Genomic DNA, 126,690 nt, shown 5'->3' on the forward strand with positions numbered 1-126,690 from the left:
TCCATTACACGCGGCTAGTTAGATGACAGCGGTTAATCTGATGGTTTGCTGATTTCTTTAACACAACTCGATGTGTTTACGTAATTTGAGAATGTAGATAACAGTATACGCTTGTGGTAATCGCCATGAATATTGTTTGGTTTAACAGATTAGGTGCACAAGATAATGAAGTGAAAATAATGTGCTATTTTGAATCTTAAACACCACCTAGTACTATAATAGTATACCTAGACACAAAGTCGTATCTAATAAATCACGGAAGTCTAAATAGTAATTAATCATGATTAGTTGGAAATAAATAACCGCATATATCTCTATTGTTTGCTTTCACATAATTGAAAGCTTGATAAACATGTCGGCTATTTTTTCTTTCATTAGTAGGCTATGTAAAAACAAAATAACGTCTGGTGTAGGTTTCTTCATTGAATATAGGTAAGAATTTTATGTACTTGTGTTGTTCAAAAGATGATTATATAACAACATTTTATAAGCCTATTTTTCTTACAAAAAAGTGTCATTTCAATAAATTTTAAGAAAAATTCCAAGTAATATTCATTACAATTTGGAAAATTAAGAATTACAATGTAAGTAATAGATGACGAACACCAATACTTACTAAAAAAATTGACAAAAAATCCTTAACGGCAATGACTTCGCACAGTCGTATCCCTGCAATATCTGCAAAAATAAAAGTATAATTAAAGACTTATTCAAACTATTTTTTGCTATTCTAAAATCATGACTTTGTTCTTGTGGTCATTTGAGTATCGTCCGTAGTTCCGTTATTAGAAAAGTGCAAGTCATGTTCACAATTTTAATGTTACCCTTCATTCATTAGATAAAAAATGTGTAAGTACATAGGTACTTTAATTTAAATACGTACGGACTAACTTGTATGAAATAAATATTTATAGTTTTATACCGCAGCTAAAGTTATTCTATCAAATTATATTTCTAACACGACATTCCATGTAAGAAAAAATACATACCAGTAACCAGACACACCTTTTTAATTTACAGATACTAAATAGTTCCTTCTTGTGTTCGTTAGGTATACGGAAATCGTATTGTGCAAACGCATAACAATAAGAACATTCTAGAACTATAGAACATTTAACATGCACCTAAGAGAATATCTGCGCAGAGGTGTCAAGCTGAACGTGAGGAGTGCATGAATATTCATAGATCATGCTTTTCAATTGTATGTTGGTGGCATATGCGCAATAGACAAGATGTGGGGTGCCACACCATATTAATTACAGATGCAATAAACGTAATAGATATTTGTTTATTAATGAGCGCATTATGGAATTTTACTCCTGGGACCTGTTTAAACTGTGTATCTATATATATTACACATGTACCTACGTGAGATATGGAAAAATCCAAAGAGTCAATTTATGTGAGCAATTGATAGACGCAATGTCATATTAATTTGGACTGCTGTATTGATTCGCATTTTCAAACTATGTTGCGGCATAAACAGACATCTTGACTGAATAAACATGTTTTGCAGAATTAAATGACTAAAATTGACGTACCTAAACATTAAAAGAAAATATATACTTAGTCTATTTTCGCTCTCTTTTTTTTGAACAATGGCTATTGAAGCTAAACTTCAAAAAACAGAGATTTAACTTTAAAGACGGTTTAATAATTTTGAGATTAATTGTTATTGGTTAGTGAATGCATAATACATAGGTACTTATATAAAACGAAAATGTTTTGCATCAATATTATTTTTGATTGCCAAAATTGGTTATTTTATTTTCGGAAAGCAATTGAAATTTAAAATTTTAATAATTAAATGACTATTTATTAGTACTTACATCATAAAATTAGTAATTTTATAAATAATTGTGCGTGTCGTTGTATAAAATATAATACATAATCAGATATAGTATCATAATATGTATGATTACTGTGTAAGGGATGAGCCGAATCAAGATCTAACACTTCCTATGTAAATTGAACGATTTATTTCATTTATTTATGTTTAAAATATGTTTGAGTATATTTATGACTTTTTTTTGGTTTAAGATACCTACGCAATAATAAAAAAAATCGCAGAAATTCTTGAATATAAAACAAAAATTGTCACTGCATGATAATAGATATCTAATTTTCTGTTCCTGCGCAATTTTAGCATCCATTGTGTACTATCAAAATTACATGTACAGTCTCATGACCTAAATTTTTACGGCAAGTATGAAGAATGATAAAATTTTATAATAGATAAATAAAAAATAATTTTAGTTCCTTGAATTAGGAATGAATATCGAGGTATGTACGTAAAGTATTTCTTACGAATTTTTTTGAGGTAATGTCTGAAGAAATTAGGATGAAATACGAGCTTTAATTGCGAATACATTAATTGGTTTAAAGTATTCATTTCAAATTAACAAGTTGTTCTATCATATTTTGTATTACCATTTATTCACACGTGGTATAAATTATTTCTTATTTGTCGCGGATCCTCGGAACAAAAACATTGTACGCATTTATTGTTTAAAGGTTAAATTTAAAAAGCAAATAATCTGGTCTGACTGCAAGTATTTTTCAATTCAATATTTGCAAGACAGCGTTTTAAAATAAATGTGACATCAAAACGTGATTAGAACATTTTTAACGTTATGTGCGTCTCGATATTTACCTAGCACACTTTTAGCTACGTGATCTTATATGAAACTATGTATAATTATAACGATAATTTCAAAGGATTCTTAATTAAAATATGACTATTAGTAATGACTTATTAGTATAATTATCGGTTGTTATTCGCAGATACTTATCACGTTTGATGTCTAATGGTCTAATCTAATTACAACAATATGATAGACTATCGTAATAATAATGGGTTTTCATCATTATAATCGAATTTAATATAATATTTACCTATTTCACTTTTTATAGCGGTAGTTTATTTTTATCAAAAAATTTTTCATGTGTAGGTAATCTTGACGAAAAATCCTAATTTGAAAATATCAATTTCGTATTTGAAAAAATGAACTCCTCTATTATATATATTTAATATTTAGCATCAATCAAAAACAAGTAAGCCGCCAGTGGTTAGTGAATATCAAGTACCTAGGTATAATGTACAATAGATAATACATACTACATCGGTGCCAAATCCTTGAAATCGCGAAATGTCAAAAACGATATGACCATGACCATGAAATTTAAAATGAGGATGTTTCAGGATGCGATATTTCGTCCGATTTGGATCGATCGATCCTTCGATAGAGCTTGTGGCTATATTGCCATAATGTGCTTTACTAATAGTAATTAATTATAACTGCAGCCTCTTTTATTGATAGTTATGCCCATATACGTTAACGTTTGTTTACCATGCAACGGAATATGTATCAAAATTTGGTAGATAGGAAATGTACACAAAAATTTTCACTCACAACTTATGTCTGCCATCGTCTATGGGCGACACTGTTAAAAGCTAATTATTAAGCTTTTAGAATTGGGCATTGCGTCAGTTCATTTGATTCCCAGTAATATCATATAAAATGCATGTTTGCATAATAGTGGATGACGTTCTAGACCTAAGACATAGGTACACGTATAGTATAAACAATAAAGTTAATGATATGAGAGTTGGGACCGGCGTCAAATGATCACAATACGAATAAGTTTATAGTACATATATGGTAGATAAACAAGAACCAGTTTGCAATTTGCATACACCTCTTTAATGCATTTTTAATGAACTCGCAGTGGTGTTGCTTCAAAAAATTATTTTTCGATAAAAATTTAATAAAACAGTTTTTTTGGAATGAATTTTATTAATAAACATTTCCTTTTCTAGGTAACTCGTATTAATGGTGAAAGAAAATCAGATATAATACGCATGGTAGAGATTGCTCTCCTGGATTACGGCCGCCTTTTATGCAAAATTTAATTAATTTGCAAAGGTTTACTTACTTATAATTTTTTGCACTTAATCATTCCTTATAAATAAATAAATATAGGTCCCTACGAATACTAATAAATCTTAAAAGTATTGTTTGCGACTGCGACTTGTGGAATGCATGGTAGAGTAGGTATATGAATACATTATTGAAATCTATGATACTCTTGAACAAATAGTCATATACATATACATATTATAAAAAAAATATGTAGGAATTAAAAGGTATTACTAGAAATTTTAAATATTTAAAAAATGCAATATTATATTTGTAAAAAAAAGTAACAATAACTTAATTAATATTTTGTTATGCATTTAAGAAGTTATGGATTGGCCATTCAGCTAATCTAAATTGAAATCTAGGTCTATAGGCAATAACTGTAAAGGATGAAGCATGTAGGTCACATTCAGCAACGGTTTCTGGCGCCAGACTTATTAACAGGTTAACGATAAAACATATCGTGTGATGCAGTTGACAAGATGTGCATCAGGAATTCGATGAAGGTGAAATTGTAAAAAATTTGACATGATTTGGGTTGTAGAGAAGAATGTACTTATTAAATACCATCTGCTTGTTCCTCTCCAATCTGGCTCACCCGGATATAGAAACAAAATTTTTAAATAATATAAAACGTCGCATAGGTATGTCACCCAGGAATAATTTGGTTTTCTTTTAGTGCATAAAGATCAGTAGTTTCGGAGCCTTTTCAAAAAAGCAAAAAAATATTATTCTCCTTAATATGATATTGGTTTCGATATCTTAATATAGCCCATATTGTTCGGTTGTTCCCCGTTGCAATATTATTTTTTAGATTTTCAGTGGCATGTACTATATGCAAAAAAATAATAATTCGTTTTATTATATAATACCTATTCAACGTATTAATTTTGCTTTTGACGTAGGTACCTGTTTATATACCTGTTACTGACTTAATTATAAAGAATTTCATCATGACCTTGTGCTCATCCGTTGTCAAAATTTTTAAAGAGCGTTTTTCGGCTTGGGTATTTTTAATTTCGTAACTATTAAATAATTATTTCAACATACAACCTTAAACTCTATCGTATCATGATTCATGAATTCACTATAATATATCTGTTTGTTACATTGGTTTATCAAAAGGACTTATATCGTGCATTATTTTGTCGAAGTATTCAGACACGTTTCGCCACACCCGGCCAGGCCTCCGATGGCGACCAATCACAGCGCTCGGCGGTAACTGTAATCTTAACTTTCAATGCATCGGTGATCGGACTATAAGTAGTCAGCCTTGAATAGAAGTAATTATTGCGTCAGCCGATGTCTAAAGAACGTTAGGCATAAATCATAATTATGATATCATATTTGTGCAAATATCGTGCGACATATTATACCTACCTGAAACTTACTCATTCAAAATATCATTTTGTATGTACTAAATTTGGTACATAAAGTAGATAAGAACTCATCGTCATACATAACTAAGTACTTAGATAAGTTTATTGCAAGATAAACGAGAGCTGTGTTTTAAATGGCTTTTGTTTTTAAAAATTGTATTATGATATTAAAAATATTATATGTAGATACCTATTAACCTATACCATCATCATAGGAAGGCGTAAAACGTGCCAAAATAGTCTCGCACAAGGACAACGTCTGTATCACGTTATCAATAAATAATTTCAGTAATATTTCCCAGTTTTCGATTTTAAATTAAAATAATAGAGATTTAAATAAACAAAGGAAGGTAATTTGGATAGCCACCAATACATACATAAAACGAACGCAGAAAAATAAATTTTAACCTTCACAAATTGCACGACAAAAAGAGGCTTCCGTATTTAGATTTTGATAAATAAAATCGATATTTTTTTCTGTTCACTATTTTTAGCTTTGCATACCTAATGTCAGAAGTTATTACTAAGTTATTAGTTTTTAAGTTCATCATCTAGAATCTTTATTTATTTAATAGCTGTATCAAAACACAAAAATGGTAATTAACTTAAGTAATTAACCGCTGCAGTTGCATCGGACGCCATTTTTAATGGCAATATTTATTATAATTCTTGCATGTAATTATTTTTTTAACTTTCAAGTTTATTTTCCATAATACCTAGTCTTTAATAATATATATACAGTTAATTTAATTTAACTTTTTACTCACAAAAATATTTATTGCGCCTAACCCACAAGTGAAAATTAATTTGGGAAATTTTATAAAAAGAGACTGTGTGAGTTGTGACTCAACGATTAATATTTTGAGAAGTGTCATCATATCGATGTGTAGGTATGCTTAGTAAAATGTTATATCTATATACCTGAAGGAAATGGAATCGCTGAAATATATAGGCATAATGTGAATGTATGCTTAAATGAAACGTACCTTACATGTCTGCGGTAACGAACTCATAAACAATTTATAGTTAACTTGCAAGTTCCCTATTTGTGAGAGATAAATATAAACTTCAATAGGAATGGGATATGCGCAATTATTTCAGTTTGTTTATCCCGGAACTAGGTAGGTACCTATTAAGAACATTCTCGAAGAAGCTTATTTTTTCCGCAAGAGGTAACCTAAAACGAAATTGAAGTTATTTTCATGATTATTGTGTTATTTAGTGTGGAATTAATCAAATACACACAAATATTTATTAACGAAAATTAAAACGTACTAATTATTGAACGTATACAAAGCAATTCTTGGCATAAAATGGATTGCTGAAATTAATGTGTGAGGCCAAAGGTTTTAGGGCCAACGGCACAGCATCGATACATATTTAATATTGTACATACATGGTTACAAATACCTTAATCACATATAAAATAACTCTTCTACCAACCTAGTGTCTTATTTTTTTTTACTGATGATTTGGACACTAAATTTGCGAGCTGGAGTAATTTTCCACTCGGCGAATGCATTATAAGTGGATGTTTATGAAACGGAACACCAAGTGCATTGTAATATCCACATTCTGCATTCGCGAATCAGCTATATGGAGTAGCCGAGAAGATTCGATAGTTTGATCATGACGTTTAAAAGGAAATGCATGTAATAAGTTATCACTAAGTGAATAAGAGTCTGAAATATGACTGCAACTGATATGTTATTGTCTTGATAAGCATTATAACTAGGACAGGTATTAGTGTACTAAGCAGTAAAATTGTTTATTTGTCAAGGATGTTTGCATTTGCATTGTTTAATAAATATGCCTATCTTAATCTACATTATAATTGATACCTATGTATCTTTACATAATTACAGAATGCAAAATTTACCACGCATAAACAAGCGCTAAAACGGAAATGTTTTTGCTCCTTAAAGTTTAATGAATATCTTTGCCTCGAATTCTTCATTTTATTACAACCAGTCAGTTCTAGATACACACGCTGTATCTGCTTAAATCTTAACAGAATGAGCCACCATAATAAATTACTTACAGTAGCTCTGAAAGGGCTTAACAATGCTTTGTTGTACCTATTTAACATTGTTAGTAAAACACTGATAGACACAATAAATAATTAATGTCATAGAAATATAATTAATGATGTATCATTTTATAAGGGACTAGGACAAACGTGTCATTACTATGTAGGTAAATCAAAAGTAAGCTTTGAAATATTGAATTTTTCTAAGCTCGCTAAATTGTAGAGAAGAATGATATGTCGAAATGAACATCGCATTAGAAATGGTTTATTTTGTGGTTTATTTGTTTGTCTTAGTCGTAAAGTAAATCTTTTTAAAAGGTACCTGTGTGCTTGAAGTAACAAAATATTATGTCCGGAACACATTTTATAATTGCCACCGTTTTGTAATTACACTAACTCCGAATTAAGATTTAACCATTGAATGATAGCCACTTCAATCAATTAGGTATAATACCGGTTCAAAAAAAAAAAATTATAATAAATAAAAATCAATAATAATATGTAAGTATTTAATAAGACGCAATTACTTTATGAATAATCGAATTAACAATTCTGATAGTGTAGATGAATCTATTTAGAAGACATCTAGAATTCCTTTGGGTAAAATACATAGATGCATAGTGTATTGGGATTCCGCTAAGATAATTGTGGCAATATAATGTGAATTACAAATAAGATATATCTTTGATACATAGAGTGTACCTATATTGCAACTGCGCATTTAATCATAGTACATATTTATATAATCATTTAAACAATCAATATTTAATCCTAGTAATATTTATTACCTTGTGGTTGTCGTATTTAATAACATTCTTGGCGTTTATTTTGTGTAAATCATACTGATGGAGTTTTTAATTAATTGTTATTATTTATACATACCTTCTGCTTTGAATTGACTGAAACTACCTGCATATAAATTTTTCATTTTTATCTCAAATATCGATTAAAATTGCTTGGAGTACCTACCTGTATCTGTAATTATTAAAACAGCACAACAATGTGCAAGACTTTTCAGTAAACAGTAAAATGCCGAGTAGGTACAAGGATCAGATCAACATATTTTAGAACTTATGAAAAGGGGACAAGATTTTTAGGATTTTTTCTTAATTATATGTTACCTACATAGACCAATAAAAAAATTATTGGTCTATGAAATGATATTTATTACTTACTAGCTTTCCGCCCACGGCTTCGCCCGCGTTTTCAAAGAAAAACCCGTTCCCGTAGGATTTCCGGGATAAAACCTATCCTATGTCCTTTCTCGGGTATCAAAATATCTCTATACCAAATTTCATGCAAATTGGTTCAGTAGTTAAGGCGTGATTGAGTAACAGACAGACAGACAGAGTTACTTTCGCATTTATAATATTAGTATGGATTAGGTAGATAGGCATAACAAATGACGAAGTAAGTCAACGATTTTCATCAATTTTTTCATAACTTTTAAATTGATGTATGTGAAATATAATGAAGTCTTTATCATAGAAAATGGCAATCTTTTACACAAAGAATTATTTCTGTAATTGCTCCAAATAATTCAAATAGTTTGCGTTAAATTATATCTAACTAATTTCACCTTTTACACATACTAAAGCCACATTTCCTTACATTAGCAAGTAAAATATCAGTTGACGTACACTTTCGTAATCTTTGACGTTGAATTGTTGTTTCAATTGGGTTAACAAAACATTTCTTCTCATTTGCATAATGTATTAGAGAAAATTTAAATTTTTATCGACATTCTTTGGTTATCCAACTTTATAGTTCTGATCTAAAAATAGCATCAGCGAGGGATAGGGAGAATGCATGAAAGGAGGTGTGACGAGGTTGTTGACATTGGCTTATGGCTGTTGTGAAAGTTAAACTTTACTTGATAATATAAAGTCACTGCATAGAGATTCGAATAGCAGCTGTTGAATATACATAACGCACCCGAACTATAGGACCGTGTAGAGTGTAAGTGTAACCCTAACTCTAACATGCCAGTTGGCAAGTATTGCAACGGTTACATCAGAATTTCATGTCTCTAGGCGTGAAAGACAATGACCTGTAACTGTGCTATTATTTATAGACTGAATACTACATATTGTAATAGCTTTAAGAATTAAGAAACGTTAGTACCTATTAACATTATTAACAGTACATACCTAATAAGTACTTCATTTGTTTTGCATGGTTTGCATTTGATAAGTTGATAAGTTAAAAACTTGAGCAGAATATGCTCAGTTTTCCTTACCTACAGTAGTCTACAGCAGGTATTGAAAATTAATACTTGTATTTAAATTGGTGTGCCTAATTTCAATTTGTTGCTATGTTATTTATTATATTGGCTCGATTTTGTTTTGTTTCATTAGTCTATTTTCCGACTCTGACGCGTTTGTACTGTGGCAGTCGTTGATTGGTGGACTACACCAAGCCTCCACACGTCATACGATATATCACGTAGATACCTACAATAACTCGTGACTGCAGTCATACTATTTGTTTCATAATTAGTCCGTCATAATGATATTTCAAATTCTTATCTTGTATCGTACTACAAGTGATTATGAGTCATTTAATGAGCCACACCCAAATTTTTCAAAACGAGAAAAATAAATTGCATCATAAAAATTATAATGGCTTCATGATATCAACGACTGAATATGGTGGTTATTTCGCAATGGAAAATGATTTTAATTAAAGATACACGTGAAATTAATTTGCTGTGGACGAGAGTTTCAGTTGGCATAAACACGTGATCTCTATTCGGCCTTCAGAGTTATCGAAAGGCATGAAGAAGGAAGGAAGGCATGTGTGGGTGTGTCGATTCAACCACAAGCTACACAAATACGTCACGTTGAACATCATTTTTAACCGCAACTGTTATTCCATAGGGCTTATTAGAACTTACAGAAAAATGTTTTCCTTGTGGAGCTTTGTTAATATTTTGATTTATAGAGATATAGAGATGCTTATTATTCGTACAGTTTAACTGTAGTAATAAGTTTTAAGGAAAATAAATGATATTATTTATAAGTGTATTAAGAGTGTACACCTTTTCTTCTCTAAAGTTATAGGTAGATATAATATCAATTGTTTTTTGATAATGTTGTACACATTTATATGGCTCTATCGATGCAACGTTAAGCAAATTAAGCATGTACAAAGTGTTTTAAGCTAGAGTTTAGAAAGTAAGTCCAAACATAGAAAACAGAAATACTTAAAGTAAAAAAAAATGGAATGTCTATCTGTCGCCTGGTTTCTTACATAAGAACTAAACGTTAGCAGTCATTTTACATAATAAACATATTTTATGATATATTCCAGCAGAGAACAACTATAAAATTAATTTGAATAAAGTTAGAATATCATTACTAAAGTTATTTTACGAAACATGTTCCAGACAAAAATGCCACAATCATTTAAGGTGATGAATTAATTTTTCTAACATTTACGGCCCTTTTTAAACCTTCGTAATTTTTATATTATTAAAGTTGTCGTGATGAAAATTCTTGACAAGAAAGTTCAATAGTAACACAATACGTCTACCGTTTTAGAAACATGATTCCATGATATTTTCTCGATAGAAAAAAAATACAAAGTTCTCATTGTTATTTTTTTTTAATCTCTGGCATCTTCAAAATAACAAACGTAAAGTTACGACTTTTTGGATATTAACTATAAAATATACAACCTATACGTCTACCGTGTTAGAATTTTGAAATATGCGATGGTTTTGAAATAAACAAGAAATACTTAAAATTAGCGCGCGACCAGCCAATATAGCGAGAGCCGCCCTGTACCTTCCTACCCCGATCGCTGCACGAGTCATTCCCGCTACGGCCGTCACACGGGGAACTTGTGTCGCTTGCGCAATCGTAAAAAAGGGTGACAACACGATAAGACAAAATGAGACAAATGGGGACAATAAAGAAAATAAGAAGAAGAAACATAAAGGTTGGAGGAAAAAGAATGCTTACAATTGGAACAAATTAATGAAGTAAGTTGGTTTTATTTTAAATTTGATGATAATTGTATTATAGACAATGTTTGATATGTACCCCTGTTTTAAGTACATAACGAATGTGTAAGATTTTTTCATTTATAGCATAAATAATCTTTTCAGAAATCCGGAATCCAGAAGGAAAATAAACCCACTGATTGTTCACAATGTGAACCCACTCATTCGTAAGTACCTTTATTCAGTCAAAAATGTATGTTATCAACGCTCTACCGCATGATTCCATTCCGCATGGTTTTATCGCATGATTCCATTTTTAGCAAAAAGCAACAAAGTGCAAAGAAATAAAAAATCATGGTGAACTTAGTGGAAGTATGGTGGACATAATATGGAACAGGAGCTCATTGGAGTAGTATTATATTTAAAAAAAATACGAAAAAATTTCAAGAATTACATTTCTTAGTAGGTGGTAGATAAGTATGTTGTATAAAGAATTTGATGTTGATATTTATTTCATTTATACTTACTACACCTGTGCGGGAAATTGCTTAGTACTAAAACCGGTTTATATTCATATTTACATAGTAATGTGAGTTTTCATTTCGAAAAATTTTGTGTAAGTATATTAAATTGAGTTCCTGGGTGATCTGGAAACACAATTGGGCCCGGAGGATGGCGCTGCAGTCACTCCTCCTAATCACATGAACCGATTTGGTTGAATATTTGTGTGCACATTTCATTGTTGTGGGATGATTGGTTGATTCGTTTTCACATTAGCTAATATTATGTATTTTTGTTGTTAGAAAGTAAACTTAATTTAATGTTTATATGTAATACATTATTATTGGTATAAATAAGCCAGTGTTCGTCTCACATTGCTGTACCTGCCTACCTATCCTACCAGGGCCTAACTTTGTTCTGGCTATTTTATTTTGATTATTTGTAATGAATAATTACAATTGAGATGCAAAAAATAAATACATGCGTCAATATATTTTGTGTTTTTTTTTAAACAATTTTTTTATTTAAAAAAATATCATTCCGACCGCGGCTTTGCCCGCGTGGAATTAGGTTATATCGTGAATCCTGTTTTTTCCCACAGAAGTGTTCAGTTCGGATAAAAAGTATCCTATGTGTAAATCCAGGCAATTAGCTATATTTTATCAAAATTGGTAATGTAGTCTTGACATGATTAAGTAACAACTAACAAAAAAATATACAAATTAACATCCAAAGTTTCGCATCAGTTTTACTGTATTAGCGATATCTTCCACTCTTGACTTTGACTGAGAAGAATTAGGGTTTATAACTTCTTTCAGAAATAGTACCTTTCATTTCTGGGCATGATGTAATATCTACGTCAGCATCAAATTCTATCTAAATCAATTCAGTAGTCCGCGTAATTAGGTACCTACCATTTCATTTTTTCAGAGTAACAATATTTTTTGTTATTTTAAAGATTATTTATAACCTGTATTATTTTGTAATAAAGTAAACATTACGAAATAATAATAATTAATAATTATTAATAATGTCTAAGTAGTTGTTAAAAAGAAGATAATTTTGTGTTTATAAGCAAGAAAATAAAACCAATAAATCAACAATTAAATATATGTATAACAATATTATAATTGTATGACGACTCCATACATGTTTGTCCCGAGTCGGCCAGCGGCAGCGCGGCGAGTATGCAAGAATGACTTCGCGCACACCCGCGTTCGCGATAGCGAGCTATTAGACTCCGCCCGCCAAGCAGTGGATTTTTTTTGTGTATCGTCTATAAGTCTTATTAGGTACTTATATCAGGTCGGTTTTGGTTATTCGGGTTCTAATTAGCAATCCTATTTATTATACTCGTTATTTATCATAATGACCTTAAGATTTTTTTTTATAATCGGAGCTTAAAATATTTAAAAAGAATTGACGATTTGATTTCATAAGGAAATATCAAAACCTTATAAAATATTGCTAAGTCGTTCGAGTCGTTTGTGTGACGCGGCTCACGCGCGCCAATAATTGTGGGGGTCAATTGGACGAAAAGTTCACAAAAAAATGTAATTGACACTAATAAAGAATTATTATTGTTGGACTTCAACCGATCTGCGTCAACTGTTCTGTTGACGTCATTGATTCACCAATTATTTATTGATGCAGCAGAACCGACCAAGGCCAGACATTCCATCTGGACACACACCAGTTCTAATAAATGCCTATTCGACCAACCGATTGACCCTGAAAGGAAACCTAGAGTATAGATTTCCTTAGACTTTGCGTCATACCCACTTCTAAGAGTCAAGTAAAAATTAATTATGAATACTGCCGCATTGTGCTTCCTATAACCTTCTCTTTGTTAACCATTTAAAATGAGCAGATACCAGATATTTTATAAATACGTCACACGATAAAAGAGCAAACGTTTGCATATTAAGTTATTGCATACCTAAAAACTTATTGGTTCTTGAAAGAAACAACCATAAGTAACTTATCCGATAGCTTATCCGATATTTATGGCCTAAGTTTACGGCGTAGGAGTTGTTGTATTAATTAATTTATATAAGTAATTGATCAACGAGAAAAAAATGAAAAAAGCTGATAAATTAATTTTTTTCTTTGAAGATATATAATTTGTGTACGTGATAAAATTTATAGGCACAAAAAAAGCGCATTCGCTTTGTGTTGAATTGTTTGTTATAATAATATGACCTCCAGGTTAAACACATGAATATCTCTAACCCATACAGCAGCAGTTAGAAGGCGTGTTCGTGTACGTGCACAAAACTGGTTGTAATCATGGAGACTACTACAGGGACATATTTGCGTATGTATGCGTTACAAGAATGCGATTCGTTTGAAAAGGCGCCAGTAGACACGTATGCCAGTCACCTGACCGTCTCGACAGAGCCTGCAAAGCGAAATGCTCTTTCTTGCACGTATAGAGCAATCCAATATGCACTGTAAATCGTACTAACTGAAGCAAAATCGATACGATTGACATTATAATGTTCATAATAAACAGAGTCTCTTGGCCCGGAATGACGATTTTCCAGTTAAGATTTGTGTCTGTATCAAAAATAGTCTTATAGACTAGAGTAGATAATTTTTGAAACAAAAAAAAATCGCAGTCGGATGAAACCCATTAGATAAGGAGGGGAATATGATAAAAATGTAAGGAAAAATAAATTACGGTCAATCCGAGTTTGGGAAGCGGGAGGGGGGAGCTTTTAAGAGAAAAAAATGGTTTCTCTCGATTTCCGACAAAACTACAAGTCCTATAGAAAAAAGTTCAATGGCAAAGTTGTAGGTAATTAAAAGTTCTACAACTTTTGTATTCACAATTTTTTCACATAACCTCAAAATTTAGGTGAAAAATTCATAAAACCAAGTTTTTGGTCTTTTATTTCTATCTACTTCAAAATTTATTTTTTTTCAACGAAATTTGGTGGAAACTTACTTTATTATGTCCCAAATACACTGTAATTTATCTGATTGAAAATATTTATTTTTTCGCCTTATTTTGAATTAATACCAAAAAAACAACCTAATTTTCAATCGAAAAGTCACCCGTCAAAATATCAGCTTTTTTCAAAAACTTGGGGTGCCTTTTATTCATTGAAATCTCTACTTTCATATGGTGTAAAAAAAATAAACACCACCATAGTAAATGTTCTCAGGAAATGCATACAAACAGTCTGAAAATTAGCTTTTACTAAATCAGGCACACTTCTCGAACTACCTGAAATGTTTTTATCGACATCATTTTGCTTTTGAATATGCTGTAAAATATTAAACTTAGAACAGATAATTATTTTTCTTTTGAAATATTACCGAAAAGCCGATACAAGAGAAGATATAGAGTTCAAGAAGTGTGCCTGATTTAGTAAAAGCTCATTATCACACTGTTTGTATGCATTTCCTGGGAACATTTACTATAGTGGTGTTTATTTTTTTTAACACCATATGAAAGTAGAGATTTCAATGAATAAAAGGCACCCCAAGTTTTTGAAAAAAGCTGATATTTTGACGGGTGACTTTTCGATTGAAAATTAGGTTGTTTTTTTGGTATTAATTCAAAATAAGGCGAAAAAATAAATATTTTCAATCAAATAAATTACAGTGTATTTGGGACATAATAAAGTAAGTTTCCACCAAATTTCGTAGAAAAAAAATAAATTTTGAAGTAGATAGAAATAAAAGACCAAAAACTTGGTTTTTTGAATTTTTCACCTAAATTTTTAGGTTATGTGAAAAAATTGTGAACACAAAAGTTGTAGAACTTTTAATTACCTACAACTTTGCCATTGAACTTTTTTCTATAGGACTTGTAGTTTTGTCGGAAATCGAGAGAAACCATTTTTTTCTCTTAAAAGCTCCCCCCTCCCGCTGCCCGAACTCGGATTGTCCGTAATTTATTTTTCCTTACATTTTTATCATATTCCCCTCCTTTTCTAATGGGTTTCATCCGACTGCGATTTTTTTTATCTTTTCATTATTTTCAAAGGCTTCTACCCCAGTCTATTAGTAGGGTTTTCAACAATAAAGTATATGTATGTAGTTACTTATTTACCTAATATTTAAACTACTGCTCACCACATATTTGTATTCAAATAGCCTCATAAAAACATTTGAAGATTCCATATAAGGTCGAATGCAACATTTAATTTCCATTACTAATCGTGTAGTTATTTTTAGTAATGTAAATGAAACCGAATGTTTATTTTTACGATGTAGATAAAAAGAGTTGAATTCGGCCCCCGTTACCTTTTTACCAGTCGTTTGAATGTGTGAATTTTTGTTTAGCGATTAGTGTGGACTTAAGGCCATAATAGCAGTGTCCTCAATAACACAAATTAACTGACTGGTACATTATCTAATGAACTCTTAGAATGGAAACCTATGATGGAAACCTTCAGCTCTACAATTCTAACATAGATCTATTTTTCCTAAACACTTGTCATGATAAAAATAAAGAAAAAGCCGATGAAAAATAAAAAAGAAGCAACAAAAATGATAACTCTTTGACCCCGACGTGATTTGAACACGCAACCTTCTGATCTGGAGTCAGACGCGCTACCGTTGCGCCACGGAGTCGATGTTAATAGTGGTCGAATTTAACAAAATGTTGAAGAATTTTACCGTGAATGCAAATAACTTCAATTTATTACAGAATTCATTTCATCCGAACTTAAAATAATTAAAGAAATTACTATAATAATAAAAGATAATTAAAAAAACACGTCCTTGCAATGTCGAATGGAATATAAGAAGAAAGGGTAATGGGTACAACGCTATCTATGAGTCAATTGTTGATACTACGCTGTGTGTGGCGACTTTAGCGCCTAACTCTAGTTACACAAGCGTTCGCTAGATCAAGCTGAACTACATAGAGAATATTAAAATATAATTTATAATATTATTTAATTTGCTTACACTATATTCATTGAGATAAGAATTAACAATCTATGTATTGATAGTTCAGTAATAAAGTAAAAGGAGGTCTTTATTAATTTCTTCTACCCTTGATATTTAAAATAGATTTATAATTATTAAATTGTCTTAAATAATAACGAAATTTAAAAAATATGCATTCATAATATTGTTATAAAATGATACTAATAGATAAATTCGATTACTCAATCACCAGCCCCTGTGGCCTAATGGATAAGGCATCGGCCTCCTAAGCCGGGGATTGTGGGTTCGAGTCCCACCAGGGGTAATTGCTCTTCTTTTGAAATTTTTATTTATATTTTACAGGTCAAAAGGTATTGTAATAAAATTTTGTGCATGATACTTTGAAAAAAATGGCCAAAGGAAAAGGTTGTTAAATGAAACATAAATTATCGAAAAAATAATTTTATTACAAATAACACAATAATGAGATCAAGAGAGAAAGCCAGAAGACTTTCGAAATCGGCGCCGTACTGACCGGCGATGATCCCATGAGCGGCAGGCAGCGCAAACCAGAATGTTGTATATAGTAACCCACTTGATGCGGCAGTCGGCAATCGTTATCTGTAAGGAGAATAAATTAACGGTTCAGCACTTCATATAGTATTTATGTATGAAAGTATTCGACTGATTGTTTTAGCCTTTTATGGGTTAAATGTTCGTCAGTCATTTATTTATGATGATAGACAATTAGTACCGCTAATTGTTACAAAGGTTTCAATAGAACAAGTTAATTGAATAAGTTTATTATTATTGTGAAGTTTGGTTAAATTATGAATATTATATGATACAAAAGTCAAATTGATAATAATCTCAATATATGTAGTTTACAACGTTGCAATTAAATATGAAGAAAAAAAGGCACCGGTATAGGGATATTACCTGAGCAATTTCATGGAATAAAGTAATTCTAATTCACTCAAACATCTATCTATAACATTATTATGTTCACAAGTTGGAAATGAAAACAAGGAAAATGTCAAACACATTTTATCTTTTCTTTTTGATGATGTTATTGGGATTTGAGACATTTTTATTTTGACATACCTAATTATTATGAGTTCCAATACCCTAATAAAAATCTAAATAAATATATTCTAATACATAAAATCTTAATATATATAAATCTCGTGTCACAATGTTTGTCCTCAATGGACTCCTAAACCACATAAGCGATTATAATAAAATTCGCACACCATGTGCAGTTCGATCCAACTTGAGAGATAGGATAGTTTAAACATGTAGGTACCACGGGCGAAGCCGGGGCAGACCGCTAGTAGGTATATATTTTTTTATATCGGTTCATAGTTCCAAATTAGATAGTAGGTAGTTATCTACTGGCCCCTCGTCCCGATCCTGATATGATGATATGGGATTCAAAAAATTGTTCTGAAGACAAATGTACCTTTTTTGTTGCAGAATCATTGCATTCATTCAGTATAAGCACACAAAAATAGAAGTTTCTTGGCTTTAAATTCTAGTAAGCGCAATAAATACTCTGTAGTCAATTGAATATGTACAATAGGTATATTCTTACGGGCACACAAGTTCAAAGTTGTTTGCGCGGTAACAAGAAATCGGGCCGGAGTGCAAAAATTCGGCGAAGGGCAAGGCTTCGTCAAATTGAACGTGAACATTTCTCGTTCGTTTATCGAATGGCAGGAATGAGAGGACTCTGCCCCACGCCACATACACACCAAGATCCTGCCGTGGCCATCGTTGCGAAACTAAAACAAAACGATATTATCTTAGACTGTACCAAAAAAAAATTGTAGTGTCTGATCGCTTACTAAATGAACACGTATACCAAAATAGTAAGTTTACAATTTTTGTCTGTCTGTCTGTTTGTTCCGGCTAATTTCTGGAACGGCTGAACCTATAAGCTGACAAGACTTTCACTGAAACTTTTTATTCTGTTATTTCATAAGGATTAGAAACATTTGTATTAAAAGGAAAAACTCATTTACGCGGCTGAAACCGCGGGACGCAGCTAGTGTTACAAAGTTCTTTTGTAATCCACACTTTATTGCATTGCTTAGGTACCAAATACCTACATGCAGTATTGCACGCCTCATAAGCGAAGCGTTGAGGTGGGTACTACTGTCACTTCGCGCAAAACATCTGATTTTTCAAACTTAAAATGTCTTTATGTATCATACATTGCACTTGTAAGATAATACATACACACACATATTAAGAAAAAACACTATTTTTAACGTTCATGATATTTTTGATGTCATTTTTGTTATTTAAACTAGTTAAAAAACAGTTTAAAAAAGTTCTGTCTTGGACGTCCGTGTGTTTGTATGTGCGGATCCTTTTTCTTGTTAACACGATAGCGACCGAAATACTTTACTAATCGAGTCTTTTTTTTTCTCTTACGCTTGAGTATGCTCAGGAATAGAACCCTTTCATTTTTCAGGGTCTGATTCGATGTGGTTTAATTGTTATTAAATAAACAAAAATAATAATTAATAAATATTTATTAAAAAAAAATTATGAGGCGTGCACTTTTGGATTTTCCAAATTATTTAATATTTATTATCAATGCTAAAATGGCAAAGTTAAAGAAGTACATTTGGGAATAATTTACGATGATGTTGTTTTTTTGGGTCAAATCAACAAGGTCGGGATAGAGTATTAGTTTGATATTCTAATAAGTTTGATATTATTATACCGCCAATTAAAAGAAATTATCATAATTTACACAGAGGTAAATTGAGAAACACGGCATCATAAAACTTAAATTATGTTATGTTTTGAGCTAAGTTCTGCATTGGAATAGATTTACTACAAAATAACGTCATTACGCTGTGATATATTATAGTTGGCAAAGCGGTAGGTGTGACTAGAAATAGATATCAATGCCATTAACTTAGGTCAGGTCCATTCTACTACATATTAGATTTATAACACAATAATAATAGATTTATGGACAAATAGTTATATTATGCTATTAAATTATAAAATGCTATTAAAACTCACATTGTCATAATTATTTATTGGCCCTTATAAAAGTTATGAGTATAAAAAATAAATACGTTAATTTTCAGTTACTATTTTCGCAATATGCCAATTACGCAATGATTTCTTCTCAGAATAATAATAGATTTGATTCATTCTTGTTACAGAAAAATAACGACAAACTTTAATACATAATTATTATTGTGGAATTAATTGGCACAATATAGTCATAAAATAAACATACCTGTACATTAATAATAGGTTGTTGTCTCAAATAAAAAGGATGGATGCGATACGCCTGCTCTCTGCCAGGCAGCACGTAATCCTCATACGGCATTTGCACATAGTTCGTGCCATTGAACGAACATTGAGGACCCGATATACGCGATGGTATTATGTTTTTCACTAAATGCGTAGCCACTGAGGTGGTAACATCTGTTATTGATGGTGATGAAACCTTAAAGGAAGTTTATAATAAATTTTAAGTGTTCTAAATGTAAAAATTTAAAAAAAAATTCAAAAAATCTGTCATTATTTTGTCTACATTAACACGTGAAAAAATTGAACTTAAATAGTTATTCATCTACATAAAAACATGAATAACACTGCCAAAATTGCACATCTGTATTTAAACATTCCAAACACCGCCTCCACAAACAAGCACCAACCGTTAAAAATAGTTCCGAATAATCCATATATTCGTTGTTGATGTATTTGAAGTCTGACGTATCTTGCGCAGCGTAGGCGAAGTATACGTCAAAGAAACTCGTACGTAATGAATTCATGAGCATTCTGGATCTATTCAGTTCGTTCGAAGACAACCGATCTGTTGGACTGACTATCAGAACCACCGTACTCGGGCCCGCACTTCTCATGTATTCGATATCTTCGAGCGTCTCATTCCGTATGTGTTGTATTACAGCTGATAGAACATTCGGGAGGTTAAGACGATTGGGCCCTAAAATAAAAAGCTTGAGTAACTATTAATACAACCGCACCCATTTAATTTTGTGCAATTGCCATACATTCTTGGGTATAGCTGGATAATGTTGTGAATGCGCTGGTCAGGTTTTGACTTTTTGGTACGATCCATTCGCCCGTGTTTCCGTGTAGTAAAGCTATTGTACTCTTTTGCATATTGATTTCAAGCGCCCCACCAATCCACCTTTAACAAAATTTTATATTATTGTTATTTAGTTAGTGCTTCATGTAAATTTTAAGAATAAAGAGGCAATATAAAATGCCTTGCCAAATTGAAAAATATACATTTAAAAACTCACGACATAAATTGTTCTACTTGATATCCTTTCCACGAGCTGTCGGTAGCTATAATTAAGTCCATGGCGGGTATATTTTGACTGGAAGAACATTCTACGTGGTACTGCCGTAATAGCGATGCTGGAAAATTATATAGTTACATATATATTTAATATATGATATTAATATGATCGTTGGAAAAATAACATATTTTTTAATCGTATTAAAAACTAGAACGTCACTAACTCACTATGCATTTCATGAGACACCTAGTCTAAAAAAGGCGAAAATATTTTACTAGAACACAAAACCATACAAATCGTTGAAAAATATTAATATTGAATAGTCAGAATTAAACTCATACACATCAATAAAATTGTAACTAGGTATAATAACTTCGCTAATTCGATAATTATAGTAAAGAGTGCAAATTGAGCAAACAAATAATTAGATATTGTCAATACAATACTCTTGCGCCTCGTCGAACAATCTAGAATATCGATAAATTTATTATTTACATAGATATAATTCAAATCATTCCAGAAACGCCCTGCATAATCAGTCGTTATCATTATGCGGTCAATACAGTTTATTCATATATGTACTCACGAACATAATCCATGAACGCAGTGACTGCCGCGTCAGTGATTCTATTCATTTCATCGACCGGTATGTACACTGTGATTTGCCGTAACGACAGTATGTGTGCCAATCTAGAAGTTTCCTCAAACAATTGTTCTCTGTTCACTATATCTGAGAACAAGGCTTGTCTGTTACACGCTCGCACTTTGGGTTCAAACGATACGCCTTCATTGGAATAATACATCTCAATAATTTGCGATAATCGCAACGTTCTACGTTGTTCGATCCATGATGGTACGTAATTGGCCAAGATTAAACCTGAAATATAAGCAATATATTTTAAGTATACAATTTTATCGTCAGAATTATTGAAAAAAAGGTAACGATCGGATATTTCTTTTACAATAGGAAACACGAAGAATCTGTTCGTCTATAATAGCTTCTTTAAGCACAAAATGGCTCTTACGGTCTTACCATCAATTCCCGCCAAAATTTCGGCGTCCGTCATATGCCAATCAGTTGATGAAATATTTTGCGTAAACAGATAAAAATCTCGCGGTAAAAATGTATCATTCCATCTGTTATTTGAGCCAACTATCAAGCGTTGCGGTGCTGCACCTACTCTCGATCCTTGATTCAATGCTACTTCCGCTAAATCCCCTGAAATTAAAAGATATTATAATCGTTAAAGTAGTTTTCCCGAACATATTAGCTTCAAGGAAATATTAAATTTATATTATATGGATTGATGTTCATAATCTTTGTTCCTTTTCTTTCATAAAATATTTATAAGACAGTCAACCGCGGTTTCGCCCCCGTAATCGAAGGAAATTAACAGTTATACCGCCATCTATGAAAATTTTTAAAAATCACTAAAGATGAGACAAAACTCGATAATGAGGCAAGATTCGAATGGATTTCAACATTAGAAACCTACATTATTCCTTAGTGAAAAAGTTTTTTATTGCTCTCCTACCAACCCGGTCAAAACATTTTAATATTTAATGCTATACCTGCTAATGTCGCAGCCCATATATTGCTTATATCAGCAGCGGCATTACCACTTGGGTCCTTGATATCATTTAATCTTTCCAATTTTAAATCCCATTCTTTCAAAGCCATGTTAAGTAAAGTTGGTGGGATTTCTGCTTTGAATAAATTTGCTTGTAATATATCAGTTACTAATATTCTTTGAGCCTCTAATGACGACGCGATGGCTGCTATGAGTGTTCCAGGAGATATAGGACCCCATGATGATTGAATCACACCATCTTCAATGGGACATCTGCTATTGATCCTATGGACACACGATCGGTAGAATAAGTGGCATGTTATCTTAGAAATATTTTAGAAATAAGTCCTTAATAAAAACAAGACATCTAACGCCGAGTTTTTTTATTTAAAAAATATCTAAATAATAAGTACATAAGTATTAAAATTATCGCACCTTTTTTACTGTATTTTCGTAGTGTTTAAAGAGGGAAGTCGTAAAGGTTGCCATCCAAGCACAATTATAATTGTTACAATGAAACATACCTGCTATTTGACGAAACAATATTTTGTCTTTGCTGTATGGACAACGGGCACACTATATTTTCATCCCCCCTTTCCCAGGGTCGCACTGTAGAACTTATAATCTTGTGAAGTAAACATTTCTCTTCAGTAGAAAAGAATTCATCCGCATCAATCAGATCTTGGCTCGGTAAAAATATATCCATTAGCAATTTGTATTTGTGAAATTGAAAAGCTGAAGCTCTATATGGCAGGACGAACTCTGTTTCAACTACATTGGCGGCTTTTTCCACTCCATCAAGCCGCAAACTGAAATAAAAGTATATTGTATGTAAGTAGTCTATAAAATATAGAGTATAAAAAAAACTAATGGAATTTATTAGTTTATAAATCGAAAAGAAACGTTTAAAGTTAGGTAAAAGAAATTTTACAAACTATTTTAGGATATTTTTTGTCTATTTTCTGGATAGTATCGATTTACTCTATCCTTTTTAGACGGCGACTTCTTGAATTTAAATATATTTATTATTGGTAATAAAAACATATCATACCTTCGCAATAAAGCTGTACTAAACAACCGCAAATCTAGATTTGCTTTGAGTTCCAATCGCCTGACTAAAGATAGAAATACGTCTAGGCGCTTTGGTGCGCCCAAACTGGGTCCCCCATTTCGGTAACATTCCAGTAAATGTGTAGGAATACTAGGCAATAATTCTCCAAAAGCATCTGATTAAAACAAAACAATAATAAGCAAGAAACACAAACAATTTCAAAAAAAGTAAACAAAAAGATTTTTTTGTAAATTTAAAAAGTCCTTTCTCTGAAAAGTGTCTTAGGGCTTGTTAATATCATAATTTTTGTATTTTTTTCCATAAACGTATAATAGCAAGTAGTAAGAACCTATAATCATAACATGGAATCAAATAATCTGTGCATCCATGCAGAAACAACTTGCATGTTGCAAACATAAAATAACGACTCATTGTATTCTTGAAAACAAAACCCAATCGTGGGAAATTACATTTATAGTTAATAGTTATATAGATACCTAACTAGAAAAACATGATATGCAACATTCACATAGTTAGATAGATAGGTACCTATAAATATGTAGTTTAACGTATGAATTACAGTTCAGCACATAGTGGTAGTTCTATGTCAAGAACTAACGATCATGTTTTTAAATTTGAGTTTGATACTTTTAAATTTGAGTACTTTTTTTTTTTTTTTTTTCGTTATGGCAAGAAGATAACCATTTGCCAGTGTCAAGTTAAAGGTAGGGAAACCATACACGGGAAAATAGGGTAGGACGATAGCAAGATGATCAAAAGAGTTTAGGAAAAAAAAAAATTAATACATACTTACATTATGATAATACTTATTTACATAACTTAAATAGATTAAATGGAAATTAATTAACATTACAATTTGATATTATTGCTACATATAAAATTAGATATATTACTCAGATATTTTTTAGGGTACATAAATAGATAGGACATACGAGTAGGAAGAGGAACATTTGAGGATATTAAGGAATTATAAAAGGAAGAATGGTCGTATAGAGAGCAAGAGAAAAATATGTGGTCTATATTTCCCTCGCCCTCTCCACACTCACAAACTTCAGTATTTAACACACCAATTCTGGCTAAATGACTAGGTATACACATATGTCCAATTCTCATGCGACTTATTGAAGATATAACTAATTTATTGGCTTCAACACCAACAAACCAAGGCTTTATTGGTATTGTCGGTTGGATTCTATAATAATTCCTTCCCTTACATTGCCCAGTATCTGACCAAACCGTATTCCACGTTTCAAAGAGATATCGCTTCGGTAAGTTTAGCAGGTCATGAGAATAATTCATGTATGGAAACATATCTCCACACTGCCCCGCATCCTTGGCCAAGCTATCAGCCCTATCATTTCCTTGGATTCCACGATGGCTCGGGATCCAAGCAAAAGTTACCAGGTAACCCAGATTAATGCATTCATGTAACTTATTTTTGATTTGAAAAATAACAGGGTAAAATGGTTTATTGTAAAAAGAATATTTATCTAAGCATTGCAGAGAACTCATTGAATCAGAAAAAATGACAGATTTAGGTAGCTTCATTAATTTAATATATTCTAATGCTTTTAGGAGCCCAAAGCACTCTCCAGTAAAGACTGAAGACTCCGGCGGTAGCTTGATCTTTTGTGTAATCTTATATTGAACGTGAAATATACCAACTCCAACACAACTATCATTTGATGATTTAGATGCATCAGTGAAAATATGATGCCAATTACGCCACTCCCTATCGACATTAAACCTAAAGTTTGCATTTGAATCCGTATCATTCTTATTGATTCCAATATTGTATTTTATAATTGGTTTGATCAAAAGGCACTTAAAGTTAAATGCATACAGCGGTAAAACTGGCGACTGAAAAATACTTGTTGACATTGAAATGAATTTACGGTAACTTATAACTAAACAAGGTATTGACTTATTTTTCCAGAAAGAAGACGTACTTATCCGATCGTTTAACATTTTTAATTTGTCTATTAATGGATGGTTGGAGAATTGTACTATACGGAACAAAAACCTATCAGATAAATATTGCCTTCTGATTTTCAGTGGAGGATCTCCACATTCAACCTGAAGGGCATTAATAGGGCTCGATTTCATTGCACCTAATACGATTCGCAGAGCCTTAGCTTGGATTTGATCTAATTTTTTAAGTGCCGTTACGTTACCGCTTTCTAACAAGAACGTTCCGTAGTCCAGAATACTACGAATCAAAGCATTATACACCAATTTCATACAAAAAGGGTGGGCACCCCACCAAACTCCGGAAAGACACCTTAACAAGTTTAATATATTTTCACATTTTGAGCATATATACTCGACGTGATAAGTACCAGCCATTTTGCTATCTAATAACACGCCCAAAAATTTTGTATGATTTTGGAGTGGTATCCGTTTCCCATTAAAACTAATATAAACCCTAGGAACTATCCGCAATCTCGTAAAAACTACAGCGACACTTTTGTCTACAGAAACATCTAATCCATTATTATCTAGCCAAGACTTAAGCTCGACCAGACCTTTATTTAAAAAATTACAAGCTGAATCTAAACTAAAATCTATAGTGTATAATACAACATCATCAGCATACTGAAGAATGTTAATGCTATTATTAAATGAATCAGCTAAATCGTGCGTATAAATATTATATAATAGAGGGCTTAAGACCGACCCTTGAGGAAGACCCTTACTCGTGGTACGTTGAAAATGGACGGATTCATCAATATTTAAAACAATATATCTCTCCTCTAATAAAGAAATAATAAAATTAATTAAAACGTCTGGAATACCAAGTCTGATAAGTTTCTGTTGTAGGATGGTGATAACCACATTGTCATATGCTGAGCGAATATCAACAAACGCAGCAACAACATGTTGATTATCCGAAAAAGCAATATTGATATCTGAAGTAAGTATGGAGATGTTGTCAATGGCGCTTTTCGCCTTACGGAATCCGAATTGGCTATTCGATAAAAAATTGTTATGTTCCAAATACCACTCCAGTCGATTTTTTATTAAATGCTCTGAAATTTTGCAAAGGACAGACGATAAAGCCACTGGTCTATATGATGATGCCTCAATCGAAGATTTATTTGGTTTCAAAATAGGTATAATTTCTTGAGATTTCCACGACCGTGGAATTTTCCCAGAAATCATAATTAAATTTATGAGGTCCAGATAATATTTAAGACTAATTTCTGATAGGTGAGATAAAAAGGAATACGGGATCCCGTCCATACCCGGCGCGGAATCTTTAACACTTGAAAGAACTCCTTTGAGTTCCTCTAAAAGAAATGGAGATCCTATTACAGAGCTATAATTGTGGTCTGAAGGGGAGACAATAGGTAAGGGTTTTTCAATATACTCTGGGGCCGTAGATGGAGCTAGATTATCCATAAATTTATGAGCTAAATCCTTAGAAATTACAGATGTTTGTTCTCTGAAAGCAGATCGGAAACGTCTAATATTTTTCCACACTTCACTTGGACAAGTCTCGGGGGATAATGACGAACAAAAAGATTTCCAACCTTCTTGTTTTTTCTTCTTAAGAAGTGATCGAGTAAAGTTAATAGCTTCAGAGAGGTTATCAAAATTAATACCGGACATGTCATCTGCATAAATTCTTTCCATACGCTTCCTTTCTTTGACTGCATCACTACATTCATTATCCCACCACGGTGGGGAAGGAATTTTCAAACTTTTAGTAGATTTATGTCGGAAAGTTTCATCGGCAACTTCAATCAATATTTTAGCAAGATGTTCAGAGCACGTCTCTTCATTACCTGCATGACATTCAGGAAGATTTATAATACGTAAATCAACCTTTTCTCTAAACTTATCCCAATTGGCATTGTTCAATTGGTACCTCAACCTTGGCTTTCTTGTTGTGTTATTAGTATTTCCTATAGGAACTGACATTAATAGAGGGAAGTGATCACTGCCGAATGAAGATGCTAAAGGACGCCATGATATGGATGAAGCTAATCCTGGCGAGCAAAGAGAAAGATCTACCGCACTCAGATTTTCATTCATTCGCGTACGTCGTGTTGGTTCACCTGTGTTAAGTATACATAAATTATGCATGTCCATAATATCTAAAAGTTGCTCACCACTACTAGTAGTAATACCACTTCCCCAATATTGGTGTTGGGAATTAAAATCACCAAGCAGTAATAAAGGAGTAGAAATTGATGTTAATAGATTTTGTAAATAATTAAACGTTGATTCTGAATTATAAGATATATAAATTGAAATGATTGAAATATTTTTAAAACTAATGCCAACACTATTTACATATTTATTATTGTGCGCTGGTAATATTAGACGTTTAAATTATTGTAAAGACTTTTTGATGAGTATGGCAGCACCACCATACCCATCAATTCTGTCATCACGAATACAAACATAACCTGGAATTCTAAAATTGAGATTTGGTTTTAGCCAAGTCTCGTTAAGAGCGATTATAATAGGATCATGCTTATTTATAATATGAATTAAATCCGATTTCTTAGGAATTATGCTTCTGCAGTTCCACTGTATTATTTTGGAATCCATTATTATTACTTATGCTATCAATTAACTTATACAAAGTGGCAACGTTGGACGGTTTTAAAGTTTTATTTTTTAATAAAGTGTTTATTAAAGAAGTTATAATATCCATAATCTGAGATGTTTCGGTTTCATTATGGACCACTTGATATCCGCAGCCATTTTCAGGCGTAGGAATCTGAGCTTGTCTAATAATATCATTATGAGCAACTTTGTCATAACCCTTTATAGACTTAGGAGGCAATTTAGGTTTTAAATGAAAAGTTTTTTTGTATGAAGAATTTGTATTATTAACACTTATTCTGTTTGGGGTTGAATTAGAAGAGGGTGCCATCAATACCTCGCCATATGATTTTGTAATTTGTGGGTAAAATTTGCTTGCCTCACCATAAGAAATATTTTTTTGAGCCATACAATTTTGATATCTTTTTGCCGTTTATACTCAGGACAGATTTTGTTAGAAGCATAATGGAAACCAGAACATAATAAGCATGACGCACAATCTTCTTCTACCGTACAAGTGTCGCCTGTGTGGTCTTGACCACACTTGTAACACCTAGGTTTGGATCGGCATATATTTTTAGTGTGACCGTATCTACAACATTGATAACATTGGACAGTAGGGAAAATATATAAGTTTACTGGCAAAGAGTTATAACAAACATAGACACGCTCAGGGAGAACTTGTCCATCAAATGTTATAACGACTGATTGTGTAGGTTTCCAAGAAATAGTACCATTAACATTAACTTTATAATTTATCCTTCGGACCTTAATTATTTTACCACAACCTACTGGGGTGGACACATATTCTTTTACTTCCTCGGGGGACCACTCGGATGGAATGCCTTTAACAATACCAATTCTGGTAATATTGAATGATGGAATTTTTGCACTAAGATTAAAGCTACTCAAATTTTTATTTTTGATGAACTCATTAGCATCCTGTGCTGTTGTGAAAGCAACAATGCAACGGTTTCTGCCTATTTTTTTAATGCTACCAGACACAATGTTTTTTATGTTATTGTTCTTTAAAAACCTTCCAAAAGTAATGGGATGCAGAGTAGAGCCATCGCCGGGTGATGTTTCAGTTCTCTGTACATGAACAATATAAGGGAAGGAATCTGAAGGTACATATTCACACCGACTATCTTGTAAAGCAACAGAGTCATGTAATTTAGGATTATCATTAGATCTATTTAGCTTATCACCAACATCAATATTTTCAGTGATCATTGATTCATTTGAATCTTTTGCATGCTTTCTATAGCGTCGTTTCTTTGGAGTACTCTCCAAATTCTGATCTAAGCATGTATTTGTAACAATTGGGATTGTTATGTAACTAGCTACCTCAGGACCGGGGGTAACCAGTCCCGGGGGAATAGGATCCGGAGGATCGTTCATAGAACAATCAGACCGAACCTTACCTCACGAAATTTAACTTTTTAGATACTATAAATTAAATATACTTATACAAAAACTTACCTAAATAAACACTAACTATACACAATTAATAAAATATATACAATTATAAACTATATATACAAAACCAAACTCCACTGATCATATAAAAATTAATTATTTTAACTCAGCCAAGAAAAATTACACCCGCTTCATTCGAAGTTTCCCGCGCTTTTTTCATTTGAGTACTTACTGCATATTATAAAAATAAACAGACACAGAACTTTCATAGTTCACAATTATTGTTTTATAATCACATTAGCTGCTTAAAATACATAGCGCTGTATTATCGCGGCGTGTGTTACTACAGATTCGTTTAGATAAGATAAATTCAATGAGTAAGTAGGGCGTTGGGTACCTATGTGAATCGGGTGATACGTAAAGGTATACTTTATCTAAACAAACTAAAACTGTAAAAATATTATTTTTATTTTATAATACCGTATCAATGACATTAACACAAACACATTTTGGTATAGAAATACATTGTCGTAATATATAATTTGCCTAGCTTTGCATCTATGTAACATTTTTGTATTCTATTCAAGGTAATATTATTTCACTATGTTATACGTCTATAATGAAATAGATAGATATTTTATTGTTAATATGAATTTTTATAGATAGGTTTCATGCTAGCTTCGTCCATTATACAATGTACATTGCACATATTTATTATATCTAGTAATGGGCATAGCTATGACTGTCATTTTACTGATAGAATGTATTATTTTACAACCCAATATAACATTTAACCGCTATATAAATAAGTAAATAAATTACAATTCATTTCCAAGTTGTTATTAAAAACTAATTATTTTATAAATGCAAAGCAACTGAAGACATGATATCTATCAAAATTTCAAGTTATATAACTTCTGAAATGAATGTTATGCACAAGATTGTTTACAATTTTACAATACTAAAAACCAAAACAAAGTGTTTCTCCATTACACTTTATGGAGGCTGACATGGCAATTCCAATTAATATATAAGATTATAAATTATGCGTCTGGTAAAATCTGTAATAGCCATGAGCGCTATTACGATGAAACATGTATATTTTCATACGATACCTATACATTATTCAAAATCCGACTAAAAATCATCCTCTGTAGTGGTATAGAAGTATTCAAACATTTCTAAGTGCAGTTAAATAATCTCAAATCTCAATGCACTATATTAAGTTCAATGGTAAGTAATGTCGCTTAAAATCCAATAGAGGAATATAATTTGTATTGTCCTATATAATGTTTGTCTATCAACAATTAATATAATTGGAAAAGGCAACAGCCATGGCGTGTAACAATAAAATGACATTTCATTATTCAATATTATTCTAAATCATAGAGCATTTACATATATTTACACAAAGTCTCGATTGACACACATTGGTCTATAGAAATAAGCAAAAAATTAACTAAACACATTCACATCAAAAATTAAAATAAATGCATAATCCATCGACATCATTTCACACATTGTTAAAGAACGAATTTGTTCTGTTATTTAATGAACGATAAATCATAAAATTATCCTATATAATAAGTTATCTTAAGACCAACTTTGCTGGTTTCCCATCAACTTGACGAGATGAACCATGTTTCAGCGTGAACTCTCTTTTCAAATATGCAAACATTAAATCTGTGATGAGGAATATTTGTGCAGTCGCAAAAGAAAGGGTAACACCAAAGAAAAAATTTGCATTTGCCGATCCTGAGTATATCCAGAGGTGCCACACTGTTGGTCCAAGTGCCGATGTGATGATAAACGCACAACCAGCTATAAACTTCTGCTGCATAACTGAAATTAAAAAAACAAGTAAAATATTACAAATATTATTTTAATTGTTTTTTTAAGACAGGGAAGCGCTTCCACGCCAGAATCTCGCCTGATGTAAAGCTAAGTTGTTTTAAATAATACCATGATAGAAAATATATAAATTGTATTAAAAATTTAAATATATTCTATACTTATTTTAGAGACTGGTTTGATCTGATTATTTACAATTAAAGTAGTTGAATAATTAATATGAGAAAAATTGTTCATCTCAAATTATGCAAATACCAAAAAACTGTATTTTATTTATATTAATTATAATTTTAATAGATTATTTTAATTGCTGTTTTATAATACAATGTTTACTTGCATTCTACTATGTTAACCTTGTTGAATAATAATTATTAATGAAAATATGATATTAGAATACAGATTTTTTACTTACATGTAAATAAATGCTTCCACATCGGTAATAGAGCCAAGTAGAAACCCACATCTCCAATACAAGGATATGATCTGAATATAGTTGAAAGTGCAATAAGAACAGTAGCTAACAATACAGGCTCTTTCTTAAATCTCAGTGTTAATGGCACAACATATAAAATTAAGGCATTTATTTGAAATGCACAAACAAATAATAATCTGAAATGCTCAAACATTTCTGTAAAGAAGTACCAAAACAACCCAATGTTTGGTTTCAGGTCTGGAACATTCAATCTGAAAATTAAATAGGAATATTTTAGAAAGAGTTTATTAGCAAATATCCATTGAAAAGAATTACATTCTAACATACAACAAATGATTTCTTTATTAATTTGAAGCACATAGGTATCTTATAAAAAGTAAGAACTTAGAAGTCCATATGACTGACCAGATTAACCCATTGACCACCGAGCGCCCCGATCGGGGCGCGACACAATAGATTATCTATTGTGTCTGTGTTTCCGGGGACTGATGGATTAAATAATAAATTAATATAGTTCTAAAAAGTAGAACATATTATATTGCCTATAACACAGTGAAAAAATTGGTCCAGTGTTCCTGAGAAATAGCATACAAACACACTCTTTAGCTTATTATATAAGTATTTTTTATTAAATAGTAACAAACATTAACCAACTTACATAAATCCATAGGTATTATAAACATAACTATAAGAACCATCCATAATAAATGCTGATATGAAGATCAAGAATCCCCAACACACCACAAAAACTAACAGTGTCCTTATATATGAGCATTTATTGCACCCTTTGCTGACATCTGCTAATAGTATTGATATTGGCACAATAAGAGTAATTGGATATAGAGCTTGGTGAGTAGCAAGAGCAATAAATGAACATGCTAAAAGTCTATGGCCACTCGCTGCACCCCACAAAGAAACAGCCACTAATAGATTTTGTATTACTGTTGTAGTCATTCCAACACAATTCAGTACAGAATAAGGGTTGAATAAATACACAGATAACACATATTCTGGAACTTCATTCAACTGTGTTTCATCCAAAAGCAATGTCTTGGAGTCATCTGCTATAGTTTTCTTGGCCTTCTCTTGGTTATTTTGAAGTATTTGAACAAATGCCTTTGATGTTTTGAACAGAAAGTATGCTGTGAGCATGTCAATTAGTGTAAATACTACTGGTAAAACGTAAGGAGCATACTTCAGTAGGAAGTGAAAGAATATTAGCATTATAGGAGATTCATGAAAGGAATCACCTTCATATGGATTTATCCCATGATCATATAAGTAAACTCCTTCAATTAATCGCTTCCATGAGTTTAAAGGCGTTGCTATTTCAACCCTATTTGCAATTGTTTGCCAGTAATCCGTGTGTATGAGCCAGTATCTTACTAAACCGGCAATTATATATTTTAATATGACAGCCATTCTCGATTTAACCCAATGATCCAATCCAATGTTAAAACAACATTTTACACATTAAAGAAATGTATTGAATAAATTCAAGTTATTAAATGGAATTAGTTGATAACAGTTTTAATTTTATAAATTAACCAAAACTCAACAAATCAAACATGAAACAACAATGTCATTTGACATTTGACACAACTTCTGTCATATGCACAGATAAGCCATCACTCCATCACTTGAACAGAAATGAGAAAAACCACAAGAAAAACGTACTTGAACACTTGACAAAAAAAATGTAAAAAAAATGCGTACTGGTTTATGGGTATCTGTGTTCATAAATTATTTATCATTATTTCCTGTTCCTAGTTCCTGTTCCTGTGGGATGTACGGGACAAAAAAAGTAGCATAACCTTATAACTCTTGTCTTCAGCTACCTAATTTCTTTGTAGTCGGTTCAGTAGTATTTGCTTAAGTATTTGCATAAAACATCAGTAACAAATATCCATCCATCTCATTCAGACTTTCGCATGGTCTAAGGGTCTACATATTTTAAAATAGCTCTTAGCAATAAAATTTCTGTGAGATTAACTAATATTGTCTTAATAAATCATAAGAATTGAGATTCCAAAGCAGAGTACAATATTAGTAATTAAGTTATTACTTATCTTTTACGGGGTCTCATGTTGATGGAATTTCACTTATCTCGATGAATTTTAAATATTTTGAAGAGCTATATGGCGTCTGTTAAGCAAAATGGCCCATATGAAGTGGCTCTAATTTTTGACTGTATATTCTAAAACATTAAGTGAAAATCAGCCATGAGAAAATACGTGAAGTACTATTTTTATGAACCTTTATCATCTGGAATTGACCAAGCTAGCGGGTAGGCGTACGATGGTAGCACTACCCAATCGTCCACATTTCATCCGTCAGAAAATAGGTGAGGTCTGGCGGCCATGGGATCTTACTCTTATAGCTCTTTTCATATTGTGATATACTCTGTCTGTTTGTAATGTTTCATTTTTATAAGTGTTTAATAATATTTCAGTTGGCTTTATTTACAGATTCTGAAACAGACGAAAGTAACAATAGATATTTCTTCTGATCTTGACTACTTAAGATTCACCGACAGAAGCTGAAGTTAGCATCTTAAAAACAAAATTATAGCAATGCTGAAAAAAACCAGGAATCGACATAAAACATACCTAAGCAAGTAGAAGAAGAATAAGTAAAGTGTAAACACTACTTTTTGGTGGATTTCGCCTCATTATTAATTCATTTCATGATTTTTACTTACAAATAATTTTTAGCACATCATAGTTTCCAATAAGGAATGCAAATAAAATAGACCCTTCTTGGTAATCAAATATTTATTAAATAATTTACAACAACTCTTTATTATATTAATGTAATGAACTATGATTTATTTGGGAATAGGGTATCGTAAGGAACTTTTAAAAATATTTTATTAGCTATGCGTGTTCCAATTTTGTTCCAGTTACTTTGAGCGAAGGGTAACATTTCTTTATAAAGAAGACGCCAGTTTTCGTTCGTAATTCGCATCCCCAGTTCGGCTGAAAAATAAAGTTAATTTTATTTTAGTAAGTATGTCCAAATAATAATTACCTAGAAGAATACCAATAACAATAAGTATTGTAAGGAGGGCAATATATGTATATATATAGAGCAGATAGACATACAGCTGTTTTCGTCTACAATGTACACAGCTCTATATGCAATTTCAATTTTTAAAGCTACAAATAGGCCATTATTTTCTCACCATTCTCCACTTTCCTTCCTTTAAAAAATTCATTTTATGAACAATAATGGAGATAAAATTAAATATGTAGCAGTAAACCCACTTGCCAAGTTAGGTGTGAAAGGGATAAAAAACATACAGGCGTCATTCAAGGTCATAATATTTTCTTGTTACAAGTTAATGTTCATAATGAAATCTCCAGTGTATTAGATATAAGCTTCTTGAGTAAACGCAAAGTGGGTTTTTAGTAGTAGCACAGATAATATAATACTAGTAGGTAGGTACCTACGCTACTACTAAAATGACGGTACGAAAAATAAAACTATTTTTAGTAACATTCAACTATATAGGCCTACCGTAATTAAAGCTTGATTGCCGCAAAAAAGTATCTTGGCGGTTGTTTTTTGTTATATTTCAATGATTAGAGAGCTCAACATCGACCTTGTACCGAAATGTAAAACAACGCGTATTTTTGAATTATTATAAAAATATTAAAGCCTATTATCGTAGACAGAGAATCCAATAGACACCGGCAATGCGTGTCGCAGAAAGAGATAAAAAAGAATACGTCACAATATTTAGGGTTACCATGTGAGGGAAAATTTACCCCGCAATTTGTAAGATACAAATCTCTCAATATCATTATTCACATAACATAAGTGGATAATAATGAGATATCCACATTACATACTTACATGTTTATACTAATATTATAAAGAGAAAATGTTTGTAATTATGTATGTACATATGTATGTATGGTTTTCGGAGCGCAGCTAGTATATAATAAACATATTACTTTTAGATGGGTAATACATATTATGTATATACACATACCTATATATTATATAATCCATACTATATAATATTATAAATGCGAAAGTAACTCTGTCTGTCTGTCTGTTACTCAATCACGCCTAAACTACTAAAACAATTTGCATGAAATTTGGTATGTAGATATTTTGATACCTGAGAAAGGACATAGGCTACCTTTTATTGCGAAATATGTACCACGGGCGAAGCCGGGGTGGACCACTAGTATGTATAATATATATCATTATCATAATCCCATATAAAAATGTGTATGTAATGATAATGTAGATGAAAACTCGATTGTTCATTATTTTTTATAAAATAAAATAAAAAAAATAAAAGAATGTTTATTTTCGTAAGTATTAACAGATACACACGTTAATTATATTGACCGACCCGCGAACGCGCAAAAAAAACGAAATTTACTTAATAATAATTTATTGTAATAAAAAAATTACATTTAAATTATCTCTAACTTAATTAACTACGTCCCTCCGGTTCAATGTTGGAAGTTGGAACCAAGAGTGTCCATTGTCTTCGGCGGGGCAGCGTCGCGGTGGTGGTGATTGCCGTAATACTTTCTAACCTTCGGTTTTGGTTTCCCATCTGTTCATCCTGTAGCTACAATCCAAATTTGTCGTAAATTATCCGGTTCAGGAAAACTGGAACAAGCCATTGAATATTTCAGATATTTAATTAAATACACACTGCAGAATATATATTATTATTTCCCATAATAGTGGGTAACAATTTGTAGAAAAGTTGGCAACACAAAATTTTTTAGGTTAAAATTTATAATTGTTATTTTTGTGGTTTTTAAACAATGTATTCAAGTCAACAGCACGTGATACACAATATATTAACACGCTGAAATATCATGAAGGCCTATAAACTGATAAAGAGTTGTATACTTACGAGTGAAAAGACAATCCAGGCATTTTCGTTCCACTATCACTTTAACACCCTTTAACGCTACACCGCACCATGGTATTATTTTATAAGGTATTAACAGTAAGTCTTAATCATTAAAAACCAAACATACCATGAATTACGTAACTTAGAACATGTAAAAACTATATTTTTAGGGAAGACGATAGTTAGCTGTCAAACTTTGTTTAGCAAAGTAGGTTTCTTTTCTTGAAAAAAGTGGCACGCTGGGTGAAACAAAAAATTTTATCGTTCTCTCTCATTTCTTTACACAACACCGGCATAAGTTGCTCTTTTTCTTGTGTGAATGCGACATAAACTATCAATTTGTCTATTGGTTTCTCTGTCTACGCCTATTATTGATTATTATGGCAACATTGCATGTAAAAAGAAAGCATTCGACTGAAGGACTTGTATCCATGGTTATGAATAAATTATAAAAAAAAAAGAATTTTGGGTTACAAATAATTGTAAAAATCGAATTAATTTTTCTTAATATATGAACCTATTAATGTAGATACACGTTACCAATAGATGCTTATAAAAAGGACATTCAAGGTTAAGTAGTCTTTTTATCTAGGAGGTACTGTATTAAGTTCCGCTATAAAAAATATTATAAATGTATTCATAGATATTTATAGAAATAAAGATTCTAATCAATGTATAGTCTATAGACATCATATTCAAACATCACACGATGGTGCTAATTACGATTTTAAAAGCAAACGCTGAGGGATATAATATAATGCCTATGGTTATTGTTAAGTTAAATCATTAATAAGTAATAAAATAGCTATAAAAAACATGTCAATGGTTCATTTGTTTAAAATTTTACAACGAATTCATTTTAGTACCGGTAAAGCTAATAGCAAATTGCGGTGAAGATATTAGAAGGTTTTCATGTTACGTAAACAAAGTATGTCCTAATAACGAGTTAGATTATAATTTTATGTAGAAAAGTGTTTATTACCTACCGCGGCCCATACTATGCCCATTATCGTCGAAGAATCTATTTCTCTCTACCCTCAAAAAATATATTTACCGTAGAATTCTGTGCCTTAGATTTTAAATAATAAGTATTGATTCTATTTCTATCTTTCTTTTTTTATTGATTTAATACTCACTTAAGGGTTTGCTGTCTGGATTTTCATTAGAAAGATAAGTCTTCATGGAACCGACATCAGGCCGCATGTAAAAGGAATTAATTCTTATGTATGTGACTCCATCTATAACTTCAGGTTTACCGTCCAATTTCCACGTATAGACAAGATCAGCTGAAAAGATAATGTGGAATTATAAAAAAATTGTTTCTTTTAAAATTATGAGTGGATATTGCGCACGAATTCATAAACGCTATGAGCTTGGAAGATGGCGGCGCGTCAAGGGCTTAGGACGATGACATTACTAGGGACGCGCTCTTGCTAGTGAGGTGAAAGGTCCACGGAAAATCGGTAAGGTGATCTTATTTAAAGGAGATTTCATAGGATTCATAGACTGCTTCTTCATCCAACGCTGTGTTGTTTAGAAAGACACATAATTTACTATTTTAACTAATTTTTTCGTCAAGACCTTTGTAAAATATACCTAATGTTTCAATAGTTTATTGATACCCTATACAATACGGGCTGTATCAACCATACATACCTACTAACTCATTTATAATCAAGGATTTCGGTTATTAGTACATGAGTTACTTACTTACTTTAGTATACACTAATTATACAGTGTGATAAGATACAAATTACAATACTTGTCTGTGGATTTTCCATTAAAACCATTTTAGAATGGTTTATCAGTAAGAGCTAGCGCGCACGAGCAACTTTGTCTCCGCAACTATTTTTTCTCTCCACCCATGGGCTAGTATGAAAGTGCGCGCACGTAGCGACGCAACTCCCCATACAATTGATGGAAGAGACAAAATAGTTGCGGAGACAAAGTTGCTCGTGCGCACATAATAAACAATTTCTGATTTAAAGAACTGACGTCGCTACAATTTTGTGTCAATAAACCTTTTTTCTTTTTAAATACCAGCGACTAAGCCTGAGGTTACTGTAAAAATCGAAATCTGACATCTAGAATCGAATGCATTGATTACGTTTTGTGAATAAAAATCATCATAAATGTGTTGTTTCATCAAAAATAAATGTGTTGTTTTTTTTTTAATTATGTATTATACTTGGCTTATTTTGTTCCTTAAATTTACGAAAGACAGTATATTACTGGGACAGGGATACGCCTGATGAATTTTAAAATTGACATGTGTTTCAAGTTCGATTGTCAGTGTTTCAAGTCCGTATCGATTAATTCACTTTTAAGCAGGTTACCTCTCTTCGAAGATAAAATTAAATTGGCTCGACTATAGTATATTTTACTCGTATAAGAATGCAATAAGATTCATATTAACATTATATGATAATAGTCTATACAAAAACAAGGAAATAATTTAATTTAATTTTACAAACATATTTACAAATTATACTGTATATACAGGGTGTCCCACTATTGGTATACTAAGCGCGAAGGGACTTGTAGTTTTGCATGACACTGATCACGTAAAAAATACTTAAACAACAAAATTACGTCAACATTTTTTTGCTAAATTTTTCCTGAAAATCCATGTTTTCTTCTCTAGCTTTGCGCAGCCGGCATATACCGCTTCTCTAATGTGAGCATTTTGTCTATGAAAACATAATCTTAAACGATATCTCACATGCGGGTGGCAAATTTGGGCGTGTTGCTTGTTAGGGGTGTACACATAGAGTTTTAAGAATTCATCTCTCCGAAAAAAAAAATGCGTCTGGAATTTTATAAGTATTTTTTACGTACTCAGCGTATGCAAAACTATAACCTCCTTTGAGCTTAGTATACCAAAAGTGGGACACCCTGTATATGTATTATGATGCTAACAACATTATTTTAATTCAAATCATGTGTCGGAGCTACACGACAAAAAACAACCTTGTTCAATGTTCATAGCAAGTTGCTATGTATCAAATTTTTTTAAAATGTTAATTATTTTCATTTACATGATACAGACATATTTATCATTTACCTGTAATATTATTTGTAGTAACATTATTTCCCTACTACCTACTGAATTACTGATCCGCTATTCACTTTTCGACTTATACCTACCTAACATGAAAAAAGTTTTATCGTACTTAAGTAAGTCTTAAAGTAATTGCATAATTAAATAATAAAGTAAGTATCTCATTATGTCTATAAAATGTTGGCTTTTCCTATCAAATAAAAAGTTGTCCAAAAATTGTTTCTAGTGTACTTACTGAGTCGCTCCTAATAGTTTTCACCAAACCCAAACTAACTTTATTTAGAAGCTACTTACTCATTGTGTTATTGAAATCTCCATTAGCAAGGATCTTGAGGGAATTGTAACTGCCAGCTCCTTCATATTTTCCTTTGATAAATACTTCGGGGGTAAACATATCTATTTCCAAATGGAAAGACTCTTCGTCCGCCTTTAGTCTAAAAAAATATTAGGTTAATTATTATTACTATCATAACCATATAAGGCATGTTAAGATATTCAGAATGATTTGTTATTATATTAATACTATTAGCTTCTCTTTGGTTGTAATTAAAAAAACTTGTCATAAGAATAATGGTAAGGAGTTAACTTCTTATTATTAGTTGATAACTTATCGAGGTAATCCTTTGCTAATACTTTACTACTGCCATAACTACTACAGAGTAGGTACCAACTGTAGGTACTGTAGCTACTAAAATGTACATAATAATCCTAATTAATAATTAATTTTAATGAAATAAGTAATTTTTGCTTCTGCCCATCACAGGGATCGTCTAGTACTCTAGTAACTACGTGCGTTTTTTATAGCTCTACATTGGTGTCTAATTCGCAATCAGTAAATATTTTATTATTTCTTGGAAATATACAAGTAAGTGCATAATATATCTTTACAACACTGAAGTTATCCTTGATTCGTATAATTTTTATCATTTCGACAATCGCAGACATTCATGTATTACGTGTTTACGTAAATATGCATAAAAGCTTAGGATTGAAAATAAATAAATGCATTTAATTTAATTTGAATAAGCAGAAATATCTCAAAATATAACCTTCGACGATATAAAATATAATTAATACATGCTTATTTGTCGAAGGTTAAGTACAACTACTGCAGATGTAACATATTGACTGCTATAAGTGTGTGTGTGTGTTTTTTTTTCATGAAATGCAAGGACCATATTTGTCATATATAAATAAATAAAATCAGTAAAGTAAGTCAAATCAGGTTTGATTTGCTTCACTGCATTATTGCATTAAAACATCATATCGCATTATTAAGACAATCAACTGGAAAACTATCGTATTTCCTTATTTATATAATACTAGCGGTCTGCCCCGGCTTCGCCCGTGGTACATATTTCGCAATAAAAGGTAGCCTATGTCCTTTCTCGGGTATCAAAATATCTCCATACCAAATTTCATGCAAATTGGTTCAGTAGTTTAGGCGTGATTGAGTAACAGACAGACAGACAGAGTTACTTTCGCATATATAATATTAGTATGGAAGAATGAACAATAAAAATTAAAAGATTCAATTCGAATATTTTGAATATTAATCGAGAAGTTTTGTTTCTCCATGACACAATCTAAGTACTTATACATTGTCACTTGGGCATGGAAGAGCCATGGCACTGGCAGGGTATGTGATATACCAACATCGATACATATATCTCGATGTATACCAAATATAGAATTTTAAAAATTATATTTATAGTTCCGTTTGAAAATAACAAATCAATCATAGGTACTTAAATGAGTTGGTATTTATTTTTATAAAATCATTAAAACAAAGAAGAATAAAATATCATAATAACTTCAAGAAATTAAGGTGGGTAATAAATAATAGATAATTATAATATTTATAATATACAAAGGTCCAAACCTTGCATCTCGAACCGTAGACGTGCTGAGGCCACTTACATAAATATCGAACGCATTCATTTTTGCTTCAATCTAAAAAAAGAAAATAAAAAAAATAATGAAATTATTGAAATAAATTAGCAATCAGCAGTAAGTAAAACAATCAAATAATTATTATTAGTTAGTATGAAGGAGATGTTGTTTTTTTTTATTTCAATAATCGTCGGGAGGCCGACTAACGTTTCACCTTGGAATTATTAATAAATAAAACATAACCACAGTTTTGTATCAGATATGTTTTCGATAAGTTTATTTTGGCGTGCTTAATAGGGTCTCAGAGCCAAATGAATTATCGAGACGAAAATAATTTATAGCATACATAGTAACTAAGTTCACTAAGGTACGTGGTCTTTTTCCGCGAAATTAAACAGCGTTTGTTTTTAATTTAATCCAGATGATACCTAAGAATGTATCGCTTTTATACAAGGTAGTTAGAGCGATGGTTAGCCGGTAGTTAGGCCTTATTGCAGTAAAGGAAAAACTAGAAATATAATTGCTTCCTATTACTGTGTACGGTATATATTAACCATTGTGATACAAGGTAATTAGTGTCGCCAAATGGAGTTGGTAATTAGTCTTTTGATAGTCAAGCGTATCAAGCATCCTGAAGAAATTTTGCTGTCAACATTGTAGGTCACAACTCACAAGTCACAACAACCACAGCACCTTACCTGTGGGCTGTGATTTACGCAGATAGCTTAAATATAGGTAAGTACATAGAGATCAGTAGGTATTCAGAATTGAAAACATCAAAAATTCCGAAATTAAAAAAGGATTTTTAATTTTTTTAACTAAGTAGTTACAATTAAAAAAAATTGAAAATATAACTTCGCGCCAAAATGCACCATTTTTATTATTTGGATGTACCTGGTTAAACAGAGTTACTTTGCACACTCTTGAAACTAATAATAGCATATTTAATAGTCAAATCGTATTTGAAACAGTGTAAAAATACATCCTATATCTTAGATAACATTAGAATTACTCGCACGTGAGCGAATTTTTTGCCCGTGAACTATAATCTCATGGTCAGGGCTACACATTAGTTAATACATTATACGGTCAATCTATATAATATAGTCTACCTATATTCTAAAGGTTGGTACTTTATAGATTACTAGCTTTCCAGCCGCGGTTTCGCTCGCGCAGTCAAAGAGAAACCCGCATAGTTCCCGTTCCCGTGGGATTTCCGGGATAAAACCTATCCTATGTCCCGGGGTAAAAAGTAGCCCATGTCCTTTCTCGGGTAACAAAATATCTCTATACCAAATTTCATGCAAATTGGTTCAGTAGTTTAGGCGTGATTGAGTAACAGACAGACAGACAGAGTTACTTTCGCATTTATAATATTAGTATGGATGTCATGTTGTTATTATTGAACTCTGCATTTATAACGTTGAATAAATAGGCGATTAGAATAATTAACGTATTAGTTTAATGGAATTAAAAAATAGAAAAATATAAATAAAAACAGCATTATACAATTTATTGAAAACTAGCTTCCGCCCGCGACTCCGTCCGCGCGGATGTCGGTCTTCGCGTGGATGGTTTATTTCTCCATTTTGAGTAACTCTGACAATGACATCTTATAAATATCTATTGGACCCAAATACGGCTAGGCCTATAATAATACGCAACGTGTTCGCGGTTCTACAGAACAACGTCTATGGATAAAACTGAAAAATTAAGATTAATTTTTTTTCTACGTATTTTTCCAGGATAAAAAGTATCCTATTTTACGCCCAGGATAATAAGGTATAATTATACCAAGTTTCATCGAAAACGAATCGGTAGTTTTCACGTGATGTCTTCACATACAGACAGACAGACAGACAGACAGACAGACAGACAAAAATTTTTTTAATCACATATTTGGGTTTGGTATCGATCCAGTAACACCCCCTGCTATTTATTTCTTCAATATTTTCAATGTACAGAAATGACCCTTCTACAGATTTATTATATACTAGCAATGCCCTGCGGTTTCATCCGCATAGATAGCGATATCGTTACAGTGAAAAGTCTACTATAGGTCGGACTATAGGTTTAATTTTTAATCACATGATAATCACCTTTACCCCGTCCCGCACTACGGCCTTTTTTTTTTGTTTTAGTGGGGAAATCTTTCATAGATACCCACGGCCTCCGGGGGAGGGGCCGTGGGTTATGTCGGATTCCTACCGACCAAAACCCCACTGTGTTCCGTCAAGACGCATATTGGTAGAATTCCTCCATGACTATTCCCCCGCACTACGGCTTGCTCGAACAGTATACCTACTATTTTCTGTAGATTGACACTTTTAAAAATTCGTTATATCTTTTGAATGGAATATCCAATTCTTTTCATTTAAAAAGTATTTTGCTGGTATTGAAACAGTCTATAATAAAACATCATTTAATGGGATAAGGATTAATATATGTGTATCGATAACATGGTTTGATTACTGTCAGCACTTCTATTTACTTTGAAAACGTAAAAAAGTTGTTGTAGTAACATAACTACTGAAGATGGACATATGGTATCGCAGACTTTCTTGTAGATATTGATCCATTCTATAATACCGTAGAACATTTTTTTGTTCTATCTTCAATAGATTCCGCAGCGCACGCGATGACAGATTTTTTATTGAGGATTTTTTTACACCTTGGGTTACATTATTGCATTTTTGGTAAGGATCTCTAATTTTTTTGAAAATGCAATATAACCTATGTTGCTCAGTAAAGATGCAGCTTTCTAATGGAGAAAGAATTTTTGAAATCGGTCCAGTAGTTTTTGCGTGAAAACCATACATACATACATACATACATACATACATACTTACAAACTTTTCCTCTTTATAATATTAGTATAGATATGTATAGATGTATAGATATAGGTGGACAAATAGATAGAGATAACAACATTCTGGTAATTTTTAGATGTAACAGCGGCGGCCTTACCCATTGCGAGGCTCCGGGCGGCAGGCCCTTTGCGAGGCCCTATGCTCTTTGTGAAATGTATGTGATGCGAAAGTAGGTCTGGTTGTTTGGTTTAGGTATTTGTCATATTTGAGGAGAAATGATAAAGTTATACAAATGAATAAAATTTGAGTTTTATAATATTTATACAGGGTGTCCCAAAAAGTAGTGATGAACGGAAGCTGGGAGGTAGAGGACCTAGAGGGCTATCCGAATCACCCCCATGTATGTTATGCGATTTTTCGTATTTTCGGAGTTATGACATTTTTTTCAATTTTTCATCTATCGCTGAGTCGTCGTCGTCAGCCATTGGACGTCCATTGTTGGACATAGGCCTCCCCCAAAGACTTCCAGAACTATCGCTGAGTACGATGAGATTTTTATTTATGGTGACGTGAATTATTGCGCTAGATGCTTGATTTTTTATGTGTGCTAAGCTGAAAGAGAGGCCAATTCAGTATGGTAACATTTACTATCGTTAGATCTTCGAATGGAATAAAAAAAGAATTAAATGCCAAGAAATATGAAATTACCCAGTATGTTCACAACTTCAAGGGCCCATAAAAAATAAAGTCACATAAAAAAAGTTTTCCATTTGGCTTTTAAAAACTTGCTCTATCTATCAGGTAGCAACCCTAAAAATTTCATTTTATTATTCAGAAGGCTTCAATCGAAAAATTGAAATCTAAATATGGTAAGTGCAAAAATTTTATTAACATGGTGATCATTAAAACCAATAAATAGGTGTTTAATTACTTACCAGATTTTTTTTAAATAATCCCGCTGTTGCTCAATGCAAGTGCGACATCACCGTAAAAAGTTGTCTTTTAAATGTCTGAATGCCCTTTTATCATTTTTATTATTTCCGGGTTATTTCTTCCAAATTGTGGCATTCTCTCAAGTAGCCGAGGTCTTTTTGGTATCCCCATTGATACAAATCAATGGGGTTTAGGTTGAGGGACCGTGGAGGCCAGGCTTTAAAGCAGGCGTCACCGGCGCATGCGCAGGCTGCAACGACCAATCCATCTTTCAAGATATCTTTGCCCTTTAGCCTGGCCTCCACGGTCCCCGGACATAAACCCTATTGATTTTTTTCCGTGGGGATACTACAAAGACGAGAGACTGCCACAATTTGGACGAAATAACCCGAAAATTCATAGTAGCAGAAGAAACCATTAGAAACGATAAAAGGGCATTCAGACATTTAAAAGACAACTTTTTACGGTGATGTCGCACTTGCACTGAGCAACAGCGGCGTCATTTTAAAAATTTCTGGTAATTAAACACCTTTTTATTGGTTTTAATTTGTTTTTATTAATCATCATGTTAATTCAATTTTTGCACTTACCAAATTTAGATTTCAATTTTTCGATTGAAGCCTTCTGAATAATAAAATTAAATTTTCAGGGTAGCTACCTGATAGATAGAGCAAGTTTTTAAAAGCCAAACGGAAAACTTTTTTTATGTGATTTTATTTTTTTACGGGCCCTTGAAGTGGTGAACATACTGGGTAATTTTATCTTTCTTGGAATTTAATTATTTTTTTATTCCATTCAAAGATCTAACGATAGTAAATGTTGCCATACTGAATTGGCCTATCTTTCAGCTTAGCACACAAAAAAAATCAAGCATCTTTCGCAATAATTGACGTCACCATAAATAAAAATCTCATCGTACTCAGCGATAGATGAAAAATTGAAAAAAATGTCATAACTCCGAAAATACGAAAAATCGCATAACATACATGGGGGTGATTCGGATAGCCCTCTAGGTCCTCTGCCTCCTAGCTTCAGTATATCACTACTTTTTGGGACACCCTGTATATTTATACATAGAAAGATTTACCAAATTAACAAATACAGAGATGATAAATTTTAAAATTGATGTTTGCGGCTTTTCCTAAGGCTAAAATCTTTAATTAAAGCACAATAATCCAACGAATGAGCTACGTCACTTTCGATTGAAAGAATAGCAAGGGCTGAAAGCCGATCTTGTGTCATCGAATTCCTCAAATATGTTTTAATAATTTTAACCCTCGAAAAACTCCTTTCAGCAGACGCAACTGTCACAGGTGTGGTGGCAATAATTCTCAGGGCTATTTCGATAGTGGGGTAAACTTCAGTTAATTTGTTTTCTATTATGTATTTCAGCACCGAGATAATATCGTCGTTTCCTTCATACACACACATGAACATACTCAGTACACGCACACAATTTCATTTTTTTAAATTTGCTTGGGTGGTTGCTTGTTGCGCGAGGCCCCTGCAAGAGCGAGGCCCCGGGCGATTGCCCCGTTCGCCACCCCCTAAGGCCGCCTCTGAGATGTAATGTATCTCCTGTAACTACATAATATATTATAAAGGCAAAAAGTATTTCTGTTTACTTTTTCTACATAATTTTTACTTTACACACCTGAACCATTCAAATATAAGTTAAATAATATAATTTTTTTCTACCAACCAAACTTCAAGCGAAATCTCTACATTTAAAGGGATTTTTTTCGCTTCCAGCTGTTTATCCTATCAAGAAAGAATAGTTAATACTATCATGTTTCTGTTCTTCATTAATTATCAAAGTCGTCGAGTGAGTCGTTATTATTATAGTGTACGAATTATATGCGATATTTTCTTGTTTTTTTTATTATTTTTTATTAACAAAGCCTTTATAGCCCGCTTTGATACGATAAATAGATTTAAAATTAAAAATGATGTATGTAATCATTCCTTTTTTTTATTAAACGTTTTTGCCAGAACATTTTTAAGATGGGATATTTAATAGAGTACCTACATAGTGATTAAGTTATGCAGAACTTACCTGATTATTTTTATATTCAACTTTTAGTTCTTTTTGTAGAAAAGGGTCCAATGGGGGCAGTCCCAAATCTTTATTTCCACTAGCGAAGTCCCTTACTCCCTTATGCACTGCTTCTATGAGACACTCGTTAACTTCCAATGAATTCCTGTTACATACTTTTAAATAATTTTCTGCAAATAAAAAGTGGATTTTTAGAACTTTGGATTTTTTTAAGTACTGACGTAAATAAATTTAATATTACAAATCACAATTTTCTATCGAACACCTATTGCAAAAAATGCAAAGCATGAGTCTAAAGTTATATGTACAAAAATCACTCACCAATATTTTCCAAACCGTACCCATTACATACAAATAATGTTAATATAAAATATATTTTAAACATCTTGCATTAAGCAAAACAACTAGATAGAGGAAGAAACAAATTGATATAAAATTAAATTAATAAACGTTAAAAACGACTTCTAGTGGCAGCCTCTCTCGGTCGTGTTGCGACGGCCACGGCAACTTTAGTGGTGGTAGGAGCTTGCGATGTTGCATAAACATATAGTCCAGGAGGAATCGGCGCATGAGTACCGAAAACTATTCCACCTCAATTTTTTTACGTGATCCTCTTCAAATTGCCCTACTGATGATATAAATGCATGTTGCCATGGGGCAACCCGGTGCCATATTGTTTAAACCGAAATTGTTTAAACAATTGCAAGGAATTGTTATTTTTCAACCGGACAAATTTTTTTTATATTTTTTATCGAAATACCAATAAAAAAGGTCCAATTACTTTTCACGATAAAGTTAATATTTTCAAAGATATGAATTTTTTAAGGTTTGAAAAATCTCAAATTTGGGTACTTTCGACCCATGAAAAATATATTTAAAAAAAAAATAATATATAAGTAATATTTTTTTTTCAATTCTCTATACAATAGTTAATAATATTGTTAATAGAGATTTAAGAAAATTTCATTGTTTATATCTGTTTTTTAATTGTTAACTTTGCGCGCTCACAAGTACGCGCCGCTTACCTTTAAGTATCGCCGTCTCTCTCTTACTCATGCGCTGCATCGGCCTCTCTGTGTCTTGAATCATTATTTATCATTTATCTTAAAAACTATCAACTTTATCAAGATTTCTAAAGAGAGCAATCTTATTAATAATTAAATTGTCTACAATTTGTTTCTTATATATTTTTTTCTGAAATCAATTTTTTTAAAGTTATTTAAGCATAAATTGAAACATGTAATTAAAATTACTTTTTTGTCAGTTTATATTACTTTTTTGTTATTGAAACAGCAAGTAAGGTAAAAGACCCAGTTATATATCCATCTAAAAATGTTAATAACACACGAAATCACTGTAATGGGTGCAACAACATTTAACAATCTTAAGTCTTGAACGAAATAAAAAAGACTGAATAACGATGAATAAAAAACAAAAGAATGATCAGTTGAGAATCGACATGCACTAACTTGTATTTTTATTTTAAATGTTATATATAATCAATAATTTTGTCACAAGAACAAACAAACATCTTGCGGTTTAATACAAAGAGTAACCTTGAGAAAATAAAAAACAAAGAAAAGAATCTTTTTCTTACTTAGACACAATCATACACACACCATGATATATATTTATAAAATTAGTTTTTATTTTATTTTTTTTCAATTTATTTGAATGTTTTTTCTAAACATCCAAGTGCGTACCCAATATAATTTTATTATTTATAAATAATTGTGATTTCAAAAAATGTTCAAATACTATTATATCTTATTATTGTTGAGATAAATGCAAAAATTACTTATGATAATAACAAAAAAGTAATATAAACTGATAAAAAAGTAATTTTAATTACATGTTTCAATTTATGCTTAAATAACTTTAAAAAAATTGATTTCAGAAAAAAATATATAAGAAACAAATTGTAGACAATTTAATTATTAATAAGATTGCTCTCTTTAGAAATCTTGATAAAGTTGATAGTTTTTAAGATAAATGATAAATAATGATTCAAGACACAGAGAGGCCGATGCAGCGCATGAGTAAGAGAGAGACGGCGATACAGGTAAGCGGCGCGTACTTGTGAGCGCGCGAAGTTAACAATTAAAAAACAGATATAAACAATGAAATTTTCTTAAATCTCTATTAACAATATTATTAACTATTGTATAGAGAATTGAAAAAAAAATATTACTTATATATTATTTTTTTTTTAAATATATTTTTCATGGGTCGAAAGTACCCAAATTTGAGATTTTTCAAACCTTAAAAAATTCATATCTTTGAAAATATTAACTTTATCGTGAAAAGTAATTGGACCTTTTTTATTGGTATTTCGATAAAAAATATAAAAAAAATTTGTCCGGTTGAAAAATAACAATTCCTTGCAATTGTTTAAACAATTTCGGTTTAAACAATATGGCACCGGGTTGCCCCATGGCAACATGCATTTATATCATCAGTAGGGCAATTTGAAGAGGATCACGTAAAAAAATTGAGGTGGAATAGTTTTCGGTACTCATGCGCCGATTCCTCCTGGACTAATACGCCACTCAATGTCACCCACTGGTTCTGCTGTGTTATTAATTACGTCACAACTCACAGTAGACAATGAATAAGATATCTATTCACACTCTTTTCGTTGCCTTGTTCGATAACATCTTTGAGATACATCCTCATTTTCTTATCCTTAGCATCAAACAATATATTATTATCCAAAGTCTGATGTCTACCAATTTTAAGCTACTAATTAGATTGTAAGTGACCTTCTCTGAGTCTTGTGTTTTTATATTTTTTTATTGTGTTTGCATATGCATATGCAAGAGGCTTGCTATGCTAGTGTGATTATTTATACCCGAAAAGGACTATCACAATGCAATGGTACAAAAACGTATCTATGTCCGACATCTGCCTGGTAGTGTAATGCTCGGTACTATGATATTATGTACCTATATTTTTTTGTGTTTTCATTTGAAGATATAACTCTTAGACAAGATCTCAAGACTCAAGACTTTTGACAAGAGGGCCTCCTTCCTACATTCAAGATATTTATGTCAAAAAATATTGCGTTGTATCAAATTGAGAGACTTCGCCGTTTTCGTGGTTCTGACTGATTAATATTCCACCAGTCGACTACTGCTTGAGATGTCGTAATTCCAAAGTCACTTCCTTGTATAAATAAAAATGGGACTATAATATCATAATATTTACATTGAATACTATAAGTGTATCCCAATTTAAACCTAAACGTCGATAAGATTAATATTGGACTTAATAATTAAATTAAAGAAATAACTAAGAGAAACTCGGTAAATAAAACTTATTCTATTTATTCAGAGCAGGCAAATTTTGTACTACTTATATATACTTATGAATCAACCACACGGAACAAGGTCAGTTGGTCCTTGCTGAGAATCTAAATATCGTAATCATACCTGCCAGACAATATTACATCTTAGCGTAAACATTGAACACTGTCTGACAGAATAGGTGTCAACTATTGAGTTAATATGTAGTACCATAGTAGTACGTAGTACATGTATCTCAATGATGTCAACTGAAATTTACTAATCCATACTTCCATACTAATATTATAAATGCGAAAGTAACTCTGTCTGTCTGTCTGTTACTCAATCACGCCTGAACTACTGAACCAATTTGCATGAAATTTGGTATAGATATATTTTGATACCCGAGAAAGGACATAGGATAGGTGATATCCCGGAAATCCTACGGGAACGGGTTTTTCTCTGAAAACGCGGGCGAAGCCGCGGGCGGAAAGCTAGTATGGAATACAATAATACTTAGTTTAGATAAAAAAGGTTAATTCTTGGAATAGCTCCAAAATTAATATGTATTTAGAATTTGTCTTTTTCCTTGACAGAAGTGCCGTCATGGTAAGTTTCTGGTAAATTTAATAAGGTAGTGTCATAGTGTAAGTAAGGTGGTTAAGAATGACTGAATTTGCTACGCCTTATTAAATTACAACTATGTAATATGTGCACATTAATTTGAGTTTCACCTCCTTTCACAAAATAATCGAGCTAAATATCTGGTTTATATTCATGTTAAGTTTCATTTGGATTCTTACATTTAGTAATTTCGGCGTGATATGTTGTCAACTGACAAACGATTATTTGAATTATATTTTTTCGTTTTATGGCAAGAAAGAATTCCATCACGAGGCGGGAATCGAACCCGCGTCTTTTACTCAGTTGTCTTATTGCTAATACTAGAAATAAGACACTTTGGACTTTTGGGTGGAAGCTTAAGCTTAACAAATTTATTTTGGGAATATCATTTATCTTCATCAGTCCTTACAATATATATTTTTTAACAAGCTAATATTATAGCAATCCAAGGATGCATGATTTTTTTTAAGGAGTCCAACATTTAAAAATGTTACCAAGATTTAGCAATTTACCAGTTTAACGTGGTTGTATTTTTATTTGAGGAGGATCTTGAAAAGTAAATGAGTGAATCTAGTTGATAACTTAGAAATCTAGATAATACACATTGCGTCTGAAGTGAGAAGTCAGCTAATTAGCCGGGTTGCGTTTAGTCGGTTATGTACTATTTTCGGCTAATGGTTTAAATGAAAATATTTTTTTATCTATCGCGGAACGACTTTAACTGCTAGTTTGTTCGCAAAGACCGCTTCCACGTCAGTTTATATAAATAATATGCTTAGATTACAAAATAAAAGGCAGATGGAGCATGTCAATCGTCCGTCGCCCTTGTCAAAGAAAATACGAAATCAAAAACGAATACGAACCTCCGCCAGTGCTATAGCGATTCTAGTGTCATGCAATACGTCAAAATGGGTTTGATATTTTAGTAAAAAAATGCTGTCTTGTGATATTAAAACCCTGTAAAAATTGTTCCCGAAAACAAACAAAAAGATAAAACATCGTTTTACAGGTTTTCCGTAGATTATTTGGCTTATTTTATTTTATATACAAATAATAATTTTACATATACGAAGGAATTCAAAACTTCAACGTATGCTGCCAGTATTTTGAAAATGAATTTGCCAATTTTAGGGGTAAAACGGTAAAATGGTTAAAAGATCTTCGGGGTAGTGCTGTTGGATTTTTCGATCGTGAATGTGATTATTTCTATAGTGCAATAAAGGTTAAATAATAAAATAATCTAATAATGATCATTCATTATTAGATTATTTTAATAAGCATTATACATTTTTTGTTACTTTTATAATTTAAAGCGTCATAGTCGTTTTCGCTCGCGATTTAAATTCATGTGAACTCCATGATGGATATGATGAAAATAAAATGTCCCGCATTCTCGACTAAAAACTACCGCTATTCGCATTCATGTTTTGAAAAATAAACACCTTTTAAAGTAATTTATTTAATAAAAAAATGAATAAAATTATTTTGTCCATATATAACTTTAGTAGATAGGTGCTTTATGTAACAAAATAATTTTATAATAATAAAAAAATGTCATAAACCCGAATTTATATTAAAATAAAAATTATAACTTGACTGCTAATTTATGTAGCCTACGTCACTACCACCACTACCTCCATAATAAAAGATGATTGCAATGACACCTCACAACTCAAAATCGATCCAACAGTTTATACTGCAGGGAGTGTCAAAAAAATATTATACATACATACACTCGAAAAACATAACCCTCTTTCTTCCGTAGTCGGGTAAAAATTTGGGAAATTTTTCAATATCTGGTAACATTACACGCACACAGAAGCACCGTGTTCGTACAGTGCAGCGGCGAAATGACAGCACACATAGCTTTATGGAAATGACGATAAATAATTCGGTTTAGTTCGGCAACGCTCCATCTGTCTTTTATTTTGTAATCTAAGATAATATGTATTCTAAGTTTAATAATTAATTACTTTGATTGCATATAATATTACACACTAAAAGATATTAAGATATTAGATATACCTACTCTAGGTCTCTGGGTGCTTTTGATAAAACTATCAAGTAGCAAATTTCTTACTATGTTCTGATTTGAGAAAGTGCTCACTGCATTATCATTAAAATTATTTTTATAAAAATCAAGTCAACTGTCAAGTGTCAAGTATATAATTATCATATTCCAGGCTCTGTAATTTGTAGATTGCTAGGCAGTATAGATTAAGGACGCTGTCACAAATCTGCGTTACTCAAATTTAGGTATCTAACGACGTAACTTTGTTCGCGGCAATATCACGCTCACGTAAACATAGCGCATTCCATTTTATGGACCATCTTCATACTTGATATTATTTTTAATTTTTGATATTATGTATTTTTATTGAAATTGATTCCAGAAGATTACTAGGAACTTTAAAAATTCATTTTGTTACTTTTATTAGTAGGTACGATCCTAATAAGTATGTTAGTATATTCAAACAACTTAAAAAAGTGTGACTATTTTACATCATTATTTCATTGAATAATAATCTATGAATTGTATACAATATCAAAGCTTTTTAAGAAATGTAGAATTATTATCATACATATGATGTTACCGGCACTGTATTAAATCCGGTATTGTATATGGTAAATGGCTATTCTTAGTAAATGTATGTTATTCCGAAAAATAGTCGGAATGAAATAAATTATAGGTATTCGTCACATAACACATTACCTAGGATACATCTGAACTTTTCCTACGTAGCAAACACATTTGCAAGTGTGGGTAGTTTTTGGGGTAGCTATTAACCAATATGAGGTCAAAACTAAAATCCAAGATGGCGCCAACGAAAATTTTACATCTTTTCGTCATGGGTGTCATTTTCAAGGTTTTGGAGTAGCTCTTAACAAATATGAGGTCAAAACTAAAATCCAAGATGGCGCCGACGAAAATTTGACTTTTTTCGTGATGGGTGTCATTTTCATGGCTTTTGGGGTAACTATTAACGAATATGAGGTTAAAACCAAAATCCAAGATGGCGCCGACGAAAATTTGACTTTTTTCGTGATGGGTGTCATTTTCATGGTTTTTGGGGTAGCTATTAACGAATATGAGGTTAAAACCAAAATCCAAGATGGCGCCGACGAAAATTTGACATCTTTTCGTCATAGGTGTAATTTTCTTAATAATAAAGAAGTAAACTAAAATAAAATAACAGATTTTCGACGGCGCCATCTTGGATTTTATTTTTGACCTCATATTGGTTAATAGCTACCCCAAAAACCATGAAAATGACACCCATGACGAAAAGATGTAAAATTTTCGTCGGCGCCATCTTGGATTTTATTTTTGACCTCATGTTGGTTAATAGCTACCCCAAAAACCATGAAAATGACACCCATGACGAAAAGATGTGAAATTTTCACCGGCGCCATCTTGGATTTTAGTTCTGACCTCATATTGCGTAATATCCACCCCAAAAATCATGAAAATGACACCCATCACGGAAAGATGTAAAATTTTCGTCGGCGCCATCTTGGATTTTATTTTTGACCTCATATTGGTTAATAGCTACCCCGAAATCCATGAAAATGACACCCATGACGAAAAGATGTAAAATTTTCGTCGGCGCCATCTTGGATTTTAGTTTTGACCTCATATTAGTTAATAGCTACCCCAAAAACCATGAAAATGACACCCATGACGAAAAGATGTTAAATTTTCACCGGCGCCATCTTGGATTTTAGTTCTGACCTCATATTGCGTAATATCCACCCCAAAAACCATGAAAATGACACCCATCACGGAAAGATGTAAAATTTTCGTCGGCGCCATCTTGGATTTTATTTTTGACCTCATATTGGTTAATAGCTACCCCAAAAACCATGAAAATGACACCCATGACGAAAAGATGTAAAATTTTCGTCGGCGCCATCTTGGATTTTAGTTTTGACCTCATATTAGTTAATAGCTACCCCAAAAACCATGAAAATGACACCCATGATGAAAAGATGTAAAATTTTCGTCGGCGCCATCTTGGATTTTATTTTTGACCTCATATTGGTTAATAGCTACCCCAAAAACCATGAAAATGACACCCATGACGAAAAGATGGCAAATTTTCGTCGGCGCCATTTTGGATTTAAGTTTTGTCAAATTGCTTTACCCCACCAATCCGTTCAACAACCCATAAAAAAAGAGGATCTCAGTCAACATAATTTTTAAAACATAATTTTAAATTACAAATAACTGGCATATGAAACTTATACAGTTTACTCTTATAAAGTATCAAATATTTCAAATCACGAAAACGACAGTATACGCACAATAATCTTTTTCTAATTCGTTTTTATTTTTGGGACGAGGAGCGATACACCCGTCCTTCCAAGAGCGCTTCTGAGCGCGGTCTGACGACCCGCGAGAGCAAAATGTATGAAGAAATCGACAAGTATTTTTAATTTAGCTTATAATTGAAATAAAATTTTGATTTAGATACAAAAAAATTATCACAATCTATAAAGGACTATATATCCCTCAATAATTTATAGGTAAGAAGATAGATTAGGCTTTTAATTTTCTTAAAAGTGTACCGGTTTAGACCCCATTTTTTTGCATTTTATGCGATCATTGTGCTGGGAAAATCGTATTTCAGTGACAATTTTGTATGACGTCGTACAATTTTTATAAGATGATCGTAGAACTGAATATATTATCTTTAAATTAAGATATTACTTTGTTCTCACGTGTAAGTGCTTTGAGTTAAAATTGTACCGTAAAATAGCGGTTTTTGTTAAAAAACTGTTATAGCACCCTTAAAGTAAACAAGTATTTATGTGGGCCGATCCCGGCGGCACTGCAATGCCGGGCCGACCCGTGACGGGAGTGGAGCGAGCCCCGAACATCCCGTCGGTTTTCAAAAATCAGTTTAATATACTGGTCCCGCTGTGCGGGAACTTTCAGATATTAAGCTGAAAAGAACAGATACTACACTTTGATCTTAGCCAAAAGGCCGAGAAGCGATGCCGAATTTTACACCTCAGTGTTATATCAATACAATGAAAAAAAATTTCAAAAGCGCGTTCTCCTTGCGGCGTTTCTACTAGTAGCGACATCTGTTGTTTGTACGTGTTGTTACGAAGTACGAACCTCCAGGAAGAATCAGGAAGAAGCGTATTGGTGGTGGAGTTACTGGAGTTTGAGAATGAACTAAACATAGTGATTGCTCCAATTCGTGATCGATTTGAACAGCTTCAAAATCTAGCTCAAAAACATGTTTTTTTTTTTAATGCCTGCATTAATACTGGGCACAGGGATGAACTTAGACGAAATTAAGCTCCTTATTTGGGGTAAATTACTGAGAGCCCTTTTTAAAATAATATTCGTGCATTTTTAAATAATTTGATTATTGTCTAGATTCTAGAACTCTGAAATCCTTAAAAAAAGAACGCCTGAAGTTATTATAATGTGTAACGCTTTTTAATAAAATTTTGCCTATTATTGCAACTGTTGAAATTTTTTTTGCAGTTGGAAGATAATATTATGAGAATACTTATTTCATAAAAAAACAACCATTTTTGAGATACCAAAACGTCCGTTCCGTTATATTTGTTACATATAAACAGTTTAAATGGACCGCAAGTAGGTACACCTACTCAAATATTTTTGCTCGGCTCATAACGATACAATCGTAGAATTGGCATAACGGTACAATTTAAGATTAATGAGAACGTACACAAATTTTAAACGTTGCTTATTTGCAAAGTACATGTCCATTAAATTAAGTAGATTAACGCGTAGTCTTAAAATATTTGTGTTTATAGATTTTTACCGTACGATTATTTTTTATGTCGCACATGGTTGAGTTAGGTTGCAACGTATTAGGGACTTTATTTTGAACTGGATGAGTTAACTGAATTCTTGAACTGGATTCTTAATTCATCGACACTACAACAATTTGAAAACAGATCAAAATTGTATCTTCAAATTAATCAAAATCATTTTGCACGTTACATTTTGTCTTTTAAAACCCTTTTAAAATCAATTTGTTAAGCCTTATAATATGATGACGAGGGATATCCTTTAAGTTTGGTTGCGGAAAATCCCATGATGACTCCGATTTCTTTAAAAGGATCCACTGAACTATATTAAACATAAGACGACAGCACTTAAAGCTTTTTAGGTGTATAAAAAATATAGAGTAGATTATGAGAATTATTTTCCTTTATAATATTATATAGTTTTCTAATATATATCCCACCAAAAACATTTTCATGTAAAATGTTGCCAAGACGAACCCATATGACTCGCACTGTCAAAAAGTTATCAGATCTCATGTAGAGCCAAGCTTCTAACACTACACGCCCTAACTCTACAAGGCCTAACTTCACAAACTCTACACCTTAGTCAAAATATGTGGCTTGGCCATTTCGCTACATTCACATCGGCGTAAGGTGAAAAATTAATTCACTGTTCATTACTTTTGTGTTATACAATAGTTCTTGTAGTAACGAACGGCCAAGCCACATATTTTGACTAAGGTGTAGAGTTTGTGAAGTTAGGCCTTGTAGAGTTAGGGCGTGTAGTGTTAGAAGCTTGGCTCTACATGAGATCTGAAAACTTTTTGACAGTGCGAGTCATATGGGTTCGTCTTGGCAACATTTTACATGAAAATGTTTTTGGTGGGATTTCATTTCTTTTTGTAAGTTAGTTATTTTTTTTTAACAAGGAGTACCTATACATATATATATCTAGGGAAACCAAGTTTTAGATTATTAGATTAGACCTCTAGCGTCATCAAAATTTAATTTAAAATTACAGGTCTCATACAAACTCCCATCCCCTAGTTTAAGGGGTTGGGGGATGAAAGTTACAAGTTTTATAATTTTTTTGTTGTTTGTGTGCTAATACTAGCTTACATACAAAATTTCAGCTTTCTAGGACACCTTAAAGCTTAAAGAAATACCTTAAGAATTTTGATGATCATCAGTGAGTCAGTGACGAAATTAGCGTTTTTTAGATATAAATAAAATCTGAAGTATAAAAGCTAATGTAATTAAAACTTAATATGTTCAATAAGTCCGCTATTGACAATATATCCCGAAAATTTTGTTGATCTAGCATAATCCAAACCCAAGTTATGAGGGTTCAAAAAAACGTCGAAGCGCTTCGAGAAAAGGTAGGTAGTGCCCGTGCGTTTCGTTCGCTTGGCTCGTCTTGGCGGGGGCACTACCGTGTCCCCAGATACAATTTGCATTTTTCATTTTTAATTTATTCAATTTAAATTTTGTCTAGTTCTGTTCATTTGGAGGCGGTGTATTAATTTGTTAAAAAAATAATTAAGTGATTATTCTCTGTGACGCCATAATTAAGGATAGGTAGGTAATTCTGAAAAAGTCCTGATACCTACTAAAACTGATGCTACCTATAATCTACCTAACAAATCTATATACATACTAATATTATAAAGCTGAAGAGTTTGTTTGTTTGTTTGTTTGAACGCGCTAATCTCAGGAACTACTGGTCCGATTTCAAAAATTCTTTCGGTGTTAGATAGCCCATTTATCGAGGAAGGTTATAGGCTATAATATATCATCACCCTCAGACCAATAGGAGCGGAGCAATGCGAGTGAAACCGCGTGGCACAGCTAGTAAAAGCTAAATAGCCAAAATAAATCACTCCACGTGTTAGAGAACTTTTTAAAGAGGATATAAATAAACATAAAGACATCAAACCGTAATAAGCCTTTCTTCATTACTCTAGCTCTTCTCTAGCTAGTCATTATGCGTATCAATCACATGTCAAGAGCACTACAAAATTAATGTCCCCTTATTTCCGATAGGTCGTTGACACGGTTCTAAGATCAGTGTAAGTAATATGATTATCCGCAACGGTATTTATACACCTCGTGTTCAAGAGGAAAATATTCTTATGTACGTCGGTGAACCCAAAGCTAAAGGTGTCATTTCATCGATTAAGCTAACTCTAGTTGTTATGTTGTCCAATTGAACATACTCGCGCTCGCACTCCTTCTTTTCTTTTATATTTACGTGGCATGGTTCTGCTACAAAATGCAAACAGTATACTTTAAGAAAGTCATCGCAAATAAGTTGAGTTTGGGTTTAGGAACACAAACAACTTAAGAAATGTTAACATAAAATCTCTCTTTCGTCAGAAAAGAAAATCCCTTCTCGAGAAAATTTTATGTAACGCAATTTCCTGAACTTCGGTTCAGTTTTATTAGATAGGTACACGTCTTTTCATTTTAGAGATGTTTGTTGTAAATATCGGAGAAAAATGTAAAAATTGGCTTGTTTTTCCTTTAATGTTGTCCCTACTCCCTCTGTCCTATCTAATAAATATAGATCGGTCGGTCTAAATGTTATTGTTTACAAAAACTATGCATGCGCCCCCATAAAGCATCGGTATATATATATTTTGATAGCGCATCTATCCAGAGACTACATGCATAAATAGTTTTACAAATTCCTTCATTTCGAATCATGCCACCACATAAGAGCGACGTTTATTTTTTTGGAATTTACGAAAACGTCAAAAGTCTCGAAAGCTTCGTCTTTTTCAGAACATAAAATATACTTTTCTAAAGCACTACAAGGCGAAGGTCCACTTATATAAGTATTAAATGCATATTTTTTGGTTCGCCTAATGCACTAATATTTATAGATAGCTATCTAGACTTTAATACGTTATCGGATGAATCCTAAAAAGCCATTAGCCAATACTCGTACATTATGATTCGGCATTTTTTTAATTCAACTAACATTACAGAAGTACATATGTGAAGTGTAGAAAAAGAAAAGTATTTATTATTATTAAATTAAATACATATATTAATATATGTATATTAAATATTATATTAATTATTAAATATTTACCTTTACAATTGTTACAAAACCGGAAAAGGTATTTTGCTTCCTAGGTATTTCTAGGTACATAATAAAAGTAGCCTACAGATGGATTTTATACAAATATATTTATATATACCTATATTATACCTATATTTTTTAACTTCATTATATATATAGTAACTTCCGTACGTGTAAGTTGTAACCTAAGTAATGCTTCAAATTCACTTGTATCAATTGCTAAATACCTCTAACATTCCGAACTGCACAAAAAGCTCTTCTCAACTCTAACTACGTATCATATGTATTAATTATGAAATTAATTAAAACACCTATTTACTTGAAAACGAGTTAGTATGATCTACATAATAATAATAGTTAAAAAAAAATTAAAAAAAACGCTTTTTATAGAAAACCGAACTAAAAAATAGAAAATTTTATCAAATTAGTGTATTGTCATCGGTCCTCAATAAATCTACAAAGTTTGAACGAAATCTCAAAATCGCGCCCAAAGAAGTCGGTTACAAACAAATATACAGGTGAAGCTAATATAAAGCGTGTAAAAAATAAACAGAATGGAGGCTCATCAACCTGCATACAAAAACACAATTTTATGACTTCAAATATCTTTTTAAAGGACCGCTCCTTTACTCCAGCTTTTATTTTTTCTTAAAAAATAAGTCATTAACAAAGATGAGCTTATTCGTAATATCGCTACACCGCATTATAATGTCGATTAAATACCTGTGTTATCGTTAAGGTTTTCGTAAATGTTTCAAAAATTACTCGCCCGTAAATGCAGTTCAATTAGTTGTTTTTATCATTTTATTACATTATATTATGGTAAATTGCAGGTTAGGTAGGTACAAATAATAAATGCAAAAGGTTCATCGAACCGTTATTCGTCGCAATATTCATCTTTTGTTTTGATTAAGGAAAAAAAGAAAACAAACCACAACAACAATCAAATGATTGCCTTTTTTAGATGCACTAATCGTATGATTGTCATGTTTAAAGTTCGCTATAATCACAGCTTTAATGGTTGCCAAATGTCATTTCAGTACAAAAGGTGAAAAAGCTCTGTTATCTTTCAAACAAATGTAGAGCGACAGTTTAAAAATATTATAAAGCCACGGATTCAAGTTGCCAAAGCATTTTGCGAAGAGACTCCTTAGGAGCCACACATCCTCGTGTCGCGGTCCAATAAGCCCTATTTTTTGCCAAAAACTTTCAGTGAACGCAAACTTGTTTACAAATATTTAAAAATGAAGAAAAGGACTTTTGGCAATTTGTTGATATTATTGGCTATAAATTGTTTTTATGTGTCGGGAGGTGATATAGATTTTTCTGAAAAGAATGGCGAATTTTACACTGACGATGCTGTTTATATAAACGGTAAGAGAATTCATTCAATATTTGTTTATTTACGTTAACATCAATAAAGTGTTTTTGTTGAGCATCGTAGCATTTTAATGGATTCTTCAATAATAAATATTATCTCTAGTTTTAAGGATCTATCATCAAGTTTTTTTTATAATCACTATTTGAATATTAAAATAGGACATAGTACATAAACAAATTAGTAATTCCATTTGAACGGTCATAAAACAATACGCGACATTGTTCTTACGAGGTTATTAGGCTAGAGAAAGTCAAATTGCACCTTAGATATCCGGCAAAAGCGATCACTTTCAGATGTTAATAGTTGATTTTAATATATTATACTGAATAAGTAAAAATTTATAATACAAACAAAATAAATAAATCAAACTGAATGACACAAATTATATCGAAAATATTAATACAGCACTATAGCTGACCCGATCGAAGTCCTGTTTATCTTAATCAATCGGTCAAATTTTATCAGGTTATTATTCTACAATTTTCTCCATTCCAATTCTTCTAGGCATAAAAATAAGATGATTTTTTTGTCCAAAGATGAGCTGTGATAAAAGGACATAGGAATTAATTTTAAATGCTCTGAAAATTTTCTGTTGTTTTCCGGAAAGCGTTAAAAATATTTCTTGTAAGTAACAAAAAATATTTCAAATCTGTGCCTAAAAAATATTTATCACTTCTGCATGTTTGTCTTGAACCTCTTTGTATACTGTATATAGTATGATGCGGTCATTAACCTAGCATTAAAAAGACGCTAAATCATAATATTATTAGCACGAACTATAATTTGGAACTTACATTTAAAGCAATTCAATGCAAATGCTAACACCTACACACAGTCGACCACATCAATCACATATTGTTTTTTTATACAGTCAATATATTTTTTTGTTGTTACATTTAGGTAGGTACATTAATTAGATCGGTGACGAGTTTGTACAAAGCTGGCACACCTGACATTTCCTGGCAAAATAGATATGAACCCGGAATGCTTGCGACAATTAATCGTTTATATCGCCAAGCTGATTGGTTTACCAGTTTAGTAGATAAATACTCGCATCTTTTATTTTGTGGAGCAACAATTTAGCAAAGGGATCTAACATGATTCAGTTTATGACTGATAATAAAGTCAAATGGCAAACTTCGTTATAAAAAGGTCTACATCTCATTTGGAAAATGTCAAATAATATTTAGCTTTACTGCGCAAGATTATAACAATTCGATCAGGTTTATCTCTCAAAAGGCCTTTAAAACAATTTATGATTCTAATAAGACATCACCAAAACGAAAAAACAGACGCGAAAGCAGATAAACAACAACATCAACAGAATTTTACGAGTTTTTTTGTTTTTTATAATAGCATCATTCAAAATAAATAAATAGGTTGCTATCTTCCAATAATTGTACATTTCGTAGTTAAATCGTTCGTAGTTTCTCAATGTGTTCATACAATAGATACTTGTTAAAATGTTAACTTAATCTCATTATACTCGGTAATCCTGATATCTGATACAAAAGCTCATGCTATAATGAGCCAACTTTGGATTTCTGATCAAGCTAGAGCAACAATATTATTGAAATTGGCTCTTAAATAAACAAAGCTTTGGTGCGTTTTATGTCCACAAACGAAGAGCGTACTTGGAGTTTTTATAAAATTCTATATCTAGGAATAAGACAAGCTTGTATATTCTCGTAAATGTCACAGGGAACCAGGTTTAATAACAGTAAAGTTTCGGTCGAAAATTGCATGCATTATTAACTAGCTGACATCTTCAAGGCCGGTTGTTTACTTTACCTTTTTATTTTGTTTATCACAAATTCTTGATCCTATTTTGTTTATCGTGGCACTATTTAAATGAAATAGTGATCTAAATGACTTTTGTATAGCTCAAATCTCAAATTTTAAGATTGAAGAATCCCAGTAAAATACAAGTTTAATGAACATGATATTATATTAATTATAAACATTATTAACTTATTATTAATATTCGACATAATTGGTATTTATTGAATGAATTAATTATAATTATGTTCTTGATTAAATTATCGAGATATTTTTATTGACGTTAAGGTAAAGAATGTTGCCATGGCTAAAATATCGCTTACTTGCCTGAACTTGAATTGGTCATTGGTGTGTATTTTTCAGCTCGCTACCTACAAAGATCTTGTCGACTAGGGATAGGATTTATAGGATATTTTCAATATATTTTCTTTTTTTTTGTAGAGGTTTTGATTGCGATTTTTAATGGTGGCTTTCTCCAAAGCTTCTCTATCATTCCTGTAATCTACTATACGGTCACAACCTAATATTACTACTAGCAGCAGCAGCAGAACTGTTTTGATTGATAATGAGCGAAACTGTCTCGAACATAAAACGAAAAATACTTTTCTAGCAAGAATATCTAGTAATATTTTTGTATTAACTCTAACGCAAATATTATGTTTCAATTCATTTTGCAAATTGTTAATTGTATACAATTAACACATTATATATTTAGCAAATAGCACATTATCGTGTCCCTTCGTCCAGCATACTCACCATGGAATCCTGATATTTCATGAATGTCAAAAAACTGTTCTGAAATAGTGCTAAATAGTGCCCAAAGGAAAAAAATAGTGCTCTTGTACTTGCGAAGTTATAGCCATAGTTCGATGAGTATGCTGGACGAAGGTTTCGCCCAGCATACTCACCTCCGTCCGGAGAATCTGTATACGCTTCAAACATAATTCATACTTCAAAAAATAGTTCCCAAATAGTGCCAAACGGTGCCCAAAAAGAAAAAACAGTACTCGAATAACTTCGGAGTTACAGGCTTCGTTCAGTGAGTATGCTGGGCGTAGGTTCTACGCCCAGCATACTCACCTCAGTGCGCGAATATCGAACGAGCTATAGGTACAATTTACGTCTCAAAAAATTGTGCTTGAAATAGTGCCCAATATCAGTCTAATTTTTGCTTGACTTTTGACTTAGAAAACCATTAAATTTTAATGTAAACTTCTACATACTAACGTAAAATGGGGTACAGTCGTCGACACATATGTTTTTGGACAAAAATATTAAACTTTATAAATTGAAATATACTTACTGATTTGGGTGCAGCTCCTATATTGATTACGTACTAGATACACAATTTTATATAGGTAAATAATGACATCACCAACACATTGTTTGGTTTTGCAACCCACTATGTAGTCAAACTCAAAAGCCGGCGTTATTATAATGATGTGCGACGAAGTAAACAAACAAAGAAACTGAGAAGCGCTTGTTCGTTTCGATTGCTTTGTGACACAAAATGGACCCTTATCACCTTCAAAATACAGATCAGTCTTGTCTAATAATCGTAAGATGTTAGGGCAGCGCCATCTAGTATTTAAACATAAACATATTCATTTGCGTCGCGGGCGCCGCGCGTCGTAAGCCCCATACCTATTGACCGTACGTGCATCCATTACTGCCACACTATATTGAACTTTATCACATGAGGAATACAGGTCAATTCCGTAAACGTTGTGGTACCGTTTTGATCCGGAAAATGATTATTTTGAATAATTTTGTCAGTTGTAATGTAAGCATTAATAACAGCAACTTTATTTTTCATGCATGATTTACTTCATTTGATATCTTAATCCTTCAAGCGCCGTGATCTAGACAAAATATATAAAATCATTGTTCCTCTACCGGGGTCCCATGCGACGCGCGAAGGCTTAATCATATTATTATAAAGTATTATTAAAATAATGTGTAATTAATAATATTGCGATTCTAAAGTAAATACTCCCTTACATAGACAATTAATAATTTACACAAGACAAAAATTGTTAGAAAGAAAGTTAATAATATTGTATTCGACTGTACTCAATGTAATGTATGTAGAAGTTTACAATCAAATTTAATGGTTTTCTAGGTCAAAAGTCAAGCAAAAATTGGACTGATATTGGGCACTATTTCAAGCACAATTTTTTGAGACGTAAATTGTACCTATAGCTCGTTCGATATTCGCGCACTGAGGTGAGTATGCTGGGCGTAGAACCTACGCCCAGCATACTCACTGAACGAAGCCTGTAACTCCGAAGTTATTCGAGCACTGTTTTTTCTTTTTGGGCACCGTTTGGCACTATTTGGGAACTATTTTTTGAAGTATGAATTATGTTTGAAGCGTATACAGATTCTCCGGACGGAGGTGAGTATGCTGGGCGAAACCTTCGTCCAGCATACTCATCGAACTATGGCTATAACTTCGCAAGTACAAGAGCACTATTTTTTTCCTTTGGGCACTATTTAGCACTATTTCAGAACAGTTTTTTGACATTCATGAAATATCAGGATTCCATGGTGAGTATGCTGGACGAAGGGACACACATTATCTACCTCTCTTTCAACCTGTGTTCGTCCACTGTTGGACGTAGGTCTCACCCATGGCACGCCACTTAGCTATTGTCTACCTACAAAATCCACGAGAAAAATTAAAACATGTGTGCATATCATTACGTAACAGAAATACATAATAACTAACTACTTGTTGTAATGTACTTTTTAAGTTGTTTATTTTTCAACTATTTTAAAAAGGTCATTTTCACTCGATTTTTTTTTTATATAATAAATCTACCTAGATGCGTAATTAATACATAACGTAGAAATCTAGAAACGTAGTTATTTGACCTGTTTTTAAATTTGGAATCTTTATTTTTAAGTACATATAAGTACCTATACCTAATTCAATAGAGACATGTACGGTACATAAATAGAAAGAAGGTGGGAGCGATTTAATTACTGCTTTCGCCTTGATAAATTCTGCAAAGGATTATAATATAGGGAACATAATATTTTACGTTTTTTCATTGGGAATAATGTAGGGCAGGAATAAATAAGTCACTTCTAGTTTAAAGTGGAAATACCTATAGTTAAAGTTGAATAAAAAAAAATAGAGAGCACCTGCCTCATTCTATGTTAATTATACGACGGATTTTCAGATTTATATTCCTGACTTAGCTCAATATTATGAGTGTTTTTTTTAAACCAAATTCCAATACGTACTTACAAATCCGTGACCGTTATATCGCGATAAACAACTTACATACTTGTGACTAATACTTTTTGGACGCTACCTGAATAAAATAAGCCCCGGTCATGTAGAGAAGACAATGATAAGCTGCACTTCAATGTAAATGTCACTAATCGATTTAGATTCCATGTGAGATATTAGATTCTTATCTGTCTTGCTTTTAATTCATTACAAGAGGACTTTGCACTCTACCACCTCTATTTTATGATTTTTCGCGATGTAAGGAAACTACAATTTACTACCTAAGCATTTTTTCTCGTCCGATAGCTTAATGTACATAAGCAATATTACGAGTATACTGTAAGTATATTATTTTTTTTTAAAGAAGTAAACTTAAACATTTATTAGGCTCCTCGATCGTAACTTCGTAAAGTTTTATTTACAAATTTAAACGACAGCCTTTAATTTTAATCGAACAAAATAATCTAAATTAACAATGTGATAAACGTAATTAAAATTATAATTATTAACTAATTCAATTTTTGTTAAACTTCCAGCTGTGGAGCGAACGAAGCGTGAATCAAACAATACACGCGACGAAAAACAACTTTTATATTTACAAACAAGACAGGTAAAGCCGCATTAAATTATCTTGCACATTATTGAACTTGAATTTCAAAGAACTGCTGCGGCTAAATAATTATCCTTTTTTTAATTTTTGGTTTGCAAATTAATAATTAGTCTGCCTTTTTTTAGACGCCTGATGAAAGTTTTGGCTTAGATTGTGAAACAACACTAGGGAAAAAAGGAACATGCAAGAGTTACCGCGATTGTTATCCATTATTCAAAGTGGCTGAGTTGTCTGGATATGATGGCTGGGTGATGGGCCACTATGACACATGCAGCTACATCAGTGGAGATAACACTGAGGTAAAACATCATATTAAGAATGCCTGATTAATTCGATTCGAAATTCTGCTCTTGTCGAGTCGCAAGAAGTTTGCCTTGTATAAAAAGCACAATAAATAACAAGATCAAACGAATAGTCTTTTTTGCTTTATATGTATTACGATAGAAACAAAGTTGGTCGTAGGTTTGGATTACAGATTTGGATTCCACTTAGGTACAGATCCACTTACAGATTTGGATTCGGACAAAGATTTTCTTCTAAAAGTTATTAAACAATAAAGGAACCTGAAGATAATCTTTTGATGTTATTTTTAAAGATTATACTTGACATGACGTATATAAAAACATAAAACAAAGATACAATATTTTTAGGTATTTGGTGTATGCTGCACGGAACCGGTAGGCACGCCACCGCAACAAGAACCTGATGTACAAAGGCTGGGTATCCTCAGACCCGCCATACCTCTGCAAATACCTGGGTAAGTATATTTGGTTATTGGATACCAAATAAGGCTACATTCCAATAACAACTGATTATTATTTTCAGCGTAAAAAACTTTATTTAACTCTTTATTTTTTCCTGGATTTATGATGCAATTATTGACTTTTGTACGTATTACAAAATTTAAATATAAATAACGTCATGTAAATGCTCGTTAAATAACACTTGTACTGTTTTGTAATTTAGTAGGTATATTCATTGAATATACACAGTAACAAACACTGAAGTTTTTTAAGGACTGTAAATGTCAGTAAGTAATATTTGGAACAGGAAGCTTTTCTATCGTCATTGTACGTTTGAATAACAAATTATTATTAATTGACATTATAAAAATAACCTTTAGGACATAATAGAATGTCTTGAATAACATTTAACGGTCATCATAAAATACATCTACATCTACATCTAGAATAACTTTGGATTAAATTGTTGCAAAAATTATTATTAAATGTCAAACACAATATATATAAAGCGGCTTAAGGAGTCCTATCAATTTGCCAAATTAATATAATCTTTACAAAGTCTTTACATGATTACACTTGGAATTATTGCCAACTATGGGCGTAGTTTAGCCAGTGTTATCAACTTTCGATTTCTGTCTTTAGAATTTCTGTTAAAAACAATTTAAACATCTTGCATGCGAAGATTTATCACAAAAATCAAAGAAATTTAAACTAATCATGCAGTTGTCATAGGACATAGACCACAATACGAATAAATGTTGATCGTTTAACTCGGAGAGTATTCATAATTTAATCATATCTTCAATTCCAGTTTCCCAGGACGCTCCCAGCCATTCGCGTTTGCTTCTCAATGGCTGTACAACAACGCAAACCAAAGACAGATCCCAGCCCAATGGCCGCCCACGATACCGCCACTGCCAACACATCCACCAGACCACACGCCAGCAACCCATCCTCCTTCTTTAAGTAAGAATTAAACAACAATATAATATATATAGCAATAATTAGAATCGTAGGAAATGAAAGCGTTTGTTCACAAAGATTTTAACTGCTATCCGCTGAAGGAGCTATATTAATCAGTCTGTACAAGCGTGTCCGGTGTGTGCTCTATGCACATGAGGTTACACTGTTAGAATTAATATGAATCATCTTAATGCAAATAAAAGTCCAAAGCATCACGCATACCATACCTATACAAAGTTTACCAATAATTCGGCATATTATTTATTCAACGATGCTTAAATAGATAAACGTGAGAAAATACTCTCCAGTCCAGCGTGAAGACATGAGCTGGGTTTCAATAGAACTCTGATCGGTATTCTGTGGAGTAAAGATGACATTTTCGAATGCATTGTAACTTTTGATCCCTCATCATTTTTGAAGCGATGTACGACAAACTATTTATTCTTATTTGCAGATTCTAGATAAATATCATATGTTGAAACTGGCTAATTTTATTATTTCTAAATGACTGTTCATATTACAGTTGGTGGGCAAGTTACGCCTGTGCGGCCCACGATCCCTTCACAGACTCCGCCAACCACGACTTGGGGTACGAGACCGCCAAGCACGACAAAACAAGTAAGTTTCTCTTTTATTCTATAAAATATTAATATAATATAGATTTCCAGCAGCATATATCTTAAATAACGTTTTTTAAATCTCTTGTGTAGACATGGCCCCCATTATATCCAACCCAACCGACCAAACCTCCAACGCAACCAGGAACTGACAGCTCATGCGGTATCAAAAATGGAGCCCAGGTAATTTTGTACTCCTACAAATAAAATATTGTTTATAAATTCAAAGACACATACATATATTAATAATTGTGTGTGTGTCTCACAGACTTACGAAAGCATCCAAGATGAGGAAAGGATTGTTGGAGGACACAATGCAGAGTTAAACGAATGGCCCTGGATAGTGGCTTTGTTCAATAATGGTCGCCAGTTCTGTGGAGGCTCCTTAATAGACAATTCGCATGTTCTAACAGCAGCGCATTGTGTGGCACAGTAAGTAAATTTACAGAAGATAATTTTTTAATTCACTTCGTTTTTCTTTTCCTAATACTTTTAAATTTTTAGCATGACATCCTGGGATGTAGCTCGTTTAACAGCACGATTGGGTGACTACAACATAAGAACTAATAGTGAAACTCAACATATAGAGAGGAAGATCAAAAGAGTCGTCAGGCATAGAGGATTTGATATGCGCACTTTGGTAAATTATATTCTGATAATTATATATATTATATACCTTTACAAAAAAGGGCAATACATATATTTTAATCGATAATCGGACGGCTACCGCCTACTTCGACTCGTTTTGAATAAGCAATAAAACATATTTAAGTGCTTTTACAACATAATAAGAGGTTTTCAAAAGTAGATTATTTATTACGTATTCATTGCGCGCTATTTATATCATGTAAATACTTTCAGTACAACGATGTGGCTATCTTGACACTGGATCAACCAGTAACATTTACGAAGAACATTCGACCCGTTTGCTTACCTTCGGGGGGAAGAGCTTATGCCGGTCTCACGGCTACCGTCATTGGGTGGGGAAGTCTTAGAGAGAGTGAGTTTAACCATGTAACATAGATGTTATTTTGATTTTTGTATTATTTTGTTTAATATGGTACTGTTTCTAATATTGTTAACGATTTAAGACAGGGTATTCCAACCCAAAATCTAAATTTTCTGTTTCATTTCTGTATAAACTTGATGTGTTGCAGACATTATGGATAGCACACATATTATTTATTACCTTCTAAATCGTACTGTTTTTTGGACGTTGGAGCGATGTTAAAACAAACATTTTTTTCAAGGTGGACCACAACCGTCTGTTTTACAAGAAGTATCGATACCAATATGGTCCAATGCAGAATGCCGCCTCAAGTACGGCTCTGCGGCTCCAGGTGGTATAGTAGAACATATGATTTGCGCAGGAAAAGCGAGCATGGATTCGTGCAGTGTAAGAATATTATTATTATGTATTTCTTATATTTTTAATTTACAACAAATGAAATTGATAAATAATACAATTTAAAACGTTACTTATACTTAATATTTGTTAAGAGATATTCACGTCCGCGTCAGGGTTAACCCTCATTTTTGCGTTTCTGTTCTATGAGTTTGATTTTATTATATTTTTTATAGGGTGACAGTGGCGGACCATTGATGGTGAATGAAGGTGGTCGCTGGACTCAAGTTGGTGTCGTGTCGTGGGGAATTGGTTGCGGTAAAGGTCAATACCCTGGCGTTTACACACGTGTCACCGCCTTCTTACCATGGATTCAAAAGAACTCCAAATAAAACATCAATTCGGGATACACGATACGAAATACTTTTCAACGAAAAGTTCAAAAACACATCAATTATTTTAAGAAAGATGATACCATTTGTCTTTCTTAATAAATTGATTTTTTCCTACTTCCTTTTAGAAATTGTATGTGCCAATTTAGGATAAAATAAAATAATTGTGTACCTTGAAATGTTTTTTAATTTAATTCCATTACATATTATAACATGACCTTTATATCACAATTGAATACGAAAATACACATAATTACATTACCTTTGATACTACAATATACACAGGTACATTTCTAAATCCTCAGTCTTAATCGTGCAATACATGACTGTAAAAGCTAGAAATTAGGATACAGTTGATTTTATATTCTGTGGTATACATAATAATTAGGCTATTTGAAAAACTATTATAAATTGACTACTTTTTATATATCAAAGTTGGATACTTGCAGCTGTTGTAGTATATTTCGAGCTGAAAACAAAAGAAAAATTAAAAGATAACATTATTTTATTGAAACCTTATTCTGAATAAGTCATCTTGTACTATTAAATGATTCAAAACAAATAAAACTCAATAATCAAACGTAAGAATCAATTCAATTCAACTAGCTACTTAAATCCCGAATTATACTCACCACATTTAATTAGTACGAACATAAACTAAAGTTTACCAATAAGTTTACTAAAATTTGAAAGCTTATATTAAGTTCTTTGTTTCTTTGTTCTAATGAACGCGCTCATATTCACGAACTGCTGTTCAAATTCATTTTGTTTATAATCAAATCAATCTCGACCAATCTAATCATTTTTTAACAAACAAAGAGACTTACATTTTGGGTAGAATACGCTACATTTTTTAAAACCGGGACATGCGGGTAGTTGTAAATATTTGCCAAAAACTAACCTTGAAAGTATCCAGTATCGTGTATATCACCCGGTGTAGGTACAAACGGTGGTTCAGCGTTCAACTGGTTATCCCAATCTACATCTTTGAAGAGCGGCATTTTCTTAACTTCAGACGCCGCTGGTCGTTCACTCGGCTCCATAGTGAGGAGCGACTCTATTGCGCTGACTGCTTCTTGTGATAGGGCTTCATCGTCTTCTGGCCACTCTATGTCTGAAATTAATTATATTAATTACTTTAGCAATAAGCAGAAAGTATAACTCAAACTATCGGTTATAGATTTTTTTAATCCTAAAAATTGGTTGTCTGTAAAGTCGGTTTACTGACGATAGTTGAACGTGACAACGTCCGATTGTGCTTCTTTGTCGCTCGTTCCGCGCTCTCGCTTGCACTTCAAGCCTTACATGGAACGCCTCAGAGCGAGGTAACGCCGCATGAGTCATGTTTTTTCGTGCGTGCACCCGGCTCTATCGAATTATAAGACGTTGTCACGTCAAAAAGCGCGAATGTCTTTGAGTATACATTATTACGTTTAGATGTGTGTTTTTTTTCACGTGAAAGTACTGAACGGATTTTAATTATATAGCTTAGATACATTGATATAGCTATGTACCAGAATAACACTGCAGCTGTAGAAATGATTGCTTTTGAATTTTAAAATCTTTCATGTAAAATATCTCTATGCAAAAATATGATATAACAAGATTAAACAACTTACTTCGCGTTAAAATATTGTTAAATACTGCTTGCGGGGTTTCATCATTAAATGGAGGAATGCCAGTCATGAATTCATAGAGGCACACTCCCAACGCCCACCAATCGACTTGGGGACCATGACCTTGCCTGAAATATAACATTGTTAAATTTAAGACTGTAGTAACTTATAAGCTATTGCAGATGTATTATGAACTTCGGAATTCGATAACTATTTCAAGAAACCTACTTGCAACTGCAACTGCAACTTGCAATTAAAAATCTTTACTGAAATAATATAAACAAGATAAACCAATCTGCCATTAAGATAACAATTTTATTTTTCTGTATTTTAACGAAACGCTTGAAAACAAACTAGTTGAATAAATAAATGTCTGAGTGTGAATCAATTTAAGCTAAAAAGTAAGCTGTAAGGTTAAAAGTTTGTAGCAAAAACTAGCTATAAAATTTCCTTACATAAACATCAAGACAATGTTGCCTTAATAAAGATAAAGATTATAATCAAGATTCATTATACTTTTCTACTTTAAGTACGACTAAAAATAAACGATACTTTTTAAAAAGTTTACCTGAGTAATAATTCAGGTGCAAGATAATCAGGCGTGCCTAAGATCCGTTGATCTGATATTTGGTTTCCACGTCGTACGCTTTTGGGTGTTCGATACGGCGTTTGCGCGGCTGATGGTGTTTTACACAACTCTGTAGGTGATTTACTGCCCTCACCCTGTAAAAGAGTATTGTAAAAAATTGGTTGTCTATAAAGTCGGTTTACTGACGATAGTTGAACGTGACAACGTCCGATTGTGATTCTTTGTCGGTCGTTCCGCGCTCTCGCTTGCACTTCAAACCTAACGGAACGCCTCAGAGCGAGGTAACGCCGCATGAGTCATGTTTTTTCGTGCGTGCGTTTCGGCTCTATCGAATTATAAGACGTTGTCACGTCAAAAATAAAATAAATATACTTATTTAATACCATGATACATCAAATGAATTGGAGCATCATTGAAAAATGTTACATTGTGCGCTGATGCGGTAAAAGCGTTTTATAGCTGTTATAGTTATAGAGACAGTTAATCCGAATTATAAAATACCTCCGAATTTATCTATTTGTCTAATACAAATTTACCAACATAATCAAATTTTGTAGACTTGTTTGATTTAGAGTTGATTTTTGTATTTGATAGGTGATATTATTTTCCATACACACAGCATAAGTGAGGTGAATTTGTAGACAAAATCAGATTCGTTAGGTTGGTAACATAATGTTTCACTTCATGAGAGGAATAAGTTGTGAGCTTACCTTACTTAATCTTCTAGTAGGAAAGATTTCTAAACTCGTAGAAATATGCTTTCCAAATGTAATGGATTTCTCTTTAGCACCAGACAGGGGTTCTTCAATGGGCAAATTAAATCTGGTTGCTTTGTGTCTTTTCTTCATATTAGGTGATTTGCTATTTGATACTGGTGTTGAGAATATTACACCTACATTAAAATGGTGACTATCATTTTGTGATACCCATCTACAAGAAAAAGAAATATTCCTTAAAACATTGGAATTAAAAAAAAGTTAAAACAATTTTTCTTCACTTATCAATAGATATATTTTAAATTTATCTTATAAAATATAGCATATTTAAATACCTCTTTTTCAACACTCCTTTTATGGGATTCTTCCGCCTTTCAGGTGTGGGGTGTATAGAAATTCTTTTAGGCGTGTTTTGTGTGACCTCCAGTTCCAAAGCCATAATTTCCTGAGTAAGTCCACTGTGATTCTCTTTCGACTCCAACAGACTGGTTACTCCGGTTGGTGTGTCTCCCTCACAGTCCAATATCCTCTTTCTTTTTTTCGCCCGGAAACTAGCCATATAATTTTATAACAAATAAAAAAATTTGACATGAAAATTATACTGTAAAAACTATTCAAATTGAACTGTATTTTTTGTATTGAATTTCAACTAAAACATACCTAGGAATTCGTTTCAAGGAATGTCCTCTACACAGAGGCGATGTTGACTGGTCATGTTGAGAGTCAGTAAGAGCAGACTCTAATGAGGAACCATTTGCGCTACTAATATCTGTTGACTGTTGGCTCTTGGAGTTTGAACTGTTCTTCGAACTCTCACACGTGTGGTAGGAACTTAACGATTCCGAACCAGAATCTCGTGACTAGAAAAATAAACAAAATCAAGATTTAAAAAAATGTCAGTTTTTCAAAAATAGATAAAATCAATGTAAAACATACAAAATTGGGGAGATATTTTTTTATATGATTATTTAACATATAAAAACAAATTATGAGATGTTCATTTTATAGGAAACAATCTTAATATTTAAAATTAGGATAAGTGTTAAAAATTGTCAAAAAAAAAAAACTCACAGTGCTCACATTAATATCATCTAAATTGATGCTTTCAGCACTTAAAAAGGGATGTATTCCTGACAGTTGCGAGTGTTCCATCAGTGGGGTAGTAAGTCCATTCCCACTGAACAAACCATTTTGTTTCGCTACAAAGACAAACAATACATTAAATAATGCTTAATCAAATAAAATGTATCTGACAAAACTGTATAATCCTACTAGTCTCTCTAAGTTCATCAAGAAGGTTCTCACAGGCTTCAGCCACTGATGTCTGTGTGCTGTCACTTTGTCCAGAGCCAAATGATAGATGTGATGTAAGTGACAGTAATTGCCCTGGAGTGCGCATGTTAAGGCTCGGTGTTCGATTCACAAAATCGGATATCTCGAGATCTGCAATAAAGTTTAATAGTATTAAGTATCCATTAATAAATTCCTCCTTAACATAAAATATATTGAAAGGACAATAAGGAATCTTGTTTACCTCTGTGTATTTCAATTTTGGATAAACCAAAATCTGTTAGTTTTACATGGCCCGATTTAGAGATCAACATATTATCTGGTTTTAAATCTCTATGGACTATATTATGTTTGTGCAGATAATCTAATGCTAATGTGACTTCAGCCACATAGAATATGGCCATTGGCTCTTCTAGAAACCCATATACATTCAACAATGACTTCATATCTCCACCAACCATGTATTCCATCACCTGAAAGTAAATCAATATAAACTATTTACTCTTAACAATCATTATACTCTTTTTTTTATTGTCAATAAGAAAGTGCTTGACCACAATCTTGCCTGATGTTAATGTTAATTAAATTAATTTAAATTAATGTTCTTGTTTGATTTTTCAATTTATCTGTGCATGTTTATAATATCACAACCATTTTAAAGTTTTGATTGTACTAAACTAAAACTGGAAATAGTTTCACCAAAAGAAATCTGCCTCACTCCCTAGGGGCATAAGCTATGTATTTTCTTGATTTTATCTTATTAAATCTAGTAGCATAAAGAATAACAACTTACTAAATAAACAGATGACACAGACTGCAATGAATAAAATAAATGAACACAAAATGGACTTCGGGACAGTGCCAAAGCATTTCTCTCTGTAACAACCTGTGTTACCATATTTTTGTTTATCATATCCGATTTCTTCATAACTTTTATGGCATATAGCTGTTCTGGATTGTGTTTTTTCTGAGCCAGAAACACTTTTCCAAAGGCACCTCTACTAATAGGTTTGATAATTGTGAAATCATGAATATCTGGTAACTGTAACAAACAAAAAATGTAATTAAAAGAAAAAATATAATTTTTACATGATACATTTCATGCTTGTAAATTAAATGGAAAAAATTTTAAGATATTATGTCCCTATTAAAAATTACATATTTGTCAATAAAGATGTAATGGAATTAAATTTGATTAATTAAAATATTAGTTTAATACATTAAATCAATCTTCTAATTTATTAATCTTCTTGGTTATTGGTTTTTCAACCTCATTACTTGCTTTATGTAATCTAAATTGTGTTGAGTAATTGGGTATTCATATGTTCAATAATAATGCTAAACTACTTTTCAAAATTATTTTATTTAAGGCAAATACATACAACTAGTTAACTACTATTTATTAATCTTTTTATGTTGTAGATGCATAGCTGTAATTATTTATAATAAATGAATACCAAATATATGTATGTGTATCTCAATAATATAAATGAATAATATACCTTGTTTGTAGGATCTGGATTATTTGCATTGATTTTTTCTAAAATTGTGTGGCGTGATGATTTATCATCCAAATTTGAGTCGTTTGAAGTCATTGTATTTATTTAGAAGTAGATCATAAGTGTCTTTTTGGAGTTCAATCAATCACTTCGGAGGTTTACATTTTATTCCATTAAAAAATAATAAATTTTATAGACAAAATGTAACAACCGTTGGGCTTTTCACAAAATTTGTTCAAATCACACCACACATGTTTATTTTCAACGAGATTCACAGAGCAAGTAATATAGTAACGAGATTCTACTTTAATACATTTACATTTGGCGTACTTTTCTTATATTATAATGTTATTCCTCTCAAATTTTATTACTCATTTTATTTATGGATTTAAACTCAAAGATCAGTTACAAACGAATTTGAATTCAAATATTCATCACATCTATTCATATGCCAAAAACTACAATAAAATGTCACTGTCAGATGTCAAATACTCACCATCATTATTGCGTCGGTATTGCCACTAATTATATAAAGAGACGTGTTTTTTTTTCCTTCATAATATTATTATATTTTGATGGAATCACCATATTAGGTAGTTCATTAAAGAAACGAATCTTCAATGGCGGCCAAAGCTGACACTGACGTATGGCAAAAAAGAAAATAAAAATAACGTAAATGGATATAGGTAAACCAGAATCTGATGGCAATTAGGGAAATCAAAATTTTGAGTGTGCAACCCTAGGGGAAATGGACTGAACGATCTTGATACTGCTTATTTTTTATTTTGTCCTCAATATCATTACTCACATTACATATGTGGACAATACTGTACTTAATAATGAGATATCCACTTAATATTATGTAGGTACATACTTACATGTATAATATACAATAATTATACAAATTACTTTTATACAGGTATTAATACATATAATTATTTAGGTACACATACCTATATTTGTATATTAATTACCAGTATGCCATGTGAAAATATCGATATAATGATAATGTAGATCAAAACTGCTTATAATCTTATACAGGGTGTCCCACTGTTGGTATACTAAGCTCAAAGGAGGTTATAGTTTTGCATATGCTGAGTACGTAAAAAATACTAATAAAATTCCAGACGCATTTTTTTTCAAATAGATGAATTCTTAAAACTCTATGTTGTACACCCATAACAAACAACCCGCCCAACTTTGCCACCCGCATGTCAGGTATCGTTTAAGATTATGTTTTCATAGACAAAATGCTCACATTAGAGAAGCGGTATATGCCGGCTGCGCGAAGCTAGAGAAGAAAACATGGATTTTCAGGAAAAATTTAGCAAAAAAATTTTGACGTAAATTTGTTGTTTAAGTATTTTTTACGTGATCAGTGTATGCATAACTACAAGGCCCTTCGCGCTTAGTATACCAATAGTGGGACACCCTGTATATAAAATTCTCGTGTCACAATGTTAGTCTGCATACTCCTCCGAAACGGGTGGACCGATTCTCATGAAATTTTCTGTGCATATCGGGTTACGGGTAAGTCTGAGAATCGGCCAACATCTATTTTTCATATGTACCACGGGCGAAGCCGGGGCGGACCGCTAGTTTTTTATAAAATAAAATAAAAATAAAATAAAGTAATGTTTATTTTCGTAAGTATTAACAGACACACCTACATATAATATTTTTTAATTTATAGTATCAAAACGGGTAAGTCCAATTTACCAATAAAATCTTCAAAATCGAAAATTGTGATGTGTTTTACCCTTTTTCATCGAATGTTTTTCTATACACATTATAAACAACACCTCTTGCTTGTGATCGCAGCGGCTTTTTCGACATTTTCGAAGATTTTTTAGACAAAATCCTAAAAATTATTCATCAACTGCAATAAAGACAAATAATTTGACATCCAATTTGATAGTTGTCAAATAAGTTGCCACATAAAAATCTTTTATTTCTTAAATATAAATATGCCATCAGATTCTGGTAGACCTATAATTATTTTATTAATTATTTCAAATTGTTGAATTATTAGACCGGGAGATACTGACACAAAATTTCGAGTCATTTGTAACAGGATGGCGGTTCTACAGGGTTCTTATTACGCAATGACAAAAAGAAAAATGATGGTGTGAACGCTGGTACCGGCGGCTTAGTCGCGTGGGCGTTAGTCGAACTCGTCGGAAAATAGCGAAAGTCAAACGATTTGTAACAGTATGGCACTTATTTTTCCTGGAAGTTTGAGGATCAAAGAATATAAATACAAAATTTCAAAGATCTAGGTGTTGGAAATCTTCACTTATATAAATTAATACTAAATTAATTTTTCAAGTATGACAGCACTTTTTCCCCCTACTAGAAGTATGGCAAATATAATAATGGTCACATTTTATCAAATACTCTCCAAAAATCCAAATGCAATACTGGTACAAAAAGTTTGGCGAAATAAATTTTTTTTGCAGATTTTCGGCGGTATGGCGACCATTTGGAATCGTCCGAAAAGTATGGCATGGCGATTTTCGTAAATGGCTGCACGACGATGGTTACCTGTGCAAAAGTTAGCCTGGTACAAATGGTTGAATAATTGTTTTATTTAAATCAACATATTCGCGTCGGTATGGCGGGCTGTAAGTCACACCGGAAAAGTATGGCATGACACTACCGCCTACTTCTTTTTTATGAGCTATCGGTAAATACTAAAATTTTTGTGTTACAAATCGTTTGACTTTCGCTATTTTTCAGACGAGTTCGGCTAACGCCCACGCGACTAAGCCACCGATACCAGCGATCACACCATCATTTTTCTTTTTATCATTGCGTACTTAGACCCCTGTAGAACCGCCATCCTGTTACAAATGACTCGAAATTTTGTGTCAGTATCTCCCGGTCTATATCATATTTACGTATACAGAATGTAACAAAATCCCCATAATATTTGTAATGAGCCCATAAAACTGAACAACTTTTCCCAAAGAACATATTTTGTCAAATTCCAATAAAACATTATTTACTTTCGCAAATGCATAATTATTGTCATTGTAAATTAATGATAAAAACCTTATAAAAACTATTATAGGGAAAATCAAATACATTTTAGTGATTTTATTTTTCCATTTTTTTTTGCATGCCGTACGGCCGTGTGTAAGCGAGAGGGAATGCTAAGCGCCGCCATTGAAGATTCGTTTCTTTATTGAACTACCTTTATACCAACACGTATAGTAATACGTGGTACGTTGGTATTATTTAGAACATGTCTATTCTATTTCTTATACGTGCAATTAAAAATATATAAAAGTGTAATTTACCTTATTTTAAATTTGTCTAAATATATTATTTTTATCCGACTTCAAAAAAAGGAGGAGGTTCTCAATTTGGCCGGTTTTTTTTTGCACCAATAATATAGATTATCTTGCATGCAAGCAGATAATATTCTTCTATTTAATATAACTTTTGTGTCATAGAATCTTAAAATAGTGATTGAAAGTTAAATAAAATGTATATATTGTACTTTATTTGTGTATATTTGTAAATCACGTATTTATTATAACTGTATCATTTAAAAGTAGATCTCTTTAGATTTAAAGTTACTCTTCTAACTGGCATGACGTTACACAATTGTTGAACGCTTGTACAGTCGCTGAACAAAGCAAAGGTTGCCGGGGATTGTCTTCATAACATTTCATAATCTGAATGCAAAAATTCATCTAATAATTTAAATTATTTTGCTAATAATTATTAATACGAAGTAGTTAGCTGCGGGGTTTCTAGAGGCAAAGTTCAAAAAATATAAAACTGCAATATGTAATCCATACTAATATATACGTAGTATATTATTATTAGTCTGTGCTAATATTATAAATGCGAAAGTAACTCTGTCTGTCTGTCTGTTACTCAATCACGCCTAAACTACTGAACCAATTTTCATGAAATTTGGTATGGAGATATTTTGATACCCGAGAAAGGACATAGGCTACTTTTTATCCCGGGAAAATGGCGCAATCCCGGAAATCCCACGGGAACGGGAACTATGCGGGTTTTTCTTTGACTGCGCGGGCGAAGCCGCGGGCGGAAACCTAGTAAGTATAATAATATGAAGATTACCTTTGTGCGCCAATCATAGCATGGTTTTATCCTTTGAATTCGTTCTTGAGTTATTTGAGGTGGATTAAATAGATTTTTTGTATTTTCAATAGTTTTCTCATACTCTGTTTCTATAATTTTATTTATCAGTTGATGTTCATTTTTCAAATATTCAATTCTATGTGCCCAGTAGTCATGCTCATTATCATGGATTTCAAAAGCTCTAGAGCCAATTTCTTTGCTGTCATTAATTTTATTCTAAAAATTATTGTAAAACACATGAATAAAATAATAATAATACAACATCATAATGATGAGGTGAATTTAAGTGTCCGTCTGTCTTTTTGAATTTTCATAATTATATGCATCATATTATAATATTATAGGTTTTTGAGAGAAATAGGAACTGTTTCGGTTACCGCTTCCAATCTGTTGATATTTAACACGTCTGCGTCGTCTTCTATTGATTTCGGTATGGTCAGGGCTGAATTCATGGCAAAAGTGTTATCGAAACTAATACGCCTTGTATCTCTGCTTGGTAGATTACCCATAGCTTTAAATTTTGTATAAATTTAAAAAATCATTGCCTAAAAATTTTAAAAAACCTTTCTTTTACATCAGTTTTTATAACGTCAAAACTGTGGTCAAAACTTGGTCAAAACTTATAGGTGAATCAAGATTCATAACGAAAAAGGTTATAAGTAAGGTTAGAACGTATTTCAAAGAATATTAATTATTAAATTAGTTAAATAGTCGTGGAAAGGTAATAAGCTATCACTTATAAAATAATATAGATATTGTCACCATCGGGTCTCATATACAGTTTTATGGGAAAGTTCCGATTTCCCCTTTTGGGCTTCGGATGCTTTAAAATGTTATCCGTTATCTATATACTCTTAGCTTGTCATAAGGTGCATGTAAGGTGCGTACAAATTATTACGCGCGGCAGTCGCGCGAGCCATTATTCGACGAGATTTGACGCTCATCGCCTCGCTAGCCGATGTTCGATGGTTTGCCGTGCGTAATTTTTACGCAGGTTTACTCTTTACTTTACTGATTGGAAAATTCCATGCTAGTATGATATTCAAGTACATATTATTACTTTTGTGATGTTCACGTACTTTTTTGAAAAATATATTGTTGCCATAAAAAAATTACCGACACTGACAAATGACACTATGCTGACATTTGAGAACTTGACAATTGACATGTTTACATTTGACATAGGACTTTTTATGGGACTTTTTCAATTTTTCAGTCCAAAAATCGTAGTACCAAAAATCAAAATACAATACGAAACTTTTTAAGAAAATTAACTTTTTTTCTGTATTTGAAGACTTTTTTGTATGATTAGTAGCACTGTAAGCGGTAAAGATGTCATTGTATGATGATCTTGATACAATAAAAGCTCGAACAACAGAAAAAGTCGCAGGATGGTCTTCAGGAATTAAATTATTGCAATCTCAATTGCAACTAAAAAAAGCTGCAATTACCCAGCCAAAAAGGGAGGCTCTAAGACGATCTAATCAGGTTAAGCTAACTACTATTTTGATTGTGAATATTATAGAATAAATGTATTCTTTTTTATATAAAAAGTAAATAATGTATCAATTTCTTTTGTAGGTTCTAACTCCTGTCATAGATCTGAAAAGTAAACAGAAAGATGAAGACGAACCCAACTCAGACAGTCCAAAGAGTCAATCTAAAGTGTTATCAGCAACATTGAATGTCCGAGATTTTGACTGGAATGTTGCAAATGAGTATGATCCTATGTGGCCCAATGACTATGAAAAAGTTGCTAAAGGTATGTTGATGTTTATACTTTCTTAATGAAAGACTTATAAAGTAACTTATTTTGATTTTATTATTGCTAATTGTTGTCTTCTATTTAAAATAAAAAATTCAACAGTATTACCATGCAGTACATTATTTATTTATTTATTATTTTACAGATATGCAAGCCAAAAGACTTCAAACTGATGGAGGAGATAGAGACAGATCAGATAGAAAACGTAAATCACGCTTTGGTGATGAAGAAGATGCTATCCCTGAGAAGACACTTATACCAATGGTATTTTTGGCATTATTATGGGCAATGTTTAAATATTGAAACATTTTTTAATTTTAATTATTATAGCCTATCTAATTAAGGTATAAACATCCCAATAGTTTATATTATTCAAGTAAATTATTAATAAATTAATTGAATGTGTCTCATGTTGTGTCTAACTAAAGAATCCAATATATCTATCTCTTTCTAATATATAAAATTCCCATGACACAATGTTAGTAACCATACTCCTCTGTGCATATAGAATGTCCTCTGTGCGGTCTGAGAATCGGCCAACATCTGTTTTTCATACCTCTAAGTGATAAGAGTAGGGCAGAACAATGTTTGCCGGGCAGCAGGTTATTAATAAGTTCTTTCTCTAATTAAAAAATTACAGCAACCAGAAGAAGAGGAAGCGGAGGAGATATCAAAAAGAGCAGCTGGTGCAGCGATAGCACCACCACCGTCTCTAACTGCAGAAACACCCTCGCCCCCACCAATGCTTCCCACACCTTCCCCTGGCTTTTCACTTGGTGGATATGGAGCTAGCTCTGTTGCTGCCAAAATTATGGCCAAATATGGTTTTAAAGTAAGTTGTGTATTAAAAGAGTTAAATATTAAAGTGAAACTTTTATTACATCGTCTCAAACTTTTTGGTCTGTGTAGCGCATGTCGCGTGTATCGCGGCTGCCGAGTAGGTATACCTACTCGGCAGCCGACCGTCACGCGACATGCGCTACACAAAGCAGTGTTCGGAACCGTTCGAACAGTTTCACTTTTACCGTGGTTTCATAAAACCACACAACATTTTTTAATAGATGTGTTATAATGGTACGGGAGCTATTAACGTTAAAAAAAAAGTCATTTTAGTATAGTTGGTTTTTTGATATACTGTTCCTCTTGCTATTTCAGTTAGAGTCCGGGCTGTCTGGCTGGTCGCAGTGGTTGCGTTTTTTAGTGCGCATCTTATCTGTACAGGATAATTTCCTTAATTTTAAGTCATTTTTTAACGCGTAATTTTTAATATTTTGCCTTTAGATAGATCCATCAGACATAATTTTTTTATTGCAAGACGTTTTTTTCGTTGTTAAATAGGTGCCAGACGCAATGTTTTATTTCGTTTTTATAAAAAATTCAAATTATTTTAGAATGTCTGTAAATTTCATATTATGTTCTTCAAACATAATATAATCTAAAATTAATTAGCCAGACGCTAATTCGATTGTTAAGTATTAAATATGTACAAATAAAAACGTAGTGAAAGTAGGTAAGTATAACAATTTGGTGATTGTGTATATGGAGAGATAGTTTAAAGTGCAAGAGAGATAGAAAGGGTCGGCCGCGAAAATTAAATATCAATAAAAAATAACTTTTTTTTTTCGAAAATATACGATGCATAGAAATTGAATTGTTCCTACTCTAGGATTCCCTGTTTTGTGGGAACAAGTACCTTCCATTGGTACATTTTATTCCTTAGGCTAAAAAATAAACTATTAGGGTACATCAACAATCTTCTATACAAAACAATTTTTTTTATAAGTAACTAACTAGCGACCAGCCTGGCCCTGGCTTCGCACGGGTGCAATGCTGATACTAAATACACTACAGAAAAACTGAGAACGTTGAATATAAAAACAGCGGCCCGCTCCGGCTTCGCACGGGTATAAAATATATAGCCGGGCGGCCGGCCGGTACCGCCGCAAACGCTACGTCCCGCAATTTTTAAATCTGTAATATCTTCGAAAATATTCACTTAAATCATACGGTGTAAAGGGCCATATAGATCTATATTAAATGAACAATGTATTCAAGGTCTTTAATTGGTTAAGGATTAATGCTGTACCTATTGGTTAAAATCGCTTCAAAAATTAGCCATTATTATTTGTCGTAAAAAGTAAATGACAAAAAAAAGTTAGGTTATAGGTTATCCATAAGAGATAGACATATACCATCACGGACTTTTCTGTAGACCTTCTCAATGTGTACTATTATAGTTAGTACATTATTTTGATAAAACTCGTAGGGTTCAGCCTGCGTTTGCACTGTATGTGGAAAAAATGTAATTATTTACGACATCACATTAGAAACCTCAAAAATAACAGTTCTTTTCCACTATTTAATGGGTATACATATAAACCTTCCTCTTGAATCACTCTATCTATTAAAAAAACCGCATCAAAATCCGTTGCGTAGTTTCAAAGATTTAAAGGGACATAGGGACAGAGAAAGCGACTTTGTTTTATACCATGTAGTGATGATGATAACAATATTAATTCATTAATCATGCTAACTACTTTAGTTAAATTCAATACAAACTTAAACATGCGAGTGTATGTGTGTTCACGTGTGTCTGTCGTGTGTGGTGTGGTGTGTGACGATGATGATGATTATGAAGATGGCTTTTTAAGTTTAACAATGTAATTGTTTAACCTTCATTGATATAGATTTTATTCTATTTTCAATGTATGGTAACTTTAATATTTTATTTTTCACTTTTATGGGTTTTTTTTTTCATTTTAGCTTTTATTTATAAGAACAAGTGTAAATAATATTGTATTCTTGCAATTATTTCCTGTCGCATAATTAAAATACACTAGCTGATGAGCTGCATGCTTCATTACTTTTTTTTATTTATACACATTATTTAATACTTAATCGAATTAGCGTCTGGCTAATTAATTTTAGATTATATTATGTTTGAAGAACATAATATGAAATTTACAGACATTCTAAAATAATTTGAATTTTTTATAAAAACGAAATTAAAAATTGCGTCTGGCACCTATTTAACAACGAAAAAAACGTCTTGCAATAAATAACTATGTCTGATGGATCTATCTAAAGGCAAAATATTAAAAATTACGCGTTAAAAAATGACTTAAAATTAAGGAAATTATCCTGTACAGATAAGATGCGCACTACTAAACGCAACCACTGCGACCAGCCAGACAGCCCGGACTCTAACCGAAATAGCAAGAGGAACAGTATATCAAAGAACCAACTATACTAAAATTCTCACTTGTCAACATCGGTAGCTCCTATACGATAATCTTCCTCAATTTGATACATTTTCAATTTAGCAATTTGAATCCAATAATGCATGATATAATATATTGAATATAAAACTGATAGAATAAATCATTAACGTTTACAAAACATTCTTATTAATCATTACTTTGAGATGCAAAGTTCCTTACTAATTGGAAAATTGTGGTTCCTAAGTTAAGAAATTAATTATGCCTTTTGATATTTTATCATTAGGAAGGTCAAGGTCTAGGAAAGAAAGAGCAAGGCATGTCAGTCGCACTGCAAGTTGAAAAGACTTCCAAAAGGGGTGGCCGAATTATACATGAGAAAGACAGTGGTTCTATGCCACCACCCAGTTTTGCTATGCCAGCTCCCCCAGGCCCAGGTATGTTCGAAATATTGAAATTATTTGCATTATCAAACATTTTATAACTCCTACATCAAGTTCAAAACAAAAAAAAAATTGATTATTACACTATATTATGTATTTTTGTGTTGAAAAAAAAATGAAATAACTTTAAAATCTACATTTTTTATGTATAACAATTAACAAATCTGAAATATGATTATTATTTTTTAGATTCACCAAATTCACAAGCAAAACAAGAGCCTTCGATTACAGAAATTATGAAGTCACCTAGTAAAGTTGTTTTACTTCGGGTAAGCTGACAGTTTATTTATAAATATCGTAAGCTAGTTTAGAATAACCCCCTTGTGTGACAAATTACTGGCAATTATTTTAAGTTCATTATCCAATCAACCAGCTTGTATGTCGTAACTATAACCACAGATTAAGTAAGTTACTGCCTTAAATTTATTTCTTTTTAATTATCAATAATGACTAAATAAATACACATTATGTGTGTATGTTTTTTATAGAATATGGTGGGCCCAGGTGACGTAGATGATGAATTGGAACCAGAAGTCAAAGATGAATGTAACACAAAATATGGGGAAGTAGTAAAAGTAGTAATTTTCGAGATGCCAAATGCTCCCTCAGATGAAGCAGTTCGGATATTCGTCGAATTTAAGAGGATCGAAAGTGCTATAAAAGCTGTAGTTGACCTGAATGGTAGATTTTTCGGCGGTAGACAAGTAAAAGCTGGATTTTATAGTGTGGAAAAGTTTAATGCATTGCAATTGACTGAATAATAAATGCTTAATGAGTATGATTATTTTTTTTTAACCTCTTAATATACGAATTCATCGATTATTCATCACAGTCATATAGGAAATAAAAATACTACAGTTTTTGCGCCGAGTATTCAGAGTGTAGCAAAAGCTTTGTTAGTTCAATGAAGAAAATAGTTTTGAAATTAAAAAACATAACCGAATTAAGATCCTCCTATTTTTTCTGAATTCTGCTAAGCACACAGGCTAAGCATCATTTGACCACATTATTACTCTGTCTGTAACCAAAGAGTTTGTATGGTACTGTGCAACCATTTTGACACTTGTCACTATAAAATGATCTTGTCTGTTGTGTCAACTTTGTGCCAAATGCCAATGTCACGTGAATTTTATAGCCGATGAGTGACCGCTGACATACAAAATATATTTTATTGTTATTTTTGTAACTTATTTGGTATTTTGCTTTATAAGGAAAATTTCTAACTATGAAGTCATAAAATATTTCATTATCTGATTTAAGTGTTGCTGTTATATATTAAGTTTTTCAGTGTTATTATTACGAATTCGAAAATGGCTTATTTGTGCAGTCGATATAAAATAATTGTCCTGATCATGGTTGTGCTAATTATGTGGCAAGTTTATGCTAATTATTCTCGTTTTGTCTTGAAAAAATCTGCAACTACGCAAGCGGTAATTATTTCATTCATAATTTTGATTATTATTGGATTTCAACATTGAATAAGCGTTTCTTAAACTCTTTTAATTATTTTATTACAGAGTAATATAGTACAATTGGAAGATGATGCATACAATACGCATAAACAGGACAAAGTTAAAATAAGAGTGTATTATGAAACACTATGCCCAGATTCAAAGCACTTTTTTATAAAGCACTTAGGGCCAGTTACTGAAAAGCTTTCAGATTTCATTGATGTGGCTTTAGTTCCATATGGGAAAGCAACTGTAAGTATTATCAACACTATATTATTAAAGGTATTGGTCAATTATATACTGTACAATACATAATTCACATAGTTCATATCAATTTATTTTATAACATAATTGTGTCAATCGATTTTTTTTAAATATTTACAGACAACAGAAAAAAATGGACAGTATTACTTCAAGTGTCAGCACCAGGAGGAAGAATGCTACGCTAACAAAGTACATGCCTGTAGTATAGACATTCTAAATAATATGGTATCAGCTGTGAAGATAACAGTGTGCATGATAGAAGATAATTATGATGCTGATGCTGCTCTCTCACGGGTAATTCTTGATTTTTGTCCTTTACCTATTCATTTTGTTTTATTAAATTTTTTTGCAGAGGATGAAAGCTTTTAGAACACAACATATATTGACAAAGTTCTTTCTATTTATTAGATGAGACACTGAGGCATAAAAATAAAAATATTATATTATCATTCTTTTTACTTTGTTTGCTAGTAAATTCTAATTAATTTCATTACATTTAATTTGGTGTTTTATGTTTCAGTGTGCGAAACAATTGAATATTGAACCAGAACCTATACTTAACTGTGCTGGCAGTGCTCACGGCTCAGAATTATTAAAGAAATATGGTGACGATACACATATCTTGAAACCGACTTTTATACCGACTATATTATTGAATAGTTCAAGGGACAATCAAGCAGCTATACTTAAGAATTTCCTATTAGAAGTATGCAAATTAATAGCAATGCCACTACCGCCACCATGTTTGTGACATTTCCGACTAATTCGTAACAAATACATTCAATTAAATTAACCAAAAGTCTGAGAATATTGACATAACAAACATTAATGATATTATGGATTTATCATAATGTATTATGTATACATTTGATCCATTCCTTTTTGTGTCTGGTTTATGCAGACAAATTGCTTTGATTATAACTGAATTTTATAGGGATTCCAATGTATTAAGTATTCGTTCCTGTACTACTTTTGTTCCTTAAAAATGGTATTAGTAATTTTAATTGTATTAAATTACATAATATATTCTATTTGGATTTGTGAGGCTATTGAAAATGAAATCTAAATTATTAACTTTTTAAATATTGAAACTTCTTTACAATCAATCTATTTACAAATGTCTTATATTTGGTTGTGTTTTTATTTTAAAGTTTTAGAAACTGTTAATTAAGGATTTTTGTAACAATTAGGTTCTTGCCAAATACTAAAATGCTCACTGTAATTAGTTTAAAAGCATTTTCAATAATATTTTTTAAATATGTATTATGTAACCAATTGGTGACAATGGAACAAACATTGTAGTTTATTTAATTCTTTCCTTTTTAATTAAAAATCGAACACTCAACACATGTACATTTTTTGTATTGACGGAACTGAATTATTTATAAAGAACTAATTTAATTACAATGAAATAAATTTTGCTAATAAAATGGATATTTATTATGTTCACTGTATATTTATTTTTATGATTCTTCTCAGTCTAAAACCTAACCTAACTTTTTTAAATCTATAATATAAAAATGAATCCTAAAATGTGTTGGTAAGCGCATAACTCGAGAACGGCTGAACCGATTTCGATAATTCTTTTTTTATTATATTCCTTGAAGTACAAGGATGGTTCTTATGTAGAGAAAAAGTAAATATGTACCACGGGCGAAGCCGGGGCGGACCGCTAGTACTTATATAAAATATTAAATAACATATTATCATAGTGGGCACACCACTCAGATATTTTACATAACTCTAAGGATAAAATAATCAGAATGTTATTATGTACTCTTTCTACTTTTTTAAATTACATATACAGGGTGTAATCGTTATGTGTGCACAGGCGATTATTCCGTAATTATTACAGATATCAAACAACTTTGAACTGATATCGAGAGTACTTAACATAATGAGTAAAATGGCCATAATAAATTTTTAAATATAAAACGAGAAACATCTAAAAAAATAATTTAACCCTCCCATACATTTAGTATGAGATATGAATATACAGGGTGTCCCGCTCTTGGTATACTAAGCGCGAAGGAACTTGTAGTTTTGCATATACTGATCACGTAAAAAATACTTAAAAAAAAAAATTACGTCCAAAATTTTTTGCTAAATTTTTCCTGAAAATCCATGTTTTCTTCTCTAGCTTCGCGCAGCCGGCATATACCGCTTCTCTAATATGAGCATTTTATCTATGAAAACATAATCTTAAACGATAGCTCACGTGCTGGTGGCAAAGTTGGGCGGCTCGCTTGTTATGGGTGTACACATAGAGTTTTAAAAATTCATCTATTTGAAAAAAAAATGCGTCTGGAATTTTTTAATTATTTTTTACGTACTCAGCGTATGCAAAACTATAACCTCCTTTGAGCTTAGTATACCAACAGTGGGACACCCTGTATATCTTATATATAAAATTCTCGTGTCACAATGTTAGTCTGCATACTCCTCCGAAACGGGTGGACCGATTCTCATGAAATTTTCTGTGCATATCGGGTAAGTCTGAGAATCGGCCAACATCTATTTTTCATATGTACCACGGGCGAAGCCGGGGCGGACCGCTAGTATATAATATAATATCTCATGTACATTTACATAATATGAAAGATTTTAGCTTTTTCTTTTTTTTTTGTTTTCTACTTTAATTACTTCGCAAAATGCAATAAGCATGCTACATCACTGCCAAGTATTGTCAAAATCGGTTCAGTGGTTTCACAGAAATTAATGATTTTGTAACAATTACAATATTATTAAAAAGCGCCCGTTCTCTTTTGCCATTTACCTAACGATTACACTGGCGTGTGTGTAAGCACTTAATCGAGTAATCATACGCCAAAACTGCCTTTCCTATAATATAGTTCTGGAAAAGTCCCCGAGACTGACACGATTTGAATTAAACATAACTAAGAACTAGAACAAGGAAAGTGGCATCAAAAAATCACATCAAAATCGGGCCATCTGTGTGATAGAGAAGATGCAATCGACAGACATCGAAGCTTCAGTTCAGAAAACCCATTGTTTTTTTCCGTGTCGGGGGTTAAAAACTTACAAGCGAACTTCTTCTTAATACTATTATAAAGGCGAAAGTTTGTATGGATGTATGGATGTTTGTTACTCTTTCACGTAAAAACTACTGCACCGATTACAATGAAATTTAGCACACATATAGAGGGTAACTTGGATTAACACATAGGATAGGTTTTATCCCGGAAATTCCACGGGAACGGGAACTATGCGGGTTTTCCTTTGAAAACGCGGGCGAAGCCGCGGGCGGAAATCTAGTACTCAATAAGTAGCTGATAGTTAAATAAATAATAGGTAGGTAAGTATATAAACGCACGAACGAAATGTATGGAATGCAGATATTATAGTAATATGTACCTACATTATATATAATAGTATAAGTAGACATCCTGGATACTAATATTATAAATGCGAAAGTAACTCTGTCTGTCTGTCTGTTACTCAATCACGCCTAAACTACTGAACCAATTTGCATGAAATTTGGTATGGAGATATTATGATAGGTACCCGAGAAAGGACATAGGCTACCTTTTATTGCGAAATATGTACCACGGGCGAAGCGGGGGCGGACCTCTAGTTTACAATATTTAGTTCTATAATATATAGGAATAATACGTAGGAATTGCCTTTTGAATTTTAATGTAGTCTTTAGTACACACCTTCCTAGTTTTTATAGTAATGTCACAGTACCTATTGCAATATTTCCTATAAATATAGGGTACAAAAACCACAAATTATATACCTAACACAAAAAAGGTCATTCGCTATTGCCTATTACTATTCAATATTACCTACTTCAACTTCTTCGAGTCATCAAATCTCATCTATAACTAAGTACAAACGTAAATCATATCCAGAATGTTTTTATAATAAGCTCCCTAAAAGCACAAGACGGGAATCGTACCTCATCGCGATTCAATTTGAAACGTTCTGACAACACCAATTTCCTGTCGTCTAAATACCTTTGCTTCAAAAACTGTTTCGAACACAATAATAAATCTTCACTGAAATCACGCTCTAATTTCGTGAAAGCCCCGTCTCGCTTTGCTAATTAATATGAATGGCATTTGCATCCGGCTTTTTCTCGCACAGACCATTTCCAACTATTGTTTTGTGAAGATCCTCACAATTTATTCCTATTTTAGTAGACTGCATTTCGCCCGTGGATGCTATTGAAAATAATAAAACGTCTGCCTTTTTGGTTACACTGGAATTAAGTCTTTGTTTCCTTAACTGGACGCATGGCAACTTAATTACGATTATTACCTATTACTGGCAGTAATAGATATAATAATTATTATTATAATACCTATTTATAAAAAAGATCAACTTGATAAGCGGAGCGAAGTTTATTTTACACTAGCGGTCTGCCCCGGCTTCGCCCGTGGTACATGTCTACATTTTCTCTCCATAAGAACCATCCTCGTATTTTAAGGAATATAAAAAAAAAGAATTATCGAAATCGGTTCAGCCGTTCTCGAGTTTTGCGCTTACCAACACATTTGGCGATTAATTTTTATTAATTCCAAGCGGTCCGCCCCGGCTTCGCCCGTGGTACATATTTACGTTTTCTCTACATAAAAACCATCCTCGTACTTCTAGAAATGTAATAAAAAAAGAATTATCGAAATCGGTTCAGCCGTTCTCGAGTTATGCGCTTACCAACACATTTTGCGATTCATTTTTATATATAAAGAGACTAGCGGTCCGCCCCGGCTTCGCCCGTGGTACATATTTACGTTTTCTCTACATAAAAACCATCCTCGTACTTCAAGGAATATAATAAAAAAAGAATTATCGAAATCGGTTCAGCCGTTCTCGAGTTATGCGCTTACCAACACATTTTGCGATTCATTTTTATATATAAGACTAGCGGTCCGCCCCGGCTTCGCCCGTGGTACATAATATTAACGTTTTCTCTACATAAGAACCATCCTCGTACTTCAAGGAATATAATAAAAAAAGAATTATCGAAATCGGTTCAGCCGTTCTCGAGTTATGCGCTTACCAACACATTTTGGGATTCATTTTTATATTATAGATAGATCTATGTAGCCTTCATATTAAGTTTTTCAAAGGTTATAGCACAGACTAATAATGTTATACGGTTATAATAACTCACGAAAATAATAAACCAATTAAAAGACTCAAAAGTGGTTGCGATTTGCGACTGAATACCTAACTATATAGGTGGAGTGAGATTTTTTTTTGTCGAAGCGCGCTTAGTTGTACATATGTATATGGTTATATCAATTTAATAATCTGTGGTTATAGTTGGAAGATGGTCAAAAATAAAATACTTATCATCCACTGAAATATAAGATGAATGTTTTTATGTAGGTATATTTTGTCCGTGGTCCTGTCCCCATAGCTCAGCTAGTATGTCCTATTGGCTATTGACTAAAGACACAATAACTTAAAAAATCATTTAGTTGTTCATAACACAGTGTACAATAAACTTTGAATACAATAAAAAAGAAATGACTGTGGTAGAAGATCCTAGATTATCAAAGTAAAATGATCTGATTTTGAAAAAAAATCTATTCATTCTCTCAAGCAGGCATGTCACCATCTAGATCACCATCTACTTTACATCAGGTAGACTGGTCAAAGGACAAAGGTAGCTTTGATCACATATTAAAAAAAATATGTTAAATAGATTCTATAATTTTGATATTTTTTAATTAAATAAATAAATATGATCTATTCAAGATCATATTTATTTATTTAATAGAGTTCTAAAACGTGATTTTTTAATTTATTTAATAACGAAAGTATAATTTGCAAACGTTAATTTAGGTACCCATACACAGAAAGAAAAAATAAATCTCCTGTACCCACTGAATTCAAACATAAATGATCGTTATAGGGAGGTAGTTGGTACGAATAGGTCCCCTTTATAAAATCCGACACTAACAACGTGATAACCAATTTGGAGAGTGATTGCATAGCACGCACAGCGCACCACACAAGTATCTGCACAGGTATATCTGTCGGTGGAGCGCAAACCGTGTAGTCTCATTAAAACTTTCCTCAGACTGGGCTTGCACGTGTTTTTAATTTTTATCGAGAGCACTCGTCGTTAGCTGGCGGACGCGGGGCGCTTGCTGCGGCTTCGAGCTTTGATTGCGGTAATGACGTCTCTCCCGTCTCCCGTACCACTCGACTCATCTTTTCACTATCTTCATATTATTTTCTTGCAAATTAATGCATCTTTTTAATTAATGTACGACATATGTAAAATTTTAATAAGACCAAGTATGAATTATGCGCCGTGGTTCCGTTCCTAAATTATTTTAAGAACTTAATTTTTTTTTAATTTAAAATGACAAACAGTTTTATGTTAATAAAACACAATATAAATATACTACAGTCTGTGACTACAGCCCATACCAGATTACACCCATATTTTGTTCAAAGAGAAAATAAAAAAAGAACATCGCATTCATTAGCTTATGGTGGTGATAGACAAAGCCAAATTTACGGAAATTATTCCATTTTTATTAGAAGCATTAATAAGTATAAAAATGTAATAAGTTCATATAAATAGGTATGTGATGTAACTTTAAATGTTGTTAACGAACTCTAAAAAGTAACATTTAAAAAGTGTTGTGAGTTTATTTACATTATTACTTCATGAGTGTGTGTGTGGATACTGGATAATATTTATACCGGCATGATTATGATTTCGAAATGTTTATCGCAACTTTTTTCAGCTAAACTGCATGATTAATGTCACCTTATGATTTTATTTATTTATTACCTAAATGTGTTAAAATTGAATTTGAGAATGGAATCTAGTTTGCCTGCATTTATCGACTTCACTAGTAAAAATGCCTAATACAGGGTGTCCCAATATGGACCTAGAGAGCTATCTGTTACAAAACTGTAGGTATGGTCCGCGATTTTTCGTATTTTCGGAGTTGTCTTCTTTTATAATTTTTCACCTATCACCGATTAAGATGAGATTTCTATTAATTGTGCCGTGAATAATGAATATTTGCGGTAGATGCTTGATTTTTTGTGTGCTAAGCTGATAGATAGGCCAATTCAGTGATGGTTGAAGGTTCTATCTATCGTTATTAATGGATGAACTCAAAAACTGATTACTTTTCGTGGTTCAAGTAATATGTATGGAATATTGACAACCTTCCCATGTGTATTTTATCATTAACCTAAAATGTTTTTATTAAATTGAATGGAAATAGACAAAAATGTATTCGTTTATTTTGGCTATTGAAAAATATTCGATAATCCCACGCTCACTTTTACAAAGTGCAATCGACATGAAAAATCCATTAAGGTCGTTTAGGTCGGTACCGGGACGGACGTAGGCGGCGCCAGTGACCGTGCTAAGCGGATTTGTTGCATCCTCGCCGGCATCCGCATCCACTTGCCATGCTGATGCACACGTCTGCATCATCGCACCCTTTATGCGCCGTAATAGTATCCTGTTATACACTTACAGGCTTTGCAAGATACGTCAAAGCGTTTCAAATTATCATCATATAGATATATGTATAAAATAATCATCATATCATAACATTATAAAGATCAATTTTGCAAAGTTATACTGTAACAAATCAAAAACTGGAAGCTGGTAGTAATCATTATAATTATTATCTACAATTTACATCATAAATAAATTGACGTAATCTTTTTAAGTCCAAATTATGCGAATAAAGATCCCATATTTGCATAATATCTATTTACTGTGGTATTATTGTCCATATCCATACTAATATTATAAATGCGAAAGTAACTCTGTCTGTCTGTCTGTCTGTTACTCAATCACGCCTTAACTACTGAACCAATTTGCATGAAATTTGGTATAGAGATATTTTGATACCCGAGAAAGGACATAGGATAGGTTTTATCCCGGAAATCCCACGGGAACGGGAACTATGCTTTGATTGCGCGGGCGATGCCGCGGGTGGAAAGCTAGTAGTTCATATAGAGTCTCAAGTAGTAGTAGGTACACCATCAATCAAAATATTATATCAATAGAGAGTTTTTAGCACAGCTCTACCATCCATAATATTACCTACTCTATCATATAAATATTATAATGTATTACTTTATCATCCGCGTTATTAATTATTATTCGAAGTGTCTAGTCGTCCGCTAAACGGATGAATAAAATAAATTAGTCGTCCGATTACCGGATGAATAAAATAATTTAATCGTCCGATTACCGGATGAATAAAATAATTTAATCGTCCGATTATTCGGATTAATAGATAACCTTTTAACACTAAAGCTAGTTGGGTTGGACTAAAGCAAAGAGGGCGCAGGACTTAGAAAATTTTTGATGGAGTTGGTGTCATTATAACACCTATTTATTATTATTATATCGTAAAGATTACGCTAATATAAGCATGTTTTATAGGAACAACTTTTCTCTAAAATCAAAAATGGCCGAGATATTCGCCCTTAATTCGTTAGGTTAGGTTTAGGTTAGGTTAGGTTAGGCTTCTTAAAAAAAAACTACACAGAAATAAGAGCCCCGCGAAGCGGGGCTCCGTCGATGCGCAAAAAAAAATCAAGTTTAGGTTAGGTTAGCCTTTAGGTTAGGTTAGGTTAGGTTTCTTAAAAAAAAACAACACAGAAATAGGAGCCCCGCGAAGCGGGGCTCCGTCGACGCGCAAAAAAAAATCAAGTTTAGGTTAGGTTAGCCGTTAGGTTAGGTTAGCCGTTAGGTTAGGTTAGCCGTTAGGTTAGGTTAGCCGTTAGATTAGGTTAGCCGTTAGGTTAGGTTAGCCGTTAGGTTAGGTTAGCCGTTAGGTTAGGTTAGGTTTCTTAAAAAAAAAACTACACAGAAATAGGAGCCCCGCGAAGCGGGGCTCCGTCGACGCGCAAAAAAAAATCAAGTTTAGGTTAGGTTAGCCGTTAGGTTAGGTTAGGTTAGGTTTCTTAAAAAAAAACTACACAGAAATAAAAAAATCAAATACCAACGTGTGCCCTCCTCCCCCCTCCTCCCCCCACAAAAAACCTATAATACGTGCGGCAGTTCTCTAAAGAAACCCCGATAACCTAACTATATAGATAAATAGATGTTATCGGACGATTAAATTATTTTATTCATCCGGTAATCGGACGACTAATTTATTTTATTCATCCGTTTAGCGGACGACTAGCTTTGTCCATTATTATTATTTAAAAAATGAAAATGATAAAATTAAAGTATTTATTATAATATATATATAATAAATATCTATTTATCTACAATACCGATGGAAATAACCACTTTACAATGTAACCTAACGTTACAATGTTTAAATCCATCACGATTTTTTCCATCTATATCGTAGTCAACATAAAGTTTAATTTGTATGTAATGTAGAAACTTTTGGGTAAACATAAAGATGATTTCACAAGCTGTCTTCGGGCCATTAATAATCATTATGTCTGATATCCTTTGGCTTATTGTAGACTCGGCGGGCGTGCGCCGCATATTTTGACATTAATTTTATAATTATTGTGATACAACAATAAAGACCTTGCTAACAAAAACGTGTATTCTCTTCCGAACCTTCGTCGTCGAAACAATTAATAACAGTTAAAACGCGTCGGAAGATTATAACAGATACATTTTAAATTACGGTTTTATTTTATACCTACGCAGGTTGGGTGGCGAAAGGCAGTTTCAGTCTCCGTTGAAATCAATTGCCAAATGAAAAAAAAAAAGCACAAAAATGTATTGTTATTGTAATCTAAATTATATGAAAATAAATTTTGTATCGTACCTACAGGCACAACATTTAAAACAAAATTGCTAGCCGGATAGGACAATCATTATGAACCCGGATAGTGGTGCCAAGAAGGTAGAGCAAAATTATTCTGGGTTGAGAATTATGTTTAGCATGTTCTCATTTGTTCGATATATTTGACTAAATAACTAAAAAAGTATGTAGTAGGTACTATGGAGTACTAAATATTTTTTAATACAACGCAAAGTATAATCTGCTTAGCTCGAAGCTAGATGGCGTTACGTGAATTGCCTAAGAATTTAATAGTTAAACAACAGTAACTATTGTATAACTGTTTTATCCATTTTTTAGGTCTTGTTACATATGTTTTTTATAAGCTGAAATAATTTATAAATATAATCCTATATAACAATTTTTTCAATATTACTTTAGTCCTCAAAAACCCTGACCGTTACCAACGTAAGGTTACTCATGCTATGATTAAGACAATAAATGCAGATTGCACAGCGGAAGCACTTCGCAATTGATTATAGAATACTATGTAGATGATTTGTTAATTGTCACTTAAGTTCATAATTGCTCACAGGTACTTCATAGAATTATAAATAGCAACAACATGTAGTTGTCTCAGAAGGGCAGCGAAACGCCATGGCGGCGGCGCTGCTTATTTGTTTACTCTTGGTAACATTTGGTCATGGGGCGAAAGAGAAACCGGTAAGCGTTTTCAATCAATCTCATATCAAGTCCTTACCATATTGATTTATGCACAAAAGTAACTCTCGTATAATAAATCTATTCCGAGACGAGGATAACCTAATTTGTGTGCGGATTCAAATCGAAATGTAAAAAAAAATGCATTTGACACTACAAACTGTGTTAATCCGCAGGATTTTTATTAGGCCTGAAATCCACTTTACAAAGCAGATTTCGCCTAAGAAGCAGAGGCGGCTCGTGACAAAATTTTATGGGTGTTCACTTGAAATAAAACACTGAAAATACATGGTGTAAAGCAGTACATTTATCAAAAAAATTACTTATAAAGGAAATACCTACATACGTCTTTCTTTTTGGTGTGCAAAAATATCTATAACTTAAAGCGACAAGACATTCGTAAATATCTGTTGTTGCTTTCATCACAACCACACAACCACGGTTTTTTTTACATATTGTTCAGATTTAAACACACGCGTATATGTTTTCGTTTTTGTCGTACATTTTTGCGTAAGATCAAGTTCAGGCCGTGGCGGTCCCTTAGCTTTACATTCAAGCCGAATTTGTAACGTTTTATCACACTTTTTAATGAACGCCACATTATAATTATTGTTCATTTTAACACTCACAAGTAATACTGATAAGTACAGGCTATTTCAACACGTATTTTATAATTTTAATTAGAAAATTGCATGAATCGCGCGCGTGCATTGAAGTTGACTCGAGAGTCGAGTGTTTGTTTATATTATAGACGTAGCAACTGGCAACGTCGCAATCGCTGTCCTGCCGGGCGGTAAAAACGAACCGGCAACGTTTGCGGGTGCGGCGCACCGAATTTTGCTACTTTTCCATAGAAAATCTTTTGTTTCACGCGCAGGGCTCTGGCAAAACCCTCTCTTTCACTCCTATTGGATTTCGTATTAGGAAATGTACTAAATCTTTTTTCATTGGAGCGCAATCGTGAGCGCACCGCTTCGCGCGTTACATAATACAGTAGGTATTATACAGGTGTATGGGATGATGGAATGATGGATATATTCATTGGTATTAACAGTAGTTTTAAAGATTACGATTGATTTTAAATAGTAATAATTAATGTTAATAATTAAATTAAGGAGTATGATTTTATTATAATTATTTATGGGAGTTCACTGCACCAGCGCTCCTTAGGGCGAGCCGCCTCTGCTAAGAAGGCAAGGACCCTTGTATCGCAAACTGCTCACCCGTGTGAGTGACTGTCTCTATGGTCCCTTGTTTCCTGTGACAGCCGAAATCGAGGTTTGTTCCCGACAAACCGGACGTTCTCGATATGTCGTTTAACACGAAAAGCCCTCTACGTTGATCTTAAAAATCAGAAGGACTCAAGAGCATCTAATGTAAAGTACCAGTAAAAATAGTATGTAATAATAATACTTTAGTAATAGTAGTCCGTCACACTAAATCAAAAGATGTTTTGCGCGAAGTGACAGTAGTACCCACCTCAACGCTTCGCTTATGAGGCGTGCAATATTCTGCCTTCAGTTGAATCGTCTATCATATTTTCATCTGTGAAATTTTTTAGCGCAATTTAAGAAAAAAAAACAACTATCTACAAAACAATTATAATTAAATCAATAGAGTTTGAAGCTTATAGTTGTAATATTACAAACTATAGCACTACAACGCAACGGTAAAAGAGTCTTGTGAGACCATATCGATTTAGATATGCTAAACACACTCGAATTCTTATTAGATACGTATGAAATATAAGATATTTTAGCAATACATAGAATTCTTTGAAAACGCTAACAGCCATCTTTCAACGTCAGCTTCGGTCTACGAACTTATGTGACGTTATAAGATCTAACCCTTTCAGCTAAACAAAAAAGTTTATTTCCAATGTCAGGAAGAAAATGTACATTTTTATGTTTCGTTTAATTCGATTGACAAAAAATAATGAATTGTTATTTTACAAATATTATATGTACACGTCCATGGAAGAGATATAACTCAAAATCTATATTCTTGATGTAGAGCAACTAGTATGAAAATTGAAGTAGATTTTTTCAGTGAAAAATAAAAATGTTTGATTAATGAATTGGTCTACTAAACATATTATAAACAGATTGATACGAAATCAATTTTTTGCCGGTGCCTATTAGTAATTGATCGCAATAATTTGTCGGTAATATTTAGATATAGCTATACTTTTATAGAATTACCATGGTTTTATAATTAAATTACTTTAATATCTGATCCGAAGAAAATAGTGTGTTTTGTCCAAATAGTTATGATACAATGGAAACACGCACTAAGCTTTTAAATTAATATTTGATCTTATGATACAACTTGATGCGCTATGGGTTGGTCCCACTGGAATCTCGGCTTAATAATTTTCTTTGAGAATTTTATGTCATTTTTAATATTAAAGTGATGTCTTTGCGTCACTACGTTCACAAAGAAAATATTTAAGAGGATATATCTAAGAGATTATATAATGTAGTCTGTAGTTATGGGTTGAGAATGCGTATACGCGAGTCAGTACAAATTTTCCTAATGCGTTTTCTTGTAACTGACAGTCTTAGTAATTCCTTTTTTTTCCAAATACGCAGTGTAAAAAGTTATATAGTAAATTTATATAACAAATGCTATATTAATAAACTTATACACGTTTTGATGTACTGTAAATGTGTTTGACATCGTAATAAACTTGTTTCTGAACTTGTCTATTACTCTCATACAAAAAATTGTCCTTTGAGAGAGTTCAAATACAACCGAGATTCGAGGTAGCTCGTAAGAAAATTGATTTCATAAGTGAATCGTATTTCAGGAACTTAGCGATGAAATCAAAGAAATAATAGAGCATGTTCACAACGAATGCGTCGGTTTGACTGGGGTCGCCGAGGGTGAGTTCAAAAAACAAAATAGCTATTTATTTCATCTTACCTTTGTGCTACTTTCGTTTATTTTGACGCATATACATTTTTTTGTTCGCGGCTTAACTTATACCATAGCTATAACAATAACCAGAGAGGAACATTTATTTTTATTGTAAAATAAAATAGTAGAGTATTTACGTTATAGTAATTAAAAAATATCTCCTAATAATTATATTAGAACCTAAACATGATGTGTAATAAGTAGTTAAACTTCGCAACGTGTGCTATAGTATATTTACCTTTTTAGTTTTTACTATAAATAAATTGTATAATAATTAAAGCTGTAATATCCATTTGTCTGGACTAGAATACTACACAGTACACAAGTGCCAAATTTTCATGATAAAACCAGTGATTCTTTTCCCTGGCTAAATAATCATGTGACGTGTAATATTTATGTGATATTCAAATACATTAAAGACTCTTTATTCTCTCTTGCCCCCAGAGGATATAGCGAATTGCGAAAACGGCATATTTAAGGAGGACAACAAATTGAAGTGCTATATGTTTTGCCTACTCGAGGAGGGTAGCCTTGTGAGTTATCTTTCTTTTGTTTTTATATCATCTTGCTCGGTTAAAAAGAGTTCCGACGATTAAAATGTTTGCTCGTGGTACTTTTCTTCAGGTGCGATTCACTATTAAATATTAATAATTGGTTTATTTTCATTTTTCGCATTTATTTTACGAACTATAATTAATCTTACATGAATACATATAAAGAGCCGGAAACAATCGGTTAAGTTGTTTCTGAGTTGTATACATGTGTAAAATCAAGTCTTTTATTCGACTTCTTTTTAATAGGTCGATGATGATGGAAACGTAGATTATGACATGATGATCAGCCTCATTCCTGAACAGTATACTGAAAGAGTTACCAAAATGATAACCGCCTGCAAACATTTAGGTATGAATTTTAATCGTTTTTTTTCTTAATTCATATAAATAAACGTTGTGCACTTAACGTAACACAGAATATAAATTATGGATAATTAATATAGGGATTACCATTATCTTGGGGTTTTTAGACAGTTTGTTTGATAACGCAACTGCCACCAACAATCTAATCATTAAAATAATAAATTTGTACTAAAATAATATACCTAATATTTTGGTTCTTAAAAATTCTCTTATAAGTAATATAATTTTGTGTATAAAGATTACCAAAAAATGAAATTTCATGAAGTACTTAATATGTTGTAAATGATAAGTAGAGTATTTTTTATCATGATATGATTTAGCTAACAGGTACAAGTTTTAGTTTATTATTTCTTTCCACAGATACAAGGGATAAAGATAAGTGTCAAAGAGCATTCGATGTTCATCAATGTTCCTACAAACAAGATCCCGACGTAAGTATTCATTATGAATGAATGAAACATCTGATAAAACAAGGCATAAATTTTTATTTATAATTTATTTTTCAGTTCTATTTCCTCTTCTAATATTATTGTACTCAAGTTGAGCGACGCTGACTAAATGGAGAAGCTGTAAATATAAGTATTTAAGTCAATAAAGCATTATAAACAAATACATTGTAATTTACTTGAAATTATAATAAGACCAAAAGCTGATTCATGATGTCTGAACTCATACAAATAATTCATTACCCTTTTTATTCTATTTGTATAATATTAATTTGAAAAACGTTATTACTGCTTCCTGTTGAGAAGAAATCTTGTAAATAAGGACGTAATTTGGCTTTTGCCGCGGGCCGCACGCCCGGCTATTTTTTATGAAATACTTACTTCTCAAGTTTATTCAGATTTTGAAAGAAGTATTATACTAAGGAATTAATTTGCTTCACAAGAAATAATTTCTGCGAGGAAAAATAAATGAGTTTGAATCTTGTAAAATGTGTAATTGTAATCTTTAGTGAAATGAAATTCAAAGGAACTCCTTCGTTGAGAGGCAATTTTGAATCTCGTATTTCTTTTATTCATTTGAGACTTGCCTTTATGACTAAAGATTATTAAAGACAAAAACACTTGTTTTTAAAGGCTAAAGCATCAAGATTAATATTACACGATCCTTTTTTAATTCATTTGCTATGATAATTATATTTATGTCTATAAGAAATACCTAATGCGATCGTTCTTCTCTACATTATTTAGGAAGTATAAATAGTATTTTAACAATAACGATAATATTCATTGATGAGAATGGGAAATAAACTTAAAGATCCAAATTACAATGAAAGCGCAGGTTATTTAACAGCAAAACGACATTCAAAAGACGGAAAAACCGAGGGTCGGAACATCTGCGCATAAAGAGGCAATTTGGAGATTGCCAGGGGCGAGCAACAGCCACAGAATTGTACTCAAATGTATTCAAAATTAAAAAAAAAAAAAATGTTAGCAAATTCATTGCGGGAAAGTAAACATTAGTAGCTTGGATTTGTGGATAGTAGCGGTTTTAGGACAATGAGCCCACGCCCCACGGGTCGTGGTAGAGCTTTGTATACAAAATCTAACTGAACTTAAACGTTACTTTTAATCCTGACATTGCAATTTTCTGGCGTTTTAACTATACGAATTTCTGGCAATGAAGATTCACCGAATAAGTACTAAATAATGTGCTCTAATGATAAAATTGTTGGAGCGGGTTGGTTTCTACGTGGACTGCAAGTGCGACGGGCGCCGGTAAAGGCTGCGGACGTCGCAATTTGGCGTCGAGCCGCAGTAATGATGGCTGGACGTTGCGGTCGCGTACGTGAGCCAGCTGAACTAATCCTCTAACCCGGTTCACCTTCGTTAGCGCTATCATTTTATGAATAAACTCACTTTACATGCACATACGTTTTAAACACTTGAATTTACTTGATTTACTCGAACACACAGTACAAATAATTTTCTAGCTTATCAGTGACACGCACATAAAACCTTAATAGACTCTATTACACATGTTATTATTGTATATGTTAGTACTGAACATAAGTTTGCTTTACTCTGTTTCGAAATATCACATCACTTTATTGTTATTAATATTAGCAGCATAAGCATAGTGGAGGTTATTGCGATGGAACTGGCTAAATTTTACTTCCCACACAAAATAGTCTGTGATTTTAGCTTATATAATTTACATTGTACACTCATAATTCGCTGAAGATATTTTATCTTTATTATTTATGAAAGTAAATTTAACGTAAATCTGTAATAATAAAATGATTTTAAGACCTGAAAATTATAAACACGAACATACAATACCGGTACTGCGAACAGCTCTCACAATACCTAATTAATTTTCAACTAGTTAGTAGATAACTGTAAAATGAGCACATGAATTTGCTGATTACATTCTGTCGGATACAACTGCATAAAGCTAATTATGACATTTCTGTAATCTATTCAGTAACGTGGAACAATTTATTGGTGTAGAGCACGTTCGTGAAACAAGCCAATTATCCAAATAAATTGAGTTAGCCACCCTTGCGTCGACGAGCCGTCACCCGCGTCATAGTTCTCTTCAAAGGAAGCGTGTTATGCAACTTCGGAAAGGTGTTTGTTTCACAGGCGCGCCGCAAAATGAATATTGATGACTTCATAGGGACCGGAGATGATTTGCTGAAAAATTAGCTTCTTTTCATCGTTTTATTGTCCGTTGCGAGCGGAGGTGATGAAGACTAATATAGGCGTTAATTTTAATAAAAGTTTGCTTTATAATGATTAGCGATTGTTTGAATTTTAAATTAATTGCTTGCTGTTGTTTGTGATGAACACATTGTATGAAATATGACTCATACAAAATTGGTATTTATATTCTTGAATATGTCAATGTAAACAATTTAAAGGACGAGTAGGTAGATAAGACATTTTTGTGCAAATAAAACACCTACAAATTCGATGTTGAATTATCAACATTTAAAAAAGAAAGAAAATGATAACGTACTAATATAAATTAGACACAAATCTATAGATATCTCGAAATAGTATAAAATAATTTGAACCCGGAATATTTAATTCCCGGGTTCCTGGTAAGGACAAAATTAACAAGGACGTGTGTCATCTTGGCGGTGGCTGACCGGAAGACACAATTTATATGCAAATCGAAAACAAGATACAAGCCACTGATATGCCGGGTGTTGGCGCCGAGAGAACCCGAGACGCACGCTTGTATTAGGACTTCTAAAATTACTTTCGCGCTTAGCATACTAGATATCCTGTTGTTAATCATAATGCTGGAGGTTTGAAATAGGATGTCGTGAATTTATCTTATGAATTGTGATCAACGCGTTACAGTTGTATTATAAAATTAACTAAAATAAACATTTTTTGTTGTAGTACATTTTTATTCATCCAACTTTTTTTTATAAATTCGCAAGATATAAGTATTTAAAGGATCACCTTTAAAAGTAAGTTTATGTAAAAATACTTATAGGTCAAAATATGATAAGTAGCCAGTAGAGTCTAGACTCTATCATTGTTTTTTTTTCATGCAAAATCTCGGGGAAAAGGTCCTGAATTATCTCAAACTCCATTATGGCGCCATACGCAGTGGACCTACCCTACCAAATATACATATCTATAATATACATAGATAACCCAACTATTGTCATTTCCACTTCGTCCATTATTTCTGATCTGCGTCGTTTCGATATTTCATAGGCATATAATATATAGCAAATAAGCTTATCATAGTTTGTATATAGGCATACAATTAATAACACGTATTTATTATTTCTATGCATTGAAAAAATGTTAATACATATACTTAGTAAATTAATTCATATTTAATGCCCAATTATTTGCGTTAGGTACTTATTTCCTGTTTGCTATTCATTATTATTCCCATTTTACATTTTGTTTATTGACTCAATGGGAAAAAATAGAGCCAAGAAAATGTACTTCCTTTCGAGATCATTATGACGCAGTAAACCACGGTCTGTTTATTTAAATTTTCTTTACTTTACGGACCTGAAGAAGAAGGTGTACGCCTAAGCGGTGCCTCGCGGCATCTTGCAAATTGCCCGCTCCTTATTAAACCATTTCATTCGCTTTGTTATTCAAACATTTCCTGCAAATACTTTTCTAGGTCAAAATCTTGTCTTTAAACTGCAGCCGTCTTGCGGAAGACCAAACTTCTGTACAAAGGCATCTTTCTTGCCCGAAACACGTGTTTAGTTACAGTGATTGCATCTTCATTCAGAGGTCACTCCCGCTAAATGGTGTTTATAGGGAGGTGTGATTTGGTAAAATATTGGATGCGGTTGTTTGTTTTTGATTCTATTGTTTTATTATATACCAATTGATATGCCAGAGCTCATATTTTGTTAGAAGGTAATTGGTATCTTCCACTTAAATTAGGAGAGTTTATAATTTTTCTTGGTAAGTTTTTTTTTATTTCATTTAGGTTTTATAGCTAATCAAGACATATTTAATTGGTAAACCACAAAATATTACACGTCGCATTACAATAGATAGCTTTACAAAAATGAAATCTGCTATTAATTAATTTTGTAAGTTTTTCTTTAAGTTGCGTACCGCCTAACCTTGATATTTAAACAATATTTAACCATTCTTCTTACAATATCTATTTATAAATATCTCTATGAATGATAGTAATAAAATTAAACAAACAAATCTTCCAAAATTAGCTGCGTATATTGTTTAAACATAATTCACTCAATATCTATTTCCGTACATGTATTTTTTGTAACCATTATTGAGTACAAAACGTGAGAATAAAAGTGTCGAAAATCGTCATGCAAACAAAAAATCTACGCCGTATCCATCGGTGTTACGCGGATTGTTTTGTTTTCAGTGCAATGGCGACCGCTGGCTAAGCCAATTAGTGTCCACTTGGGTAAGCACCGGCTCGTTAGCGGACTTGTGTGTTTTATTCAATTCAATTTGCCAACTCCACCACCACTTATTGACGTTACTTTTCTTTACCCGCTTTTAATTTACTGAGCTTAAGGAAATAGTTGAGTAGTTTATGTTTGATGTTCTTATTTTTTTTCGGTTAAGAGAATATGTTATGTTGTTATGTTGTATACGTTTTGTTATATGTATAGAATCCTAAAAATAGATGATGCTATTTTCATTTTAAACCCCCAAAACACTTACGTATATTATATCTAATAAGTGTATGAGAAAAATCGTCTAGCATAATTGTATTTTTTCGGTTACATTTTCGTATCCCATCAAAACTTGGCTAACAACAATGTCGTATAAAATATTATAATTCTTTTACAACATGTTTGTTTCTAATAAGAGTTCGATACAATATGACAGGGAGACAAGTAATTGAACATCTGTTCGTTCAACCGAAGCAAAGGAATCCTCGGCTGTTCCGCACCCGCAATAATCTCGTTCGTGACTTGCACGTGAAATGCGTGCTTTTATTACTTTCCTGAATGTGTTAGGCTTACGCTTTATAGTGAGGTATTTTGATAAAGTGCTGCTTTTGTTTAAAGTTACGGGGGTGACGAATCTCGTAGAATCGATAGTATATAATTTAAAATAACATTAATATATGTTTATAATATTATAGACCTAATAATAAATACTATAAAGCTTGATAATGAATATATAAAGATTCATGTTTTTATTATTAAGGTTTGTGTGAAAATATATTATATTAATTTTGAGTTTGAATGAAAATGTAAGCGATATTGTTGATTTATCCGTTTTTGCAATATAAATGAGATAGGTCCCTAAATTACGTGGAAAACTAACCAATCGACCGTACTCTGTTTATTTTTGTGTGTGCTGTTCATTGTATATATTTGCTTTATAATATTATGATATGCAACTGAAAATCATTGATATCTGCCTCATAAAATTCATATTTTAATTTTGTAGAATAAATTATTAGGTACAAAAATTAGCTTCATACATATTTTCAATTTATTTTTAAAGTGCTACGGATAAATTTATAAGTGTGCTTCAAAGTCTAAAAGAGCAATGTGAGGATACCGTTCATTGAGAAGAAAATTATATGCAAAATCACGGCTGAAGTCACGGTCCGACATAGACCCTGAGGGGAAAATAATTAATGTTGCAGCCTTGGAAACTCTGAAATTTGAATCTTATATAACGAAAAATATTTTCCTAAAAGAGATTATCCTAATTTTATGAAACAATATTGTAGTAGAGGATTAATTTGGATCAGAAGCATGTGCTAGCCAAAGCCGTTTTAAAAACATGGCGCCTCCATAATGATTGCTTGATGAGAGTCAGTCCTGCATAACCCGCCTCCGTCGGCTACTGAACGACCCTCAGAAAATTAGTTTGCATTTATTACACGCCTTCGGTAGTTTTAAAGAAAGCTGACTTGCAGATTTTCGCAGTAAACCATAAAATAATTACATCTTGTTTGATATTAATTCTACATGATTATACAGGAAACTTTTTATGCGTAAATGAAGCAAAAAATTATTGCAGTGACAAATCCAGTTTTGATGTGTAATGCTTATAAAATTGAACTAAACGACCACTTGCTACATGAGAATAGCACATAAAATTGTAAATTATAGTAGTTTTTTTAGAATTTCTGCCAAAGGCCTTTTCAATATAAAATTTATAAGAATGGTGATAACATTAAAAACCATTCGATGTAAACGTTTATTGTTTTTACTTGACTACATGAAGGTGAGCAGTTACTGCGAAAGCATTGTTTTGTTAACTGGATGCTGCAAGTTAAAGTGTATGTTAACGTTTGAGCGAAAATTAGAGAGTAAACTACGAAATCCTTACAAGTTTAGTTCAGTCATAGGCGCTACAGAGGGGTGAGTCGAGAACCTACTAACAAGTAAACTGTCGCGTAGCCGCGACGAATAATAATGCATGCGATGTCCGCCACACGAGGCACAAGCCATAACGACACTTAAAACTTGCACCAATATCTTATATAACTTATAGAGCAGAGGAGGTTGTTAACGTACATATTCCTTTATTTAATGCATACCTCTTATTATTATGGAAACAAGAATAAATTGCATCCACAAGTTGGTACTACATTATATTATGCCGATTTCAATCATAACATTACGATTTACGAACCGATATAAAAACAAAAATTTGTTTTCAATAGACAGTTAGATGATGTTATTTACGCTTACATTAGTTTACCTTGCATATATTTATACATATATAACAGTACAAGTTGAGCAGAGTTTTTAAAAAGTTTTCTTCTTTACTTATTTGAGGACGCTCGGAGCGAGCGTCGAACTCCCTAACTCGTGTTATTGAATTTAATGTACCCCGGTCTCTACCTAGTTCTATTCCGTGTCGATAAAATCACTTGGACTAGTTAGACATTGCTATTTGTGGCAACATTTAAAGAGTTTATAAACATTTTACAGAGATATGCTGAAATACTGTTAAATGCAGGTTCAACCGTTAGCGGTGTGAAAATATTTAATGTGATTTATGTAAAATAATTCTCTTATTTTTTTTTATATTAAGCGAAGTAAAAAATTTCAGGTCATGTTAATTCTATCCATATGAATATTATTACCTTATGAAGTCTTTATGAAGGTTAATTTATGTATCCTATGTACTGCTTGAGATGGGAAGAAAGGCAAAATTTCCTTCATGATTCATTGATAAACCTGTAGAGAAATTATTTTTTATTAGTATTCGATATAATTTCATTTTAACAAGGATATCAATATTTTTCTTATTTGTAACGCGTATAACTATTACCGATAGTTTAAATGTTTAATTTATGTACCTGATTATTAAAAAAATCTTTATCTGTTAAATGTTAATGTAACGTAGGTAGCGACTAGCGAGTTTATTACTTTGAAGATCCTTAAGCAGTACTTTGATGTGTCGGATGTAGTGTGTACCTCTTTAGAGAGCATGTAAATAACGTTACTAAAGTCGATGTGTAAATTTTCTTTGGATGTACCGCAAAAGGTTTCTTGTGCTAACATTTACATTTGGCGCCGCGCCGTTTTCGTTTGCACCAAGTGTTTGCGAACAACGCACTTTAATCACGAGAACAGGTGGAAACCGTCGCTGAACAATTTTCACATTAGAATTTCTGATCAAATCACAGTTGCTGTTCAATAGATTTTTTCATTACCGCAGCAAAGCTTTTAAACGTATTACGGATTGAGATAAAGAAGAAGAATGTAAGAGTATCGACCCGTACATAAATTATATTTGTATCATTTTTCAAGCCACGAAAGAGTACTAGGAGCTTGTAACATAACAGCGAAAGGGCACTGAAGTGACTGTGAATACCTGCACGTATTCAATTTTCCCGACAATATTTCACCCAACCGACATTCTATGTGCTTGCTTTTACCACAAGAACATCTAAAACATTTCGGTTAAGAATATTGAACTGCAAAAAAGTCTTGAGTCATGTTTCAAAGTAATACTAAGAGACTTTACATATTATGTGATCTAATTATTTCTGATCGTTAGAACCATTTCTTTATATTATAAAAAGGAGTAGATATACCATCAATGAAACTTATTTTTAAATAAAAGGGTTTGTAGCAAGCAATCCCTGCACTAGAATGCGTTATAATTTAAATTTAAAACGACAAAGTGCAAATTCGACTCACAAACCGGGGTTCCGATTAATACGGAATTTATATAATTTCCCCATCAAGATCCAAATTAATTTATCTTCAACCATAATTTCCTGAAGAAATGTATGTATCATTGGTAGAGATAATAGTCATTGTTTATTAAAGGTTTATTATAATACAATTGATCAATATCTTATTTTTTGTTATAAGTAAAAACCAAAAAGTAAAAAAATATTACATAGTATCAAAATTAAAACTAATATCTGAAGTAATATTTGAATTCGCAAAGCTTTAAATTTATCTTAAATATCATCCAATTTAAACCTTCCTTATACACCTATCCCTCTACCAGACAAAAATCCATTCTTTTTAGTAAAATTACAATTTCAAATTCATACCTTATACCTTAAAGCATATAAAATTCAAACAAAAAATACAGTGATATTGTTAGAATATACGTTGTCGTGTCTCGTATCAATATCCGGATTATATCGTATCAAATTTGTTTTGTAGGATCAGGATTTATGCAGCATTCTCAATTTCCTGCGACGACAGCGGTACATCCGGCATCACTGGCATGCACCCTAATTCACGTGGGACCTATGAATTGACGGACTTATGTAAAAATTTTATGTCTTTACAATTTAAATTATTTGTATATCAATTCATTTTATACATTTCAAAATTAATTATATCACTGTCTTTCCAACATCCGTTCAATATCGTATGTAGATAAATTGTACACATAATTGTTATAATATTACTAGTTTTCACCAGAGAGGATGCGAAAATGAAATTGGAATCAAATAGTTCCAATGTATAATTGCATTGAGATTTTTCGATTTCCCTTGAAGGGAACTTCTTTATGGAGTTGGCAGTACAGCCCAGTGGAAAATGGAGGTAGGAGCGCTAGCATTTGCATACCGGCATCGGAGTCGAGCGGACCGGCAAATTGTTGTCGCATCGATGACTCGATCAATATGCCATATCTATATCCAACAAGTCTGTTTCTATGCATGTTATCCTTGGACACTGTTTGCATATTATACATGGCTGAGTTATTTTGATTGTATGCAATCAGTTAGTATCTACTCAATTGCATAACAACCGCGTTATCGATGTTGACTATGTTCACTTTACGCAATGAAACTCTCATTTTGACTTAATTCAATATTGGTCTTGTTATTTGTATTCAATTGGTTATGATATTTTATGACAATGTAACATATGCGGTAAAATATATAAATTAAATGAGAGCTTTACGTGTTAATTGAATGTGGAATAATAAATTTGCATTGGCTTTGTAAATACGTCGTGTCTTCTACAAATGAGCATGCATCAAAGTTTTCTTTAGAAATGTTTTCAGTGCGGTTCGTTACAGCATAGTTGAGTCTAGACTTTCGATTTATACCGGCTTTAGGGTTGCTTCATCCATATCAATTCTAATCGGATTATTATAAAGGAATATATCGTTTACCTTATCTGTCCTATCTATTAATAAATTGCAAATAACTTGTCTACATGTAGTATTTAGCATTCTTAATATATGACTTATATAAAAGTGATCAATCATACAATCTTTTGAAAAAAAAATATTTCTTAACATTCTCAAATCGTAAAAATATGTAACTAGGTAGTTGTTAAAAAAAATAGAGTATCAGGCAACCCCTTATGCCAACTGTTCATGTCTATTCGACGTAGCAGGGTCGATTTCGGTTCGTTTAAGTTTGACATCCATAACAGGGATGTTTGTGCAGCCTCCGTACATGTGGCACGGTGACAGAATTTGCAATGAAAATTTTCGCTGTCAACGTGCAATGCGGTAGTAAATGTCGACTTGTAAAACCTACATACATTTGACGCTTTGAATTTTATGGGCGTTTATAATTATTTATGTTTTTTCATGCATTTTTAAGCACAAACAATTGAATATTTTAATTATATCTGAATGATAGAGCCAAGCGACTACATACATGTACTACATACATATAAATAAAGATGCTTTCATTTCTTTCTAAAAATGATATACCAACGCACCAATTTAATACATCAGTGTGTGATTTCGTATAGAAGGTTTAAAACATATTTGTTTGTCGTAAATATAACGAGATACTCGCTAAATATTTTATAGCATGAAGTATACCTTTTGGAAAATATCGCGTTTGTGCCTCAATCCTAAACAAATAACGGGATTTAATGAGGACCACACGTGGTGATCGAGTTGCATTTTATAAAAGGGATTTTTCATTCAAAGCTGAATTCGGATTTTGTCTCTTTAATATAAAATAAACATCCTATTATAAACTCTACGTACTTTTCATTGGGATACTCTTGCATTATTTAAACCAGTAAATATCTAATTCAGTATGAATATCCTTGACGTTATAAATTTTATTATAAAATAAGTTTCATGCATTTCCCATTTGAGCTGTAAACGAAAACACGTAATAACAATCGAGCAATTAAAATTTTATAGCAATACAATAATAATTATGCATTTACGACCGCGTCATTATTTATTACTTTATTCTTCCGTTACCTTTGTTATGGTTATTAGTTGTTAGTGCACTCATATATTTAAATAATACGTATCCATTTGATTCAACTGAACATTTAATTGTTTTTGTTTTAAGATGTAAAATAGTGGCTTCTGATAAGGCAAATAAGGCGATGTCTTAAAAACACATATTACAAAACGTCAAAGAAAAATAAATAAAAGTTCTGCTTGTGCATAAAGATTGACATAACTTTTTTCATAATACTTATCAGATAGCAACAAGGATAGCAATGAGCACACATACATTGCATGTTTTTATGATAGAAAGATAAAATTATTAAGAAATACGATCCAAGCGGCGTGTGGTCGGCCACAAGACGAAGTACTTAGGAGTAAGCAGCTGTTACGATTGCGGGCGAGGTAACAGTAACGTTACGAGCTGTTGTATTAAGTAATATCATTTTATTATAACTATTTTACTTGATATTGTTCTAAGATACTTGACGAAAATATTTTCGTGGATTGTTTGGTTTGTTGTTGTTTTTGTATGCATTTTTTAATCGTGATGATTAAAGTTCCACTTACAGTATTTTTTATAAAACGTGTAACTACACATACTTACGCAAATAATCTTAAAATTACATAATTTATAGAAAGTTGTCGGATTTCTAAATAATGTTAGACTGAATGAGCAAACAAAATATTAATGAATAATAAAGATTAATATTCGTTACGCCTGTTATTAATTTATTCAATATACCTAAATATTAAAATAATTAAGTGAAATAGATGAAAGATATCGCAATAATTAAAAATAATATCCCTCTTGACTTAGTTACTCTATATAGATTCCGTGATCGCGGGCTTTCATTAAAATCTTTCATTTTCCCGTTATACGAAACTAGTCTCTGAATACCAATGCACGAAGGATTGCACAAGTTTATATTAATTTACTTGAAAAGTTTACGAATGCTTCTGATTTATTAGTTTTCATTACAGATGATACGATATAAGTTCAAATGATATAAAGGTTGGGACCAAATAAGGAACTTGCTTACCATATAGATAGATTTTTCGTTGACAACAGTGCTACTGCATAAATATACATGATTTACTTACCCTACGAATAACGAGCAACCCCTTTTGCGTTGAGGAATTTTGACCACTTAAAATATTCTTTGTGAGAAAAGAAAAATGTAGAAATTATCCTTCAGTCAAAAATTTGTAATATATTTTATTCGTTTCGATTCTTATAAGGGATATATTTATAAGTGTAGCCTTTTTGTGAGATTCTACACAATAATAATGTTTTATTAAAATCACTTCTAATTAGTTAATTATGTTTGTAATTACGGATGAAAATAAAAATGGTTAAATATTTTAAAATGACAACAAATATTTCCATAATTGAATAAACTATCGATTCTAAAATTCCTATAAAAATTCGCGTCTTTTTAGAAAATATATATTGTATATCGGTTAGAATATATTTACCTATATCACATATAAAGCGCTTAATAAAGCATTTCCTATTTCCGCGTAAAAAAAGAGCATTACATTTTTAATTGTATGCAAAATCTGAAAGATACCAATTGAGAACGTGATAAATCATATAAACGTTTCGTGAGCGTTAAAACTTGTGTATGGAGCGCTATAAATAAAGGACTGGCAATGAAAGAAACGATCGACAGTTTTAATTAGCGATAGCAGTTTCACCGAGGTTGTTCATTTTTGTGGCTGAATCACGAGGACAAAGCGCGAGAAGCGGCGCGAACCCAATTAAAGCAGCGGAGTCTACCATGTATTGGAAAGTCGCAGCAACGAAGCTTTGCACGTATAAAGATACATGCTCTGTGCGCTGCATACACACGAATAGGGCTCATGCTTAGTTACTTTTAGAAAACATCTAGCTTTTATCAGTTGAAGTTTATTTTAATTAAACGTGTCATGGATATTTCTTTGAATATAAGTTAAGATGTTCGAGGTTAAATACTGGCACGCTAAATTTATATAACAAAATGCGGTGATAGTGAGCTTTTATTTTATTTTCATTCTAATTATTAATTTCTGGTAATCATACACTTATGTGTATAAATATAACTATTTTGCAAAATTATATTTCAAATTTATAAATAAATAACAAACAATAATTTATGATAATATATATCAACCCTATTTATTATCCTTTCAGAAGCTGCATACATTTTTAATACGACATAGTAAAAGTTAGGCAGAAAGACACTCTTCCCGTAGATAGACGTAAGTACTGTTCAACGATACAACTCGGTATACAGTAATTAACAAAGTTATAAGAAAATCTTGTTATTAAATTATGTTAATTATGCCTTCTTTTGCATAAGTTAAGTTTTTAATATGATATGATAGAAAGGAGGAAAGTCTGTCTGCGCAATATTTTAATATAATCTGCATAATCAACGTAAAATCGAATGAAAAATAAATTTTATGAATCTGTCGTCAACAAATGTCTGGGGATTCATAAATTTAATGCCATTCTTCTAGCCCATAAAATCGAAAAATACGTAGATTTTTCTTTGGCAGTATATCCCTGGAGTATAGGTTTCCAATCGGCGCTAGCAGGTCAGTCGGGAGTCAATGAAAAGCGGTAAAGTGGTGCCGCGGCGCTGATTAAAGCCTGAAGCAATCGCCCCGGAAAATATTTATAGGTACCTACACCTGTTCGTTAGCGGCGCGACTCCCGGCCAACTCCTTGATAAGCGCCGACGGGCGTTGTTTCCACTCTACAACAAATAAAAGTATTTCCCCTTTATGGCCAACTAAGAAATTATAGTTAAAAAGTTTTACACTCTTCCAAGTTGTTTATTGGGTTACATTGTATTTAGTGGTTTGCTGCTAAATCTTATGATTTATAGAGCATTTTGTTTCTATACTATTTCAAACATAAAATAAATTCTTACACTTATGAATTTCAAAATCTCATTACAATATTTAATCCACTCGAGAGCTTACATATTTCGATAAGTTAAATGCGAAAGTTTTATGGCATTCAACGTGTTTGTGAAGTCATGTTATGTGAGCGAAAAATGATTGCGCTTTAAGAATCACTGAATATATCATCCGGTCTGTTACAGTCTACAGAGCGTCGCATAGAATTTGCAAAGACATTGGTTTTGCATGTGAAAAGGTTTGTATTCGTTGCACGCGTGGTGCGTGCGCGCCTGCGATCGCGACTCCGGTCACGGAACCCCTTAATAACATCACGTTTGATGCGCCTCTATTATTATATTTTCATCTTCAGTAGGTCCCATGACTGGGAGTTGAGGCGCGTAGGTAATATACGAACGTTATGTAGTTCTTTGATTTGTTCGTCACGTTTTAAATTTGTTACTGAAGTTATCGAGGTAAAATACAGGAGTACGCATACATTTTCGAACGTGTTTTTGTTAACATTCTTATTTACAATATTTATAAACTAATATTTACTTTCTTAAAGAAAGGGGTGTATCGAACGAACATTGCTAATCAAGGTGATACCTACACTGCACAGCATCCTTTAATTTGCATAATTTGATTTTTTACATAAATTTAAAAAATGCATTTTTAGTTGAACGTTCTCTCTGATTTACTTTTTTACTTATATGTGTTGAAAAATAATTTAATCTTCTTTATTAATTAAACATTTATGTAAAGTATTTTCAGTTCATTAGTCATTAACTTTGCATATTATCAAAAAAGCAAAACTTTATTTCTTATAAATTGATTCAACTTTACTCACTTACCATGGTATTAAATAAAGTTGCTGTGACTTTAAGAATCCTAATTGATTTAACTGCAATGCAATATTAGTAGAGTCAGCAGTGCGAATACAGATCATGAGTATACGAGAAAATAAAAGAGGCTGCTCACGTTCCACTAAAGTAGATGCTTACTTGAAATTTTTCTTATCCCTTAGTCCATTAGCTGGCTAACATCGATTTATTACTATTCATGATATATTATTATAATGTAAATAAATGTTTATACAATGAAAAAGATGTGTATGTAATAAAATTTATTTTATCAAAAATGTTTTTAAATTTTAAAGCAAAGAATATAATGCGTATTTTTAATAATAACTAGGGAATATTTATTTTTGTCATAATTCTAACTTCTACAGTCTATTATGTATCATACCCTTAACTCTAGTGTGACTCTAGTACAAAATATACACCAGTTGAAATATCAGTGGATGAAATTTTGTTTGTGAAGTGTGATTGGTTGGATTAGGGATGTATTTTACATCCGAGAGGCGAGAGCGGCCCTCATCGCGCTGCGCACAGAAGCAGACGGCGAGGTCGTTACGCGCGCTCCGGTGACTCCAAGAGTGACACCGACGAGTCACTTGACGACCAAATCTCGCCCACAAAAATATATTAAATAAAAAAATCACCTTTTTCAACTCGCTCAACGAGTCCCGAGTGGATGAAATATCACTTCAGGGTTACTAGTTCCTGTCATTATAAATGCAAAAATGGGACATTGTTCAATGGTCATCTAAAAATTAAAATTGGAGCAGAGAAATTGTCACTGTTGTTATAAAATGCGGCTGTTATTATTATACAGATTATGATTTTGTAACACAAATACACGAGATAAGGGTGGCGAATGGCAGGCTGCATACACTGGCATCATTGAATTTAGCCTTCCGACACGTCATGTCAGCTAATTCTCATTTTCAACAAAAACGCCCGGAAATTGGATATAAGGATCTCCGCGCTCGGATCCGACTACGTGACGTTTGTCGAACACGTCACTTCACTATGTAGTAATTTCCGCTCAGTGCTCGCGGAAAATTACTTTAGCCACATTAAATTTCCGAAGTGTAAGGCATGACCAAAAAATCAAAACACAGATTGAGTTATTTTTTTGACTTTACCTTATGTTATAATCCAGTTATGTTTCTTATTTTTTTCACTAACCCACAACGTCATATAGGCCGAATTAAATTTAAAGCGGATATTGAATAAAACATTAAATTAAAACATCAAAACAGTCCATTGAGTTAATTACTCACTGCTCACGTCCTAGAGGAGTCAATATAATGTACGTCCATTAACTGAAAATATTATTATGACAAATGGCTTTAAACTTTGCAATATCAGTAGTTACCTACATCAGGGAAGAGACTGAAAGTTGGAAAACTTCATTAGTTTAAAAGCTGAGGTCCAAGTTTATTAGAAACAAACGTGAAAGCTATTAGGTATATACATACGATGTAACGTAAAATAGTTACCTTGTTCATTTGATTAAATAGGAAGTTGAGTTGCATCTGCACAGATTAACTTGTACAGAAAATAAGCTGAGTTCAATATAGTTTCAAAAATTTCTGCTAAAATAGTGTTTGTGTTATATTTTTAAATAAATAAACAATAAATGTTGAAATTCATATACATTTCAACATAAACAAATGCATACTTAATTTATTAAATATGCTTATGCTATTTCGGGACAATTTCATAGATTTACACAATATTAAACATGTCAACATGTACAGTAAATAATTATTATTTTTTTTCCTTTCCTTTCCTTTCCATATATGCTTCATTTGTATATGCGACCATAATGATGAGAGATTTGAAAAGTTCATGTAATACTCATGGTATGCCGATCACTAGAATATTCTGCATCTATTTTTTCATTTCTTGAACCACTATTTTTAATAGATTATAGCGATATATTGGGTGAAGTTGGCGACTACTCGTCTACCATTCGTAGACGTCATGGACAGTCTACGGCGTAGCCTTTGCTACGCTCATCTGAATGGCCATAAAATACTGTATATATATGGTCATTTTTCATTTTTAATATATGAAAAATAGTACGCCGATTGAAAATCTAGATTGATATCACTTTGGTACGCATTCAATAAGAAACAATACACATTGACTCATAATACTATGAATTGTTCCTTCAAAAATAGAAAGTAAACAGCTAAGGTAAACAGAGACTCATTACTAAAATTAACAAATCTAAAATTATAGACAATGAGCACGGCCGTCAACGTTTGTATACTAATATTACTGAAACAGAACAGGTTTCCCAGATTACCATAATTTGCTTCGATGCATTTGAATAATGAGAACGTGAGCCCTGTCCCCCTGTTCAGCCTTACCTATCCATCTATTAACAAAACTGTACGATTCACTCAATTGTGAAGGCATTTATCCTTTTCATTACTCTTCACTATGATATTGCTTTGATTTCAGCAATAGTTTATTTTGAGGGTAAGTTCTCCGCTTTATAGATTTTAGCCTGTTATATGGCTCGTAATTTCAACAAAATACATTATTGAAGTATTTATAAAAATTACAAAGACTTTTTTTTAATTTCATCTATATACTTGTAATATTTGTGACTACTAGGTTCTCAAAGCCTACCTACTCAACTAGTTTATTCAAAAAGAAGAATAAACTAACTCAAAGTATTGTACAGTTTAATATAAAAATCTAATGCACTATGCCCATATTACGGTTAGAGAATAATTTATAGTAATATTATTTCAATTTCTCCAAAACCGTATTGTAGGGTGGTTCGATGGAATCGCAACTGAAATAGGTTATTGTGATATTGGTGTCTCATATCGGAGTGATTTATGGATCTGGGTATTATAATAGCATCGAAACAGCATTTAGTTTTATATATTATATGTCCATAGCATATTATGTAATAGCTGTCTCGGTTATTGACACGGTTGACCCAGGATAAAAACAAAAAAGTGTCAGAAATAATAGTTTTCTACTTGTGAAAGAATTACCAGAATCAGGCAGAATAGGTTTATAGTTTATATTTTACAAACACACTATCTAACTTTCTATCAGGTGAAGCGTCTGCTCAGTCGCCTCCTACCAGTTAACACTATATATAAAAATTAAAACATAGCTCTCCTCTTTGAAAATAAATTTAGATTACATTATATGTTCAAGATCTTTAAACATCTACATTACTCTGTATTAAGGTGAATTTAAACTAGATGTTAAAATAAAAATAATTCTTAGTCTACATATTTTTATCACTTGATACATTATATAAAAATGTAATACATTCAACACACGAAAAAGTTATTTACATTGCTGATGTTTCAGTGCAAATTGTCAATGCTATGAACATTAAATATATTTTATTATAAGAAATACAATTTTCTAACAACACTGCTTATTAAACAAAACAACGTGGCACAGAGCGCTGTTGGCAATAGTCACGACTGCATAATTCAAACTAAAACCTGATTTGAATTCTATGGAAACAAGTTTCAGAGTTTGTAAAGCATATTCTCATAATCATAAAACTTGATATTCCTTAACTTCGCCTATAAAAATCGGGAACTCGGTACTTTAATAGGCAACGATTGTATAAAAATGAGATTATTAAAAAACTTTTTTAATTCAATGCCAATAGTCAATTGATACTATAATACTCAATAGCTTGTTGAACTGTTTTGGAATGCAACTTGAAATTAAGCGAATACCAATAAATTAAAATTGCCCCACTTTAAACAATGCTATTATAACGGGAATGAGTTATCATTTCACTATTGATTTAATATTATTGTACGGATTGTCAACTGGTGTATGTATTATAATAAACAATCTATTATGCTTATTTATAACATTATGACTTATACTTAAAAAAATTAATATGTACTTTTAATATTACACTTTTGAAATTGTTGAAATTATACGATTTTTCAATTCAATGGAAAACGTATTTGTTTTAAATATTTAGCCAAAATAAATTTATATCAAGTATATCAAACAACGGTATAAATAATAAACTGTTGATATCACGAGTATTACATAGGCTTATAGCCGTATATATTTATTCATTACGTAACTATTATTATAGGTTTAGGCGTTCGTTCATTCAACTATTAAAAGCTTAAAAGTTTCAGCATATGAAACAAACTCGAAAGTTAATACAATAGATATTCATAATATGAATCTTTATTTATTATTCCATATCTAATGATGATTTGTCTCCACTTAAGATAAGTTTGGTTGACTACCGATAATTAATAATTTTATAGACAATAGATTTGAGATAGAGTAATAATATTTGCATTTTAGTAATAATCTACCTTGTTAGTCACTCAAGTGAGTCGTGATTTCAGAGGTCCAGTCTAAGATTGAGTTGTACTAAGTCGATAAGCAAAATATAGCTCGGGTGCACAGCAATATCGACCTCCCGAATAAAAGTTTAATTGCGAAAGTTGTTTATAGCGTGCAGACGGCTACGCGACTTCTATCTGCCCGCATTTCCTAACTCGCATTTGCATTGGCGTTTGATTATCGCATCAATTTATTGATCCATCTTATTTCCTTATTTTTGTGCGTTTATGTAAGCCGAAGAGTTGACTAATAATCAAATAAAGTTAACTTCCTTGCTTAATATATTTATCTATCTTATGTTTGTCTGAGATCTGAATTGTAGGTACCCATATTCATGAATAAAAATATTTGAATTTAAATTTGAATTTATTTCCATGAAAAGTTAATAGCAATTGTGGTACTATCATTAAACATTATCAACTGCCTGGTTTAGGCATCTTTCGTTCAGATTAAGATTTTCCCGACTCTTGTTAAGACGAGAAAGTTAGTTGATGCTTCGGCGACTATTCTTATTTGATAAAAATCAGTTTCAGTTCCGGTCGGTTAAGGAACCTTGCTAGTCCTAAGGTTCCGATTAGCATGGAAATAAACTTTTATCCAAACTTTGTAGACGACTCCGACTGCTTAAAAATAGGAAAAGATAGATAATGGTGTGTACTAGAACCGGGAGTTTAATATTGAAATTTAAATTGCATAATTGGTTGAAATAATATAAACAAAACAGCAGTTGTATTTAGTTTTATACTAAATTCTTGTGAAAGTAGGCCAATTTATGGTAATGTACCAGTAGCAAATTAACAATTACAAAAAATGGATCATTTAAAAAAGACGGAAATGATTTCATTTCAGTTGAACGATGAATTTATTTTATTTTCCAATCTTACTTGCTTCATAATACGATTTGGACATAAATAGCTGTGACCGCAACTTCGTTCGATAAGATGCGGTCTTTCCCTGTTATTTGCAAAAAATAATTGATGCTCCTCCCTAATTGGTCATACGGCGTATCTACCGGATTCTTAATAGCTTCGATGATTGGACTATCGGACCCAGTTTTTAATTTCAATCAGTAGTTTATATATACAGATTATCCGTTCAATCCAAACTAAGCTTTCTAATATTACTTTAGAAACTATGTATATTCAATTTATCAGTTAAAATATAACTAACGTAAAGAACGGATATTGGTAGTTGCATAGATAAAGGTTTCATTGTTTTCATAATATCTACATATTATCTTCAATTTCTTTACTATTTCATTGTCAGAACTTGTCCTTCATACACTCAATATTTAAAAATAATATTTTTAACATTTACTCATGTACACTAATCCTGTGGATAGACTTTTTATACCTATTCTATTCGTTTAATTGTACAAGGGAAGTTTAAGTTCAGTACATATGCTCAGTACAAACTCCATGACGTCAACAGTGGTTAGATGAATAGATTTATTCCCAGATTGGGGATAGAGCATAAGCGAGCAATGAAATCTGTGTGGATTTATATGTCGTGTATTCCAGGTTAGGTCTTATCTTGTTTACGGTTGTCCGCTCGGCGTCGTTGCGTCTGCAACTGCAATAAGGCATCCAAAGACATCGCCCGTCACTTGAATTGCTAACAGTGGGTTGTGAATTTAATATGCTATGGATTTAAATTCTGTTTATTTTGTACGATAAGCTGTGTTAAGATGTTTGTTATCAAAACTGTTATAAAGTAAGTAAAGTAAGTAATTATGAAATGAATATATCTTTTTTAAATAGTATTCTAATTAAAAATCTTTGAAATATTTACCTCTTCTTTAACCATATATAAATTACAAGCTTGTGATTTTTAGTGATTTTGCCCATTGAACAAATATGTCTGGTTTGGTTCCCGTGGGACTGAGGCAGTCAGTTCACCCTGTTAAAATTGACTTAATTCAAATTCCTAGTACATACTATATACTAACTGTGCCCGGCAGATTCACCCGCTGGCAAAATTAAGTCAATCATGTGTTATTCTGGTACATAGGATACTGTAAAGTTTCATCCAAATCCGTTCCAGTAGTTTTTTCGCAAAAGAGTAACAAACATATAATACATACATTGAGAATATGAGCGACATCAGACAAAGTAAAATTTTAATTCCATACTTATCTAGGTATTTTACAAGATGCTCTATCTTGTGAAATTTTATGAAACATGAATCAGTTTAAGAACAAATATAAAAACCATTTTGGTATTTTAGCAGACGGTTCCTTTCATTTTACAGTCATAAAAACTCAAGTTTACAAACAGGAACGACATCCGAAAGCAAATATAATTAGCCACGAACGCGGTGAAACAATTCAAAATGAATAAATAAACGGCCCTTGTTTAATAGTAATTGCGTTAGCGGTCACATTACGGTAATGTTTATTTCCAACATGAAGCTTATCTAGTCTTCTCAAACGGCAGTAAAATTGTTGGTTGCAAGGTAGTTAACCCTTGTGGGAGCCGGCGAGGGGCGCGGGCCGAGGCCGGTGAGCCCCGCAATAGATAAAACAGTGATAGAACATGCACCGCTCCGCCGATATGAATAATTCATTAGTTTCAGTTGCCACTTTTGTTGATATCGGTGGCTTTTCAGAGCTTCACACCGTCAAAAATGTGCGTTACGACCCCGTTATTATCAGATCGTATACTTTTCGCTATCGTGCTATTGTAAACACGTTTTCCGTTATGTGCATAAGTCATGTTCAATATTGGTAACTGGTTCTCAGAATAATAGCTTACGTAAATGGTGCATATTAAGTTAGCTGCATACCCTTTTTATATTCGTTTAATATTTAGCATGCCTTAAATTTTTGTTTATCTCATTATATTAATATCCCGATTGCTTTAGAAATTAAAGATTTTTAACGGACTTTAAATGCGATTTATTCATTATATTATTTTCCCGACGTTTCACACACTTTGCAGCGAGCGTACTATCCCGATTGCTTTTATCATTATAAATGTAAACTTAAATTATATTTTGAACGATTAATTAAGTGAATTTCACAAAGTGAACACTGGGAGGGAGGCACTTTCTTCATGCAACGCGCGGGTCGGTCGTGAGCGTCCCTCATAATTTACGATCATCCTCAAAATCCTTGGATTATTTTTATTCGATAACAATAAAGGTACCGCAGAGGGTTACCGTTATTATCACTCAGAATGCGTGCATTTATGCCTGAAAATGTTTGAAGTGAGATGCTCAGTTAATAAAAGTAAAACTTTTATTAAATCTTAGAATATATGTAAATACTAGCGATCCGCCCCGGCTTCGCCCGTGGTACCTACATGTTTAAACTATCCTATCTCTCAAGTTGGATCGAACTGCACATGATGTGCGAATTTTATTATAATCGGTTAAGTGGTTTAGGAGTCCATTGAGGACAAACATTGTGACACGAGATTTATATAAATTATTAAGATGTATATAATGATATTTTACATTAATAAGAAGAATAGATTTCAAAATAAACAGAATACTGTTGTTATAAACCCTGCTATAGTTGTATGCTGTGGTTGTATGTTAATTTTGAAGTAGATATTCGTGATTCGACCTCTATAAAGCATTGTACTAAAATATCAAGGATATATTTGCATAACAGATGACAAAGAGTCGTGCGGATCGAGAAGGCACGTTTGTCGATCGAGGCGAAGTCAGATCGGATTAGAAGCGGCTGAAAGTGATCCGTTATAATTTCAAAAGCGGACACAAGCGGCTGGTACGCACAGATTAGCCCCTTCGATAAACAATAGCATTAGTATGCGAGGACGCGCTGACCGGCGCCGATCAGGCCAGCCGTGCTCGGATTAATTTGCCTCCTGGATATTGTGCTGGTTTCTGTGTGAGGCTGCCAGCGTAACGAGAATATCCTCCTCTCACCGGGATTATATCGTTTTGTTTTTATAAAATATACGTAAAAGAATGTTTCAATTAGCTTTGAGGTAAAATCATGTTTGCTTAGAATTTTATTTTGTGGCCGTGAGCATGTCATAATTAATAGACACAAATAGACGAATCATGATGGTAAAAATACGAATGAAGTTTATATAATGTTTAGTTTACAATTGATACGAACGAAACGAAATTGGATTAATAATGTTAAAAGTGCCAATGTCTATGGAAATCTATCAATTTTTGGCATTGTAACAACCTTCTATCGCTGGTTGTATTGGACGCTAACCGGGAAAACTTTTAAAAGTTTTGGGTGCAATAAAACCGATCGATTTATAACATAGTTATTGTTTTTATTTTGTTAAAGTCTCTAGTATATTATTTGTTAAACCACTTGGTATACCTACATCAAAATGTCAAGCGAGTTGCTCTTCCTATTAACAAATAAATAGATGCTAATTGCTTTGAATCATTACTAGCTTTAAAACTTTTAAGCTAATTAATTATTGTTGTTGATTATCGGCAGCGTCAATTCATTCCCGTTAAAGCGACACATTGGTTTCATGTTTCTTTAGATTGAGGGTAATAGATAATAACAGTAATAAAGTTTCATTTATTTGATTGCATTGCTACATCCGTTGGTTACGGGAACAGGGACACACCCACTACCGCTAAGTAATGAGGTTACTTGTACAAATATGCCACTCACTTGTGAAGTTACGTTGTGGCATACGGCCTATATACTGTGCAGCTTTTTTAAACAATGGATATTTTCTAAATATTTCTCGATTCATTTTTGTGTTGAATTTGTTGTCATCGCCTTAGATAGTTCCATGCTTTGCTAATGGATGATTAACACTATATTCTTATTTAATAAAAATTATCGACAAAGCTTTGTATTTTTACCAATCTTTATACCTTATCAAAACACATTTCTAAGTACTTTTCATTGCGAAAATGCTAGTAACAAGTAAATGTTTTCAATTTAAAAGATTGAAAAT

At 32.3% G+C, this 126,690-nt stretch overlaps 8 protein-coding genes, 2 long non-coding RNA genes, 3 other non-coding genes and 1 pseudogene across 17 annotated transcripts; 6 read left to right on the forward strand and 8 right to left on the reverse strand.

Annotated features, from left to right (window-relative positions):
• The first annotated feature begins 10,748 nt into the window (after nucleotides 1-10,748).
• LOC149907729 (uncharacterized) lies at nucleotides 10,749-12,229 on the forward strand. Its single transcript, XR_016456846.1, has 3 exons — nucleotides 10,749-11,313; nucleotides 11,440-11,501; nucleotides 11,595-12,229. It is a non-coding gene; the product is annotated as an uncharacterized LOC149907729 (long non-coding RNA).
• A 4,061-nt stretch (nucleotides 12,230-16,290) lies between these two features.
• Nucleotides 16,291-16,362, reverse strand: TRNAW-CCA (transfer RNA tryptophan (anticodon CCA)). The gene has a single exon. It is a non-coding gene; the product is annotated as a tRNA-Trp (tRNA).
• Nucleotides 16,363-16,914: 552 nt separating this feature from the next.
• On the forward strand, nucleotides 16,915-16,987 carry TRNAR-CCU (transfer RNA arginine (anticodon CCU)). The gene has a single exon. It is a non-coding gene; the product is annotated as a tRNA-Arg (tRNA).
• A 121-nt stretch (nucleotides 16,988-17,108) lies between these two features.
• On the reverse strand, nucleotides 17,109-29,936 carry LOC149907732 (uncharacterized). Its single transcript, XM_090102777.1, has 12 exons — nucleotides 29,815-29,936; nucleotides 23,586-23,760; nucleotides 23,059-23,343; nucleotides 22,536-22,819; nucleotides 21,997-22,182; nucleotides 21,550-21,840; nucleotides 20,964-21,081; nucleotides 20,709-20,848; nucleotides 20,352-20,641; nucleotides 19,928-20,140; nucleotides 18,257-18,446; nucleotides 17,109-17,283 (listed from the first exon to the last, which is right to left on the reverse strand). The coding sequence occupies exons 1-12, from the start codon at nucleotides 29,849-29,851 to the stop codon at nucleotides 17,129-17,131; spliced, it is 2,364 nt and encodes a 787-aa protein (XP_089958903.1). The 5' UTR covers nucleotides 29,852-29,936; the 3' UTR covers nucleotides 17,109-17,128.
• Nucleotides 28,048-29,564, reverse strand: LOC149907733 (uncharacterized; annotated as a pseudogene).
• Nucleotides 29,937-30,032: 96 nt separating the features above from the next.
• Nucleotides 30,033-33,438, reverse strand: PIG-U (phosphatidylinositol glycan anchor biosynthesis class U). Its single transcript, XM_090102779.1, has 3 exons — nucleotides 32,525-33,438; nucleotides 31,846-32,117; nucleotides 30,033-31,424 (listed from the first exon to the last, which is right to left on the reverse strand). Exons 1-3 carry the CDS (start codon nucleotides 33,286-33,288, stop codon nucleotides 31,171-31,173), a joined length of 1,290 nt encoding a protein of 429 aa, XP_089958905.1. The 5' UTR covers nucleotides 33,289-33,438; the 3' UTR covers nucleotides 30,033-31,170.
• Nucleotides 33,439-34,622: 1,184 nt separating this feature from the next.
• LOC149907735 (circadian clock-controlled protein daywake-like) lies at nucleotides 34,623-48,024 on the reverse strand. Its single transcript, XM_090102780.1, has 6 exons — nucleotides 47,829-48,024; nucleotides 47,508-47,677; nucleotides 41,698-41,768; nucleotides 40,110-40,249; nucleotides 37,891-38,040; nucleotides 34,623-34,844 (listed from the first exon to the last, which is right to left on the reverse strand). Exons 1-6 carry the CDS (start codon nucleotides 47,890-47,892, stop codon nucleotides 34,687-34,689), a joined length of 753 nt encoding a protein of 250 aa, XP_089958906.1. The 5' UTR covers nucleotides 47,893-48,024; the 3' UTR covers nucleotides 34,623-34,686.
• Nucleotides 36,261-37,118, reverse strand: LOC149907736 (uncharacterized). The gene is made up of 2 exons (XR_016456802.1): nucleotides 36,755-37,118; nucleotides 36,261-36,501 (listed from the first exon to the last, which is right to left on the reverse strand). It is a non-coding gene; the product is annotated as an uncharacterized LOC149907736 (long non-coding RNA).
• An 8,198-nt stretch (nucleotides 48,025-56,222) lies between the features above and the next one.
• Nucleotides 56,223-56,415, reverse strand: LOC149907737 (U2 spliceosomal RNA). Its single transcript, XR_016456875.1, has one exon. It is a non-coding gene; the product is annotated as a U2 spliceosomal RNA (small nuclear RNA).
• A 4,986-nt stretch (nucleotides 56,416-61,401) lies between these two features.
• On the forward strand, nucleotides 61,402-71,528 carry LOC149907738 (uncharacterized). The gene is made up of 12 exons (XM_090102787.1): nucleotides 61,402-61,652; nucleotides 67,216-67,289; nucleotides 67,415-67,588; nucleotides 67,940-68,046; nucleotides 68,844-68,998; nucleotides 69,519-69,613; nucleotides 69,706-69,795; nucleotides 69,881-70,044; nucleotides 70,117-70,252; nucleotides 70,474-70,612; nucleotides 70,863-71,008; nucleotides 71,194-71,528. Exons 1-12 carry the CDS (start codon nucleotides 61,523-61,525, stop codon nucleotides 71,347-71,349), a joined length of 1,566 nt encoding a protein of 521 aa, XP_089958913.1. The 5' UTR covers nucleotides 61,402-61,522; the 3' UTR covers nucleotides 71,350-71,528.
• On the reverse strand, nucleotides 71,525-81,792 carry gwl (serine/threonine-protein kinase greatwall). Of its 5 annotated transcripts, XM_090102785.1 has the most exons (13): nucleotides 81,556-81,792; nucleotides 81,158-81,394; nucleotides 76,354-76,602; nucleotides 75,805-76,033; nucleotides 75,543-75,713; nucleotides 75,342-75,469; nucleotides 74,931-75,130; nucleotides 74,606-74,821; nucleotides 74,265-74,484; nucleotides 73,534-73,688; nucleotides 72,969-73,093; nucleotides 72,251-72,463; nucleotides 71,525-71,818 (listed from the first exon to the last, which is right to left on the reverse strand). In XM_090102785.1, the coding sequence occupies exons 1-13, from the start codon at nucleotides 81,685-81,687 to the stop codon at nucleotides 71,772-71,774; spliced, it is 2,322 nt and encodes a 773-aa protein (XP_089958911.1). In that variant the 5' UTR covers nucleotides 81,688-81,792; the 3' UTR covers nucleotides 71,525-71,771. The 5 variants fall into 5 exon arrangements, with proteins under 5 accessions (XP_089958911.1, XP_089958909.1, XP_089958908.1 ...); XM_090102783.1 differs by lacking the exons at nucleotides 81,158-81,394; nucleotides 81,556-81,792 and adding an exon at nucleotides 77,063-77,498 and having other exon boundaries at nucleotides 75,576-75,713; XM_090102782.1 differs by lacking the exons at nucleotides 81,158-81,394; nucleotides 81,556-81,792 and adding an exon at nucleotides 77,063-77,498 and having other exon boundaries at nucleotides 74,606-74,803.
• On the forward strand, nucleotides 80,412-87,382 carry Spf45 (splicing factor 45). Its single transcript, XM_090102788.1, has 8 exons — nucleotides 80,412-80,434; nucleotides 82,491-82,666; nucleotides 82,760-82,940; nucleotides 83,089-83,207; nucleotides 83,584-83,775; nucleotides 86,448-86,598; nucleotides 86,794-86,873; nucleotides 87,093-87,382. Exons 2-8 carry the CDS (start codon nucleotides 82,511-82,513, stop codon nucleotides 87,363-87,365), a joined length of 1,152 nt encoding a protein of 383 aa, XP_089958914.1. The 5' UTR covers nucleotides 80,412-80,434; nucleotides 82,491-82,510; the 3' UTR covers nucleotides 87,366-87,382.
• Nucleotides 87,383-87,711: 329 nt separating this feature from the next.
• Nucleotides 87,712-89,632, forward strand: LOC149907741 (gamma-interferon-inducible lysosomal thiol reductase-like protein). The gene is made up of 4 exons (XM_090103393.1): nucleotides 87,712-88,034; nucleotides 88,122-88,307; nucleotides 88,440-88,613; nucleotides 88,840-89,632. The coding sequence occupies exons 1-4, from the start codon at nucleotides 87,915-87,917 to the stop codon at nucleotides 89,068-89,070; spliced, it is 711 nt and encodes a 236-aa protein (XP_089959519.1). The 5' UTR covers nucleotides 87,712-87,914; the 3' UTR covers nucleotides 89,071-89,632.
• A 9,045-nt stretch (nucleotides 89,633-98,677) lies between these two features.
• LOC149907742 (pheromone-binding protein-related protein 6-like) lies at nucleotides 98,678-103,165 on the forward strand. The gene is made up of 6 exons (XM_090103396.1): nucleotides 98,678-98,761; nucleotides 101,568-101,643; nucleotides 102,122-102,210; nucleotides 102,478-102,580; nucleotides 102,955-103,025; nucleotides 103,101-103,165. Exons 1-6 carry the CDS (start codon nucleotides 98,696-98,698, stop codon nucleotides 103,116-103,118), a joined length of 423 nt encoding a protein of 140 aa, XP_089959522.1. The 5' UTR covers nucleotides 98,678-98,695; the 3' UTR covers nucleotides 103,119-103,165.
• The last annotated feature ends 23,525 nt before the right edge of the window (nucleotides 103,166-126,690 follow it).

The sequence above is a fragment of the Colias eurytheme genome, chromosome 6 (assembly GCF_061535395.1).
Source record: "Colias eurytheme isolate Ceu_HAF_F1 chromosome 6, ilColEury1 Martin Lab GWU primary, whole genome shotgun sequence".
Classification (NCBI taxonomy): domain Eukaryota; kingdom Metazoa; phylum Arthropoda; class Insecta; order Lepidoptera; family Pieridae; genus Colias; species Colias eurytheme.

Coding starts and splice junctions, on each gene's coding strand:
- LOC149907732 (XM_090102777.1), bottom strand. CDS start 29,851: ATGAAAGTTCTGTGTCTGTTTATTTTTATAATATGCA. Junction 22,820..23,058: donor ATTGTTTCGTCAAATAGCAG/GTATGTTTCATT, acceptor GTGTGTCCATAG/GATCAATAGCAGATGTCCCA. Junction 21,082..21,549: donor TGCGTTCATGGATTATGTTC/GTGAGTACATAT, acceptor ATAATTTTCCAG/CATCGCTATTACGGCAGTAC.
- PIG-U (XM_090102779.1), bottom strand. CDS start 33,288: ATGGCTGTCATATTAAAATATATAATTGCCGGTTTAGTAAGATACTGG. Junction 32,118..32,524: donor TATAATACCTATGGATTTAT/GTAAGTTGGTTA, acceptor TTTAATTTTCAG/ATTGAATGTTCCAGACCTGA. Junction 31,425..31,845: donor GTGGAAGCATTTATTTACAT/GTAAGTAAAAAA, acceptor TTTTAATTTCAG/TTATGCAGCAGAAGTTTATA.
- LOC149907735 (XM_090102780.1), bottom strand. CDS start 47,892: ATGTTTAAAATATATTTTATATTAACATTATTTGTATGTAATGGGTAC. Junction 40,250..41,697: donor TCTACGGTTCGAGATGCAAG/GTTTGGACCTTT, acceptor ATATTTTTTTAG/ACTAAAGGCGGACGAAGAGT. Junction 38,041..40,109: donor AGATTTCAATAACACAATGA/GTAAGTAGCTTC, acceptor TTATCTTTTCAG/CTGATCTTGTCTATACGTGG.
- LOC149907738 (XM_090102787.1), top strand. CDS start 61,523: ATGAAGAAAAGGACTTTTGGCAATTTGTTGATATTATTGGCTATAAAT. Junction 68,999..69,518: donor AACCCATCCTCCTTCTTTAA/GTAAGAATTAAA, acceptor TTCATATTACAG/TTGGTGGGCAAGTTACGCCT. Junction 70,045..70,116: donor GCAGCGCATTGTGTGGCACA/GTAAGTAAATTT, acceptor TTAAATTTTTAG/CATGACATCCTGGGATGTAG.
- gwl (XM_090102785.1), bottom strand. CDS start 81,687: ATGGGTAATCTACCAAGCAGAGATACAAGGCGTATTAGTTTCGATAAC. Junction 76,603..81,157: donor GCTATGATTGGCGCACAAAG/GTAATCTTCATA, acceptor TGTTTGTTACAG/TTACCAGATATTCATGATTT. Junction 74,822..74,930: donor TCCTTGAAACGAATTCCTAG/GTATGTTTTAGT, acceptor TTATATGGCTAG/TTTCCGGGCGAAAAAAAGAA.
- Spf45 (XM_090102788.1), top strand. CDS start 82,511: ATGTCATTGTATGATGATCTTGATACAATAAAAGCTCGAACAACAGAA. Junction 82,667..82,759: donor CTCTAAGACGATCTAATCAG/GTTAAGCTAACT, acceptor TTTCTTTTGTAG/GTTCTAACTCCTGTCATAGA. Junction 86,599..86,793: donor GCCAGCTCCCCCAGGCCCAG/GTATGTTCGAAA, acceptor ATTATTTTTTAG/ATTCACCAAATTCACAAGCA.
- LOC149907741 (XM_090103393.1), top strand. CDS start 87,915: ATGGCTTATTTGTGCAGTCGATATAAAATAATTGTCCTGATCATGGTT. Junction 88,308..88,439: donor TTCCATATGGGAAAGCAACT/GTAAGTATTATC, acceptor AAATATTTACAG/ACAACAGAAAAAAATGGACA. Junction 88,614..88,839: donor CTGATGCTGCTCTCTCACGG/GTAATTCTTGAT, acceptor TTTATGTTTCAG/TGTGCGAAACAATTGAATAT.
- LOC149907742 (XM_090103396.1), top strand. CDS start 98,696: ATGGCGGCGGCGCTGCTTATTTGTTTACTCTTGGTAACATTTGGTCAT. Junction 98,762..101,567: donor ATGGGGCGAAAGAGAAACCG/GTAAGCGTTTTC, acceptor ATCGTATTTCAG/GAACTTAGCGATGAAATCAA. Junction 102,211..102,477: donor TACTCGAGGAGGGTAGCCTT/GTGAGTTATCTT, acceptor TCTTTTTAATAG/GTCGATGATGATGGAAACGT.